The sequence below is a fragment of the Micromys minutus genome (assembly GCF_963924665.1).
Source record: "Micromys minutus genome assembly, chromosome: 12".
NCBI classification, from domain to species: domain Eukaryota; kingdom Metazoa; phylum Chordata; class Mammalia; order Rodentia; family Muridae; genus Micromys; species Micromys minutus.
Window position 1 is genome coordinate 58,448,069 of NC_137981.1, and position 124,242 is coordinate 58,572,310.

General features: G+C 44.7%; 2 protein-coding genes across 3 annotated transcripts; one reads left to right on the top strand and one right to left on the bottom strand.

The window, feature by feature from the left end:
* Window positions 1-22,184: 22,184 nt before the first annotated feature.
* On the top strand, window positions 22,185-52,940 carry SGCG (sarcoglycan gamma). 2 transcript variants are annotated; one of them, XM_080926610.1, is made up of 9 exons: window positions 22,192-22,322; window positions 27,618-27,808; window positions 32,158-32,355; window positions 34,968-35,069; window positions 37,967-38,054; window positions 42,601-42,720; window positions 44,910-44,982; window positions 48,829-48,952; window positions 52,245-52,940. In XM_080926610.1, exons 3-9 carry the CDS (start codon window positions 32,161-32,163, stop codon window positions 52,416-52,418), a joined length of 876 nt encoding a protein of 291 aa, XP_080782736.1. In that variant the 5' UTR covers window positions 22,192-22,322; window positions 27,618-27,808; window positions 32,158-32,160; the 3' UTR covers window positions 52,419-52,940. The 2 variants fall into 2 exon arrangements, with proteins under 2 accessions (XP_080782735.1, XP_080782736.1); XM_080926609.1 differs by lacking the exon at window positions 27,618-27,808 and having other exon boundaries at window positions 22,185-22,322.
* Window positions 52,941-59,237: 6,297 nt separating this feature from the next.
* Window positions 59,238-117,450, bottom strand: SACS (sacsin molecular chaperone). The gene is made up of 10 exons (XM_080926611.1): window positions 116,995-117,450; window positions 96,432-96,582; window positions 91,017-91,104; window positions 89,509-89,594; window positions 86,975-87,086; window positions 82,665-82,811; window positions 79,884-81,378; window positions 79,024-79,115; window positions 76,028-76,054; window positions 59,238-72,043 (listed from the first exon to the last, which is right to left on the bottom strand). The coding sequence occupies exons 1-10, from the start codon at window positions 117,174-117,176 to the stop codon at window positions 60,486-60,488; spliced, it is 13,938 nt and encodes a 4,645-aa protein (XP_080782737.1). The 5' UTR covers window positions 117,177-117,450; the 3' UTR covers window positions 59,238-60,485.
* Between the last annotated feature and the right edge of the window lie 6,792 nt (window positions 117,451-124,242).

Below are 124,242 nucleotides of genomic sequence, written 5' to 3' on the forward strand. Positions count from 1 at the left end.
TTAAGCCACACTTTCCCCTCTTCAGCACATGGGTCACAATCCTTTCCTATGGGTGACAGATAAACTCAAGCTGACGTACACCATCAAGTTATCCATGAGGAGAAAAGGTGCCCACAGGTGAACAGGAACTAGTTTATGCAGCAGGATTTTCTTCTGTTAATTGATCTTTGAGATCGTAACACAATCATGCTTTTCCTTCCCTTTCCTTCCTTTAAATCTCCCCCCACACTTCTGCTTTCTCTTTTTAAAATTTATGTTTTTAAAATGTATCGGGCGGAGCATACCTGGCTGTTGCCAGGTAACTGTGGGGTGTGATTTACAGAATCCCAACAAGGGGAAACATCCTCACATCAAACTCTTGTTCCTATTGATCAGATAGTTTTGTTTTTTTTTTTTTTTTCCTACCCAGTGTTCCCTGAGCCTTAGGTGCTGAAGTGTTTTGTGAACGTATTCATCGGGACTGGGCTCCACAACTGCACATTTTTTTTTTTTTTTTATTAATTGTAGTTTTCTGTAATGGTCTCTATCTGTTGCAAAGAGATGTTTAATTGATTGGAGGTCTCATTTTTATACCTACTTATCTGTATGTATGAAGACAAATGCTTAGGTTGTTGTTAGGATTATGCTGGCGTAATAAAGTAGCGATTGTAGACTCTAATATACATGACTTCACTAGCACTGAGTGGTTAGCTGGGTTTCCAGAACCAGGCATGGTTTGTATCTTGTTGAGATGGTGTCAAGTCCAATTAGAGAGCCCTTGGTTACCGATGGGGTATGCCTGCCACTACTGCACCCTAAGGTTACGCCATACTGGGAGTTGATGTGGCTCATACACATCATGGCTGGGTAGGGCTGTTGGTTGCATCTCTCCTTTGGAAGCTTGCATGACTCCTGCTAGAACCACAGAAAGCCAGTCCTCAGGAAGGAGGCTTTCAAGTCAGTTCCGGTTTGGGCCTCTCTGGGCCCTGAAGTGCATGGTGTCTTTAGGAAAAGGGACTTACTATTCAACTCTAGAGGGTGACTGAGGGCAATGGCACTAGGTTTTATGTTTTGAGAGCCCCTTGGACAGCTTTGACCAATTTCTTTTGTTCTTCCTTTCTTTCTTTCTTTAAGAATACTCTGTTGATTCTTTGTGAGTTTCACATCATGTACCCCATTCCCACTCTTCTCCCATCCCTTTGTTTCTGACCTCCACCCTTGGAACCCCCCGAAAAACAAGAAATTTCAATTATATAAATAAATTACTTTAAAAAACAAAACACAAAGAGAGAGCTCACTGTGGACACTGCGGTGTGTCACGGTGTGTCACGGTGTGTCACGGTGTTTCTCACACTGTACCCTTGAGCCCACGCAGCTTTCATTGGTGTAGTTCAGGGCCTGTGGCTTCTGCTGCATTATCAGTACTGGATCCTTGAACTCCTTTTGGAGATCCTGTTGGTGCCCTGTGTCCTGGAGATCCTGCAGCTGTGGGTTTGCCAGCCCGGCCCCTCACACGCTCCAGCAGTTCATAGGTGGGTGAATGTTGGGGTGAACTGACTCAAAGTCCTGGATCTGGGCCTGAGGTGGTAGCTGAGTTGTTCAGTCTGACTGTAAACTCATAGCATCCGGACCAGCTCTCCCATGCTGCCCAGGTGAGGGCAGGGCCAGCTACCTACACATTTGGGGCTGGCTCACCTGTGTCTCCCTCCCCCCAACTCTACTGTGCTCCCCTAGGGGGCTTCTCTTCTACTTGCTCACATTGAGCCTGACTCTGAAATCAAAACCCATCAACTTGGAATATAAAATCCATATTTACACCTGACAGTCCTGCTACATTTCCTTGGTCCCTCAGCAAAGGCCTCCTCTTCTTTCCCAACCTGCCCCACCCCACAGTACCACAGCATCTCCTCCATCCCCCACCCCACAGTACCACAGCATCTCCTCCATCCCCCACCCCACAGTACCACAGCATCTCCTCCATCCCCCACCCCACAGTACCACAGCATGACCTCCATGCCCCATCCCACAGTACCACAGCATGTCCTCCATCCTCTACCCCACAGTACCACAGCATCTCCTCCATGCCCCACCCCACAGTACCACAGCATCTCCTCCGTGCCCCACTCCACAGTACCACAGCATCTCCTCCCACCTCCATGAGTAACACACCTATTCCTGTCACCCGCTGCAGCTGAGTTGGAAGGCAAATTACTTTCTCATATAGGAACAATCTCTCCAACATCCAGCACATGGCCATTTTACCCTACAGTCCTACCTCAGATGTCAGACATAGGCGGCCTGCTAATGTTGAGTGAACTGAAAACTGAGGGTGGGTGGAGGTGTTTGTCGTCTTTGGATCCTTTTCCCTAACTGGGCTGCCTTATCTGACATCGATAGAAGACGCACCTACTTTTACAGGAACTCCCTATGCCAGGGCGGGTTGATATGTAAGGAAGGATTCCCTTTTCTGAGAGAGGAGGGAGGATTGGGGAGGGGGGGAGAGGAGGGAGGGGCTGGGAGGGGAGGAGGGAGGGGAAGCTGCAGAGGGGATGTAAAGTAAATAAAAAAGCAAAAATAAAACCAGAACCGCCATGGCGACCATGCGTATTGGGAGGTTGCGCTAGTGAAGCCGTTCACGGGACTTTTCCAGCAAACTGACTGAATTTCTTAAACTCGGACCTAAAAACTGCAAACATTGGAGCAGCAAAGGGCAGACATTTTCACTTTATTGCAAGAGAACGCCATCAGTGGCTTTGGAGGACATTGCTAGAGAGCGTTTTCCCCCTCGTTTGAAACCTTGAACTTCTCTAGCGTGCGCCTCCCAGGACCGAGTGTGATGAGTATCTGAGGCACATTCGTGGAACAGCATCCCTCATTCAGGCTAGTCACGGGAAACCGCTACCAGCACTAACAGCACACGGCTGTCCTGTGGTGCCCTCGAACGTGTGTCACGGATAAATAAACACAGTCAGGCGCTAATCACAGCTCACAGCATCCCTTCCTGCAATCGAGACTGGAGACTGTCTCGCGCCCTTGGGCATCTTCTGGTGTCTGGCCAGAAGGAGCGCTAAGCCGGTGAGGATGTCTGGAGAGACCAGCTTGGGAAAGACAGAAGCGGGGAAACCTTCTGCCCCTTAAAACCCAGACAACCTGGGGGTTTGGGCCACCGCTTAGTGCACCCGAGATGGGACCGAGATGGGACCCTGCATGGCTCCAGGTCCTCTTCCCTGCAAGCCCCCAAGTTGAGTCACCGCCTCTGAGGGACTTAAGCTAAGGCGCAGGCATTGGGAGGCCTGATGCCCCAACACTGGAAGCTGAAGAGCCAGGCTGCATAACCTAGAGAGAGAAGTCAGTGCACAAAGAAATTCGCGAGAGGCGTGGAGGGAGTAGAGGGGTGTAGGGTGAGGCTGGGGTCCCTGGCCCCGGTAGAAGGGGATGCAGAGCTGCTGGAGGGGAACTCGTGGAGGAGGCACTTAGACTCTTAGGGTAGAGGGAGCAGCGCCCAGAACGTCTGCAACATGTGGAGGGGTCGCGGGCGGGGCGCAGGCGGGCCGTGTGCTCTGTAAGGACTTATTTTTCTTATAGGTCAGAAAAGAGTGATGGTCACGCTACCGACTCCTGACGACCGCTGGGTTCCCAGGGTGTGCAGTGAGCCCATCTTCCCCGCCCTGGGGACGCTGTGACCAGAACCTCCGGGATCTGTGCGCCCCGTGTCAAGGACCGCTCCGTGGAGGAGAGCTGTCACCGCCGATGTTGAGCAAAAAGAAGCCAGCCAAAGTCCAGGTTGTTCCCGAGCAAGAAAAAGTCCGCGTCTGGAACGCAGGGGAATCCGGGACTGTTTGCGCCCCATACCTCCAAAGCACACCAGGTAAAGCAGACCATCCACCGCTCAGCACAAACTGCTTTCTTTTCCAGCCTTCTAACCAAGGACACCGAGGTAAGGCTCTCAGTTCAGCTTTAGCTTTCCCCAAGACCACTCGCCCACCTCTGGCTCCGCCCTGACGCCCCCTCCTCTCTGGGCTGCACAGCCCCCTCCTCTACCGAGACCTGGGAGGGCTGCAGTAAAGTTTAGACAACTCTGACCCCCGTGTGAGTGCTGTGCAGTGTGAGGGACGGAGGGAGTCTGCTCTGTGTGTGAATTTGCAGAGTTGCCCGCAGGTAGCTTTGGGTAAGCAGACGGTTTGCACTAAGCACAGAAGTCCAGGAGGTTTGCTTTGGGGTCTCGGAAAGAAACCAGTGTCCCCCAAATGCAGTAGCGTCCCCCCCGCCGTGTTTAGTTCGGTGCTGATGTATTTGCATGCTGCTTCTAAAACCCTATTGGATAGACAACTCGATTTTTACGAACATTAGTGTGATCTCGGTTTGTCAGAGAAACAACCATTCAAGTGATATTGTAAGGTAAATTCCATAGTGAGGACCCAGTGTCCTGTCTTGCTGTTTCTGGAAGGAGACAAACCTGTAAAGCTGCAGAACCGCATTTCTGGCTGCTGTTCGGGTTATTCTTCCTAGAACAAGCTGTATTGAAACCGTCAACAGTACCGTCCACGGTTAGTCCAAAGAAACCCACTCGAGAGATGGGAGAGTTTACGGAAATGCTCAGCCAGGCACCGGAGCTTCCCTTTTCAACAGTGAACCTCTCTGAATGTTGCGACCGGATAGACATGCCCTCCACACTGGAAACTCCTGTTAACTTCGAAAACCACATGTGATGTTGTGTATTCTGAACTCCCCGAGCCCTGAATCCTTTTTGCCTAAAATGATTGTCTTGAAGAAGACATTAGATGTTAGTGGATGCCACACACAAATCCTAACACGTGGCTTACACATGCAGAGAGGGTTCTGAGCCACCATTGTCATCCATGGGGAGGGGGTGGGGGAAGACATCCACGGAGTGAAATATTAGAAATCCACAGCCAACTGTAGTGGGAAAAAGCAAACTCGAGTGTTTACCAAAAATGTTGCTTTTTAGTAAGACTATCAAAATATCACTCAGGGAATCAATTCGTTCCTGAAAGGGAGGTAAATTCGTTTTTTAAAAAGGTCTAAAACCACTCTGTTCACACATAGCACACGACACATACAAACACTTTACCTTGGAACGAGAGTCCCTTTGTTATCTTGGGAATTCTTTAATTTAGCAGACATCTTAGACCTCACGTCAGGCTGTCCCACAGGGCTCAAAGTCCTGGTCTGTAAGGTAAAGAGTGGCAGACACAGTTCCACAGAAACAAAAAGGCAAAGGTAATTCTGTTGCTTTCCCTGGCCTTGTGTGACCTGACTAGACTCGTGTAAACAGCCTGTGATCCAAGTCAGGTGCAAACACTGTATCTAAAATGTCCACCTCCTTAGCTCCTCCTCCACTGAATTTACGGAGTGTGAACCCAGCAGGGCACGTGTTGTTGGTGGTGTGTTTTCTCTACCAGCATCCCCGGGTTGAGGTATTTTTGGATGCCACTTTCCTGAAAATAATTAGGAAATGAAGTCACTGCATTCTAATTTGTGTTTTATAATGTCATTTTGTCGTGCATGAGGGAACTATCTTGCTGAAGTAGGAGACAGAAAAAAAAAAAGCAGGAATATCAACTCAGTGCTTCTTAACTGATTAAGGCTATAGCCCCCTTTCAAATCTATGGCTATCATAGATTTGCTATATGCCCCTGAAAAAAAAAATAAAACCATCTTACCTGGCTGACCCCCCTTTCTAAGATTAGTAATTCACTCACTGCAATCAGAGAAGAGAGAAAATGGCGAATATGAAGTGTGCAGAAACCATGCCTGTCCACATGCTGAGGTTTAAATTGGGGTGTCTCAGTCCTGAGCATCCCCTCTGGGAACGGAAACCAAATTAAACACTGGCCTAATTGAAAACAGCCGAGAGGACTGCGGGCACTTCCCACTCCCCTGCCCAGTGCTGAGCACACTTCTGTCCTTTGAGCAGGGGTGCCCATAAAACTCCTGACTCAGTTTATTTTAAAATATTTATCATCATCACCACCACCACCACCATCATCACCACCATCATCACCACCATCACCACCACCACCACCATCATCATCACCACCATCATCATCACCATCATCACCACCATCATTACCATCATCGTCACCACCACCACCACCATCATCATCAACATCATCATCACCATCATCATCACCACCATCATCACCATCACCACCATCATCATCACCACCATCATCACCATCACCACCATCATGGGATAGTATGGAATGCATATGACATATACGTGGAGAAGGGGAGATATGCATGTCCTGGTTAGAGGACAACTTCAGGAGTCAGTTCTGTATTTCACCTTTGTTTAGGTTCCAGGAATCAACTGCAGGAGTCAGACTTTATATAGTCAGCACCTCACCTACAGAGTCTTCTCACTGGCCCTTTGACTCTGTTTCTTTACAAACCTCCTCTGGTCCAAATGATCCGATGTAAACATCTAATCAATACACATAATACATGAGAGGCTGCGCCAGAGCCTGTGGTAAGGTTCAGAGCTGGCACCAAACTGTCCGCCTGTCATGTGACAGTGTCCTAGACAAACGACGTTCTTCTTGTGGGGTGAGAGCTGAGTCAAGAGAAAAGAGGTCACACAAGGTGGAAGAAACAAGAGGATGAAGTGCTTCAATCTGGTGACCAGCGTTTGATCCCGGATCCACATTTGTTATGGTAAATACTATTTGGGGAGTTTCTATCTCACGTAGACCATGTAGTTCCCAAGTAAAAGACACAAAACCCTTTACCTTTACAAGGAGCCTCGAATCACTGGGCAGATGTCAGCTCTATGCTATTCTGTCTGCTCCCCTGTCTATAACCCTGAGACATCATTTACCGTGTTCTGCCTGGGCAGCTCCTGCTCTACCAGGCTGTCCCTCATGGCCATGGACTCACCATCCATCGACCCCAAGGCAACTTCTTCCTTCTTTCTCTCTTCTTCATGGTCCCTGCCTGAAACCCCGAGCCCAGGAACCTATGCTCTCCCCATCCCCAGCCCAGGCTGTAGGCATCTTTGTTAACCAATTATTCTGGTTGGTTTTGTGTCAACTTGACACAAGCTGGAGTTATCACAGAGAAAGGAGCCTCAGTTGAGGAAATGCCTCCATGAGATCCAGCTGTCAGGCATTTTCTCAACTAGTGATCAAGGGGGAGGGCCCAGCCCATTGTGGGTGGAGCCATCACTGGCCCCGCCCATTGTGGGTGGAGCCATCCCTGGGCTGGTGGACCTGGGTTCTGGGTTCTATAAGAAAGCAGGCTGAGCAAGCCAGGGGAAGCAAGCCAGTAAGTGACATCCCTCCATGGCCTCTGCATCAGCTCCTGCTTCCTGACCTGTTTGAGTTCCAGTCCTGACTTTCTTTGGTGATGAACAGAGAAGTGGAAAGGAAACCCTTTCCTCCCCAACTTGCTTCTTGGTCATGGTGTTTGTGTGGGAATATAAACCCTGACTAAGACACCAATCAAGAATAACTTGGGGAAATAGGTTTATACAACAAAAGCTGGTAAACTCGAGGATCTCCTTGTCTTGGAGCAACCAGATCTTGGAGTATACGGAATTTAGCGTTTGAGTACAAACAGCCCCAGACCAACCCTGCACACACTCACAAATGGAAGCAGAGAACTTTCTCCTGCAAGTTGTCCTCTAACATCCGCACCCGGAGGATTAGAGTCTATCTCTTAGGTGACGAAGGTGATTCAGAACCCTCTCTACATGTGTGTAAGCCGCGTGTAAGTGCCACACAGGGGTTAGATTCTCTGTGTAGCATCCAGTAACCATGGAGTCTAAAGTCTTATCCTGCAACACAATCATTTAAGATGAAAAGAATGCAGAGTCCAAAATACTAAACCACAGGATGTCTTCCGGGATTGCAGGCAGGGGGTTGGTGCATCCCTGCGGGTAACTCTTCAGGACTTGGCTTCCAGCTCCCTCTGCCCATCTCTGCCTGCCCCTCTCCATGTTACAGTCTGCATGAGAGGATCCTGAGACTCCAAAGCACCTATTTATGACATTGCTTAGGATAAGAAACTGCATATTCTCTAGACTAGCTTACCGGAGACAGAAAATGGAAACATTGCTGCAGGTTGAATATCTCTTCTCTCAGAGCGTGGGACCAGAATGGTTTCAGGGGCATTTTAGGCGTTATGATTGGAATGTCTGCATAGACGTAGAGACATCTTGAGGATGAGACCCGAGCCTAGGTGTGAAATTCATTAACACAGTCTACAGGTGACCTCGTACGATGTTTTAAGTTACGTTGTCCATGGAAACAGGTTTGTGTGCGGCATTGCTCAGCTTTGCATTGCTGTAGCAGGACACTTGGGGTAACGTACAGCGAGGAGACGTTTATTTAGGACCAGAGTTTCAGACTTTGCTCTGGCAAGGAGTATGTGACAAGAGGCTGCTCAGTTTGTGGTAGCTGGGAGGCAAAAGGGGGGTGGGGTCGCAATTCTTTCCAAAGGTATGTCCACAAATGACCCAACTTCCCTCTTACAAGCGTCATCACCTAAGCCACTACATGTCCCAGTGACATCAAGTTAAGGACCTCAGGGGACACTTTAACAGGCACAATGCCCACAAAGCACCAGACTTATGGCTATAAACTGACACTAAAAATTTATTTTGATTTTGGGGCATTGCATGTTCTGGAAATTTGGATTACAGATGTTCAACATCAGCTCGATGATGAAAAGCTTACGTCAGTCTCTTGGAGACCCTTTTGATGTGTGGAGTTTTAAAAATATTGATCAACATATTTTAGTACAACATAGAAACATTTCAGCAAGAACACTTTAAACCGATTTTGACAAGTGAAAAGGCGTAAACAGAAATACCGTGCCGTCGTCTGCAGTTGGTTATCGGACAAACAAGGGCCTACATTGCTTGAGAAAAGTCTCACTGTGGAGAACAGGACCAAACTAAGACTTGGGATCAATGTTGGATTTTTAAAACTAAAAAAGACTTTTCTTTTTAAAAGCATACTTTTTTAATAACAGGCAGATTTTACTTTTAATTATGATATAAACATAAAAATACTTGGAATGATAATCTTCCTGGTGCATAGTTTGGACCCCAATAACTGTGTTCTGGAAGTTTGTTGGCAAGTCTAAAGTATCTTCCTAGAAACCAGTCACAATCTGGCAAGTTCTGGGGATGTTTTGAATCAGGTTGACCTCAACTAACTGAGTAGCAACACATGTGTAAGTGCACACACCACGGCCACCACCATTTCTCTCTCAACTCCATGCTATGCTCAGACTTTCCTGGAGGTGAGATCATTGTGTCTGTGCATTGAAGCCAAAGTGTGCGCTTCCCAAATGCATGTGTTGAAACCCCACTCCTCCCATTGTGCTATGGCACAGCTAGATGGTTGGACTTTTAGCTGGTACAGAGGCCACGAGGGTAGAGCCCTTCTGGAATGAGTGCTCTGATTAAAGGGACCAGAGGAAGGCTCTTTGACCTTTTGCTCTGTCTTGAGAAGCAATGAGAACCCACCTTTCTAACCCAGAACCTGATCTCATTGGCATCTTATTCTTGGCTACCAGGACCATGAGAAAGAAAGTTTGGCTCTTTATAGATCACTCAGCCTCAGGCATCTAAAACTGTGTGAAAACCCATTGTTCCGACAAGAGGAAGGATCCTTACAAGAGCACAGAGAATGGCTCTTAAGTCGTTTAGGCAAACACCCAGCGGCCCCATTCACCCCTGGGATGGAACATGGGTCACCAGGCTTCCAGCAGGTACCCACGGTGTGAAATTATTTACACACCGACTTAAGGAAACCATTCAAAGGCAAGAGGAAAAGCAAATTCAAAGAAGTAAAGCTGGCAAAATACTGGAGTTTGAGTGGGTATGTGGCCCAGGAGCCAAGGGCGTACGGCAGGTTCCAAAGGTGGCAGCAGATGCCCTTCACAGGGCAAGGGCATGTCCTGCTCAGGGTGGAGTCTGGATGGCTATTTATGACACAGCTGAGGGTGAGACTCGGCAATGGCAGCAGCATGCGAGGAGGCGGCAAATGAGGAGCCACACCGAGAATCCATCTGTCTCTAGGGCCTTCTGACTGCGACAGAAAACACGTCAAAGAAGGGGAAAGGCCAATAGAGAAGTAAGTCGGCAACATTCTCCCTGGCACAAAGCCAGCTGACGCAGAGAGCCCTCGCGGTGGAAAGATAAACAATGTTCCCAGACAGGGTGAACCTTTTGCTTTGTTACCTCAGGTCCTCTCTGGGATAAACTTGCTCTTACACATGCGCAGTGATGCTTTACAGCAGTGGCTGATGACTGTGGCTGACCCTTAGAACAACTAGAGGACTTTGAAGTTTCAGAAACAACAGGATGTCGTGTGGAATTGCAGGCAGGTGTTTTCGATGAACCTCTGAGGGTGATTCTAGCGCCCTTCCTGACTCGGCTTCCCTCTGCCCCCCCCGCCTTCCCCATCTCCACGATACTATCTGTATTAGCGGGAGATCCTTCTTGTCCCTGAGCTGTGGCCTCCTGCCTAAATCACACCTGGCTTGTCCCACTCTTTCCTAAAAACAGTGCATTTTAGAGCACTTTGGGGTCCACAGCAGAACTGACCGGACGCCCAGAGCTGTCCTGTGCCTTGCCTTCTTCAAACATGCACAGCTCTCCTCATTTTCCACATCTCCAGCAGAGTGTCACATCCCTCTCAATCCAAGAGCCTGCGTTGACAAGTCACCCACGGTCTGCAGTGCTCACTGGAGTCTCTTCCCTTCTGCTATAGGTGCTGTGGGTCCTGAAAAACACAAAGTAACATGTGTAACTTTAACAGTTTCACAGCCCTCAGTGTCCCAGGCTCTCTCCCCCAACAGTAAAGGTTTGTTAATCAGTATCACAATTTCACACCACAAAGCCTCTTCTGATCAGCTTCTTTCACTTGGTAAAGTGAGCTGATGTCTTCCCCGTCTGTCACTTCTGCGGTGGATATTCTTCACGGTTGACTGGATTTAAAATATACATGGCATATTAGTGAGGGTCCTTGGATGCATCTGTAAAGATGTTTCCAGACAGTGTTAATGTGGAAGACTTGCTGTGAATGTGAGCTTTGATATCCCAGGGCTGTGGTCCTGGCCTGAATAAAAGGAAAAATCCAGCGGAGCACCAGAATCCCTATTTCCTGATCTGTCTAGATGTGGGCAAGCTCCCTCCATCCAACATCTCTCCACCTGCCAGCGTGCCTTCCTGGTGGAACAGACTGTATCCCCTAAACTGTGAGGCACAGTAAAATTTATTCTCCTGAGTGCTTTATGTCATGCATTTTGTCATAAGAAAAGAAAGTGACACAGCTTTATAACTGCTGTCTTTTTAGTGCTGAGTAATATTATGCATACATAATGCAATTTGTATATCCACCCATAGAAGGAACAGCAGTTGATTCCAAATTTTGGTGATTATGAATAGATATCCATGTGCAAGTTTTAATGTAGATCTACGTTTTCAACTATTCAAGTTAAAAAGCAAGGATCATAGTTGTATTATATAGTAGGTTGTATTCTATAAGACAATGCTGAACTTACAGGAATCTGGTAAGCTATCTTCCAGGGTGGCTTACACTATTTCACATTTCCACTACGTGAATGGATGCTCCTGTTGCATGCACTCCGTCCAGCATCTGGTGCTGACCCTGTTCCGACCTCGTCCTTCCTGACGTGTTACTGACATTGTCGCTCTAACTTGCATTAAGGCGTTCACTCCTCACTCACTTTCTCTATGTCGTATCTTCAGAGATGCCTGTTACACACTCCTCACTCACTTTCTCTATGTCGTATCTTCAGAGATGCCTGTTACAATCTTTGGCCCACTCTTCAATGGCTTCCAGTTTCCTACTGTCGAGTATTTAGAGCAGCGTGTGAGCTTTGTGTGCATCCTTACACACATCTGCAGATATTTCCTCCAAGTCCACTCACTTAGTTTTCCTTCCTTTCAACCATCTTTTGTGGGGGCCAAAATCTTAGCTTTAATGATGCCCTACTTCATCATGATGAGACTTTAATATTACGACCAAAAATTCACCATCAAACTCCAGGTTGTCTAGATTTTATCCAGTGTTATCTTTTAGGAGTTTTATAGCATTGCATTTTACAATTATATTTACAGTTTGAGTTAATTTTGTGAAGAATCTAAAGTCTGTGATGAAATTCTTTTTCTTTTCCCATGCAGATGTTCAGTTGTCCCAATGTCATTTGCTGGGAAGACAAACTTAGCTCTGATGTGTTGTCTCCTCTTCTTTGTAAAAATTACACTAACTGAGCATGTGTGGATCTATTTCTGGTTTTCTATCCCCCCCAGCCCCCGCCTCTCTCTCTCTGTCAGATTCTTTCCTCAGCCACGTCCTTCTTGTCTGTAAGTCTCTCACATCATTCTTCATGTCTGTTACAGTTCTTTTGCCTCTAGTATTTCCTTTGTTATCGTTATTCTTTGTGTTTTCATCTCTGCTCACATTGCTTTCCTGGCACGCTGCCTGTCTTGCTTCCATAGTATGCCATATTAGTCAGGGTTCTCCAGAGAAACAAAACTAAATAATGAATGTATGCACACAGAAACAGACACACACACACAAAGACACACAGACACACACATAAACACACATACAGAGACACACACACAGACACAGAGACACACAGACAGACAGACATACACACATACACACACAGAGATGTACAGACACACACAGGCACAGACACACAAGCACAGACATACAGACACAGACACACACAGACAGACACAGACAGACACAGAAACACAGAGACACACACACAGACACACAGACACACAGGCACACAGACACACACAGACAGACACACAGACACACACAGACACACACAGAGACACACAGACACACACACACACTTTATTATAGTAGCTTACAGGCAGTGGTCCATCTACTCCAACAATGGCAGTCTGCTAACAGAATATCCAAGAATCCAATAGTTGTTTCATCTACAAGACTAGATGTCTCTTTCGGGTGTTCTTCGGTATATGTAGGGATTGGAAAAAGGCTCTAATACCAGTGAAGGGATGAACTTATCAGCAGGAGTGAGGTCCAGTAAGCAAAGAGCAAGAGCTTCCTTCTTTAGTGTCCTTTATATAGGTGGCCACCAAAATGAGATTTAACATGGATTCTTCGCACTTCAAATGATCCAATCCAAAAAAAAAAAAATGTACTCAGCAGTTTGAGCTTTAGCTAATTCCAGATATAGTCAAGGTGACAACTAAAATTAACTACAACACATGCCATTCACAATTGTTTTAAATTTGTAGCCTAATAACCACAGCATCTTTGCCTTGTAGTTTTGATGTTTACTTTGTATCTATAAAACTCTGCTTTTGCCTTTTAGTATGCCTTGTAATCAACCACACATCTCATGCTCCTGCGTGCATGAGTGTGTGTGTGTGTGTGTGTGTGTGTGTGTGTGTGTGTGTGTGTTGGATCTACAGCCTTTTACCTTTATGTGTTAGTTGCATAGACTTTTAGCTTTTAACTTTTGCCTTTAGTTATATTAAATAATGTTTTATTATTTTTTAAAATAATTTCTTTTGTGAGAACTGTATTTAGAACATTCCTTTTCATTTCCCCTTCCCTTTCAAATTCATGACTCCCTTATCCCTTAATTATCTTTGAGATATATCAGCTGAATTCATTTAATACTGCTCATATGTATGTTTTAGGGTTGATCACTTGAGATCAGACAACCTATCAAAGAACCCATCCCTGGAAAAGACAAATTCATCCTTTTTTTATTAGCAATTGGCTGTAGCTCTTGATCTATAGTGGGACCTGTGAGATCCACCACATTTATATCACCACGTTCACTGACTTTTTGTCATTATGCATGTCATGTTTAAGTAGCCATATTGCTACAGTTCGATGGGAACAGCTTCCCTCTCCTATACAGAAGGTACAGTCTCTCAGTAAGTAACCTGGTCCTCCGGCTCTTACCATCTTTATGTCACCTCTTGTGTGATGTTTACTGAGCCTTAGGCATAGGGTTTTTTTTTTTTTTTTTCTAGGTAATTTAGTTGGGGCTGGGCACCCATGGCCAGCTTTTTTGTAATAGTCTCCTTTTGCTGCACAAAGAAAATTCTTTAATGAGAGGCAAAGGTTACCTTTGTATCTAAAATTGTCAGGGTGAAGAATTATCTTTTTATCATATTTAAATATGAAAAAATTTTCATATGCGTTTTCTGTTTTCTCCGGTTGGAAAAGAAGCTTCCCGCAGGCAGAGAGAACCTGTCTGTTCATTTTGATACCTTAGCACTCTTCTAGGTTTACCTAGTTCTTATTGGGCCATCAGCAGCATTAAGAACTCCAGAGAGGTCACCAATGCTACACACCAGAATCTGGGGCACACAGTCTTGGGGACCTGGGTCCTTCACACCATCGCTGTTAGTCCTGGGTACAACAGTGAGTTGTACACATGGCTTCTTCTTTCTGTTGAAATTATCTATTTCAAAGTTTAATCAGAAGTTGTCCCCTTTCATGGTAGGAACCTGGGCTGGGTCATAAATATGGTGTACCTAGACCAACAGTTTTTAGGTCTTTAGTCTTTCATTGTAGTTGTCCCTGTGCTGGCTAGTTTTATGTCAGCTTGGCACAGGCTAGGGACATTTTTGGAAAGGGGATCAACTGAGAAAATTACCCCTCTCACTATATTGTCCTGTAGTCATGACTGTGGACTGTTTTCTTGATTGATGGCTGTTGTGGGAGGGTCCACCTCATTGTGGGTGGGGAGGCTCTTGGGCAGGTGGTCCTATTTCTATAAAACAGCAAGATGAGAAATCCATGAGGAACAGGTCAGTAAGCCACACTCTGCAACAGGCTCTGCATTGATTCCTTCCCCATTCGAGTTCCTGTCTTGACATTCCTCGATCGTGGACTGAAATGTGGAAGTAGACGTGAAACTAACCCTCTTAAAGTGTGTTATCACAACAATAGTAACTATAACCAAGACAGTTCATTCTCAGTTTAAAAAAAAAAAACACAAAACTTTATTTTGTGGTCATTTGCTTATTGTGGGAAGAACACACACATTAGCTGAAATGATTTCAGTTGAACTCTATAAGATGTGGCCAAATGGCAGGTGGCAGGTCACTGCTCAGAGAGAATTTGGAAGGACATGAGAGAAGGAGAGAGGTGATGAGCGTGTACGGAGCCTGTAAAGTGGTGACTGGGGCTGTCAGGATGGAGGACAGGAGGGACTAAAGCTTCTGTGTTGTTTCCTCTGTTTCCCATTCCCATCTACCACCGCTCACCTTTCCTCATGTTGGAGCATGCTTGTGTGTTGGTGTAAGGATGATGATCTTTATGAACTCAAGACACCACATGGCCACAATACTCATAATACCCAAGTTGGGTGGTAAAAGATTTTTTGAGCAAAAACATCAGAAGACTGTAAATGAGATAAGGTGAAGGCACTTGGGAGTTATGTCACATAACTGGTATTTTGTTAGTCACATTGAGCTGCACAGGAATCCGTGGGGGCAATTGGCAGTGAAGGGTTCCCTGATTCTCAGTCAAGATAATTAGAAGCCCCAGGGACCCAAGGCACGGTAGGAGCATCCTAGTCTCCTGGGAGATCAGGCCCCTCTCATGTAGCTACAGCACTCCCAAAACCCCCTTAGCGAGGTGTGAGTAGGCCACGCCCCAAGTCCCTTCTCAGCAGGTGAGGATGTGACATAGACTCAAGCCAGATTGGTCACACTCCAAGTCCTTCCTCCAGGTAGGCTCAGGACAGAACAGACATGCCCCAAGTCCCTCCCAGTTGAGAAAGTGACCACAAGTCACTTAGGCTCAAGACAAGCTAAACCACACCCCAAATATGTAGATGAGGTTTTCCCAAGCCCCCAGGCCAAGCCAATAGGAAGTACCTGTTATCAGACTCTGAACTATCTCCAAACTGTATATATGAGGCCTGTCCGGGATTAAAGGTGTGCAGGAATCACTCCATCATCTGAGAGCTTCTTTCATAAGAGCTGTAACATCACCGCTTGGGAAGAGATCTGCTCTCCCGAATTTGCTGCTGGCTGAACATCCTGCAACAGCAGAGACGAAGGTGGGGCATCACCAGCAGTGGGGGTAGCAGAACAGGTTTCCCCTCCCTGTTTGAGTCTCTCTTCCCCTCGCCTGAACCCACACACCTAGCCATGGAGGCAGAGGAGGCAGTGGAAGACATGAGATCTCTGTGTAGAGCCTCTGGAACCCAGTCCCACAGAAATCCTAGTACTGTTGGGTGAAAGAAAGCATAAACTAAATTGACAGATCATGTCAAAAGTTAGGACCAACTCACAGAAATAAAATTTCAAGGTGGGAGCTGAAGAGAAGATGGCTCAGTGGTTAAGAGCACTGGCTGCTCTTGCAGAGGACCCATGTTCAATACTGGCTTCCAACTGTTGGCTCACAGCCATCTGTGTGTGACTCTAAATCCAATGGATCTGACACCATACATGGGCACTGCATGCATGTAATGCACACGTATTGATGTAGACAAAACACTCCTGCACATAAAATAACAAATGAACAAATCTTTCTTAAAGGGGAGTTTAAAAGTCTGAGTTAAATGTGGAAATGTGGAAAGGAAGAGATAAGAAGTCAGCTCAGCGAGAGGAAGAGGAAATGGGTAGACAGGGGAGGAGACATCAAGCATCTTAGATGCCAGTTTATGAACCCTCTGACCAATTTCTTCCTTAGCCTGCTATGTGTGTTTAACTTTGATGGTTGCCCTCAATGCATTTGCTGAGGCTCTGACCACAAGCCAGAAACAACTGCTGCCCACCAAGTCACATATTAGAATTGCAGCGTGATGGAAAGTCACACACAGGTTCCAGGAGTCCCACACAGTTCTTTTACTGGGGAAAGGCAACCTCTGCTACCTTCACTACTAGGTCTGTCTGGCATGCATGAAGTCAGGCTTGGGCTCCTGAGAACAATGCTCAGCAGGATGTGGGAACTCTGGCCTGAGCCCTTAAGACTGACACTCAGCAGGGCTTATGAGATTAGTGCTTAGCAGGGTGTGTGAACTCTGGCCTGAGTCCTTAAGAACATTGCTCTGCCACTGATCCTAACAGGATGTTGCAGAATGCCACTGCCACTGGGCACCAGGCCAAGCTGAACCAAGCTGGAAAGAGACTTCAGTGTAGGATGCAAGAAACTTCGGGAGACAAAATCTCTTCCCAATACGAGGTGTTACCAGCTCTTTCGAACAAAGAAACTCAGGCAGAGAAATGATTTCTACACACGTCTCCCTTCACTTTAGCTCTCAACTCCAGTATAAATACAGTTTTGAAATGGTTCAGAGTCTAACAACCAGCTTCCTATTGGCTTGGCCTCAGGGCTTGGGAAGACCTTGTCTACATATTTTGGGGTGGCTCTGCTTCTGCCTAGAGGTTACTTGCAGTCACTTCTACATCTAGGGGAGGGACTTGGGGCATGGCTGATCTGACTAGATTCCACGTCACATTCTCCTGCAGAGGCGGGACTTGGGGTGTGGCTGATCTGGCTAGATTCCAAGTCACATTCTCCTGCAGAGGCGGGACTTGGGGCGTGGCTAATGCCCTTTGGGGTCGTGCACTGTTTATGGAAGCGTGAAGATTGTGCACTGCTTATGGATGTTGAGGATTTCTGATTTCTTGAGAGTATGGGAAGCTCCTTCTGTCTTGTTTATCACTCCTGGGGCTTTCAACAGGTCTCAATTAAGAATTAGGGTTCCAAACATGGCCTTTCTGCCCCACAGAGAACAACAGTCAGAATATTATAACTCGTTCAGGATTGGTCACAATGCTTTGAAACTTCAGGAGGGGGTTCTATTTTCTCCTCTGAAATCAAAGTTTTCTTTCTCTTCTAGTTTTTCTTATACCCTTGTGTTGTCAGCATCCTGAGATTCCTCATTTACTACACATCTATTTTTACTGTCTTCTCTGATGGTACTGAATTAGGCATTTATCCTAAACCTCATCTCCCGTGCCTCCAAAACAGCATGATAAGCACTAAAAGCACATGTCTAGTAACCTGATAATCAATCTATTTTTCTTGATGTCAATTCTAAATGGAATATGAATTCTGAGCTGGGGAGGTAGCTCACATGATAGAGCTTTTGCTTTAGCATGGACAAAAACAAAAAACAAGCTTTATCCATAGCGCCCTGCCCGCCAATAAAAACTAGGCATGGTTGCTTAGAATAGTGCTCCCAGCACCTAAAATGGAGCTAGGAAGGTCAGAAGTTTTTGGCCATCTTCTTTATATAGCAAGTTCAAGGCTATCCTGGGAAACACAAGACTGTTCAAAAAGGAAGCAAAGTAGAGAAGCTGGAATAGAATGAGCCAGAATCTTACTGTATACCTTGGGTCATCTTCGAACTTGTAGCAATCCTCCTGATACAATGGTCTTTGCCCATTGTCCATTCTCAGCTCTTGAGGGTGTTTTCTTTCACAACAGTGTCTGTGTTAGCTTCAGTTATCAACTTGATACAACCTAGAATCACTTGGGAGTCTCACTGAAGAGTTGTCCATAGTGTGTCGGCCTGTTTGTGAGTATTGTCTTAGTGAATTAATATGGGAAGACCCAGTCCACTCTGGGCAGTACCATCCCCCAGGCCAGGGTTTCTGAACCTTATAAGAGTAGAAAATTAGGTGAGCCCTAGTAAGTGAGCATATATGTATTTATTTCTCTCTGTCCTGACTGTAGGTATACTGTGATTTGCTGCTTCAAGTTTGGGTCAGAATATCTTACTAAAGCAACAGAAATGAAGTGGGAATAATCCCTTTGCTCATTGTCCATTCCCACTTTGGAGACTGTCTCAAGTTCTGACTCCCCTTGTCTTCCTCACTACACTCTGCGCTTCACATAATTTCATTTGCCAGAGATCACATGGACCAGTGAGCCACAAAGAAAATCAGCATGAGATCCAGGTGACACAGAGGAATGCATGTGTCTTAAAAAGTTGGTACTGTATCTTCAAGACTCTGTTGAGGATTTTAAGCAGATAAATGGTGTGGGATGAATCTCTTGCTGGTTCAGTGAGAAACCCAGTCACTGCTTCTGGGACCCCAAAGAATGGAGCTGATAAATGAGGTGTACTGAAGTCTCATGCAATAGACAAACTTATGCAGAGCATCAGACAGTTTATACTCTGAGGGTAAAGAAGAATCACATGAGTATAATGTATTGTAAGGACAAGCTGTACAGACCAAAAACATGCTTTCCCACAGAGCCAGAAACATTTAATTGAGTAATAACAGCAAGCAATAATAAGTAATCTGAAGTAAACTACTCATCCATCCCCTACATCCGAGGTGAGTGTGAAAACACATTCCAACAACAATTCTGTGTTCTGAAGAAACTGAGGTCACAAAAGTCTTATTTTCTTGAAGTTTTCTCACAAGCATTCAGAATTCTCACGTGGCTCTATTCCTTAAGCATGCTCCCACCACAAAAGCCTGGAGAGAGAGAGAGAGAGAGAGAGAGAGAGAGAGAGAGAGAGAGAGAGAGAGAGAGAGAGAGAGATCCCTTAGGTCAACCTCTGGCTTCCATAAGCATGTGAATATATGTTCATGAACATCCACTGGCACACATGTATACACACAGACACACAGGTATATGTATATATTACACACACTAACACACAAACTTGCACTGCATGCTGTGATATTTTCAACCTATTACAGGTGGTACATCCACAATGGGGTAGCATCGCCTCTTTGGTCTGTTGCAAAGTCAAGCTACACGGTCAGGCTAGACCTGTCGACCTGACTTCAGCTATTGAGGAGAGAGTCCAGGCAAACCAATATTTGTGGGTGAACAGCAGGTTAGACAGGCAAACAGGCAGACAGAGGACAATTCAAGCCACATCGTATGTGGGAACTAAACTGAGATGGACCTGAACAGTTGGGTGTGCTCTGAGAATTGGTCATTAATGTTCATACCTTACGTATGCACAGCAGGTCAGTGGGGCCCTCACAGTGATGATGCCAGATGTTGTGGGCTCTGGCACCTCCAACACTTCGTGGTCTCCAAGGCAACCAGGGTTCACCTTCATAGCTTCATGCAGTGGCCTCTCTAGACCTCCATGCAGAGACACCCCTGACATATACCTGGCCTCAGAGGCTTTCCTTAGTTGTGGAGGGAGGGCCTATAACCCCTTTCTTCTATTCTTGACTCTGAAGCCAGAACCATATAGCCAAAGTTGCCAAGTTCTGCCACTTGCTGGGCCCTGAACCTGCTCCCTTTGTTCAATCACATCTTCATCTTCATCAGCTTTCTGTTTTCAATGGTTTCCTTTACAGCCCAAGCTTAGCTGTTCTGAAACTCACTCTGCTGACTAGATTGGCATAGAACTTAGTGATCCATCCTGCCTTCTGAGTTCTGGGATTAAAGTGTACACCACCATGCCTGGCCCTAAACTTTAATTTCTTCTTACTTTTGTCTCAGGGTTTTACTGCTGTGAAGAGACACCATGACTGTGGCAACTCTTAGAAAGGACAACATTTGGAGCTGGCTTACAGGTTCAAAGGTTCAGCCCATTATCATTATAGTGGGAAGCATAGCAGCATCCAGGCAGACATAGTGCTGGAGAAAGCTGAGAGTTCATTTTGGTCCACAGGCAGCCGGAAAGAGATTGAACTTCTGAGATCTCAAAGCCTTCCTCCAGTAACATACCTCCTCTAACAAAGCCACACCTATTCCAACAAGGCCACACCTCCTAATAGTGTCCCTCCCAATGGATCTATAGGGCCATTATATTCAAAGATGTCTTCCTCCTTATAGAGCCAGGATGAGAGAATTGGACCCTCTCCTCCGCCTGATGTGCTAAGTCCTCAGGGCAGTGTTTTTCTGGTAAGATTTTAATATGGCATGTGCTTTCACATTCCCAATTCACCACAGTAAACTGATTTGTGGAACTCTCTCTTCTAGAAATCAGTGTTTGATCCGTCCGTGTCAGGAGGATGGTGCGGTTTGTGTGTCTATCCAGTTGTGGAGTCATCCTCTATCCTCAAAACAGACCCAAAGCTGCTCTCGGGGCCAGAGTCTCTCAGGACAAATCACAGTCTTTAAAAATAAAGCTATCATTTTATGCAATATGCTCTCAACACCACCTCCAACCTCATTTGTCAGACAGACAGACAGACAGACGTTACTTTCCTAAAAGTCGAAAGATAGTACCTCATGTAGTTAGTAGTTCGAATTGGGACTGCAGAGCTCTATACATTCAGCAACATGACTTGGGGCTGTGTGTCACAATTTAATCAGAATATCAAATTGGGACTTTCAGACCTGTGTTTTTCCATCAGTCTGGAAGGTCAAGGTGGCATCACTGGCAGAGAGGTTAGAGATTTTTAATTAAGAGCTGATTGTCACACTCTGATTCTCAGTTTGGATCATCAACAGTGGACAAAGTTGTATGTAGAGGATCCACAAAAGGGTTCTAAGTGCCCGATAAATATAAAATTAGTTGAAACTGTCCTGGTTTAATTTAAGGCCTGCAGCTGTTCCCATAAGAGATGCATCAAGTTTCAAACACAGAGTCACGTAGCAAATAAATGGAATGGGGCGGGTCTCCCAAGGAGAATGCTAAAATTAACCACACACATCCCTGTGCAACTGTCTCTTCTGTGCAAGGCTGGGTGCCAAGACGTAAATCTCTAGTTATGTAATTTAGTCCATTTTAAGTCAGGCTTCCAGGCAGCATGGAAAGAAATCAAAATAGAAGATTAATATGATCAAAAATGTCGGTATGTTATGCCTGTTATTACCTTGTTTCTTGTTAGTGACCACAAAACACATTTCTTCTCAAAAAATAAAGCTTCTTACTTACCAAGGGGCTTAAAGAAAGTGTTTCCAAAGGCAGACCTTTTCCTATTGGATAGTTTTCTGTCTCTGGGTAAGGACAGGCAACCCATAAAGCAGTAAAGGCTAGTTCTGAGAGCTGTGTGTGAGTTCTAAGCGATTGTGGTGAGGTTTGACATTAGAGCTCATCAAAGATGGCCAAACTTCTCAGGAAGTGGCACAGGGTTTACATGTTGGGGTGCTGGCTTTGCCCCAACAGTTGGTTGGCTCTGGCATGTGTTTGGCACACTCCAGGGTGCCAGCTGGAATTGGTTCCCAGTTTTAAGAGAGTCTGAGCAATTGAAGTCACTGGGTAAATTTAGATTCGCCTGTTGCTAAAGGAGGGGCAGAAACCTGAGCCAAAGAGCCCTTTCTTGGGGGAGAGACTGGCAACTCACTGTCTGTCTCGCTGTACACGAAAAGGGAGTTTAAGTCTTTCCATCTCCACAGAGCTTGGGTCATCATTGGGAATCACTTCATCAGTGTGTTTTTTGATTGGCTAAGGTAAGCAATCAGTTTCCACTTGGATTTTTATAGAATTAGTATGTAACTTGTAAAGCAGATGGGTACAGGGTTTCTTTTTCTTTTTTTCTTTTTTTCACTGATAGAATAATGGTTAATAACCTAAAATAAGGCTGGATAATTTGATGATCACATTATATTTTAATTATTAACAAAATCCAGTCTCCTTAACATTTTACCTGTGCAAATTGTCCCAGAGACCACTGTGCTGTGTGTTTAGCATGACTTGTTGCAAGCACTTATATACTTGTCTTGACTGCATTGTGGGATGTTGGCTGATAACTAAGTCAGAGAAGGTACAGGCTTGAAAATCACGGGAACTCCACTCAAACCTTTCTGAGAGGCTCGGTCTGGTGCTTCAGGCTTCGGGTGGTTTGACTTAGAGACACTGATAGATGAAAATGTCGGAGATTTGTAATTGGGAATAAACATCACAAGAGCCAACTGTCAAGTCAGCTCCCCAACGGCTCTGGGACTCTTTCCCTCCCAAGGTTTGGAGAAAAGAAAGTGGTGCATGCTGTTCGCACTGAAAACCGCCATCCTGTAGGGTAAAGAGGAACTGTTGCTTTTGATTGCTCAAACTGGGGTGGTTTCTTTGTGTTACTAAGTTACTGTGTGGGGGTGGAAAATGAGTTACTTTTAAAGGAATGAGGAAAGGCCAATTGGACTGGCTCAAAGATTCACCCCCAGGATGGGCAAGTCTGGGTTGCAGGAACTGCAAAAGCCTGTTTGCCCTTTGCCTCTTTTCCTGGAAACATCTAGATACAAGCAAGTTCACTTTGAGAGTTTCAAAACTAGTGGTTCAGGCGGGGTTAATCTAGCGGATTCCAGAATGGTTTGAAATTTTCTTTCAAAGCCAAAGAGAAAATAGTTTCTTATACTGGTTACATCTATGATTCTGAGGGCTGTCTAGTCCGAGTTTCCAAAACAAAGATGGCAGTTAAATACCCAAATAATACCTTTCTATCGTGTCCTATAAAATGACACTTCTTGTGGCTTGAAGTGTGGTTGTATGACAGTGTTTGCCCAGCAGATGTGGAGTCCTGGGTTCACAGATAAGTAGGTGACGGAATGAGCATCAAAGAAGAAGAAAGAAAGAAAGAAAGGAAAGGACGTGACTGCCTCTAGGTATGGTGGAGGAGAAAGTTCACTGTAGAGGTGTGGGACAGCATAGGCAGAGGCAGACACATCTGGGAGAGTTCAGAGCGGTCGTGACCCTGAACAGTGTGGAAGAGGGAACAGGGGAGGTAGAGGGGGAAGAAACATAAACTAGGTGCATCAACACGGAGGTTTGCAAAGGTACAAAAGTGGAGGGTAGTCAAAGTGTCTGGGTTGTATAGGGAAGATCTTCTAGGGGAAGGGTAGCTCAGGACCAGGTTAGAGAGTTCAGGGTGGAGGGTGGGGTATGCCAGCCATACCCTGTGATGATTGGGGACTGAGGGATGCTGGGAGAACTTGGCAGGTAGGTACAATATGATATTTTAAATAGACACCTCAGCCTTTTGTCCTAGGTTTAAAATTTAGATAGATGATAGATAGATAGATAGACAGACAGACAGACAGATAAATGATATATAGACATAGAAGGTTGCCTGACCCCTTAATGAAATCAGGTCATTAATCTAAACTCCTTATAAAATATTTCTGTATAGTTTTTCCAAGAATATTCTCTACCATATAACATGAAAAAATTAAAAGGCATCTGTAGGGGAAGAAATGAGAACTATCGGGCCTTGCCACTGGTCCAGATACAGCTACACAGTTGCTGGTCAGGAGAACAGAAGAGGTGGCACATGGTAGGGGGATGGGGATGAGTGAAGTCCTAGGTGTACTGTCTGATAAGGGTCCAGCCACATCAAGGCCCCTGATGCCTTAGACCTACAGGAAATGGCAAGGCCTCTCCAGGGCTGGGCCCAGAGTGATGGCAAAGCTTTGCTGTGTGTGAGTGTTGACATCGAGTGAAGAAAATGGCCACCATAGCTTTCTCTGCCTGCCCCCAACTGTTCCTGTTGAGATTAGCTATGCCTGAATCCTTTTCAGGATAGTGACTCCTTGTTTGTCTGGATGTCATAGCCCCACCCAACCATTCAGCTGTATGGAATAACCCCACCGCCTGTTTAAATGTATACAATGTACACACTGGGCTCCTGGGGCTTCTCCATCAGACCACCCAGTCTCAGGTTTATGTGTCCATGTGTCTGTCCTTTCTTCAGTCCCTCATCAGCCCAAATCTGGGATGAAGGCTGTGCAAAGACACCGAAATAGTTGGTGACTTTATAAAGCATGCCAGACTTCTCTCACTCTCCCTCCAAACATTTATGTCAGCTGGCCTGTAGGATGATTGGGGTAAGCAGACATATGTGTAGGCAAACCACAAATGCACTTAAAAACTAAATTGATAACCTCAGTAAATTGGCATTGGAAAGTTATAATACTTTAATGTCTATACATGAAAACAGGGCAATTAAGTTATCCATTATCTTTGTAATGACACAGTTTTTTGTAGTGATCACACTCCAAATTTTAGCTTCTGCTTATCTTGAAACATTTGAGGCATTTTAAAGCTATAGGTAACATTTTAAAGCTTCTTGTTGCTATGAGAAAATATCAGACCAAAGGCAACTCAAGGAAAGAAAGCTTATTTTAGCTCCTGGTTTAAAGCAATATAGTTCATCATTGTGGAGAAGGCATGGTTACAGAGACAGCTGGTCAACCACTGTACTTACGTGAGTCAGGAAAGGTGAGAGTTGGTGCTTAATTGTCCTACCCTTTATTAAGCTCAAGATCCAAGTTCATGGGGAGCTGCTGCCTGCATGCAGAACGGACATTCTCCCAGTTAAACTTCTCTAGAGGACCCTCACCCAACGGTGTGTCTCCCAGGTGATTCTAAATCCAGCCAACCTGACAATGAAAATTATTTTTAACTTACTGTGACAAAGACCATGAAATGCCATTTCTCCTGAATGTGACTTAGCACCTGTTGATCGGCCTCTCTTTATCCCTCCCGACCTCAACTTTCTCAAACTCCGGAAACCAACAACCCACTCTCAACTTCTATGAAATACCTCTTTTTTTTTTTTCCAGACAGGGCCTCACTATGTATTTCTGCCTGTCCTAGAACTCACTATGTAGAGCAGGCTGGCCCTGAACTCAGAGAGATCTACCTACCTCTGCCTCCTGAGGGCTGGGACTGAAGGCTGTAAAGTCACATGGTGCCTGGCTTTCTGTGCCTGGCTTATCTCACTTAAAACCTGCCATGTCCAATACCATCTGTGTTGTCACAAAAGGACTTTGTCCTTTTTGTGGCTGAAGAGCATTCCATTGTATTCACACGTGTTCTCTGTGCACTCACCCGAAATGGCACACCAGCTATTGATTACGTACCTTGGATTTTGTGCCTGATGCTCAGTAGACATGCTGGTGTCCTCTCAGCACACAGATCTTACCCTGTAACGGGATTGCAGGGTCACATGGATGCTCTGTTGTTAGATTTCTGAGGAACCTCCATATTTTTAAGTGTGATGTCTACACTAATTTACATTTCACTCACACACTACAAAAGAGCTCAAGCTTTCCCTCACTTTCATCAGACATTTGTGATCCTTCTCCTCCTCCTCTTCCTCCTTCTTCTCCTCCTCCTCCTTCTCCTATTTCTCCTTCTCCTCCTCCTTCTTCCCCTCCTCCTTCTTCTTCTCTTCCTTCTTTTCCTCCTTCTCCTTCTCCTCCTCCTCCTTCTCTTTCTTCTCCTTCTCCTTTTATAATCACTATCCTAATAGACACGATGCTACCACTATAGGTTTGAATGGCAATTGTATCAAACTAGGGTCACCTGGGAAGAAGACTCCCCTATTGAGGAATTGCTTCCATTGGATTAGCCTGTGGGCATGCCTTAGAGACATTTTTTATTGATGGTTTGTGTGGGAGAGCCCAGATCACTGTACATGATGCCATCCCTGGGATGGCATAAGAAAGGCTGAGTAAGCCATGAGGAGCAAGCCAGCAGGGAGCTTTCCTGTATGGCCTCTGCTTGAGTTCCTGCCTCCAGGCTCCTGCATCAGCTCCTGCCATGACTTCCTTTGATAATGAAGTGTAATTAGCATGCGTAGAGGTCAGGTGATCCATTGGGATTTTTTTGGAGGGTGTTTGCATCAACTTTTGGGATATTTGAGACATAGTGGCTTGCTTGGATATCATGTCTTCCCAGTTGTAGTCTCTATGTGTAGACTGATAATATACCCCAATTGGTCACCCCTTGTTACACAACAGTGATGCTCACATGGTAGATAGTAGGACCACATAACAAAGAGCTGAGGCAGTCTTCATAGTGCAGACAAGAGAACACTAGGTACCCACATATCCAAACATTGTATACAGACGTAGGCATTCACGGACTATAGTGGACAATGTTATAATATGATGCAGAAGAGAATCTGGGGATCTCCTGGAGCATGTTAGGAAGAGTAGGCGCTCACTCTGACACCACACAGAAGAAAACCATAGTCATTTAGCTTGCATTCGCAGAAAGAACCACGAAAGTCTTTCAGCCGCCACACTCTGACTCCCACAATAGCAGAGACAAAAACAGAAGGTGCTCAGGTCACCTGACATGGAAAAGTTAAGCACCCTTTACAGTGACTCAGAAAAACAACAACAAACAGTAGGCATTCACTGTCACATGACAGAAGGAGGCATGACGCTGTAGGCTCCCACTGCTGCCGGATGCAGAAACCTGTTTAAGCGGTTGTGTCAGCGGTTGCTCTGGGATTTTGTCACCAGCAGCTACAGCCACCCACAACTTTCCTGTCCCCACTTGATGTGTGTGCAGTAAGTCAATGGCTGACACTTGTTATAACCCATGCTAGGGATGGGAGCCAAGTTGGTATCAAGTGACTCTTGGTTGTGTTTAAGGCTAAGGAGGCTGCATGCCACCGTTTCCACTACAGTCCTTTAACACACAGCGCTCTCGGTGACAACTTAAGTGCTGTTCTTAGCTGTTGGATGTGCTGCACTGTTTCCGCCAGCTCAGCCTCTTGCTGCCGATGATGCCCCTTGGTCAAGCACCATGGGCTACATTCAGGTTTCCCAGGGTGCTGAATAAAAGACAGGACAACACACAGCCACAAGGAAAGAATTTAAATTGCACACTTTTGTAAACATGTGTTCTAGAATGAGCCTGTGCCTGAAGTGGACAAAACCGGATAAATGTGTTCTAAGCTGAAGATGGTAAGGTGGTCAGCTGGATCTCTTGCTCTTCCATTTGGTCTCTTCTAACTACAGAAAGCCATTGAACCCAAGCATGTGTCACCAGAGTGCCTGTATGGAGGCCTAGGAAGGCCATTGTGTGAAGCTGTGCAGGTGACGCCTGGATTACCTTGGAGACCCTAAAATGTTGGAGATGCCAGAGCCTTGGGATACCTGCTAAGAAGATCTGCTGCTGACAGGGAGAGGAACCAGCTCAAGAGAGAGAAGTGTGTTGCAGTCAACAAAGCTGAAAGTGCTTAGGCGTCTTGAAGGGTTCCTTGTTGGCAGACATGGAAATAGAGGGTTTCAAGTCTCTCAGCTGGTTTTCAGTCTTGCTTTGGTGCAGTATTTCCTCATTACGTTCCCTTTCCTTGCTTTTGGAATGGTAATTTATATCCCGTGCAATTACATGTTGGAGGCATGTGATCTGCTTTTTCATTTTGATTTTACAGGGGATTACAGTTAAAAGATTGCATGAGTTTCAAGAGACTTTGGACTATTACAGAGTTGAGACTTATCGATTCTAGTATCTTTTAAAGTTGTAATTTATGCATTTCTGCATTATGATATCAATACAAGCCAATGGGGTCTGGTATTGATGTGGTGGCTTGACAAAAAATGGTCCCTGTTGACCCATAGGGAGTGGCACTATTAGGAGGTGGCCTTGTTGGAGTGGGTGTGGCTTTGTTGGAGGAACACCAATGCACAGCTGTATATAGTCTGCCAGATATGTGGGACCCATTGTATTCTGTAATTGTAAACTACATAAATCACCCTTTGAGTTCTTAGATATGATTGATTTTTAATTTTTCAAGAGTCTGACTAGCCTTAAAAAATATACTTCCTTGAAGAAGAAACTTTTGGTTTCTTTGGAAAGTCACTTATGACCAGCGATGTTTTGCTGGGGCACACAGGTGTAAGGATGTTTTGCTAAGGCACATGAAAGGATGCATGATGAAGAATTATAAACATTACCCCACAGACAGAGGGAGCTGGAGCACTGCTTCACTTTGCCCCACCTTGCTATTCTTCACTAACAAATTAGTTAGTATTGGTTCGCCTTACATTGCATCTCTGAGCTAAGCTTGTGGTGACACCATAAAGAGAAACTCACCAAAGAACTTCTCATGAGGTTCCTGTGGCTTCTTGCTGCTTATATATATCCTGGCTGGTTGGTGAGCCTGGTGGTTTCTTCTGGATTGAACCATGGTTGCTAGTTCATGTGTGGTGACTGGGCTGTACCTGCTGATTTGTATTTGGTGTTTGCTACGTGACTGAACTGCTGATATCCTGACAATGAAGATTGGACCTGATCCCAAAGAACTATTTCTAAACACATCTACCTCCTCTGTGTCCTGATAACTTTTCTCTTCTACTACTTCTTGTGAGTGACAGGCTAGAGGAAAGGTTGAATGATTGTTGAAGTAGGTTGAGTGATCAAACCTGCTTAGTCAGTCAACGGGGTCTTGAGGAAGTAAGGGAGGATAAAAGAAAAAAAAAAGACAATTAGACAACATTATATTACGACTCCAGCCAGTGCTTTAATTTTTTCCCAGTCTGCTTTTATATCATTCTTGGTACATGAAAAGAATAGGGTTAGTTACAGGTCAAGGCAAAGCAGTCAAGGAACAAGCAAGGCATAAACAAAGATCCAGTGGCATTCAGGGACTTATCAAGATGACCAAGATTGTGAGCCTACTTCTTTGTCCTAGCCCAATGTCAAATTCTTGCCAATATCTTAGAAGCAGCATCAAGAGCTCTCCACAGTTGAGAGAAGTATGCCTACACTTCCCCTTATGTTTTGGTGTTTTGGTTTTTGTTTGTTTGTTTGAAAGACTGGCTATGAATCTCAATCTGACCTTGAACTCAAGGCCCTACTGTCTGAGGGGCTGGGTGATAGAATTGTAAGATCATGTGATATTAATACTTTTGGACCATGACTCATGTTAGTCATCTTGGTGCTTCAGCTCCTGGAAGTGTCTTGTCTTGAGCAGACAAGTAAGTCAGGGTTGGTTGAAACACATAGTGCCTTTGGCTAGCCTATATTTAGCAAGACAGAATTGGCAATACATTCAATAATTTGCCTATATAGCAAAAGTCAAAGTTGAGGTTGGAGTAATAGCTCAGTGGTTAAGAACATTTGTTGTTCTTCCAGAGAATCTGGGTTTAATTCCCAGCAACCACAGGTATTTGTAACTCCTGTTCTAGAGCATCTGACATCTTCTTCTGGCTTCCAAGGGCACTGAGTGCACACGGTGCACAGACATACATGTAGGCAAGACTCTTATACATACACAGACATACATGTAGGCAAGACTCTTATACATACACAGACATACATGTAGGCAAGACTCTTATACATACACAGACATACATGTAGGCAAGACTCTTATACATACACAGACATACATGTAGGCAAGACTCTTATACATACACAGACATACATGTAGGCAAGACTCTTATACATACGTAATAAAACAAATTTCTTTTAAAAGAATCAAAGAATGTGTAAAATAGAATATTTACCTGTTTTGCTTAAATAACAAATTGAGAGCGATGAATTTAAAAGTGTGGGAAACCTAATGTTTATATAAAACACTAATGATTTATATCTAATATTCAAATTATAAAAATACTGATATTTAGGGCAGGCAGTGGTGGCTTAAATCTTTAATTTCAGCACTTGGGAGGCAGAGGCAAGCAGATCTCTGTGAGTTCAATTCCAGCCTGGTCTACAGAGTGAGTTCCAGGATAGCCAAACATACAACCAACCAAAACAACAACAAAACCCTGATATTTATATTTGAGCAAATGCATTTAAAGTCAATAATAGTTAGGTATAACATCAACACACTTTGGAGGATAATTGACAGGGAGTATAATTTTTAATGCTAACATACATTTTTAAAAACCAGTTTATAAAATTAAATTTTATTCAATATATATATATATATATATATATATATATATATATATATATATATAAAGTGCAGAATTATTTTCATGTCATTGAATATAAGTCTGAATTCCAGAATATTCCCTCCCTCTGTTACTGTGTACAAGGTTATAAATAGATCACAGGGTGCTGTGTTTTCAGGTCAACATGATCTCTTGCCAACGTGAGTTCCACTTTGAATGACCTCAAAGCCCCGGGGAACTGGCGTTCTGCCCAGTGGTTCCCATTGTCTGAACTCCTGGGGTCCCTTTTCACAGGCGTTTGGTGTCGGTCAGACAACAAAACCAGCTCTTAAGTAAAACTTTATATTGTTTGCTACCTGGTCATTCACTTCATGCTTCTCTGGAGGAAGGTCTTTTTAATATGATGCAGCTGACATCAGCAGGTAACAGGTTAAACAAAAACATTAAAGAGGCAGTTTAGTAATAAGAATGGGGTGCAGTGGTTTGTGGCTGTAATCCCAGAACTCAGGAGGCAGAGGCCAGACATGGCCATGAATTTGAAACCAACCAGGACCAGAGTGAGTCTTGTCTCAAAATCCAAACCAAACCTGTATATAAGTAATACACCTGGTACACATTTAGCAACATGATGCTTAACAGCCAATGGAAATGGTTCAGGTAACTGCAGCTCACGAGAGGAAGAGGCAGGAAGTGTCTCCAGGCTCCTGAAAGGCAGTGTGTAGACATGGATTGGACTCAGGCAGTGGGTCGACACCTTCACTTCCATGAGAGATATGGTTGCATAGGTGAGGGTGACCAAAAGCCAAGGAAGGTGTGTGTCCACATTCCTCTTTCCAGAAGGGCCTGTGAGCGCAGTGAACCTGTGGCGCCTCCTCAGGACACAGCACACCATCTGTGCAAAACTCACCAGGAGCATATCTCTCCATAGTCATAGGAGAAAAGCCAGAACCCTCACGTCTCTTCCTGTTTGGGATTCAGATCTGGCAAAAACGGGTGTAGTAGGTGTCTTGTAAAAAATGTTTTATAATTCTGAATAATTTAGCTGAGAGAAGACATAATTTAACTATTCAGAACCAAACCAAGTAATTAGTTATATATATTTGCTAGCTTGCTTTTTTTTTTCTTTCTATTTGATAACTTGGCTTAAAGGTTGATGCTTCAGTGTCAAGTTCAGCCCAGCAGGGTTTTGAAAGCCATAGACTGTGTGTGTGTGTGTCTGTGTGTGTGTGTGTGTGTGTGTGTGTGTGTGTGAGAGAGAGAGAGAGAAAGAGAGAGAGAGAGAGAGAGAGAGAGAGAGAGAGAGAGAGAGAGAGAGAGAGAAATTGATTAAAATCTAAAAACATGGCCACTGGGATTTTAAGTGAATTGGTCACATCCAAATTGTTTTAGGCAACAAATTAAATATCTTTTTGTGGTTGAAACAGTGTGACATGTTTCAACGCAATATCCCCCCCCAACCCCAATTTGTTCTTCCTTTGAGACAGAGACTTAGGCAGCTGACCTGGAGTTCACTATGTAATCAAGGATTCCCTTGAACTCCTGCGCCCTTCCCCTCCCCCCTCTGGGTATTCACCATACCTGGCTTCTGGTCTGGGGTAGAACTGTTCTCCAGACTTATGATACATCAGTGCTGACAACTAAGTTCTCTCCCCCCCAGGAGATGGTTCGAGAACAGTACACCACAGTCACTGAGGGAACTCACATCGAGAGGCCCGAGAACCAGCATGTCTACAAGGTCGGCATTTACGGATGGAGGAAGCGCTGCCTCTACCTCTTCGTTCTTCTCCTGCTCACCATCCTCATTGTGAATCTCGCTCTCACGATCTGGATTCTGAAAGTGATGTGGTTTTCTCCGGTGAGTATTGCGTTTTCTGGCTCATCGTAAATTACTGTGTTGATTAAAAAAAATTTTTTTTTTGCGTATTGTATTGTAGTTTCCATTAGTCATTATCTCTGTGGGGTAGGACAATTCTGATCTTGAATTTGTGGTTGATTCTGTCAAGATGTCTTAGTGATCATTTGCAGATTACAATCTATAGGACTAGATTTTCCTAATGCCATCGGTCCTATAGTTTAGCGCTTGCGTGCTTTCTCCCATCTAAATTAAATCGCTGTAATGAAATACCCAAGTATTTATTTGTTTTTAATTTTTGTTTGGTTTTCATTTAAATTTTCTTTATTCTTGATTATGTATACATTATGTATACATTAAAATACGATCATATTTGTCCCTTTCTACAATTCTCTCCATATCTTTCTGACAGATCCGACTCTCAATTTCATGTCATTGTTTCTATAACTCAATAAATCCAATTAATGCTGCCCATAGTGCAGGGGTGTGGGGCCATCCACCAGAGCATGGGACACCTATCTATCAGTGGCCACATCTTCTAAGCAGAGTGATTCTTCTTCAGCAGTAAGGGTTGTGGCCCAGAGATTGTCTACCTATATATGCCAGAATTTTGGCTGGTTTGATCTAACCACTTCCGGAGTGCACCCTGTAAGCCACGCCCAAGAGCTGTCCATGAGCTCCTTCCCGAGTTCTTGCTCTTTCTGCCTCCTCCCTGCTGACTTGCCCTGAGCCTTTGGGGTTTATAGAGATGTCCCATTTACAGCTGATGACTTAATCTAAAGAAGTGGCTTGTTTGCTCAGCTCATTATTTTGGAGGTTTAAGGATTTAGGTTCATCTCTGATGGGGACCTCAGGGTGACTGGAGGGAGTTCGAGAATGCAGAGGCAGGAAGAATCCAATCAGCAGACAAAAAGCCAGACTGGGTGGGGCCTAGCTGGGGATTTTATCACAACCCTCCCACAAAAGCTAACTGGGGCCCCCCAGACAAATATCTCAGACTCTCTCAAGTGCAAGTTGCCATTGACCCAAGGGCCTTCCATGACCTCTTAAAAGTCCAGAAAGCTACCACCCGAGTGACCACACCGCCAACACGGAAGAAGTGGTTCTCAACTTTCCTAACCCTGCAGCTCTTTAATGCACAGGCTGTGGCGATCCCCCAACCATAAAATTACTTTTGTTGCTACTTCATAATGGTAATTTTACCACTTTTATAAATCATAATGTAAATATCTGACATTTCCAATGGTTTTAGGTGACTCCTGTGAAAAGATCATTTGACCCACTTGGGGTTCCGACCCACAGGTTGAGAAATACCTCCTTGGAAGACACACTTAAACCACGCCCAAGCCAGAGTGATACAACATTTGCGTGTTTTCAATACTCTGCTCTGACGCACATAAATGTGTGTGCAAAAACGTCAATATTCACAACAGATCTAGTAAATAAAATACCAGTAGTCTTGAAGAATTTATCCTGTTCTAAATATTCCCATATGTTAAAAATAATTGCACAACCTTATTTGCCTTGGAATTTTGTGTACATTTTGTTTATTTCACGGCGCTGGGAATTGAACACAAGATCTTTTACATGTCAGGCAAGTGCTCTACCTTTAAGCTATGCCACAAGAAGCCCTTGTTCTGTGCATTCTGGGGTGGGTTTCTCATTTACTATAGGATGCATTAATTTAGCAAGATAGATCCGCTGAGATAAAAATAGGACTGTGAGGAACATCACAGTTTGGTCAGTGTGTTCTCCCCAGGCAGCTGAGGGAGTGATGTGTGCCCAGGCTCTTGCCAAGAATGACTCTATCGCCTGAGGGTTAGTACGAAGGGCGCTGAACTTAGGTTTCCTACGCCTTTGTCTCTGTCACGTCACGGTGTAAGCCAATAGCTACCAGCACTGTCTTCACATGATAAATACTTGTACTTCTACACATTCTGGTAATATACTCATAAAATTAAAGTATGGCTTGAGAAGCATTATTCAATTATTTATCACATTTGTATTTTTATTATATTGTCTATGCAATGTATTGTATACAAATGCTATATGTCTGTATTATATTTGCATACAATTGTACTATACATATATTAGAAATTATTATAAATTATATCTTAGTAAAGGTTACAAATGTGAGTGTGTTTAACGTTAGACAACGTAGGATATGATTTCCGGGTTAGAATTTATAATAAGAATGTTTTTCAGGGCATCGTGGCACTGGATACTGAACCCCAGCACTTCTTTGCACAGGCTGGCCGCCTGTGTGTGTTAGTGACCCCCCTGTTGCTGTGGTGAAGCACCCTGGCCACGGAAGGCAAGTTATGGAGGAGTCTGGAGTAGCCACAGTCTCCCTTCAGCTAGCCAAGTAGCCCTGGCCGTTTACACACCACACACATGACAAAGCATTCACCAGCTGCACAGTTGTGTCATTTGTGAAGCTAACTTACGCAGAATTCTAAGAGAGCACACATCTTGGACCACAAAGACAGTGGCGACTTCAGATCCACCTCATGCAGGCCACAGCCTGAAGATTAGGCCACATGTGTTGTATGAGATGGTTTCCTCCCACAGGGATGTGTTACTGATGGAAACTTCATGTCTCTTTTCTTTACCAGATAGGAATGGGTCACTTGCATGTCATGGCTGACGGACTTCGCCTGGAAGGGGAGTCAGAATTTTTATTTCCGCTGTACGCCAAAGAAATACGCTCCAGAGTGGTAAGAAGACTGCGTTTCACATAATCTGTGAAAAAATAAATAACGCTCAAGTACAGAAATCCTGTTTTCAGAGGGGATTGTTAGCAAGTAGATATGTGCATACATTTATGGTATGTTCTGTCTGATAATGTGCTATTGAACAGCAGACTCTACAGGATATTTGCCATAAAGGTTTTGTTCTTAAATGCTTCTGCTCTGAGTTTAGCAGCCTCAGCAATTTAGCTCATAAAAAGTAACACAGTTTAGGATTAAAAAGTCTTTACTCAGAACGATCCCTCCACTAGTGGGAGCAGCCGAACAGCCCTGATCGGACGCACTCTGGGCTCTCTGAGGCTCTGCGGAGAAACTCCAGGAATACAGCCAGCGTGCGTTAGCTGTGCCACATAGAGGTTTGTGGGCCTGAGACTGGCCAGAAGCAGCTCCACACCAGTCATGATGAAATAATTGTGAACTTGAAAAGCCTCCACGGAACCAAAAAAAAGGCTCACAGAGACGGAAGTAAAGCTATTCCCAGCCATCAGAACATTCACCGGGGTGTCCTACCGGCTGCAGGAGACTTGTAAGGACTGATGTCCGCACAATGCATCCCAGACCACGTTCTCAGCAAAAGGAAACGTACCTGCCCAAGAAGGACAGAGGACAGGGAGCAAGATACAAAGGCAGGAGACAGAGGACAAGAGAGAAGGGAAAAGGAACAAGAGAGAGGAGGAAGGAATAGTTGACCTGTAAGGACAAAGGACTGCTTCTAGATAGAAGACAGACATGACCCATAGGCAAATGGCAGATTATGGGGAAAAGGAGACCCTTACCCCTCACCCCTCACCCCTCACCCCTCACCCCTCACCCCTCACCCCTCACCCTTTACGGCTTCCCCCCAGGATGAGTTGGATTGTTTTGATTGGGTATGTTAATTAGGTGAGCCAAAGGGGTCTTTTGATTGTTGGTTCCTGCTTTGATAGCAGGAACCTGGTGGTCAGCCTCAGGGGGAGGAAATGGCCAAATAAGGGAATAGACCTTGGTGGCCTAGCTTTAGGATATAATCTAACAGTTTGGCAAGGCAGAGGGAATGGGGGAAGGGCAAGGCCTGCCAGAGCCATGTTTGCCATGCTCTGGTCTGTTAGAGCCCTTCAAGAGGATAGTCAGTACACAAAGGGGAGGTTCCAGGGCAGGCAGAACTTGGGTGAAGCCTTACTGGGGTTGTGTCGTACTCTTGCTGGAATTGCTGGCCTGAGGAGCAAGTGCAGATGATCTGTACCGGAGGCCGATTCGTGCATGAATCAGATCTGAGCTGAGTGAATTGCTGCAGTGCACTTAATTAACCACAGTAGGAAATGTTATACTACTTGAAATACATACTTGGAAATGTTAATGAAGACAAAGAAAATTAGCACAAGGGTTGTTTTATTTTTCCTATAGAAAGTCAGGTCTGAATAAAATAAAACATGACAGCTCATTCTCCCCACTTTCCCAAGTCATGTCAGTTGATCCCTGAGAACCTGGTGACTAAAGTCAGGTCAATAGACCATAGCAAACGGAACCTTCTAGAATGAACAACTTCAGTTATGTTTTATCAGGCTGCCATTCCCAGAATGCTTTGAGAAGAACAGGGAATAACAACTAGAAAGTAAGTCAGACAGAAACAGTGAACATAGCTTAGCTGTGCACAGCAGTTTGTAACAACACTAATGTGTGCAGAACAAATCTGCCCCTCAGAAACCTGCGGGGTCCAACGTGTAAGTTACACGTTTCTAGGGAGTGGTTTTCTATAACATCCTAGAAGATGAGCTTCCTCACAGTCTGAAGAGTTTGCCATTCAATACCCATCTACAGCTGAAAGAATGTCTTCTCCACGAACGTTGCTCTGGCCTCCAATGCTGCCTTGTAGAGTTCTCTAAAGCAGTGTGTGGGGCTGGGGAGATGGCTCAGTTGGTAATGTGCCGACTTTACAAGCATGAGGACCTGAGTTTGCAGTCATGGTGGCCCTACTCTTAAGTACACACTCATGAAGCACCAGGAAATACACATTACATATTTCTCAAAGTTTTGTTTACTATTTGTGTGTGTGTGTGCACATGTGTGTGCACATGTGTGCAGGGGACAACTTTTGGAAGTTGCTGCTCTGCCTACCTGATGGAATGCTGGGATGCTGGGACAGAAGTCAGGTGGTCAGTCTTGCACAAGAAACTTTTCATCTACTGAGAGAGACATAAAAACTTACATTTTAAAGAGTACCCTGGGATGTTTTCAACACATAGATATATTTCCATCAAAATGTACCATTTCTTTATTGATGTCTTCAAGCTTTTTGAAACGTGCAGTGTGATTTTGAAATCACAGCAACAATGTAAACTAGGTAACTCTGTTAGCTGTGCTCCATAGCGCCCCCCAGTGTCTGGTTCCTGCTGAACCGTAACTCACACCCTCCCCACCTAAGTGACCAATTTCTTCAGACCACACAGCTGAGGGCTCCTGTGGTACTTGGCTTTCTGTGTCAGGGTTTTTGCTTTTACTGGGAGAAACGTCTGCACTTTGACAGTAAGCAGCGAGGTATTTCTTGTAGACTAGCAAACCACTCCCCGCTCTCTCCCCTACAAATGCCCGTTTGTCTTGAGAACTAATTAACATGTTAGGAGCTGGACTTTCAAACTCAAAGAACTATTATAACCTATTTTTTAAAGTTAATATATTTATACACTGAAAATAATATAAGCCTGAGGCTTTTTAGAAAGTTTTAAATGCAAATGTATAGGATCCCGGTGATGTGTGTGTGTGTGTGTGTGTGTATTTGTGTATGTGTGTGTGTGTGTGTGTGTGAGAGAGAGAGAGAGAGAGAGTGGGTAAATATAAACTCTGTGCAAATATAAATGTGTATTTTTAATTTTTTAAATCTTTTCCAGGACTCATCTCTGCTTTTGCAGTCAACTCAGAATGTGACCGTCAATGCTCGCAACCCAGAAGGGGAGGTCACAGGCAGGGTGAAAGTGGGTGAGTCCACCATCCTCACAGCACCTCACATGCTCCAGGTCCACAGACGGTGCTGGACAGACAGAGGTTTCTTCTAAAGAACTGCAAGTATATTTAGAAATAATAAGACATGCGCCTTCTGACGTTCATGCTATTCACAGAGAACAGTTAGAACCAAAAGGCAGAGGTGTGTGTGTGTGTCTGTGTGTGTGCATGTATCTATGTGTGTGAGTGCATGGATGTGTTTATATGTGCATGTGTGTGTTTGTCTGTGTGTGTGCATGCATGCCTCTGTGTGTGTGTGTGTGTGCATGCATGCATGTGTGTGCATGTATCTATATGTGTGCATAAATGTGTGAGAGAGTGTGCATGTGTGTGTGTCTGTGTGTATTCATGTGTGTGAGTGTGTGTCTGTGAAAGACTATATATCTGCCAGTGACCAAGTTAGCTAGGCCCAAGAGAACAGAGGCCTTGACCAGACTCAGAGGCGTATCCACACTCTCTTCACCCTTTCTCATCTCTTTCCCCCTTTCTCTCTTCTCCTCCACCTCCCTCCCCTTCCCCTATGCCCTCTCCTCCCCCACCCCACAGTTCCCATCCACTTGGCTGTAGTTTTTCTTTTCTTTTTTAAAAAATATTTATTTATATGAGCACACTGTAGCTGTCTTCAGACACACCAGAGGAGGGCATCATATCCCATTACAGATGGTTGTGAGCCACCATGTGGTTGCTGGGAATTGAACTCAGGACCTCTGGAAGAGCAGCCAGTGCTCTTAACCACTGAGCCATCTCTCCAGCCCTGACTGTAGTTTTCAAAAGCCAATTGATTTCCAACTAGGCAAATCCTAGGTCCCCACTGCAGGCTTCTTAGCATCATTCTTTAAATTCCTTAGTTGCTGTAGGCTTTAAATGTTTGAGGCATTGTTCATTTCTCTCATTCCCTCCGTGAGCATTTGTTGAATGTGACTGTCCTGGGTTCCATATGTGGTCAAATAACAGCACACGGGAAATGTGTTGTTATCCTTAAAAGTTGCTTCCTTATTTGCTTGTTCTTGGGTTTTTTTTTTTTTAATGTGATTTATCAGGGAGTTTGGATATTGATAAAGTGCCTGTGTTTTATAGGTGGGCAAATGAATGTCCTGAGGGGGAACCTTTTCTTTTTTATAGTCTGTGAGGAACATTTAATAGAAACAGTTTTATGTATTAATACAGAAACAAACACGTATACAACAAAAAGGCATGAATTACGTGTTTTAAAAGATCAGTTCTTGGTGAACAGCATATCATGTTGTCATTCATTCCCTTCCCACAAGGTGGGGGACCTGCATCTGTATGTGTGTGGACTGTGCATGCATGTGTAGATGTGTTCCCACATGTGTGTTGGAGGACATGTATTTATTGTCTTTCCTGCACACTCTGTGTAGCGTTAGCTGTCTTCTGTCTCCTTCCGCCTTGAACTTGGAGACAGGCTCTCTCTCCCTTGAACCTAGAGCTCAGCCCTTTGGCTTACCCAGCTAGGCAGCTTGCTCCAGGATTCCCTCATCTCTGCCTGCTGAGTACTGAGGCCACATGTGGGCCGCCATGCCCCCAGCATTTACACCGGTGCTGGGGTCTCTGCTCCTTACATCCACAGGGCAAATGCTTTGGCCACTGAGCAATCTGCCCGGCCATTACACAACATTTTCTATATTTATAGATGAAAGGGGAATCCTTTCAAATTTAGGGAACTAAAAGAGCAGTCTACCAGGATGGACCCCGACTAGTTCCTTTTGGCAGCTGTGTCCTCCCTGGCCCTCCTTCCATCTGCATCCTGCAATGGTGGCACTCTGTCGTTTGCCACACACGTGATTCCCAGCCCTACCTCCAAGAAGCGGTCAGGAGTTCTGCAGGTTTAAACAAAAAGTTTCTCACTGAAAGTGTTTTTCTTTTTAATTCAATTTAATAATTTTCTTATTCACTACATCCCGCTCACTGTACCCCTCCAAGTCACTCCCCCACCCCCACAGTCCTTTCTCCATCTCCATCCCCTTCTCCTTTGAGCAGGTGGGGACCCCCTTAGGTATCACCCTCTGACTCCCTGGTACTTCAAGTGTCTTTGAGGTTAGGTGTTTCGTCTCTCGAAGAGAGATCAAGGCAGCCCAGGTGGAAGAACACACCCCATGTATACGCAACAGCTTTTGGGGTAGCCCCACTCAGTTGTTCGGGACCCCCATGAAGGTCAGGCTGCATATCTGCTGCATATGAGCGGCAAGGCCTCGGTCCAGCTCACATACGCTCTTTGGTTGGTGGTTCAGACTCTGAGAGCCCCAAAGGTCCAGGTTAGTCGACTCTGTTGGTCTTCTAGCGGGGTTTCTATCCCCTTCAGGGCCGGAAATCCTTTCTCCTAGAAGGTATTTTCATCTCAGCTGCTAACCATGATCAGTGAAAACATCAAACTAGATCACTCCGCACGTGGAAAGACAGTTTGTTGGGGAATCAAATTGCTGGGCAGCCTCTCGTGGGTTGAGGGACAGAGAGCAGCCTAGGAAAAGGAGGGGAAAGCCTGGTCAGTTTTATGGGGTCAGGGAAGGGTCAAGCTGTGGGGAGTCATGACTGGAGGGATCAGCAGCATGAAGAGTGTCATGTCGCTGGGACCACAGACCACTGTGTTGTGGCTTGAATGGAACATGCCCTCCATGGGCTGATGTGTGGAACCATTAGGAAGTGAGAACTCACTGAAGACAGTGGGTCACTGTGGATGGACCTGGGGTTTTACAGCCAAGCCCCTCTTTCTGTTTACTCTCTACACCCTGCCTGCTAATGCGGTGTGACCAGTGCCTCTTGCTCCTGCCCCATAACCAGTCCCTGCCACAACCTCTAGAATTAGAAGCCGGAATAAACCTTTCTTGCTACTGTCAGGTGTCTTTCTGCAGCAACAAGACAAATAACCAATGTAGGTTCTGAGGGTGGCCCGTGGGAAAACACCAGGACATGACAACCCCTGCTAGAACTTGGAACCGGCTCTTCTAAGCACCAAATCCCAGAGGACACAGAACAAACTTTGAGGCAAATCTTCTGAGGCCTGTGTAGAAGGAAGAGTGAGTGTCAGATGTGGAGAAGGGGGCGGGGTCAAGGATGGCATCCCAGAGGGGAATTTCTAGAGTTTAGAGATGGATGAAAGTACCAGTGGGAGCAGAGTGGATGTCTAAGTGGGTCTGTGGAGATACCTCACTCTACCGTGAAGAAGCGAGAACTTACCAAGGGCTGTCTATCACCCTCATAGGAGGATCACTATCATTAAATCTTAGTGAGGTCTGACCCAGGAAGGGCTCCAGAACCCCCCTTATGAATGGGTGCCGAGGGTGGGGGGGACTCAGTTCTGTTCTGAGAAGTCCGAAACTGAAATGCCCACGTTGCAATGCTGCAACGAGAGCCACGGATGGGCCAGGACACCTCTCGGTACTGTCACTCACGGATTGTCACTCACGGATTCTTAACACTGCTGCAGAGCGACCAGGTTCGACAGGAACACCAGACCAGCAACTGCAATGGTCAGACAGGGCTGAAGAGGGTGTGTGGAAACAAAATCAAACCAAATCCGTTTTCACCCTGACCAAGAAAGGGAAGGATGTTCCCCCTCTGCACTGCCCCCAGGGAGAGGGAGCTGGGGAGATGGCTCTGTGGCTACTTCCCATTTTACCCAATGGGTCTTTCATGGAAATGAGTGGATACACACACAGGCATCCTGTCGTCACCGCTTGAGGGAGGCAGTGAGCCTTCATGGAATAAGTCACCCTACATTTTTCTAACATTTTTTTTTGTCAGAAAATGTTATTTTTTCATTCAATAAGGGTCAAGATTAACATAACATACATAAGAGATGTTAGTGGCCCTGAATCTCTGGGTAGAAAAAAATACATATAATTGTTATCTTAGTTTGGGTTTTATTGCTGTGAAGAGACACTATGACCACAGCAACTCTTATAAAGGAAAGAATTTAACTGGGACTGGCTTACGGTTTCAAAAGTTTAGTCCATTATCATGGCCAGACCTGTGGCAACATGCAGGCTGACACGGTGCAGGAGGAGCTGAGAGTTCTACATCTTGATCCACAGGCAGCAGAAGGAGACTGTGCCAAACTGGGTGTAGCTTGAGCATAGGAGACCCTAATGCCTGCCCCACAGTGACATACTTCCTCCAATGAGGCCACACCCACTTCAACAAGGCCACACCCACTCCAACAAGGCCACACTTCCTAATAGTGCCACTCCCCATGGGCCAAGCACTCAAACACATGAATCTATGGGGTTGGGGAGGAGCATACCTATTCAAAATTTTTTTTCTTAAGAAACAGGAAATTTGAGCAAATTGTGAGCTTTAATTCCTAACTACATCTGTCACTAAAACCATTTCATTTTTGCATTTTATTATTATTGTTGTGGTAGGGTACTATGGGGTACACAGATGGAAGCCAGTACACATAAGGTAGTGCATTGTTTGGTAGCAGTTGACACAGAGTTGTAAGGACAGGGAATCAATGCTGCTTACAGTAAACACATCCAATACACTGTGCTGATTGGTCTTTCAGGAGCCCAGATGGTAGAAGTTCAGAGCCAGCACTTTCGGATCAGTTCTGAAGATGGCAAGTCACTGTTCACCGCTGAGGAGGAGGGCATCGCAGTCAGCACAGGCAGACTACGGGTGACAGGTCTGTGGATTCAGCCAGCGGTAGCTAAGCCTTCCCAACTCTGCTCTCTGCTGAAGGAAAGGCAGCTTGCTGCGCTAACGGTTCTTCTCGAGTTCTGTTGGACATTCTGTTTGTATCTGAAGGATGAGGCCTTCCCCAGAGCTCTGCCCACCTTCTTTCTCTACTATCTCTTTCTAGTTGCGGTAGTCAATGACTTACATATCTCTCTGTACGGTCTAATGTCTGGCATTATACCCCGTGTGTCTACACAACAGCTTTTTTTCTCTGGTTGAGTTAAAAGTGGAATGGAGGGCTCTCTGGGCTCTCCTTCACACACACACACACACAGAGAGAGACATGTACAATTACTGTTTAATAAGTAAAAGAGCCAGTAGCTTAAGTATCTGACCTGAATCCATTGGCCCAAACTACACACCAGATCTCATTACAGATGGTCATAAGCTACCATGTGGTTGCCGGGGCTTGAACATCGTGACTTGTGATGGTTCAACTTGTCTACCTTGTAGTGATGGAGACACGGCACACGGAAAGTTAGTAGAAAGCAATCGGCAGTTTGAATGTGGATATTTTCCTACACCAGCACTATGTGGTCCCATCCTTACGGCTGGACAGCTATCGTGGCCAATGCTATGCCTGCTAGTCAGCCCTTGGGTCACGTGATTGAACCGCCTCGGCACACAGTGCTGCTGAGATGGTGTGGTTGTTATGTTGGGTAGATTCAGTGTATCTTTCACTTGGGATATTATCCGTTGGATAGCAGACACCGGCTCTCCTGACCTAGCTGCCATTTCTGTACTAGCTGCATGCGAGTTGTCAGTAGGTCTGTCTCCAGGTGTGTGGGACTGTGTGGGTACCGCTCATCCACTCTTCGATCAAGACGATGCCTGCCAAGTCGGCAGCGCTCTGCCCTGCAGGACATTAACATTAAAAGGTAGAGAAAGGGTGTGAACAGAACCGTGGATCCTATCAAACCCAGCCATCATTACAGAGACTGAGCCACTTGCTCCCTAGCCCAGGACTTCTGTAAGTGTGACCGACACACATCAAAGCCACCACAGGGGTTTGCCAAGTCTGTCTTTATTGTTCCTGCCCCTGGAATCTCTGCCTCAGTTTGTGTCTCCATTGTTTTTCTTGTCGCTGTAACAAAGCCTCTGCCAGAAGCAGCTCCAGGGGGAAAGCCTTGTTCTGGCTCACAGTTCAGGAGAGAAGGCACTGGGGCTGACAGTGCTTGCTCTGTGGCTGAGGGAGCTGATGGCCCAGCAAATCATCTCAGAGGTTCAGAAAAAAAAGAGTTCAGACCAGAAATAAGAGCAATGAACTCCAAGGCCTGCCCCTAGCAAACCACCTCCCCCAGGCTCCTCAACCTCACCATTACTAGTAATGAAACCCACAAGCCTGGGGGAGCAGTTCACAGCTAAATCATAAACAAGGAAGTTTGGTATAGTACTCAAGACTGCACTTCTAACCAGTTCCTAGGTGGCCATCAGTGATAAGACCTGGAACTGTAAACTAAAATAATCCTTTTCCTCCCATGTTGATTTTGGTCACAATATTTGGTCAAAATAATAGAAAGCAAAGTAGGGCAGAAATTGGTACAAGGGTGTGGCCCAGGCAGGGGTGTGGCACCTAAATCACAGATGAAGCACAGCTGCTTAAATCTGTGCATATGTTCATGACACTCCAGAAATACCTTTAAATCAACCTGGACAGCAGGTTAGCACTCTGAGGAGCCTCTGTGCCCAGCACTGTCTGTTCATCTTCATGTACTCGGCTGCCCCGCTGCTCTGTGTGAAGCCTTTCCTGCATACTTCCTAAGTCATACGTGTGTGTGGAGATATAGATACATAGGCTCACACTGGCTGCCCTGGGCCATAGGCTGCCCTGCTGCCTTAAGGTTACTAAGTAGCTATGCTCTAACCATCACAGCATGGCTTTCCAGTCAGCATTGCGGGTTACCTAGGTAACAAACCACTGTGCAGATTTAAAAGTGTGAACTCTGGCCTCCAACAATAGCTGACCGCAGGATACGAGTTGGTATTTTCTACTCACACTTGATGATTAAGCCAGTTCTGAAAAACTACAGATTCTGGGATTAGGGATGCTCAGCCTCCTGTCTGGACTGGCTGTTAATTTGGCTGATGCTACGTCTTGTAGTTTTGTTCCTGACACATCTCTGGGCTTTCTTTTAGGGCCAGAAGGAGCTCTTTTTGAACACTCAGTGGAGACACCTCTTGTCAGAGCTGACCCATTTCAGGACCTTAGGTAAGAGTTTACTTCTAATATAAACAAATGTTCTTATAGCAAACAATGAGGTACACTCACAATGTCCCCACCTCACTCCTTACGCACTTGGTCACCTTCACTTTCAGGGACTCCTGTATGTAACTAACTGGTTATTGCTTATTAGAACCCAAGGCAAGTCCAAAGCCCTGTTGGATCTGAACTTTGATGTGGCTTCATGCTCTTCCTCTCTTGTCTACACTGACTGTTCAGGCTCCAGAGGACAGTGGGAGTCTGTTTGAGGGAGGAATAAAACCTTCAGGAGGTGGGCCATGGTTATAAGGAATGATTAGGGCTATGTTGTTGTAACCAGGTTCTGGCCCAAGTACACTTTGATTCTTGACATTCCAAGATATGAGCAAACCATCTCAAGCTCCCAGTATCACAGAGCTCTGACATGCTGTCACCATCATGATGGACTGCACCTCCCAGTATCACAGAGCACTTGCTGACATGCTGTCACCATCATGATGGACTGCACCTCCCAGTATCACAGAGCACTTGCTGACATGCTGCCACCATCATATCATGATGGACTGCACCTCCCTAAACCACGAGCCAAAAGAAGTCCTTCTTCGTTTAAGTTGCTTCTTTCAAGTATTTTATCAGAGAGGAAAAAGTAACAAAAAATTGGAAACACCACATGAGGTCACTGCTATAGTAACTTGACCACGGGGTGTGGCCCTTTGGCACCAGTTGGTAAATATGGAAGAGGAACGTTTCTATAAGCTAACGATGTCCTAAAATGTTTATGCAGATTTTAGTGGGTGATTCTGGTGGATGTTCTGAACACCAGAACACTACAGAAATATAAACAGTCAATATGGATCATGAAGTTTTTGACGGGCCCAAGGATTCTATCAGAAGTGAGCTAGAAGCCATTTGTGTTGTATTCTGATAAAGTTATCTGGCTGCATTCTTCATTCTACACTGACAATCCTAGTTCCTTAGTCAGACCAACCTTTTGATACTAGTTCAACATTTTATCCATCTAGAGGCATTTGTAACAAAAATATATAGTGATGATTATTGAATTATAATATTGTTCATTAATTTTATAAAGGGTAAGAAGATCAACGCTAAAGAATTACATCACTGAGGGTGAAGAATAGTTTCTTAAGGCACAAAATTATTCAATATCTTATAAAAATAATTTATTAAAAAATCTTGAAATATGATAGAAATTTTAGTGATTTGCTTTAAAGTGAATGTTACCATCTTTAAGACTATGTCTCATAATCAAATATAAATTGTTCGCTTATTGGCTCAGTTTTTTTTTTTTCTGTTTCTGTGATAAACATTTCCCAACAAAAGCAACTTTAGGAAGAAAAGATTTATTTAGCTCACAGTTCTAGGTTACAGCCTATCACTTTGAGAAAGTCAAGGTGTCACTGTGTCTATGTGTATATGGTGCCCTTTTAGCTCTTTTTGATCTGTTTTGTTCTATTCAGTTTGTTTTGTTTTATTATTATTTCTTTTTTAGATTTATTATATATATATAGCGACGAGTACACTGTAGCTGTCTTCAGACACACCAGAAGAGGGCATCAGATCCCATTACAGATGGTTGTGAGCCACCATGTGGTTGCTGGTAATTGAACTCAGGACCTCTGGAAGAACAGCCAGTGCTCTCAACCTCTGAGCCACCTCTCCAGCCCCTTTCTGAGTCTCTTAACACGATGGTCTCCAGTTTTATTTCACTTCCTATCAATGCCATAATCTCATTCTTTACAGCTGAATAATTACATTCTTCACAGCTCCACTGTGTAAATGCGTAACACATTTTCTCTGTTCATTCATCTGTTAATTGGAACCTGGGATGGATCCATATTTTGTATCCTGTGAACAATGTAGCAAGAAACATGATGTTCAAGTATCCATGTGGTGTGCAGAGGTATATACTGAGGTGTATCATAGCTGGGTCATGTGGTCACTCTCTTTTCAGGAACCGCCATACTGATCTCCTGACACCCATATGTGGGTATCTGTGTTGCATGACTTGAAGAATAACAGGACACTGAATCTTGGACTTCTTACCCTTTTCATTTACGGGCTTTCAGACATGTTGACACACATCATCATCTTAAGAGAGACTGAAAAGATTATGGTTTCGTTTATCTCTTTTAGTCCCTACTGGTGGCTGGAAAGGAGCTATCCAGCTTCATCTTGACACGGCGGATCACCTGGAAGGCACCATGTAGTCATGGTGTTATTTTAGTTGTCTTAGTTTCTTGTCTTGTTTCTATGATCACATATCCTGACAAAATCAAGAAAAGGCTTATTTAAGCTCATAGTCTGGGAAGTCAGGGCCACAGATGCCTGAAGCAGTTGGTCTGATTACACCTACCCACCACTGGGATGTGGAGAGGGATGAATGCCTATGCCCAGCTTACTTAATCCTGGTTGCCTAGGATACAACCGAGGTATCTTAGGGTTTACATTGCTGTGAAGAGACACCATGGCCAAGACAACTCTTATAAAAGACAACATTTAACTAGGGCTGGTTTACAGTTTCAGAGTTCAGTCCATTGTTGTCATGGCAGGAAGTATGGCACTGGTGCAGGCAGGCCTGGTAGTGGAGGAGCTGAGAGTTCTACATCCTGATCTGTGAGGGCAGCCAGAAGACTTCGACAGGCAGCTAGGAGAGGGTCTCTTCTGCACTGAGTGATGCTTGAGCATACAAGCCTCAAAGCCCACACCCACAGTGACACACTTCCTCCAATAAGACCACACCCATCTCAACAAGGGCACACCCACTCCAAGGCCACATCCATCCCAACAAGGCCACACCCATCCCAACAAGGCCACACCTTCTAACAATGCCACTTCTTGGGCCAAACATATTCAAACCATCCTATCAGGGAATGGTTGTGACTAGTAAGTAGGTCTCATCTGAACTAACCTAATCAGGATAATTCCACAGGCATGCTCAGAGTCCTGCCTCCCAGATGACCGGATCTCAGGTTGACAGTTGAGACCAGTCATCGCAGGAATATTCATGAGTCTGAGATTTTCACTTAATGGGTGAATCTAGGGGAACTTCCTGTTCTTGCTGCGATGGCTGACACTCATTGCTGGAACTCCATCAGCCCCCTGTGTTTTATTTTCTGTGCTGGTTCTTCTGTCTTTTTCACCCTTTGTTGGGTTTTCTGGCCTTTTCTTGTTCTCCACCCATATTCCATCCCAGGATTCTACTCTTAGTGATTGTGCTGGGTGTTTTCATATGCATGAAGAAAGTTACTTTCTAACCAAGTCCAAATCAATACATCTCTTTACAAATATAAAGTTTAGAAAGCTCTTCCATCCGAGATCCCATTTTGAATCAATCTTGCTTTTACATTTTTTCTCCTTTTTAGTGTCTTCAGAAATACTTATTTAATTTTACCAACATGTTTAATTTGCTAAAAACAAACAAACAAAAAACCCAGGGTCTTCCTATGTAGCCCAGGCTGGCCTCAAACTTATCCTCTAGCATTACCCTCCAAAATGCTGACATACCTGGCTATTATTTTTTTACGATTTATTTTTATTTTATGTGTATGAGTGTTCACTGCATGTTTGTGTCTGAACCACAGGCATGCTGTGACTGTGGAGGCCAGAAGAGGGCATTGGATCCCCTAGAACTTCAGATACAGAGGACTGTGAGCCACATGTGGGTGCCAGGAATTGAACCTGGGTCCCCTGGAAGAGCAGCCCGTGCTCCTAACCGCTGAACCATTTATCCAGCCCCCATTTTGTTGACTTTTGCAAAGTACGCTCCCCCCTCCACGACCCTGGCTTCAAGTCCCAAAAGTAAAGGTGCCTTAAAAATATGTTTTTCTCATTCAGGTTGGAATCCCCAACTCGGAGTCTCTGCATGGATGCCCCAAGGGGCGTTCACATTGAAGCTCACGCTGGGAAACTGAAGGCCCTTTCTCAGATGGACATCATCTTGCAGAGTCGTGAAGGACCGGTGAGTTCTATGATGGAGCTCCTGTTGGACTCGGAGGAGGCCACTGCGTGCCGTCCCCACCGTGATGTGAGCTGACCTGCCTCTGGTTTGTAGTGAGCCATGATAAAAGGCCTCACCCAGTGTGTGGAGGAGGAGGCCATGGCGGTTATATTCATTCCCTGGTGGCCTCTCTCCTGCACTGGCATCCACATCACCAAGACACTCCTGATTCAGTGAAAAAGCACAGACGACAACGTCAGTTTTTGCATTTTCTAGTGGCTGGGTGTCTCCCTGCGTGGGCATCACAGGGGTTGTTGGTAAATGACAGCTGTCCTCTGTTGTTTGTTGTCCAGAGCACTGTGTTTGCTCGCACAGAATTTAGTGTAAAATAGCATGAACAAGGAAAAGTGAATTTTTCCCCAAAGGTTAACTGCAGTAAGGTTCCTATCTGGGGCTGGAATCCGGAAAGATGTATAACAGATACACCCTACACCATGATTTGCAGAACCTTATTAATAGGAGCCGAAAAATTGGCATCAACAGTGGGAAAGCAGACATTCCAGGCTGTCTACAATGAATAAGTGCACAGCCTGGAGTCTTAGCTGATTTGTGCAATTGCACATGGCACGGATCGGGACCTTGTGTGTACGTTCAAACAAGGCATTGGGTCACATAATAATGCTCATCATAATAAGCTCCGTCATAACGTCGTCTTGGAGTCTGGATGTAGCTCTGCACACTTACGCTACTGCTCCCTGTGTGTAACTTTAATTTGTTTTCAAATTCTATTTTTAACGATTAAATGCTTTTAACCTTCCTTTTTGCCCAACACTCACCAAAGGTGGTGGAGAAGAAAGGACGGGGGAAGTAGACCTGTTCAGAAAGGTTCTTTGGAGCAAATCCTGTCTGTGTTGTGTGGAAATTGGCAGTTCAGGCCACAGGGCAGCAGCGTTAGCTCGATCCACTCGTAAACACTTCATGGATACACCAGCCGCCCATTGCAGTAGTCAGGATAGCAAACAGGAATCAGTAGCCGTGACGGGATCTAGCAGAGATACCCAGGCCTCAGCCTCGGCTCCAGTCAGTAGGCGGGACCAGGAGAAATGCCGGGAGTTTTCCACTGTGCCTTTCTCAGGAAAGTGAAGATCAGCAAGGCTCGAGACCCACAGCTAGCTGTACCAGCCAAGCTTCGTCTCCCGCACGGCTGAGTCCTGTTTATACCCGAACACCGCCCGTCCTCCCCACCTACCTTACCTCAGTTAGCACGTGTCTAGCCTCAGCACATGCATACGATCAGCCGGGGCCCACAGAGTCCCAACGAATGCAGCTCAACTACACAATGTAAGATGAACCAATACACGTGAGTTGTTAGCAAAGAATCCTTCATCACGTGTCCTTTCACTTTGTTCTCTTAAGCAGAACATCCTCTCTCCTGTGTCTGCTTCAGTGACACGTTCCTTCACAAGTCTGCCTTCCCATTTCACCCGTGTCCACCTCAGGAAAACACCCCTTCACATGTTTGCCCCAGCAAAACACCATCCAACACAACTGTCTTTCCAAAGACCCCTTAAGTTTCCACTTCACCTGTGTGTGCGTGGCAAGCATGGTCCTAAGTCACTAGCACAGTGGAGATGTGTGGTTACACACTTCCTCCCCAGCTAAGCCCCAGGCTTCCACCAGGTACAGTCAGCAGAAACTACTTGTAAAGCCCTGTGCAGGGTGAGCAGAGCCCAGGGAAGTTGCAAATCAGGAAGCCTGGCCCCTGTGGTTCATCAGCCCATACTATAAATATATCTGTGAATTCTGGAAGGCTGGCCAGCTCTCTGTGCCTGTCTCATTACACAAATGGGGGAAATGTTTGCTTAAGCACGTCTTGAGACACTAGTGCGACATTTTGAATTGACGTTCATTTAACATAGAGGAAAATGTAGTTAGGATGCACTGTCGTGTCCTAAAGATCTGTGCGAAGTCACTCCAAGTATGTGGACAGAAGCTATAGGACAGTTTACAAGGGAAGACGTGACCATCATCTATGAACTGAAACTTAAGGAACTTATGAGAGCCAGAGATGGCAGGCAAGGTCAAAGATGGAGGTCAAAGGGTTTGTAATCTTACTATTGAGATGCAGTATTATCACGTGCTGCACAAAGCTTCAGTTTTTAAATGGCCATGTTTCCATCTGTGAAATCGTGCAATGTTGTCGCATACAGCCCACAATGGGACCTGGAATCCCGGTTGCCATTTTCCAGGACTAGGAGCTGAACGAAGCAGGGGTGGGGAGACAGATGTCTAGACTCCTGCCTAACGTGGTGAGGAACGAAGCACCGTGGGCTGTGGTGGACACAGTTTACCTCTGAGCCACAGAACAGGAACGGCAGGGAGGCTGAGTTGGCACTGCACGGTGCCCACTGGACTGCCTCTGCCTGTGCAAGGCCGCATGGAGTAAGCTGTCGGGCCCACTGCAGTTCTCATTAGGAGATGGAGTTTCTGACTAAGCGCTAAAGGGATGGAAGATGGCTCTATGCTGGTAGACAGTGGAGATACTATGCCAGCCTGCTAAGTATCCATTTCCTTTCAGCCAGTGGGTCTGGGGAGGAAGGGGCAGTCTGCTCAAGGTGGCTGTTCCGAATCCTTAGCAGAACGGTCCCCCTGCCTCATCAGTGGCCTCTTGCTAACGTTCCTACTTAGTTAGACCAGGTGGTTCCCATGGTGCTTGCTTTAGTCTTCAGGTCTAGTCCGTTCAATAGTTAAGAGAAGACAGAGGGTTTCAAACCATTTCGAGAGTTTAGAGAAATAGTTAACAGCTACTTGTGAATTCCATTGTCTCTCCTAAAAAAAATCACAAATTAAATCAAGAGAAAGTCTGAGATCCACAGGTAAAAATAAAAATGAACCTGTGTCTATGGATTGCATGTTATCCTGAAGAGGAGGAAATAATTTAACACAAATTTAACATGGATCACAAGTATGGATTAGCAGACAATTCTGTCAGTTTTTCCAAGTAACTTCAAAAGGCACTAATGTATATATGCAATAGAAACTAAAAAGCTATCTATTTTATTGAACTAATTGCAAAATGGTGGACCAGTTTTTCCAGCTAGGGGGTAAAGGAAAATGTGGCCTCTCTCCACACTGGAAAAGGATGCTCAGCCCGACCAAGTTACAAGTGACAAGCCATTCTGCTAGGATGCAGGCACAGGCAGGTGCCCGGCTCGGCTCATTTTCGGTGGGAGGAAACTACCTGTCTTGGAATGTGACTTTCCCTTGGCGTGGTTTGTACTTCCTTCCTCATGTCTCACTTTCTCCCCAACAGCTGGTGCTCGATGCTGAAACCGTGGGCCTGGCCAAGCTGAAGCAGGGGACTCAGGGTCCCCCTGGCAGCTCGAATGGGCTCTATGAGGTCTGTGCCTGTCCTGATGGGACGCTGTACCTATCGATGGCTGGGGAGGCCACCACCTGCGAGGAACACAGCCACGTCTGCCTCTGACCACTGCCTCTTCATCAGCACACCCATGATGTCGCAGTGAGAAGACAGCTGTGGCCTCAGCCTTCGTGTCCGGCTGGATTGGATCTGGAGGACTCACTGCTAACACACGTAGAAGCGTGTGGGGGAGCGTGCCCATGGAACTGTTGGGCAGAAACGACCTGGTTTTAGAATGACACCAAGAAATGTTGAGCACGTATTCACCGTATCCATCTTTCCAGCCCCTTCCAGATCTCTCCCAATGAGCCGCCATCTGGAAACAGTTTATACAGCACTCACAGGCAGACACCTGTCTCCTCCCAAACTATGTCTGGCTGGCGGATTCTAAAATGCCCCAACTGTGCGCACCCCTTCCTTTAGATTGAACCTCAAGTGCAATGTGTCAGATTTCACCAAGAGATCAGATTGCCAGGGTTTGCAGGGAGTTTAAGGATTTTCAGTATGTAGTGAAGAAAAGAAGTTACACAGATCTAGTCATACTTTTTACATACATACTTATGAGCAATAAAACCACACTTTTCCAGACCAAGGTTTGGAGGTCTTACTTTTCTTTTGGTGCTCACAACTTTTCTGGGTAGGTTTTAGTTTTCCTCAAATTATTGGTCACACAGCCTCAGACTAGCCAGTCTTGAGGCCCAGGGTCCCAGGTAACTAAGATTAGCTAAAAATGTGACCCTAAATTGGTGTGGCCATTTTTCCTTGGAGAGCTCTGATATACTCACTCCAGACGAAACACCAACCACAGCAGCTGTGTGCATACATACATGATCCTAATTTGACATATTTAGCTGGTGCTCCAGGGCCTTCATCTCTCAGCATGAAAGGAAGTGGTGAGCCTCTGCCTGCCAGCCCCAGTCTGCCTTCCACAAACAGGGGAGGCTGGGTGCAGCTGCACAGAAGCAGTTATGCTTGCAGTGTGTGAATGCATGAAGCATGTGAATGCATGTAGTGTGAGTGCATGCAGTGTGAGTGCATGCAGTGTGTGAATGTATGTGGTGTGTGAATGCTTGCAGTGTGAGTGCATGCAGTGTGAGTGCATGCGGTGTGTGAATGTATGTGGTGTGTGAATGTATGTGGTGTGTGAATGTATGTGGTGTGTGAATGTATGTGGTGTGTGAATGTATGCGGTGTGTGAATGTATGCAGTGTGTGAATGTATGTGGTGTGTGAATGTATGGGGTGTGTGAATGTATGTGGTGTGTGAATGTATGTGGTGTGTGAATGCATGCAGTGTGTGAATGTATGTGGTGTGTGAATGTATGCGGTGTGTGAATGTATGTGGTGTGTGAGTGCATGCAGTGTGTGAATGTATGTGGTGTGTGAATGTATGCGGTGTGTGAATGTATGTGGTGTGTGAGTGCATGCAGTGTGTGAATGTATGCAGTGTGTGAATGCAGTGTGTGAATGTATGCAGTGTGTGAATGTATGTGGTGTGTGAATGTATGCGGTGTGTGAATGCATGCAGTGTGTGAATGTATGTGGTGTGTGAATGTATGCGGTGTGTGAATGTATGCAGTGTGTGAATGCAGTGTGTGAATGTATGCAGTGTGTGAATGTATGTGGTGTGTGAATGTATGCGGTGTGTGAGTGCATGCAGTGTGTGAATGTATGCAGTGTGTGAATGCAGTGTGTGAATGTATGCAGTGTGTGAATGTATGTGGTGTGTGAATGTATGTGGTGTGTGAATGTATGTGGTGTGTGAATGTATGCAGTGTGTGAATGTATGTGGTGTGTGAGTGCATGCAGTGTGTGAATGTATGCAATGTGTGAATGTATGTGGTGTGTGAATGCATGCGGTGTGTGAATGCATGCAGTATGAATGTATGCATTGTGAGTGCATGCAGTGCCTGTTGTGTACGTTGGTAAAAATGAAAACACAGCACATTCCTGGGTCTCTATAAAGGCCATTCACTCACAATGAAAATGCCCAGCATACAGCTTGGAAAATGGTTCAGTGGTTAAGTGTACACAACTCCTCTTGAATATGGCTCAGTTTGGTTCCCATGCTCATCTCCCACACACAGACACAACTGAATACACACAATTTTAAAAGTTTAAAGATCTGTTTTAAAATGCCCATCGTTTAAGAAAAAAAAAGGTGACAGAAGTTGCTTGAACCATTTTAGAGAATCTCAGACAGAGTTAGAGCAGCTGTCCTGTGTGAGGTCACCTGGGGCTGTGAGCAATGACACCTCAGCAAGACTGAGGCTGTGACAACTTTGTTGAGAACAATCAGACTTTTTATAGCTTTATCAGAAACAGACCAGGATCAATACCATAGCAAGGAAACAGTGACGTCTGCAAGCTCTCCAGGGTTCACAAGATTAATGTCTAAGAGCAACAATCTCGGCAAATTTCCAGGCTTCCTTAGCCACTAAGAGAACATAGAAAGAAACCCAAAACTGCCTGAACTCTTCACTGCCCGAGGGGGTGAGCTGGTCTCAGGACGGGAAGGCACTAACAAGGCCAATGCGCCTTCTCACCTCACAGCCCGGAGAAAGAGTGAACCCTTTCTAATCAGCTTTAACAAGGCACTTATCTAATGTTCTTTCCAAACCCCCTTGAAGTGCTTGCACACACCACACAGAAAACAGCAAAATAAAAACCCGGTGTTTCCTAGGCAGTTGAGAACAAACACCTATGCGCACAGTGTTCTTGGATCACAGGGGTGGGCATTCTTCATTTGGTAAATTTTGATTCTTTTTTTAAATCTCCGATTTCTGATATGTCTCTTGTCAAGGTCATTGGCCAGTTTGTTACTATCCATTGTCCCATGATTCTGCCTTACCAATGGCATGTCCCCATGACCTAACACAGGATCACTTAGATATGCTTTGTTCTCACACAAGCCCACAAAGGCTCCAGCGGTAAAGTAAGGTCAAAGAGAGAGAACTGGAGTGGAAGATGGGATCTGGGGACGTGACCGTGGAAGACAGGACCTGGAGAAGTGGCTCAGAGGACTAGAGTCAATCCCAAGACTCTAAACGACAGGTGGGTGTAGCTGTCCACATGTATCAGCCTTGGAAGGCAGAGGTGGAATGCCCAGAGCAAGCTGGCTAGTGAAGCCAGCCAACCAGGAGCTCTTGGTTTGCCTGAGACCCTGCCTCAAAGAATACAGCAGGAGAGCAATCAAGGAAGATTCCTGACATTAAAATCCTTGGGGTATTTTTTAAAATCTCTACAGGCATATGTATACACACACACACACACACACACACACACACACACACACAAACAGAAGGTATGAATAAAATGTTCAACTTTCTGTGCTCCTTGGCTTTCTAAACTCACCTTGGAAGATCCTGTATGTACAATACATTGTCCAGAGTGGTAAGTAATTTATCCTTTGGTAGAACCAATAGATGCTCCCTAATATAAAGTTATAGATACATGTTAGATATATGTAATTTAAATTTTTCTCACATTCAAGAATATACCTAGAACATACCTGACAAAACTTATAAAGACAAATACTCGGTCCTAGTTTTTTTTTTTTTCCAACTTCACACAAGATAGCCTTGTCTTAGAAGAATCACACTTGAGAAAATCCTTCCATAATTGGCAGGGGGTGGAGGGGCCAGAAGGAGCCAGAGATCAGGGAGTTTGGTGTGAGTCTAGAAGAAAACGTGAATTTAAGAAAGAGCAAGGTGGGGTATATGTGAGGGTTTGCAGGAAGGAAAGGGATGGGGGACAATGATGTAACTATAATCTCAAAAACATTGGCTCGTAGGGCATTTATTTTAAATTAGTGGTTTCTGTGGGAAGGACAAGCCCATTGTGGGTGTTGTCATCCCCTTTCAGGTGGTCCTAGTTATGTAAGAAAGAACTCTGAGCAAGCCATGGAGAGCAAGCTAGTAAGCAGCACTCCTCCCTGGCTTCGGCTTCAGTTCTTACCTCCATGTTCCTGCCTTGAGTTCCTGTCCTGACTTCCTGTCACAATAGATTGTGACCAGGGCATGTAAGCTAAAATAAGCATAAGAAACTGAGCCAGAAATTGGTACAGGGAGTGGGCTATTTCTATGACAGACCAGACCAAGTGTTTGGGGAGGATTGTGGAAGGGTTTTAGAACTTGGGGCTAGAAAAGTCATTGAGTGTTTAGAGCGTAGTGAGCTGTTGTGGGAGCTTGGAAGATAAACCCAAGAGCTCCCAGATGATGGAGGCCTGAATTGTTCATGAGGGAGAACTCTTCGCAGTTCTCAGTAGCATCTGCTTTGTGTGGCTGTGTCCCTTCCCTGATTTCAAATGGCCGTGGGTCTAGACTGACTTCCGCCACGCCAAAGGTGTTTCAAATCTCACTATCTACACTCATAGCTTGGTACACCAATGAACTTTGCATCAAGTATAAGCCAACATTTTAAATAGTGTGACCTCCATGTTTGAGAAGCACATTGTTTACAGAGTAGTCGCACTTTATTTCTGGCTTCTTAGAGGCTGTCTCTATATTTGGAGCAGGAAGGAAAGGGTATTTCCTGAACACCTTTTTATCACTTATTTTATCACTTATCACCCTATTTACACTTATGATCTTTGAATAAAAGTTAACTAATTTGGCTTTAGATCATATGCAGACTAGTTTTATTAAGTTGCTAAGTAAGTCATACCAGGCTTTGGTCTGAGACAGCCAGGCCGTCACGCCCTCACCATATCCCCAGACTTAGCACAGGGGACACCTTCAGTGTGCTCAGGGGGTCTGTGTGATGGCTAATCTTGGTTGTCAAGTCAACTACAGTTGGAAGTATCTAAGGCCCAGATAGCTGGGCATACCTGTGGGGGATTTTTATTGGCTGGGTTACTGAGGTAGAAGACCTACCCTAAATCTGGGCCACATTTTCTGGTGGCAACCCACATACACGGACACAGAAGGAAGCTTGTGCCTTTTCCTGGTTACCCTCATTCTCTGGGCTCTCATCTATCCTGACCCACCCCTTTGCTGGTGTAAACCCACTTCTTTGGTATTCCAATGTGAACTAAAAACTGGCAGCTCTCCAGGACTTCCTGTGACTCCAGCATCAGATTTCTAAGTACCTAGTCTCATGGACTGAACAAATATTGGGTCACTGGCCTTTCTATCACTAGACAGTCATTGTTAGACTATTTAAACCACAGCTTATAAACCACTCTGATAAATCTCTTGCTAATAAATACTATGGGGTTTGTATCAGACATTTATAGATCACAGCTTACCAGCAGTATTGATGGAACAAATGCCATCTGTCCCCAAGACAGCTGTGAGCAGCTTCCCACTGTTGTAAACATTTCACTGGAATAATTCTTGGACTCGGCATCCTTGTCCCCCACACCACTTACACTGTGCACAGGCGTGCCTGGTTCAGGCAGGACACCCATCCTTGGTGCCTTGTTTCATCCCCAGTGAAGGCATTAGTTCAAGCCCATCTTAACTGAGAGCTACTCAGGAGCATCTGCTTCAGGCATCTAGTTTTCATGACCATTTTTTAAAAGTAAGTATGGTTTTTAAAGGCTTAAGAGAGCAAAACATACTATTGGGAGGGGGACAGAAACTCTTTATTCTCAATTTCAAACTCTAAAAAAATCTGAAAACTACAAAACAAACATGTTCTTCAAACGTATCTGCTGCTGTTGCTGCTGTTGTCAAATTAGTGAAGTCTGACCTCAGTTCTGCAAGGCTACTTATGAAAGTTTCGTAGGCAAAGTGACTTGGATATTCACAAGCTTACTGCAGAGGATTGCAGGTTGTTGTCAAACCCCATGAAGATATTTCATTAAAAGCATTCACGATCTCACAGGTCTCGAGAGATGGCTCAGCAGTTAAGAGCCCTGGAAACCCTTCTAGAAGTCCCCAGTTCACTTCCCAGCACCCACATGATGGCCCACAGCCACCTGTAACTTCAGTTCCGAGGGATCTGATTCTTCCGGTCTCCTTGGGCACTGCACACACATATGCACATACAGAAACATACATGTAAGTGAGACACCTATACAAATAAATTTAAAATAAATATCTAAAAACCAAACCCGACAAACAAAAAACTCTAACATGCTTTCGGATTAGTGCAGTGACATGAACACCTGACACTCGTCTGGATCCAACGCTTTGGGTAAGGGACTGCAGACCGGTTTGTGGTTTGTTAACTACATGGACTATCACCAAGGCCAGAGAGAGAAAGTTGTAAGTTCTGAATCTGTGCACCAAAGTAGCACATACATTTTAAGTAAAGTAGAGTGGGCTAGCACCACGAGGAAATGGTTAGCCCTGTCACTTAACTTCGGAAGTCTGGTGCCTGAGGGATAAAACGTCTCCTGGAGGTTAGGGCTCAGATGTGAACCTGCACCAAGCACCTGCTGTCCTGAGACACTGGGACTGTCAAGAGGTGACAGATATGGCAGCTATTTTTAAGCCCATCCCAAAAGTTATATCAACTAATTCTGCTTCCTTCAGAGGTGAAGCAAGCTCTTAAGCAAATCAGTGAGTGCACCAGGTACAGTGCTATCCCCAAACTCACGATGAACAGATACACATACAGACCAAAACTCTTATCAGGAGCAAACAAAGTTTGATTTCTAGCAAACTGTATTTCTCAAAAAATAACCCAAGGGCTAGAGAGATGGCTCAGCAGTTTAGAGCTCCGACCGCTCTACCAGAGGACCCAGGTTCAGTTCCCAGCACCCACATGGCTGACAGTTATTTGTTATTCCAGTCTCAGAGGATTTGTTGTTCTCTTCTGGTCTTTGAGGTCACTGCATACGGGCGGTGCACAGACACATGCAGGCAAAACACCCGTACACATAAAATAAAATAAAGTCTCAAAACAAAAGTTTTACAAATGACCAAAATGATTTCTAAATACTTTTTTATTAAAATCATGGCACTTAATATTAACAGCAGAAATATTCATGATTCACATTCGGAAGCAGTTAACATTCCTTTTTACAAATGAAGTAAAAACAAAAACTAACATGTTCTGTATGTAAGCCCTTAATTGCATAAAATATATTCAGCATCATTTACAGCCAGTGCACTTACATAGCTATGATTTCCTTTTTGACTTTATGCAAAAGAATAAGTTAAATATGTATGTTAGGTCTCTTGAACATTATGAAAATTAAATGTCAGTTCTCAATCACTCCTGGGGGACATGCAAGCTGATAATTCCCTTTGTAAACTTCTGCATATCACCTCAACAATTTGAGCAATTTTAATGTACTTAAAGTAAAAATGTCTGACTTCCCACCAAGTGCCATATTGAAAGACAGTTGGGTTTTTTCACTGCAGCACCTTTAGACAAAAGATTGCATCCTGTTCAGCCACTCTATACAAACCATGACATCTGTGGAAAATTTGTACAAACTCCAAAGTTCTTGTTGGGATTGTCCTTAAATGTCATGTTGGGAAGACGTTTTAGAACCAATATCTGGTGGTACGAACCAGCACTCAGACTTCCACAGGTCAGTTCATGAGCCAGGAAGCCCACAAACACGAAGTATAAAAAATTCAAGCAAGGGTGAAAAGTGCACCCAGTGCACTCCGAGGACCATCTTCATCTTAGTCAAGTAATTGTCAGGATTAAATACTGTACCACTTTAAATGTGCAACTAAAGACAGGAAACTGCGACAAATTCATAATCAGATCCAGCTGATAAGAAAATAACGTATCTAAAAGTGTCCACTTAAAAAGTGATAAGCCCCCCAAACCCAATTCCCCATCATATGTCCAAATCAGTCTGTCCAGTGTTTCTTTAACTACTTGAAAACATGTTTAAAAAACATAAAATAAACTCCGTCCTAAACAGAGACATGTGCAGACTCTTATCTAACAAACTGCTAAGCTTTGGTTACATAAAGTGCAGTTCAATAATGTGCCACCCATTGTTTAAACACACCTAGAACCTCCGCAGCTCAGTGCCATCTTCAAAGTTGGTTTTCAGCTCTGTGCAGTTTCTGTTAGGAGTCGTATAGCTTCACATGCGTCCAGAACACTCTGCCGTGTGCTTCACAATTCCTGGCTGCTGGCAATGAAGCTGAATGAAGTGCTGCAATTTGTGTTTGTGCTATGACACACCCAAGAGCTGGCCCTACTGTTTTCTTTACACTCATACCTTTTGTTGTATAAAATTTTCAAGTTTGATGATGATACAGGCAGTGCATTCCATCACCCTCATGGCGACCTCAGAAGTGAACCTGTCATTGGGGATCTGTGGGAAAGGAAGCAAATCAGGGTATCTTGTTTTCAAGCTGTCCACACCGTAAGCTTCCAGGGTGTGCACATCGTTCGTCAGTCCTTCCAGCTGCTGACTGTACTCCTCTATCTTCTGAGCAAGCGCAGCTGGCTTTACATCTTTATCAGATTTCCCCCTGACAGCATAGTCGGCTGCAATCAAAGCTAGCTTGGTGGAGAGGTAGCACTTGAAGCAGACCCATTCGTTGGCATTTTTGTGAAGGTCGTTCCTGGCAGCGGAGAAGTTTGCTCTGGCTTGTCTTAACCATCTCCGGGCTTCCACTGGATTGCCCACAGACTTGAAGGTGGGAGGAACAAAGAACCTTTGAGAGTATGTCTGTCCACCAGAGGGAGGGCATTTCTCTTTACTTTGTTGTTGCCTTTCAGATTTATGACTTGTGGCTTCTTGATTCCACGAAGTATAAAACCTTTGAAATGAATACTTATCTGACTGAAATCGGGATGCAGAAGTCGAAAATGTTCTTCTTGAAGCCCTGTCTGCATTTTGATCTAGAAAAGCCTGTTTTTCTAATCTGTTGATTTCATTCTGCAGATGTTTGAACACTTCATTAGCAATATCATGATTTTCTGGATTTTTGTCAGGGTGCCACTTCAAATACAAGCGTCTAATGATCTTTTTCCGTTCTGACTCTGGCAGCCTCCAAGCTTGCTCCACCACTGATGTCACTTCTTTTAAGATTTCTGGTAGCGCATTCACCTTGAGTTTCCTGGGGGAATGGTGTTTGGAGGAGGGAGACTTGTGGCTCTCTTTGCCAGAGAAAAGAGGAGGGATGCTTCTCAGACCAGGAGTCAAAACTTCTGTGGGGCTTGTTGGTGTGGTAGGAGCACTGTCTCTGCTTTGGGAGCTTTCATCAGGCCTCGAGAACTTGTACAGATCAAGAGAGCTGACGATCTTATATTCACTGTAGCCAATATCGATCTGATAGATCTTTCCTAAGAAACTAGTATTGTCAGCATCTTCTCTTTCAACTTCTTGCACAATAATTGCATATGTGTATGTTGGCTGGTAGGACCCATAGATATCGCCACCTTCAGCATCCACAAGGTACCCAACATATTCTCCAGGATAGAAAACATTCATTGGATCCATAAGTAGCGTATAATGGATCTCAGCCGGGATTGGTGTACCAGGCATGGGAAGCTCCAGTTTTGATGGCTCTGAGGAGTCATATTTCACCCCCAAACTGTCAAGTTTCTCATTGATCCTGTAAATGTCGTTGCATCCCAGCATAGCAATTAAGTATGACGTGTCGGAAATCAAATTGTCAGTTGCTGACTTGAGTGTCATTGCTAAGGCTAGCAGAAAGTTAATGTCTTTACTGTCCGAATGCTGGATGTAGAGCAAGATGACTGCATTGCCAAATCGCTTTAGAAAAGCGAAAGTTTCGCTCCTGCTATGGGGAATAGGATTAAAGCCTTTAACCCTCAGTGTTGTCTGAAGCTTTTCAAAACAGGAAACTTTCAGCCCTTCTCGTAGAGCTTTGCAAAGTCTTATGGCTTTTTCTTCATTGGCCAGGAAAGCATTATCATTCTCATGCTTCATGATTCTAATGAGTCCTGTGATGAACTGCTCAGAAGACAAGAGAAGCTGCAGTCTTCCCTGGAGAGAGCACAATGCCCCAAACTGGCACACTTTGGGGGTCTCCTCATCGAGCTGTTCCTCAAGTATACTGCTCAGCAGACGAGGCCGAAGCTTCTGAGGGAAGAGCATTATCAGCTTAGTGTGAAATCCGTGGTCTTTCCCTAAGTAGCACTGGCTAAGGTCAACTAGCATTTGCACACCAATATTACCCTGGATTCTACTTTTATAATGTGGTGCATCATCGAACACTAAGATGCTTGACTTCACCAACCTACCGTCCTGGCTCGGAAGGTAGAGTGCGAGGTCCCGGGTGTTCTCCAGATCACTCCTCACTTTGACTGAATCATTTTGTAGACTCTTGAATAGACCAGAAACCACTCTTTTCACTGTACGCATTTCATTAGGATCTAACTGCTTTCCTTCAGAGTTTTTGAATATCCGGCTTAATACTTCAACATATTGCTTAGTTGAAATAATATCTTCAGTACCTAAATGTTTGAACAGCTGATGGAAAGTGCCAAGCTCTAAAGGCAGCTTGTACAAATATGGTTTAAAATCAGCTTCATATTCCAGGTTTATCACTACTTCCTCAGGCTTCAGTAGTTTCCAGCCGTCTTCTACCATTACAAAGGCCACACCCCGAAGCTGAAAACGGAACTCCCGTTTTTCTGCACTGAGAAATTCATATATGCTCCTTAGGACCTTTGCTCTAGTTTTTACCATTTCTTCATCCAGAGTTGTTATGTTGCATATGTTTCTGCAATTATTAATGACCTTATCAAGAGGGGGGTCCAGGTTAACATTAAGCATATTTAAAACTTGTTCAAGCTGTTCCTGTGGGGCAAGGTCACTGCCTTCTTGTTCTTTGATGCTCAGTGGTGTGGCTTTCTCTGGAAGAATAGGGCAAGACGTCCACAGCAGCTGGAGTACATCACATTGCTTGAACTTTGGATTCACTTGTGCTCCATTGAACTTTATAAGAGGAAGTGTTCCATTCACCTCCTGGTACTGAGGGTGAAACCGAACGTATTCAGCAGGGGCCCGTTCAGGACACAAGAATGGTATCAAGGACAGTTCTTTCAGAAAGTTTCCAGATAACAAATCCACTCGTTCTTGGAATATGTGATGGAGAAGGATGTCAACGGTATTTTGCAGAGTCTCTTTAGACCAGTTTTCCGTATTTGCCCGAACGCTGATTTCCTTGGCAAACTGTAACAGCTGCTGCTGGGACAGCACGTACTTTAGTCCAACATTTCTCAAGAACTCCACCCAGGATGTCATAAATGCAACTTGATTTTTAGGTTTTATTACCTGTTCCAATTTTTTAAAGAACTCTTTAGGAATAAACAATTTTTCAGGAAGCATGACTTCAAAAACTCTCACAGTTCTATCATAGAAATGTTTCGCTTGCTTTAGTCGATTGTTGGCATCATGGATAATCAATACGCTTTCCAGTTTTTCAAAAAGTTGCTCCTTAATCTCTGACAGCTCCTCACTGCTTGCCAATCTATTCTTCAGATAGATCAAGTGCTCTAATTTTGCATCATAAGAGAGATTTTCAATTTTTGGCAGAAGATGTTTCAAATACACCTCCAGATCATCTACTGGTACACAGCCAAGCGCCGCGTACAGCTCTTTTACATACACCTTTTCTTCAAGAAACGCTGCTGCTGAAGACTGTGTCCACTTCTCCACTTCAACTGAAGGAATACTTCTGGTAAGCACGTAGCACGTTCCGAATTTTGCAATGCTCATATAGCGGCCACTGATGGACTTGTAGCATGGAAGGGACTTTAAAATTTTTATGTCATCTTGGGACATCAAGTGACTCAAGTTACAGTTGAAATACATCAAAAGTGCCTCAAAGTCGTTTTCCACTAGTTTTTCAGTTCTAAATGTTGAAGTCTGAACCATGTAATGCACAGCCTTCAAGATGCTTGTGGGGCTGTCTATGTTCGCTGTGTGGCATGACAGCAGAGGGACTAATGAACTGTCTTTAGAGCAGATTTTGTTCAAAGCCAGCTGAATACAGCCAGCTTTCATCAGGGCGTGAAAAACCTTATCACTCTGAGCATTCGGGAACACAGCGATGTGCATGAGGCTCAGAGGAATCAGCACATCTCCCTCGGGAACTACAAGCTGACTGGCTGACACAGTGAACTTTGTTCCTGGAAGCAATGTCCAGTCTTTAAGGATGTCAACAATGACTTCAAATGCTGGCTTTGGTTCTTCCTGATCATCCGTCACACTTACGGATTCGCTGATAAAATGCCATGCATTCTTAAGCCAAGATTCACTGGCAAAATTGTCTTTCCACTTTGCACAGCTTTTGGTCTTATACTCACGAGGCAACACAGAAGAAAGCAGGTCAGCAAAGCTGGAAATGTCAAACACTTTTGCAACTTTGCAGTTCAACAAAACACTACTGTATTTTAAGTATAAGGTGTTCATAAACAAGTCTTTGCGTGATGGAATTAATTCATGGTATGTTGTTAGAAACTTGGGTCGTTTACTATCAAAAATTTGCAAGACACTGTCCAGTGTAATGAGCAGGGGCAGTCCCTCAACTTCAAACTCACTTTCTTCAGTATCTTTAAAACAGTAATCAACTAAAAGTTTTAAGCTGTGGAAAAGTTTTAGGTTGGTTTGCTGAAGACGACAAGGCAGCTTCCCAATATGGCAATTGGTATCAGGGGAAGAGAAGGTCAGCAAGAAGGACCTAACGTCAGCAGGGGTCACGTAGCTCACAGGGACGCCCGCATCTACGAGGCAGTGGTAGAGGTTAGCTGTTTCATCACAGTTGTAAACCAAGTTGAAACCGATTTCCAGAAGCAGGTGCTTCAGTCTGTAGACATTCTCTGCGACTGTCTTACGGGTTGTGATGTTATAATCTGCATTCTTAAGGTGCTGTAATTCATCCTGTAGCAAGTTATCAAAAAATGGCCTAGTTTTATTCGAAGTCGACATATTGATCCAAGTAATTATGACTGCAGAGTGCAGATCAGAGCCATCAATATTTGGAGCCCGAACAACAGGTAAAAGGCGCTTCATGTCTTCGTGAATGCAGCTGTAAAGTGCTTTGACTAAGCAATATAAATCTGGCTGCAGATCCAGCCTGTTAACTGGAAAGAAGGACAGAAACTTCTTCAATGTGTCTTTTACAACATGAATGGATGTGTTCTGTAAAACTGATAATGTTGGGTCAGAACCAGGGAAATACCGTTTCTTTAACTGGATTAGTAATTCGACATATGCAGGCGCTATTAAGGCGGTCATTAAACTATTATTCCAGTCACTGCGAACACCAACCCCATTATCATCACGCCACAAGTTTCTTCTGGCTGAGTCTAGAGCAAAGTGGCCATTCACATGAAATGGCAGCCCTGTCTCCAAAGAGAGAGGCAGAAAGCAGAAGGCTCTGTGGGGCTTTTTATAATTGTGAGTAATGCAGGCGGCTACTCCACCACGTGGGAAGAGGGTGATATCTTGATTTTTGTGGGCTGAGATAACACTCTTGGAGACTTTGTCCATACTTGAAAACCCTGATCTGTTACAGATGAGCCACGTGGTCAGATTCCCTTCAGAATCCTCAGTGTCCATAGTATAGGTTATTTGTTGAACTGGTATGTCCTTGAGCTGTCTCTTTTTAGTGACACTGTCAATCACAGAGGCGTGAAATTGCTTCCTTTTCAACCTGTCTCCATCAGTGATCTTGCCTTTTACCGAATAGAGCACATTCAGACCTCCTGTGGCCTTATCTATTTCACAAATAGATATTTTTTCCATGTGGTTGAGAAACATTAGAAGTTCTGCCCCATCAGACCGCAATTTGTCCAGAAGATTCTGGACCATTCTGTCTGATGATGGAACTGAGGAAATTTCTGAAACTTCTGCCATTTCTGCATTACGCAGAGGAAATCTAAACATTGTGCAATTGTCCAATTTAAAGTGGTTTCCCAAGTAAAGATCTAGAACATCTGAAAACTGGGTTCTGAAGTCTGCATCCAAATCTCTAAACATGCGTCCAGGGCTAACTGATGTGGCTCCTGGTGCATATCTGGCATGGGGATCAAAAATACACAGGATATCATTGCCAGAAATAAAAGAAGGGCAGTCTGTAATGTGATACACAGAATTGAACCCGATTCCATACTGCCCTGTTTTGCAAGGATTTCCTTCTTTGGTGCCTTTCCCGAGATTTTGAATTCCTCTAACATCATCTTCTGTAAATGGCTGGTTATTGTAGACACACAGTGCTGGCCCTTGCAGTGGGGCCCACCTATCATCAAATATTCGGTCAACAGGATGCTGTCTAGGATCAAACACAAAGCAGATCTCTGTGGCCTTTGCATCATCAGCATTTTGAAGAAGCTCCTTCAGCATTTCCTTTTCTGAAGGATAGGCATTGAGGATGCTCTTAATTCTGCTGGTCAGTTTTTCCTTCTGCCCAAACTCTGTACCTAGGGTTGTGAAACAGATGTTGGATGCATATCTTTCTAAGGCCTTATGTCTTTTTGGTATGGCACCTAGTTTTACAGCCACTTCCCGGGGTATGTCAGCATGGCAGTACTTAACAGTGGAGTCCTTTACTTTTATCCAGGGACAGTCATTGTAGCACAGTGACTTAGCAGGGAGCAGCAGCAGATTAGTATCTGGCAGTAATATTCTGCCGTAATTTTTCTCACAGAATTCTTGTCTCTTTTCTCTAATGAGACTCCAGATTCCCTCACTGATTATTCGACGGCAAAGCTGAAAGTTCTCTTCTGTTATTTGTTTTTTTCCTCTTTCTTGATCAATAGACTCCAAAACTAAGGCAAAATCTTCGACCATAAATGACTGCCGCACACCCACACTTTCAAAAAGCTCTCGGAAATTATTTTTATACTTGTTAGGTAACTGATAAAGGTATGGTGCAGCTTCAAAATTCAAGTGAAAAGAAACCTTTTCTGACTCAACATATACATTCTCAACCAGAATGAAACAAAACGACTTTAGCTTTTCAATAATTGTTGCTTTGGCCATTTCATTCTGCAATATTGCTTCATGGAGGTACTTGTAGCATGCATTGGTGATGTTTTCCTGATACAATGTAATGCCATCATCAACTGATTTTGCAACTTGCTTCAACTGGTTTATTACCAGATCAACTGTTGGCTTCTTTAATAAACCCAAAAACTCTTTAACAGCCAATGACACTGAACCACAGCCTTTAAAGGAATGAGAATTTTCATTGAGAATTGGTTGCAAAAGACAGACTATATCTTGATGTTCAGCTGTGTAAAGGTCAGTTGCTGCAAACATGGTTTCAGGCTTAAAACTGTTTCCTTTCCATTCTAAAGAAAAACCAGCTGGCTTTGTTAGAAACGGGAGGAAGGGAATTGTTTGGTATTTTGCAGCAAAATCCTTTGCTCTAGGATCCCTAATTTTTAGCTTCTCATCAATAAGGCTTAGTAGAATACTACTCCTTAGGCAGGCAGCAGCATGGTCAACTTTATTAATCTCAGCTACGGACTCTGCACGCTCTAGCATGTCATCCCACAAAATATCATCCTTTGCCATGCCTAACTGAACGAGCTTAATCAAAATAATAGGATTGAGGTAATCCTGTGTGGAGCCATAAGGGAATCTCCCATCTTTAGTATCAAATAACTTTGCAACTCGTCCTTCAGGATGGATCAATCTTGAAGGCAAAACCAAAGGATGGCCTTCCAACGAGCAAGGAACACAAGGGGTAACACGAAGAATTCCTGAGAACTCATCAAGTTTCTCATTTAAGACAAAATTCATCAGAGGATCTCTAAGCTCTGCGTCAATTTCCTGAATATTGGGAAAGAAGACTTCTGAAAAGAACTGTTTTTCTGAAAATGTATTCTCCAGCAGTATCTGTTTGCAGCCAGCCTCTTCAAATCCTACCTTTACTGAAGAAGGAAGCTCAACAGCACAGAGGTTTTTGGAGCCTGTTTTTTTGAGGTACTTCAGAAATATCTTGAAGGCTGCTGAACCAACATCTTTCCTTTGAAGTATAGAGTCATCTAGAAATCTCACATTCTTCATGGAAACCCACATAGACCCATCAGAGAAGACTCTGGTCAACTCCTTCCCCTTCCCATGAGCTATATCTTCATAAAATCCTTGACAGATCACAGAGAAGTCATCATGAACTAAATCAGGATCAGGCCACACAGCATAGTAAGTATAGTCGGTCAGCTCGCCAGTAGTGGCTAGGTCCCGTAAGACACTGAGTGCTTGTAAGTAAGCTTTCACAATGACATGCCTCATGAAAGTGGTATTCCAGCGACCTTTGGTGTCTGTCTTCCAGATCTCTTTCCTATTTGAAGTAACAGCAAAGCACCCGTTGATGTGAACTGGCAACCCAGTTTTTATTCGTAGAGGTAAATAGCAAAACACCTCTCCTATGTGTGGTTTCACGGTCCACTTCTGCTCCTGGGTTTCATGCAAAAGAACCCCTACTGCCCCACAAGGAACCAGTCCTAATCTCCTTCCACTTTCATTCAAGGAAAACTTGAGAGCTTCTCCTGTATCCATGCATGTGCATATAAGCCATGTTGTACAATCTACTGTCTTTTGTGGCAACTCATCTGATGGCTTTTTTGATTGGCCAGACTTAGCCATTTCAAAGAGAGTAGCTGGGTCATCATCTGGACCTCTAAACAGTGGTGACTGTAAGTCGGCAATCCTCCTAAACACATGGTGAAATTCTTCAACTGTGATCTGAAGAATGCAAGATGACTTTGGCACATCGGTGGGAAGCTTCTTATTGCTGCTGCTACAAGTCTTCATGAGTTTAGCAGCTTCTTTTAAAACACTTAAAACTGGTGCATTCAGTGCCTTGGAGGGACAAGCTTTCTTCTTGATTATTATTGTATCTTGTGCTAAGCTAGGATTGGTTTCTTCAATTTTCAAGTATTTCAAATACATCGAGTTTACACTCTGAGTAAAAATGATAAGTCTGTGCCCACAAAGACTAAATTCATCTACTAGGGAGTAAATATCCGCAGTATTATAACAAGTGCTGCTAACCTCACTCACTTTTGCTTCCTGCTGTGTTCTAAAGGACAACCGGAAAAGAGTTCCGTTGTAGCTGTAAGGGGCTTCCACAGCCAGAGGCAACTGACAGCCGAATACATCTATAAATGGTTTGAACTGATTGGGGAATTTCCTGAGTCTTTTCTGTTGTTTACTCCAATTAATTTTGATTCCAGGATTAGATCTATCTTTAATGTGTTTACTGATATGATTTATGTTTGGATCAAACATTATCATAAATTCTCGGCTCATGATGATGGGAATGTCAGTAATGTGGTACACCGAATTAAAACCAAGACCAAACTTCCCAACCTTGTCAACTTCTCCCCTTTTTAAAGATTCTCCTAACCTGGTAATGTTTATGAAATCTGAATCTGAGAATTCAGAATTGTTGAATGACCACAGAGCGGGCCCATGACAAGCTGCCATGCCTGGGTCGAGGAGATTTTCCCTTATGTCCATATTTCTCCTCATATCAATCATGAAGCTGCACTCGGTGGCATTCGCATCGTCAGCATTTTGAAGCAGCTCTTTAAAAATATCTGACACAGAAGGGTATTCTTCCAAGATATTTTTAATCCTTACAGTAAGAGGCTCTCTTTGGCCTGACTGCTCAAACCCCATGTTTTCAGGATTGATGAGTCTTGTACTAAGGCACGGAACTTTTAGCCACTCTGCAGTTTTCATGGGTATGTCCTCATGAACCAAAATAATTGGTTCCACTGAATCTTCAAGCAGGTCATTCAGGTCATCAACTTTGATGTCACAGTAACAGCACTCATGAATTGGCTTCATGACAAGTTTGGAAGGATTTTTGCTGTGATAAATAGGAACTGGTGTCTGAGGGCTTGCTGGGATCTGATTGCTGTATAGCCATCTCATAACATTCAACATGAGATGAAGATTTTGTTTACTTTCTTCTTCATTCAATTCCTGGTCACTTTTGAGATAAACTTTCTGAATGACCATGGAAATATGATCTGAAGTCAGCTCTTCTATTGAGCCACAAGCCTTGAACAGCTGGTGGAATTTTGCCATGGTTTTAGGCACATTATATAAATAAGGCTGAAGATCCAGATCATGGAGTGGCTTGATCACAGCCTGGGCAAGAGGACAAAAGTTTTTGCCTGTCCAAACCCAGGGAAATTTCAAGGCTTTAAAAGAATCTTTCCCTTCACTCAGATGATCGTGCATGAACCCATAAATTTCAAGCAAAATGTGTTGGAACTGATAGTAATCTTCATCACTAAAGGTTTTCGAAGTATACCAGTCAACAACAGTTTTAAAGTGTTTTAAGACAGCACTGAGGGTAGGCTTTGTGAAGATGCCGAGCGCCTTCTCCAAGTTTACGTGGACACTGTCAACAAGAGGAAGGGAGGAGCCCACAAGAACGGCGTGTGTCGCATCACACATACCTGGAGGTGCACAGAGATCACAGACATCCCCTTTCCAGACCAAGGAACCTGGGTAATTTGGAGGTCTTTCCTTGCAGGCTGGAACCCATTTTATTTTCTTCAATGCCATCTTCCCTTCAGAGGACTGCAAGAGTGTATGATTTTTATTCAAGACCAGTAAGAGTGTTTTGGCTTTCTTCAGGAGATCATCCTGGTTCTGACAGGAACTGACCTGTAAAGCTTCAATTGCTTTTGCCACTTGTACAACATCTTTTTCTTTTAGGCTGCCTTCATTTTTTAAACCAATCTGTCTCAAAGAGTGAAGAATATCTGGTGAGGTAAAAATTGCAGGTGGGAAACAGGCTTCCTCTTCATTGAAAAAGAGATCCCTTAGTACTTCTAGATCAGGATCAAAGAGGTCACTGGCTGCTACCACATGGCCCTGTGACATATGAATAAATTTTAGTGGCATTAACCAGTCAAGCACACTTGGATTCTCATTTTTAAGAGAAGACAGATTCTCAAGGATCCACAGGATAAGACGTGTTACCTCTTCCTGTGTATAAAATGCATTTTCAATATCTTTTAAAACAAACTTTAAACAGCTTGTAGTCTTTAATTTTTCAGTTTTCAACATGTTTGCCAACCGAATGGTGGCTTCATCACTGCTGTCTATCACTGAGACTGAGAGCCGTAGATCTGCTGGAAGCTTGGCAGTGTGATCCAAAACTTTACATCCTTTCAATTTTGTGTAAGAGGAAATCCCCTGATCAGATGAATGATTAATTCTTTTGAATATTGTCAATTCTTGAATTATTCTTTTCTCCTTTTCACTGGTATCAGTTAAGCTGGCCAGAAATCTCCTTAGAGCATCTTTGTGGGTTGGAAGTAATGATGATATTTGGTTGCACACCTTCTGCAGTGGCATCTTCTCCATTATCTGCAGAACAGCACTTGGTAGTGGGGAGTGAATATATTTTTTCACAAGTGGATGCTGAATAGAGGTATCTAATCTTTTCAGGACAATCCCTCCAAGTTTTTGTACAATATCTGCTAAGAATTCGGGAAGCTGAGCTTCAGTTTCATCATCTAAAATGACTACCGATGGAACCCTGAGTCTAATGAGCTCCACACACGTCTGGTCCTCATCCAGCATAGTTCTGGGGATAAGTGGCATCTCATCAAACAAACTCAAATCTTCTGAGAAATGGATATAGAGATTCTTCCAGACCATCTTAAGCCATGAAATGGACGGGTGATGTTTGTCTTCACTAAGTGGATACCACTGAACCACCAACTCTCGACCAGGCCAGAATGTATTCATTACATCTTTAATAAGACGTGCAAATCGCTCTGGATTTAGAAGCTGCAGCTGAGTACATGGTCTTCCTGTAGATCACACACAGAAATGTTATGCACAATTCTACGTTAAACTCTTCTAGTCTCAAGTTTAAGGTGCCACTAGAAAGATGCTTAAAGAAAATGGAAATATTCAGTGTAAGAAGACTAAAATAATTTTAAAATAATGATAGTCTATACAGAAACTCATACTTATAATCACCTCTAAGAGAAGTCTTTCTCCACAAAGTGCTTATTTTAAGCAAACATTAAAAGGTCATAAAATATGTATTCAAAAGTACCTAGTCTTCTGCAGATGGAATTATTAGCAACAACAACAACAACAACAACAAACTCCAATGTTTAATGTTTAGTTGTCCACAAGTAAAAGTACCAAAAATGCAGATAAAATTTACACATGTTTATTCTGTGGCTAATCGTTGATAAGCAGGTCTAACACAAATGTGCTTGGGGCTGTTTTGTACGTCAGTACCTCACGTGCATGGCGTGTAGGAAGAAGAAAGTCAGCACAGAAGCTGGGGTCTCTGTTTCAGAAGCTAACACTTTCTAAGTGTGGGTACCAATGACTCCTTCCAGTCTCTAACAGACAGGCAGCCGGGTGTCAGTCACTGTCTCAGAGACTTGAACTCACCATTCTGGAAAAGCAGACTGTTCTATAGGGCACAGGCACAGTTTCTCCAAGGTTGCTGCTTATTAAAGTGTGCTCTGCAGAAGTGGGGGATTTGGTAGAAATGCTTCAGGGCAACAAAACTGAACCTGTGGGTGTAGCTGTAAGGGCAGGTACTCTTCCTGCCAAAACAACTCTGCTTCTGAGTGCTTGTAAACTAGGAGACTAATAGAATGCTTTCCTCTTGGAGCAACAGCTGCTTATCTTAATAGATTGCCTAGAAATTAACATTTCTTTAAAGTATTTTGTATGTCAGAATATTTAGCAACAGTAACAACAAAATAGAAAAGTAACTATGTAGCTTTGGGTATGAATTTGTCCATATAGGGAAATAAAAACATCTCAAACTCAGTTCTGTGGAAACTAACATTTATCTTTCCCTATGAGCAGATGACTTCTAGCTTTCTAGGAGCAAACTTGGGAACACTGTAACAGGGGGTATACCTCAGGCTCTTGGTACTTTTGTATGTGACTTTTTCCCTTGAGAATGTCATATGTGAGGTGCTGTATGGGCCTTCTAATTGTGGGCCTGGGGATGCCTGTGAGAGCATTTGTGCTTCAGGGTTAAATGCTGGCCCTGTTCACTGTACCCAGAATCTGGACTTGAGACTGGAGGTACTGTTTCCCTTTCCCACTCTACCATGTTTTAATCAAGGAAGGATATTTTTGTTTCAAAGGCTCTACTCTCTAACCCAAAATTACCTATCATGCTATTTTCAAACCACTGTTCATAGAAATCTCAGCAAAGACACACTTTTGAAACTTCAAGAGAGTAGTAACATCCAGAGTCAAAAACATTTTTAGTTTCTGTGTCATGTAACAAAATAACTCTGGTAATATTTTTAAAACAAAAGGGTTAATTATATAATCAATATAGTTTCTTTCGGCTAAGGAGCAAACTAAAATTTAATTCATAATAATGTTTCTTCAAGTGCTTACTGAATAGAATTAGCTGTACTGAATATCTAAGTCATAAGTAAAGATATAATTTTAAAGATATAAAATGTTGAAAAATAGAATTCAGAATGCACAGAGCAAAATCTTAAATATGTATCATGTATGTTCCATGTAAACTGTTACATCACATGTATCTTATAGATAATCCTGCCCAATAGCATTGCATAAAATTTGGCAATTTATAAAACATATGCTTACCTTTAGGAAAATTACTTGGTGTGAACATGTAAATAAAATGTCAAAACACACACACATCACACATAACATGCAACTAACACATCAGTCATGCACAACTGGAAAAACAGTAGGAAGTAAAGGAGAGAGAAAATGTGGAGAGGCACAAACCTAAGTACAGTGAGTTAATCCAGGCGTTAGTCCTAAGTTCTAGCTGTTGTGCTTAACCCTGGAGTATGAATGCTCACACAAGCGTCTCCATGCCCTCCATTAGAAGGCCCCAAAGCTCCTCTACTCGGATGAACAGAATAGATTTTAGGCATTTTGATAAATGACTTGTGGGCTTGTGGCTTTCACAATTAACAGCATTTAACTATGCTTCCAAAAACACGCTCCTAAGGACAGCAGACTGCTACCAGGTATGACACAGAAAACAACCAGCCTCTGCTCAGACTGATGCTTTCCATCTATTTACTCACAGGTCTGTGACCCTCGCTGACCTTGAGAATAAATGCAACGTGGTCAGAAAGTAGAGATACCAGTGGGTATGAAATTCATCTAACAATAATGTTTTAGTTCCAAATGCTTAAGGAGTTCATACTCTTTCACAGAACCACCCCACTAGACAATGCTGAATCAAGTGCTGAGTACCAGGGTGTCACAGTGGCAATGACAGCTTGGATGCTGAGTTCTAATAATGTAGCATTACACAGGACATTCAAGTCTTTGCAAACACACGTGAACAAGGAAAGTCCAATTAAATGACGTACTATGTACGAGTTACATCTTTTTTCTTTTTGTTTTTTAGTTTTTACTATTATTTTTACATCCCAAACAGTTTCCCACCCCTCCTCTCCTCCCTGTCCCTTCTCAGTCATATCTTTAAAAACAAAACAACAAAAGAATGAAGAAAGAGAAAAGGCCAGTGTGGGCTTGGGGGAAGTGAAGGAAAAGGTAGTTCGATGCTGCCAGAGGGGACGCCTCCAGCACGCAGGTCTAGCTGTGGTGCTATTGGCCCTGGGCTGTCAGAAGCATCTTAGTCTAGCTCTGATGGCCACTGCTTCTCAGGACGCCTGCACTGATGCTCTGCCACTGACATCTTGGCGTTGGCCTTTGGTTGTTGCTTTTCTTGTACTCTGGGACTGGCTAATAGGTCTCATGCAGGTTAGGCAAAATCTCTACTGCTAAGTGATATCCCAAATCCCTTTACTGTTCTCTTCATAGATTCTCACTAAGTTGTCCAGGCTGGTCTTGAATTTACAATCTTATAATCTTCCTACCTTAGCCTCAAACACCTGATATTACAGACCTACACTCTCAGGAGTGGCTTGGGCTTGAATAGATTTCCTAAGCAACAGATTTAGTAACCAAAATGGAACAGTCCATAGGGCAGGCCTTCACAGAGTAGCCATCTACATCGTGACTCTGCTGCCTCTTCTACTACACTCTTTCAATACAAGAACTATTGATAAAGCATTAGATCCTTTTAATAAAGTAGGAGCCAAATTTAGTATTTATAGAAATTATCACTCTAATAATGATTTAGTCCTAATTTTATGTATGTATAAATGTATAATCTGCTTCAAAGGATACATATAAAAACAATTTCTATAAATCAAACCTTGCATCCTTTCAATTTCTGAGTAAAACAAGAACTTTGGAAAATAATAATAAATGTATTTATTAAGACAAAACAAAAAGGATGGGAAATCAATAGAATGACACACTTGGCACTCTAAGACCAGCTGACTATCCCTAACAATAGGAGACTGGACACTTTGGTGTTCCCTGTAGCTTGGACAGGGGCTTCCTACTCCCACTGGTCTCCGGAATGTACTCCCTCCCTCATTTCTCCTCTGAGCATTTGTGTGCATAACAGAAATGCAGTCATGCCACACTCTCCCATTTAAGTGGTCTAAAATACAAAGTCCACAAGTGTCTTTTATTTGAGACTAAATCATTCTGAAAGTTTTCAAGTCATTAAAATTTTTTTTTAAAAACCAGTGTTTGTGATAACAAAGGCCTGTATCAGGTTTCCTCTCTCCTTTAAAAGTTATTTACAGCAGGAAAGAAAAAAAAAAAAAACTGACAGAGTTTCTAGCTACTTAATTAAAAAAAAAAAAAAAAACACAGGATTCAGCACACCAACAAATGACAAATAAATAAATAAATAAGTCAGGTTTCAAATAAACACAACATTCAGTCAATGATCCTACCTGAGTATCCCCAGAGAAGCTGCTGTGCTAGAATATAATTAAATCCATGCTTAGCGAGGCCAGAATATTCAATATTTCACAAGCTCACTACAGAAATTACTCTGCGTTTTACAGCAATGCCGTCTGCAGAATCTCCACACAGCATTATGCAAAAGAAAAGGTATAAACAAAGTTCTAAACAGTACAGGCATTTAAGATTTAAAGATCTATTCTGATGCAAATCAATCCTAAACTATGTAAGAACTGAGACTTAGTTCAGAAAATAGCAAAAGAAAGGAGAGTGCATGTTTACAAGCACAAATTACACTGCGCTCACAGCCTGGAAGCCAACCAGGGGCATTTTCACAAGCCATTAGTATAAAACACTCAGAGGGTCAAGAGATGAATTGAGAAGGGGGAAAGTAAAATTTTTATAAGTATCTTAACATTTACACAAAGTAAAATTACACTTAATTCTCAGTATGTTAAGTAAAAGGTGAATTTATCAAACAGTCCTGCTGCTTGTTTATGACAATCAGCAGAGACCCAGCCCCAGGAAGAAAACAGAAGTCTTGAGAGCCTTCCCAACACTGGGCAGGGATCTGCACAACCGCAGGACAGACTCATGTTCTAGCATGCATTGCTGTTGGCCTTAGGACAGGACTTCTTCCCCAGCTCTTTTAGTCGCATGTCATTAGCAAGCTCATGAGTTCCTCCCCAGCCTCCTCTGTGGGTGCCGGATGCTGGGAGAGTGGACACGGAGTGTGTGGAGCACACAGGTAGACTCGGTCAGTTGGTCCTGTTACAGGGCAGATTAAACAGTTCTGGACACCAGGGCATAGTAGGGTAATTATGGGTTAAAATAATATATTGTATGTTTCAAAAGCTTGAAGATTCTCCACTGAGAAATGGGAAATATTTAAGAAGACAGGTGTGGTCTGAATATTACATAGTGTGTGTATCACATGTTGCCCTATAAATATGCAAATTTTCTTCTTTTACGTATCACTTAAAAGATGACTTAGAAGTGAGTTAGGAGCTATAGATGTAGCTCAGTGGGAAAGCACTTGCCTGGCTGCATGGGGCTTGTGTTAAATCACCAAGAACAGATGAAGAAGTTAACGGAAATAAGCCTCCCCAGCAAAATAAATGCTGGGTAGATAAGTACAGAGGAGAAAGTGTTCACATGGGTTTAAAACAATGACTCAGCAGGGAACTTAAAGTTCTGTGCCATGTGTGACGCAGAGCATGACACGGCCATACAGTGTGCTTGTTATGTCGTGTGTGACACAGCGGATACAAGTCTGACCAGTGTCACTGCTCTGCTGAAATGGGGAAGCTTACAGGCTCACAAGCTGTGACTTCCGAGATAAGAACAGAGAGGGGCCCTAAATGGAGTGAGGCCACTGAAGCGGCAGGTCAGTCACACGCTGCTATCAGGAAAGTTCAGTCATGAAAAACCATCTAATTCATCCCATCGCCACGACCATCTCAGTGCCAGAATCCATGGACAACACAGCTGAGTGTCACACTCACATGAAGACTGAGTCCACAGTAACAGTTAATTCCAACAGTGAAGCAATGTCACAAGAAAGTACAGGATCTGCAACACAACAGTGGCAGACAGAAGGACAGACCTACAGTGGCAAAGCAAAGATGGTAAAGCAATGGCTCCCGGGACGTAAGTGTCAAGGGGTCTCACATGCAGGCAGGTATGAGCTGGACTGGACTAACATTTCTGTCTACACAGTCTGAGCCTTGGAGGGGCGCCTACCAAGCACTATCACAGTGGCACCTCTAAGCAGCCTGCCTTGCTGTGACTATGCAAATTAGACTCAAAACCAACAGACGGTGAATGCTCCAACCCTCAGCGTAAAGCTGGACAACTTGACATAGGAAGGAGAGGAAAGAGGGTGGTGGGGAGAAGGATCGGAGGGAAGCCATGTCTAAATACTTCAACAGGCCTTCTTGACAAGAATAACTCACAACAAATAAGTCATCTGGACGCACGAGACCAGTGTCACTGCAGCTCTCACAGCCACAACTTCTCGTGACAAGAGACATTTACAGGCTCATTCTTGGTCTCACTTTTAACTCCAACCTCATTTCCCTGACAAATCCCAAATCCTTACATGCATGTTTTAATGAATAAAATATAGATTATTAACAACTTTTCCTTGAAAGGAAAAGGTCATGTGTTGTCTAAGACATATCACAAGGAATATGTCTTAGAAAGACACATTCTTTCTAAGTAATAGACAAATTACTTGAAAGACAAATTCTGAAATCTGGGGACAAATGTTTAACTTAGGAAAAGTCCAGACAGTATTTTCATAGGTGATAGAATATTTGCAGAAGTTGGGAGATAGAGTCAGAACCATGGTAATTTCCCTCCAAATTACTGTCATTTCAAAAACTCATCCCAGTGAAGGGCATTTATGGTTTTCCTAGGTCTTCTCAGTCCCCTTCCCCGGCAGTGTCTTGGAACTGGATTGGAACACATTTCGTGGAAGTTGATCACATCTGGTAGCTAACCACCTATAGCTGCTCCGGGATGTGACATCGCAGACAAGGGAGGCAGAAAACCTGACCCTCTGCACTCATCTGAAAGCCCTGAGCCTAACCTCTTCCTCTCATCTGTGATGGAGCCGCGGCGTTCATCACTGTCACACGTGCTGCAAGATCTGAGGATAGGAGGGTCTGAAAAGAACTAGCAAGCAGTGGGGAAACCCCAAAGTGCTGTGCAGGTTAAGACCCACGTCCTGAAGGTGCCCGTGACCAAGAGTGATGGCATGAGGTTCCCAATGACATTGCTTCTGGATTCTTGTCAGTGCTAGAATGGCTGCTGACACGCCTAAAGTGAACAGTTCTCCTAGGCTGAGCCATAGAGTTATTAGAAAAAGTCTTATAAAAGCTGTTTGTGTTTTTAGAAAGAGGGTTATTTAAGAAAATCACTGAGGGCTGGAGAGATAGCTCACAACCAAAAATATAAGAAAAGCACTGAATAGTTATAATACCTCGGGTCTGGGCGGCTTCTTTTAAAGCAGCTAGAAGGTGAGGCTTCAAGTTCTCCAAAACAAGTCTTGCTTCAAGACCTGGGAAAAGGGACCTAGAATTCAAGAGGTACACAGCAGTTATAATTCTAACAATTCTACAGTTAAAAATGCCCACCATATAATTTCAAGCCAGTTAAACCTGCTATTTTATTTTATGTGAATTATAGTACATATCAAACTTTGCTTTAGGCTTTACTTTAAAATATGAGGGTATCATACACCATGAAAAGTCAAAAACAGTCTAAATATTTAACAATATATACCCTCAGCTATATAAAAAAAAATTAGTTACTGAAGCCAAGTGTGATGAAACCACAGAACTTGGGGCGTGGGGTAGGGAGAGGCTGAAGGAAGAAAACTATTTTCCAGGCTAGTCTGGGACACATCATGACATCCTGTCTTAAAAATACAAAGAAACAGTTAATACACTATTTTAATTTGTACTTCATGAAAGTAATTCTAACGGACCTTACCTCTATTAGCGCTTTATAGTAATTGTTTTCAGTGTTGTGTCTGACAAATAACTACTTGAATAATTGGTTTTGAGAAGAGATGTCGCTATGTTGTCCTGGAATCCCCAGGCCCAAGTGTTCCTCATGCCTAAGCCTCTGTCAATATGAGGCAATAGAACCAGCTTTTATGTAACTTTGTGATTGAAAAGTGCTAGAATGACTTTTCATTTGTAAATATAAAATGTATCTTCTAACTTTTCATGCCTCACCCACCCACAAAATCCACCGGACACCTGGCAGTAAAGAACTCTGTGGGAAACACAGCCCCCTACTGCCAAGATCAACCAGTGTGTGAGCCACACAGAATACCTTGGGAATTCTTCTGAGGTGATGTAAACAACATCTTGGTCAGAGACAGACGAGGAGAAGGGGACAAACGCCCCACTCTGTAAAGGCAGCAGCTCAAGCCCAAGCAGCTCACTGTAGGCTTGGTCAGAAAGCACAAATTCCAGAAGATGGAGCTTTTCTTCGGCACTGCCCAGGTGTGCACACTTCCTTAGTACCTGCCGCACCCACGCAGGTGTCACCTTCCTCACAGGACATGCACCAGAGGTGGCAGAGGCTGCACTGAGCTGAACAGCAGCAGCCAAGTTCCCTGGTACCTTGGCAATCTGCTTCCCTGAGCTCTGGAGGTAGTTGAGCACAGATTGTGTGGATTCTAAACTTCCATCAAGTTCTGAGAAGTACACCTGCTCCAGCTTCACCCACTCGCCACCAATTGAATAAATCACAGCATGCTGGAACAGTTCACTGAACAGAGGACCCAACACCGGATGCCAGTGTGCCTTGACCTGGCTGGCCTCAGGCCAAAGTTTGTAGATGGCGTCAACTGACAAGGGGAAGTCCGAGCTCTTCTCTGTCTGCAGGCGTTTTATTGAATCTAGGATGAGAGCAGCATAGGCTTTGGGAACGACATTCACAATGAGAAATTCATTCCACAAGGCTGCAGGGTCTCTCCACTGGTCCAGCTCTCTCCATTTTATGCTCCTTCGGTTGTCAGTCAGGCCGAAGAAGCCACTGATGTGAACCGGAAGCCCTGTCCTGCTTTCCTCTCCAGGAGGCAAAGGGAGGAAACAGAATGCTTTTCCTGAGAAATCGGATATTGCTCCATTTTCCTCATCCCTGCCTGATAAAGACATGGCTAGCCCAATGATGGGGACAAATTTCAATTCATCAGCCAAAGAATCCAGCTTACTACTAATGCCCCGCCCACCCACACTGTTACATACCAACCAAGACGTCTTCTGGGCATCTTTTGTACTCTCATCCTCCAGAACTATGTTTATATGATATGTCACACAGGTGACACTGTTGCTCGGGATCTTTTGACAATAGTTACTTATAGCCGTTCCCAGAATCTTGATAGAATTTGGCCGTTCGTGTTTCTGGGTCTTATTCTCACTAGCAGTTACTCTAAATACCAGTTTCTCTGTCCCATCTGCCTCTCGGACGTGCAAAGACACAGACTGCACACTCTTCAGGAAGAGCAGCACTGTGTCTGCATCTGCCCTGAAAGAGTCAAACAATTCCAGAACCTTCTGCTTAGTGTAGAGATTGCTGCTAAGCTGGGAAGGCTGTAAGCGGAGGGGGAAACGGAAAAACGTCCCCGGAAAGCTGCCATTTGTGAAGGTTTCCTTGGTGCTTCCAAAAACGCCAATGAAGGGTGCAAACTGATCGGGAAGCTTGTTTATCTCTTTGATGTCATCTTTGAGATTCCAACATTGGCCTGACTCGTGGGGGCCAAAAAGAGTTTGATGAGGATCTAGCATTCCTATCTGGTCACCACTAAAGATACAAGGAACATCTGTAAAATTGAAAACCAAGGCATGATCAACTCAGAAGTCAAATGAGCAACTGTAATTCAGCCATAATGAAATGATAATTACTATCAAAATATTACATAAGAAATGGTCTGACACGTAAAATTCTTCAGCCAATAACTTCATACCTATGGTTTCTGGTTTGAGGCAATCTAATAAGAGCCAGTAATAGAAGCTTCCATGTTTTTGTGAAAATCTGTGTTATATCTTTAAATACTCATTAGGTGTAAGATATAAACGTTCTTTAGATATTTTTACCCAGTGCTCACTGCCACATAAGCCCAGATAGAAAGAAAAGTTACATCTGTGCTCAGAATTAAAGATTTAACTTTCTACTATGACAATGCAGGTAGCTCCACTGCCACATAACGGAGCATGTGCAGACCCCACAGTGAGTATGCAGTGTGCTGTCCTGGGGAAGGACTCACAATGTGTATAGCTACAGTCTACAAGACCCACATGTCACCACATGGATGTAAACTAATGTCAACTGCCTCTTTTGTTCAACTGAAGACAGTGACATTTCAGCATTGGCTTCGTCAGATTTCTCACACTGAAAGAAACTTAGCCACGATGCTGCTCAAAGAGCTTCCCTCGGGTACTTCTGGTGCGTTTTGTCCCCCATGTAGGCTTTAGCCTCTAATCTCCACACATAATGTGACTCTAGTAAGTCTGCCACCTCTTCAAGATGTGTATTTGTTAAATGCAAGTACTGTCGTGACGGTCACCTAAATTCTTATTCACCTTAAGTAGCAAATCTTATGTGTACTAAACCCATCAAGAGCACAATGTAGGCTACACTTGTCTCTAGCACCTTACACACAGCATAACACACCACACTGAAGTCAAGTCAGAGAGGCTTTTGACACTGGAAAGTGTAACCTGTGGCTTTCTCACATCTCCAGATTTCGAGAGCCTTCCAGCAAATGGCTCAGTCGGTGTGCGCACTGCCAAGTAGAAGGTAAAGTGACACTGGGCTGCACACACGGGGCATCTGACTTGCTGTAAAGTTCTGCACAGTAGTTTCTACGTTCGTGCAGTCCTCAGGTATGCTTCAACATGCACAACCGTCCCTCAGAGCCCTGAGGGTGACCCTCCAACAGTAAGACTGCGTGTAACAGCCACGTTGTAGTGAATAACAGCACAATTTCAATATGCTGCATAGTCAGTATGAAACAAAATATCGATGTTAATGTAAACACAGTTTTACTAACATTTATCTATGGTCTGGCTGACTCTACTCCCCACTTGCGCACACCCAATACTGCACCTGTTATGTGGTAGACAGAATTAAACCCGATTCCAAATCTTCCAACCTTCAAGGGATCATCCTTTTTCCTGCTTCTTGCTATTTCCTGAATACCATGCCAGTCCTCTGGGGTGAAAACCGCATTGTTGTACACATAAAGAGCCGACCCTGGGGGTTGAAACGCACAAGCAGATACTCAGCACGGAGCACACCAGTACGGACAGCTCTGCTTCAGGACAGACAGACTCAGTGACAAACACAGGCACACGAATACAGCGACTAAAGTTTGCATTATTATTTCAGTTGTCTTCAAAATAAAAGCTAATAGCCAGAGACATATATTATTTGTCAAAAGTCCCAAAAGAAGAAATTAAAAGAATGATGGAACTTAAATACCAAGAAATACGGAGTAAACAAGGATATTGCCCAGTTCACTATGTGAAAACTCTTCTAAATCCTTATTTAAATCATTTCTGTAGGTGGAATTTCTGGAAAATGTGTGCCATGCACATCAGACTGATAAGCTGTTATGTTCAGTTTGAGCTCACCAAGGAGCTAGCTCAGGGATCAGTGCTGTCCCCTCCCATGTTAGACCCAAGCATGCTTCTGCCAGTGTCTCTCCAAGGCCTCTTGTGAGGATGGCTGGGCCCCTAACTCTGAGACAGAGAGGGATAAGAACAGCAAACAATCCGTGGGTAAAAAAACATTGTGTCCTAGTGAACAGCTAGAAGGCAAAGTGTTTCTAACCAGTGTTACCACCATTTATCCCATGACAGAAAAGTTCTGCAATGTGAAAGAGAACCAGTTCCTCTGTGGGAAGCTCATCCATGGGGAATTCCGGTCTGATTGTCTCAATTTCCCCAGTCATTTTCTGTTGTACATTGTGTCCAACTTGATGATGTCATCTCTAGTAGTGCTATTTGTTCTGTTACTTGGACACCATTCAGAGGGGACTCTGTTCTGCCCCAGACTCTATTGGATCTACCCACCTATTGTTTGCTATTTATTGTTTTACTTTTTTATGTATACTGAATAAGTTCATTCATTCAAAAGTAAAAGTATGACAAGCACAGTTCATTTTTAGATGTATAGAATAATGTATTAAGAAAACCAACAACCTAAATAACTTTGTCACTTCATTTTTTCATAAAGTAGAGATCAATTACTTACTAATGTAAGTAATCATCTTGTGAATATCTGGGTTGTGTGGTTTTGATTTTGCTTTACTTGATTTCTATAGAAGGAATTGATAAGGTAACTTAAATAGTCAGGAATTTGGTAAATGTTTAAATAAATTATTTGAAATTATAATGCTATCTCCAAAGTGGTTTCTTTAACAATATAATTCTGAGCAAATATTCTCTTTTGAGACTTGTTTTCAGACATCCTAACATTATGTAAATATAAGAACTATGTCGACTTTAAATATGGTCAATGTTTTCCTGTGAAAGTTGCTGACAGACACAGTAAGGCACAGGATCGATATGTGCATCCTGAGGCCTGTGCACCCTCCAAGCTAATGAGCTACATGGGGATCCCAGTACCCAAAGAACAGCTCTCTGCAAGCTTCTTTAATACAGAATGTTGGCTCGGTGTGCTTTTTGTTGTGGTTGTTTTAATCAGTGCGACTGCTATCTTCACAATGTTGGGACATGAAGCTGATCAAGGCAGCAAAGGGCAAGAGCACAGCTGTGAAGAAGCACTCAGCAGTCTAGGGGGCGGTGCCACCAGACCCACTGTCACCAGTTACCGCTACAGGCTCAGCTTCCTCGTCTATATCAACAGTAGAGCTTTAGCTCCCCACACAGGGGTGTTGGGAATCCACTGGGGTATAAATAACGGATCCCCACAGCACACACCATAGAGAAGAGCCCTTAGATTGTCAGCTGTTTCTGTTATGATACAGAAAGTCTTCCATATAACATTAATGTTTATGTTATATCACATATGATTTTACATAATATATAAAATAGTAATAAACTTGTTAATATCTAATAGCTAACTACAGCTAACAGAATGGCATCTGTCAAATACTCTATGGCTTTGCCCACTCACTCCTTCTACACTAAAAATATCAGACACAAAAAGAAATATCAGAGAATGAACAGACCCAGGAGTGAAATTCTTGCCAGAATCTAGAAAAGAAAAAAAAAAAAAACCAAACCACCATATAACTTTGAGCTCTCCAGAAGGAAATTAAGGAGCCCAGCAGAGTTAGCAGCACTACAACAGGCCACCGCTGGGGGAGGGACAGTCACCTTCCTCCCTAGAATCCACAGGAAGGCTAAGAGCTCAGGGTGGGCTCCCGACTGCCTCCTCTCCGTCCTACACTATCAGGCTTGAGCTTCTGAATGGGGTCATGGCCGCTGTCAGTTGTGTCCAGAACACACTTCTGTGCCTCTGGCTCATACAATCTCGCTTTTCTAGAAGGCACAGATTATAAAAAGATTGAAGAACCAACTTATTAAACATTCAACCTATTTTCTCCAAAGGAAGAAAAATGACGGATCCCTGGTCACCCAGAGAGTTGTAGTGGGTGTTGCCTAACAACCCAGTAATCTTTTTGCTGTTCTGTGGAGCCGCCTTTCTGAACCCCAGTATCATGAGTAGTTCAGGCCCTGGTCCTACGCTTAGTCTGTCAGTAAAGAGAGCCCATGCTGATGAAAGAGGCCCAGGTCCTTTGCATTCTCCATCAGTAGACCCCATCTGCGCTCATTACAGATCCTTCCTCCGTAGGCCCTTGCCCTGAGCACTACTTATCAGTCAGCTGAACTCAATCTTACTGTAAAGGCCACAGGTCTTTGCGTCTTTGCGAGGGAGTTTCTGTACAGCTAAGGCTAAAGCTTTGCTGTGACAACGGTCACATGGAAACTTCTTTATTACCAAAGTTTTACTGTGCTTAAATGTGTAAGAAAAATAAACCCTGAGGTCCGACTCTGGAAGTTCTGACCCAGAGCTTTTAAACATGGTGCTGACTCCAGTTTCTCTCTTCATCTCTCACTTCTCTGCTGGCTGTGAGGCTTACAGCGCCCAACACCACCTCCTCCTGTGAGGTGAGCCTTGAGCCATGGGGGACGGTGTATGACTGGTTTTGGTGGTGGCTGTGGTGGTGAGATACTGGAATGCCAAGTGGAGGTCTGGCTGGCCCAGAACCCACTATTCAGATGTGAACTGACAGAAATCCACCAGCCTCAGTGCTGGGACTGAAGTATGAGCCACTATACCCAGCTGCTTCTATATTTTCTTTTATGAAGACAGGAAGCAAAAACCCTTAACAAACGCTTCTCAGAGCTGTGCACCTGGGCAGGAGAGCCCGTCACAGCAATGCCCCCATTTTCTCCTGAGCAACCTCTCTGTCACGAGTTTTTCAGCAGGTAGACATAGAGATCCAAGGATTGCCCGGTGTGTCACAGTCTGTGGGGCTGTGCAGTGGGTAGGGCTGTGCAGTGGGTAGGGCTGTACAGGACCAGGATGCAGTCTTCAGTCCTCTGAATGCAAACTGAACATCTCTGCAGGAGGCTACATTAAATGATAAAATCAGAGCCAAGAAACTACAAGCTCCTCTCCTCACTGAATGGCTGGTCTCCAGAGGCCAGCACTAGCAGCAAGGGGGCAGGACTCAGAACCAGGGTGCAAGCCTTCTGAGGTTACCACAATATACACATCTCTTTACCCAGATCAAAGTTCCACTGCCAAGTTTTAAAACTAACTAACGTCAGAATGAAAGTAACCATGGCAATCAGTGCTAAATATCAGTAACAATGGCGCCTACCTTCACAAAACGTTTTGCCACTCTAACTTCTCAGCTTTATCTAAGAAAATTCAGTCACCCGCCAATTTCAGAGCTGAGCTAAGTTACATACACATCTTCCACATTTCAGAGTGTGAGCAAGCTGACAAACATCTTCAGGTAATGCCTCTCCTATGGCTCCCTCATGCCCTCTTCCCACCGCCTGTGCTCCCACCCTCAGAAGGGCAGCCCTGAAGTGGAAGACAATCTAGAGAAGCAGAGCGTCTTACAACGTCCTCCCAAATGCATGGGAAATGATCTATACACAGAAGCAGTGTCCTTCGTCTTACTCATAACATACAGTTCAGGTTGACTGACAGAATGAGCAGATGTGATTACATTGCTGGCCATTTAATTTTTATTTTTTTCCTCTAAGAATATTACCACCTGGAAGAAAGTCTTCCCACCAAAAGCAGAGGAAAAAACATCTGAATTAAACATGCCAAGAAGTACAAATGATAAAAAGTTTATTAAACAAAGTTGTAAATCATTAAAATCACCATTAGTATAAAAAATAAAATTCACTCCAATTTATTCTTACCCTGATATTGTGCCATATCTTTTGACCAAAGAGTCTCCGTTCCATATTGTGTTTCATCATATAAAAATTTAACCTCTGTGGCGCCAGCATCTTCTGCATTCTGAATTAATTCCTAACCATGAAATACAACAAAATGACATTAATATAGCAATCTACTGACCAACTTTATTTTACCTACAATATCTAAAAAGTAAGCATATTAAAGAGAAAACCCCACTCTCTCCAGGGGTAAAGCTAGGCTCTGGTTAGGCTCCTTACTGAAAGTTCCCACACACACAGGAGCTGGGAGCCTTTCCCTGCAATGCACCTGAAAGTCACCTTTGAAACTGCTACCATTTAACCCCCAGCTACAAATCCGGGAAGTAGGAAAAACCCACCCAGGCCCTTTGTTCAAAGGAGACTAACTCAAAGCTCTACACAGATTATTCTGAGGTACCTTATGCTCAAACGGCTTCCAAAAATAGACCATTAGTTCTCAGGTGTTTACCGGACTTTAAAGAAGAATCTTAGAACCCCTTTCCCCTAGAAACAAGCACACTCAATAGTATTAGTGACATGTACCCTTAGTCGACAGGCAATACTCCTGACAGCCTGAGGCAGAAAACAGCTTAGCACTGAGAACATTCCTGAAGGGAGTGGCACTGACCATCTGTTGGATATGGGTGAGCTGGGTGACTAGACATCTGTGACCTTGAAAGCAAAGGGCAAGGGCATTCACAAAATTCTCAGTCCTGGCCACCCAAATACTTCTGAACAAAACACTCTGGTCCACTAGAAGCAAGCTACAGCTGAAATAAGAGTCGAGTCATAGAGACACAGCTACAGTCATCAAAGTTTGCGTGACTCCTCAGGCCTGTGGGTACTGCAGTATAGCTCAAGGTTACAGTGCTTGTCTAGTGTATGAAGGCCCTGGGTTTGAGTCTCAGAGTCAAAAATTAGAGGGCTGGAGGTTCGGGCCAGCAGCCATACATCTAAGCCTGCACACAAACACCTGGGCTTTTCTAAGTACCTACACATCCATTAGCAGCTCTGGTTCCTATTTCCACAGCTGCCATTTCTCACAGGTGGTTTAATGGCTTACATCCCCTCCCTTCCTGTTCAGTACAAGAAAGTCTTTAAAAATGAGCAAGATGTTAATAAGATGGTGGACAGTAAGAACTAAATGACAAAAAATGAAAGCAGCTCATAGAGTTTGTCTTCATGACTTTATGGGCATTATAGTAAGCAGGGATTAAGAAAATCAGAAAACAAATAAAACACTAAGTTCCAGGCCCCACCTGCCAATCACAGGCTGTACAAAGTGTGACAGGCTCCTCCAAGGCTGGGCGTTAGGAGGTCACTTCTACGGCTTCCAGGAGGTGGCAAGTCCCTAAAAATCTGGACCCACTTCAGCAAACACTATAGATGGTGGAGGCTGAGCTACAGGCCATTCTGAGAAACACCCACAGTGCCCAGCACGAAAATACCCAAAGAACAGAGATGCTATTGACTGATGCCAATAAAAACATCACAGAAAGAGCAAAGGAGGCCAACCCCAGGTGACCTGGCACATCCTTCCTGGATGGGAGGGTCCCACTCACTCACTTCTGACCCAACTCCCGTAACTACAACGGAATCGTCACTCAGAATCCGTGTGGGTCATTCAGTCCTCTCAGCCCCATGGCAACGCCATGATCATGCCCTCATTCCTCCAGTAACCATTATAAAAAACAGCTTTCAAACCGACCTTCTACGAGCACTCCCCTGAGAGTCACACTGAAGAAGCCACTCCAGTCCCCGTGCAGACATCCCTGCACAACACTGTGTATCTCAGCATGACAGCATGAGGACTAGACCTTAACCATCACTAAGCCGGAGAGAAATAAGGGCTAAGACTGGAGATGAGACTGACAAGGACGGTGCATACCCAACGCACTACCGGATAACTGCCGGAGTTCATTCAGAGGGTTCTTACTAACACCAAACCTAAGTTCTACAAAATTTCCTGCCATTGCCTTTTTGTGGATGTCCAATTTCTCCTACAGTGAGTATGTTCACACTTAAAGAATATATTCTAAGCCACGCCCACAACCCCACCACTGAGACTGAAGAAGGGCTTGAGGTCAACCTGGACTACAAAGAGAATTCCACTCCATTCTGGAGAAAAAAACACTGTGATCCTATATATATGAATATAAATAAACAAGTCATTACCCTATGAAAGCAAACTCTCACAAAACAAGCCTCTAAATCCAGAGGTCACCAAGCATATGTTTTTCTGACCTCTACGTGGACTGGTATCAGGCTGCTGAACTATTGGTTAGTTATTTGATTGATGGTTGGTGCATGACACCAGGGCTCAATGCTCTACGAAAGCATTCCTAGAGAATGTGCCCACAGCCCTCCTCTGTTCATGACAACTGTATTCACAAATCTGCTCCACTCAGCTATGCAGTGTGGCCATGGAGACAGGGTAATGCAAGCACATCTAGCCCAAATGCAAACACTGTTTCGCTCTGAAGGTAAACCACACGGGACTCTATCAGTTCTCCTACCTTAAGGATCTGTCCTCCTTCTGGGTATCTTCTTAAAATATCCTTGAGAAAATCAACAAGTGGTGGGGTTGTTTGACCAAATCGACCTAAAATGCAGAATATATTTTAAATAATTTAGAAAAGGAGGATCCCATGGGTTCCTGTGTGCTATCTGGCTCTGCCACATGTACAGCCCAACAGAATCCTAAGACCAATTCAGTGCCATCAAATCCAAGGCATCTAACTAAAGGACACATTAGGTCCGTAAGGATTTTCTAGGGCGATTCAGCAGCAAACAGCATGGCAGAGGGAAAGGTGCAGCTGCTTCCTAAGGTGGTCACATAACTGGTGCTGTTTGCTGCTCCTGTGATGAAAGCCAGGCTACAACTAATGTCACTTACTGTCATATTCTTATTACTCTCAAATGTAACTGATACTCGGAGGGCTCTGAGGTCCGACGACCCACCAGGTTAAGAGCTGCCTGCACTGTTTTACCCCAGCTGACCGGGCTGTGTCAGCAGGAAGGTGTGAAGAGGAGAATAGAGAAAAGTGTAAACTGTGCACAGAGATAAAAAGTCATAAAGGGTTACACAAAGTAGCCATCACCACAGGCTGGAACAGACGACTCCATTTACACTGCAGGACACGGGCACTAGTTAATCATATCTTATGGATGCAATCCAAGGCCAAGTAAGAAATGCATGCACATTTCACATACAGCTTAGATGTACAGCCTGAGGGCGATCTATATAAAACTGTAGTGTGCCTGTGTTTTCACTATAAACTGTCATTTGAGGTCAAGTATTGACCTTTGCATTATTTCATGGTGCCAGGCGCCTTTGGCCTGCTTTAGATTCTGCATTAGGGACTCTCAACCCTATACTACAGATCTGTATAATTTTCACACAATCATCACCAAGACCAAGCAAGACTATGTCAACAGATATTTCTCATTTATCACAAAACTAACTACATTCACCTTTTTCGTCTGGCTTGGGCAGCCCCTCCCTGCATTCCACAATAGGCTCTCATTTCATGTATAGACGTGTGCACAAAGCGCTACATACTTAATGCATGAAGCTGGAGGTCATTACCATCACCACCACCCCTTATCAGTCACTGCCGAATGTTTCCCTCAGCTCCCTGTTGTTGTGACTTTATTCCTTCTGTGGAGAAGCATTTAAGATGGTCCTTCTCAACAATTTTACTACTTTATGTGTTTGCTTGACTATTTTTGGAACAGGGTCTTGCTAGGTAGCCTAGCCTGCCTCTGCTTCCTATACGTGGAGATTACAAGGACAAGCTGCCAGGCACACACTACAGCACTGACACGAGCCATAACTGGGCCTCCACTGCGCGGCAGAGCTCCAGAGCTCATCTGGTTTGCACAGATCCTCTTGGGCCAACACCTCATTTCACCCTCTTTCCAGCTCTAGGCAGCCGCTATCCTCCCCTCTGCTTCTGCATTACAATAAAACCTTTAATGGACTAAACTATGGCATATGCTTCAAGTTAAATCAATATTATACCTCCCCCCTTTAAGCCTTTTGATTGAAGGTTTACAAAAAGATGACAGGGTTTGGAAGTCAGATCTCCAATCTTGATCCAATCCGGTATCTGAAAGGAGAACAGAAAACGTGTAAGAAGCAACATTTTGTAGTACCAAGAAGTGTTGATGAGCTCTGAAACAGCAACCAGGAGCTAATCCAATGCAATCACACCAGGGTCTTTATTCACAAGCTTGAGCTTGGGCTTAACACACTGCTGACCCACAGGATAGTGAAGAAAAGCCCCAGCACTCATGGGGGTAAGGTTCTACAGAAAATGGCAATGTTTCCGGCCTGGCAAGCATCTGACTGGGGGCCACTGTGGCCTTTAGCATAAGTGGCTGGTGCTGGAGCCAAACCATCAACTTAGCTTCTCCCGTCCTCCCGACTGGTGTTGGGCAGGAGCAGGCCTGTAACGTGGGGTGCAGATTTGTGGGCATAACCTGGAGATGCAGGTCTTGTTCGTTCACTCGAGTGTAAGCTTAGGTCAGGTTCTAAGATGGAGTCTGAACCAGACTTTGGTCTCTCGATAACATCAAAGTTGTCACTTCAAAACACCCTCAATGTTTTCATTCAAGTGACACTTACTAACTATCCTTACCAAGAAGTAAGTTGCTCTAATGGGAATGTTCCAGGGGGCAGAACAGATTGCTAGTTCAAATCTTTATGGAATAATTAAATTATCTAAATTTAAGTTAAAATTTTTCTTTAAATAACTACAAATAAAAGCAAACCTACTTCTGTTCTAGCATACAGTTCACCCTTCTATCTCTCTCTTTCACATGCTAAGCAAGTTTTCTCCCACTGATCTACACCCCAGCCCAAACCATCTCAAATTCAGTTTCAAATATGTGTAAGATCCTCAACACAAACATCTTTTGATCAGTGAGACCGGTGTGTCAGACGTGCAGCACTGCCCCAGGAAACAGCAACAGATCGGAGGACAGAATTTTGGCACATTAATATGCATGGCATTTTCCTTGGGATTAATCTACAAGGCATTTCCCTAGAATAGCAGTACACTTTTCGGAGATACCCCATAGAATTGTATTCCTAGACACTCCTTTTGGAAAGCATTACCATGTCTGCCCCTCACAGGATGGGAGTAAGCTGTAACTTCCCTGAAAAATGCCTCAGTGTTTGCCTTACTGTTCCTGAGAAACAGGCAGGTACTTTAAAAACTCGACCTGGAAAAGGGTGAGCTCGAAGCTTTCAAACCTCTAGCACCCTCAGCTTCATTTCACACTTCAGCCAATAGTGTCACCACAGACAGTCCTGGGGACATCTGCAGCTCATCTGCAAGACCCAAGGCTACTTCCAGGCCCGAGCACATAAGTCTCTCCCGTCTATCTGCATTTCCCCACTCCCACGAGGCTGTGCCACAGCTCCTGGGTTTTAATAACCATCTCCATTTGATCTCCTCACTTTCTGTATGTCCTGGTCATAAAGCAGGCTCACATCGTACACCTGCTGACCCTGGGGACTATTCTGTGAGAACTAGTGCATGTCTCACACTGGTGCTCAAAGAAGCATAGATAAGAATATTGACTGTCACCAACAAAAGAAAACAACAAACAAAAATAACTTAGAAAAACCCAGACGCTGTGATACACAACACTGAACACTGGAGAGCCAAGGTATATACAGTTTAGAGGGATACTAATATTGAAAATTGAGTGAAACAAGCTCCCCAGCTTATGATCCCAAGAACGACAAGCTCCTTATAACAGGTATAACCAAGAAAAGCAAACGGAACACTGGATTATATGCTTAGGTTACACGTACGTATGAAATGCAAACACAAAGACACCCATTTGTCATCATGGGTGATCATTCCACTGGTCAATTAGCCATCTAGTTAATTACAAGAGGAAGTAATGCCTAAACCAGTGCTCATTCGCCCAGTTTGGGATCACTAAGTGCACTTGGAGGAAAAAAATGTCAGAAAGTGCAAAGAAAGGAAACCTATGAAATTTTCAGGCTTTAAAGAGAATCAGCTACAAGAAACTAGACACCTAGTGTTAGTGTATCCGTTTAAGTAGATACAACTGTAGGTCCGACAATCAGCAATCTGGTAGACTGTATCTGTTGCTATCAAAGGCAGTGATAGTCCTAAAAAGCAAGCTGGCTGTAGAGACCCTCACCAGTGCTGACTGTGCCAAGATGTGGGGGCTTGTAGAGGCCTCTTCCCTTCTCCCCAGATTGCTACAACTGAGCAAAGGAAATGTCCCTGTTCTCCCCAGATGCAACATACCTTCTATTCAAAGTGCCCATCTCAGCACATTTAAGATGAGTATAAAATCATTAGAAGCTTGGTCTTGCCAGCCTCATTCTCCGCTACAAATCTCAGAGACAGGCGCCTTCAATTACTAGCCAATGGTGACTCTATCCAAATTACTAAACAGTGTGATAATATAACCGTTCAGCACATCACCCAACGCTGGGGGGAGGGGCGGGGGAGGGCCATGACACACTTTCGATGAGGTGAAAGAGAAAAGCTAAGTCTCTGTCTATTATCTGTTATCACCTCAAATATTTAGAATCAAATAATGTCAATCTAAATAAGCAGGTTGGGACTAAAAGGTAAAGTCCATCTGTGGAAAGAATGCCAAGACGTTTCTCCAGAGCATTAAACAAGGCGGTAAGTGGAGAGGCCACAGAACCAGCACAGGAGCTCAGAAACCCTCTTCCCACACACTCCCCACACAGAAAGGGAGAGATGCTAAGCATCAGCCAAGTCCTATCTCCAGCTCTGACCTCTCTTTCCGATTCCAGCTGCAGCTGTGAGCGGACTTCAGTCTCTAGAGTCACAGACCGTAGAGCTGACTAGACTTTCCAATGGGAACACAGATCCTGACACACCAATTTGGCTCTTGTTACATATCCAAGGCGGCTGCAAGCAGGATCTGGGTCACCCACTTGTCCATTCTGTGCATTTTCCTAGCTCCTTCTTTGTCTCACCTTCAGCTGATCTGCACATAAAGGCAAACTGACGGCCACACTTCTTCCAGGATGAGCTGCCTTTGTCATCTGCTAAGGAACCCTGGCTCTCCTGGTTTGACTCCAGGCTTGCAAACTGCTCCGTAAGCCTCTGCCTCCGTTACTTCCACTCTCCTTCCTTTAGGTCCATGTGGCACCAACTGACACAATCCTGCCTTTACAAAATGCCCTGTATATCCTTCATTTGCTTATTCGTAGTGTGTGTGGTGTGTGTATGTGTGTGCATGTACATGTATATGTGTTTTGTATGTGTATGTATGTGTCTGTATGTGGCATATGTGAGTATATGTGTGTATGGTGTGTGTATGTGTGTGCATGTACATGTATATATGTTGTGTGTGTGTATGTATGTGTGTATATGTATGGTATGTATGTAGTATGTGTGGTATGTGTATATGTATGTATATATGTGTGTATGGTGTGTGTGTGGTATGTTTGTGTGGTGTATATATATGTATGGTTTGTATGTATAGTGTGTGTGGTATGCGTGTATGTATGTGTGTGTGTATATATGTATGTGTGTATGGTATGTGTATGTATAGTATGTGTGTATGCATGTTTGTGAGTGTGATGTGTATGTGGTATGTGTGTATGTAAGGTTTTTATGTGTAGTGTCTGTGGTATGTGTATATGTATGTATGTGTGTGTGGGGTATGTGTATATGTGTGTATGTGTGTGGGGGGTATGTGTATATGTGTGTATGTGTGTGGGGGGTATGTGTATATGTGTGTATGTGTGTATTATGGTTTGTATGTGTAGTGTATGGTATGTGTACATGTAGTATGTATATATGCGTTTGTATGTTTGACGTGTGTGTAGTGTGTGTGGTATGTATGTGTGTAGTTTTATATGTGTGGTGTGTGGTGTGTCTGGTATGTCTGGTGTGTGTATGCATGTGTGGTATGTGTATGTGTGAGTATGGTGTGTTATGGGTGTATGATGGGGGCACATGTGTGAAGGTCAGAGAACAAGTCTGTAGCGGTGGCTGTCTCCTTCCACTTCCACATGGGTTCCCAGCTTTAGTCCTGTTGCTAGGCTGGCACACACTGAGCCATCCGTGTCCCCGCCCCATGCTTTCAAGTTCACCTTCACAGCAATAGGCTGGAACCTCACAATCTCAAGCCCGATCAGTGATGGACTTGGATCTCTCTCACCCACCCCAACCACACAACCCTAACAACAGGACCACTTCGATCACCCCAGATCTGAGTCTTGCAAAGGCACCTGTAAGAAACAATTCCAGTGTCGAGAGCCACAGCTGAGTCACGTTAGCAACTGCATCTCGGGAGCACCCGGGAGTGAGGTGGGCACAGACAAGGAGGAGCAGACCCACAGAGGCGCGTGAGGAGGCTGTCACAGGCAAAGCAAGCACTAACAGGGAGTTCCCTCGACGTGCTGCCTCAAATCCTTGGGCAAGCCAATGTCTGCACAGCAGCAAATGCCCCTGAGGAATGTGATAAGAAATGACCTGTCTGAGGGGTGCTTGAGAGCTTGTTCATCAGAAATCTATGTCTAATGTACAGGAAACCAGAAAACTGACCCAGGTGCATAACAAGTCAAGACCCCCCTGGAGGGCTCTGAACTGAGCAGTAATGGAAACCCAACTAGAAACACCATCCACACTTGAGTTACTCCTGCAAGTTTGTTTAACTCTTTAAGTCCTGGAAATGAGGGTCTTTATCACAAAAGAAAGGAAAGATATTAGAACTAAAGAACAATATCACTTCCAGTAAAACTTAAACTCCCCTTTCAAGAAAACTGCAGGATTTGCCCCATCATTTAAGGATTCAACTGAACATAGGAAATGTTCTCATTTTCCTAAGTATTGGTGAACTAAGTCATTCATTAGCACTTCAGAAGTTTTAGGTTTTCTCCTCAAAACAACAGTTTGGATATTAAGTTACGCCTGAAGACCCTTTTCAGCTAAAAATTTCTGTGATTCAAAGAAACTGGTGCAGAGTATTTGCCCAGCACATGCAAAACCAAAGGACTCAGCCCCAGAACCACAAAGGGAGTGGGAAGGGCTCCGGAATGGGCCGTTTTAAAAACACTATTCTTGTTAAACTTAGAAACTAAAAGATATAAATGATGGTTCCATTCTATCAACGGAGATGTCTGTGAATTTTTAAAAAAAACCTCCTTGGTTCACAATGCCCATCAAAAATCATGTCGTTTTAAGGCAGTGAAGATTCGCAATTGTGGAAACTGTACATGCAAAACCAAACCAAAACCAACCCCCCCCCCCCCAACAACCCACAACCACGTTCCTGCCGTTCTGCCCCAGCTATTCACAAAGCTCCACTGAATCATCTGAGCATCAGTCTTCCGTGACAGACGGGAGCCAGTGAATTTCCTGCCGCCAGCAGGCGGCTGCGCCCAGGCCCGGCGCTGACCTACCTCCCGGTCCCCGCGCCACAGACGCTGCTCCCCCACTGGGAGGCCGGTCTCCGCGAAGATGCGCTCCTTGAGGTCCCGCCCGGTGGCGGTCGCCGGCACCGCCACGGTCCTGCAGCCCACGCAGCCGCGGAGCACGGTCACGCGGACCCACCTGCGACAGGCAAAGGGACGGTCAGCGGGGTCCGCGCGCGCGGCCGGCCGGCTCGCCCTCCCTCCCTCCCGGGGTCTCGTCACCTGTCCCCCATGGCGGGCTCCTCAGGCCTCCTCCTCACGCCCAGCCCTGCCGCTCCGAGAGGCCCGCCGCTGGCCGCGAGGCGGGGATCCTCATGGCAGAGGCCTGTACCGCCGCAGCGCTCTGCGGTAGCCCGCAGAAGGGCAGAGGAAGGCGCCGCTGCGGAGGAGGAGCGAGCCCTAGCGCGCCGCGCGCTCCGGGCTGCGAAGGGCCGTGCAGGCGTCGCCCGCAGGCATGCGCAGCCCTGGGACCGTTATCTGGGGAGCAGCTCTTCCGCGTAGCCACGCCTTCCTAGACGCGCCCTAAAAGCCGCTACTGTTCTTGGAGGAGCCTCGGGCCCCGCCTCGGCTCCGCCCCTCTCAGGCCACGCCTTCCCCTGACCCACCCCGCAGACTGCGGCTGTTCTAAGGAGACTCAAGCCCCGCCTCGACCCCGCCCCATTCCCGGGCAGCCAAGGACCGCCCCGAGCCTGTCGCCAAGCCACGTCCCTCCCAGGAGCTCCAGTCCACGCCAAGATTCACCAGCTTTTGCCACTCCTAGGCTGTTCACGAAGGAGCGGCACCAGCGGTTCCCTCCAGGCCACACCTTTCCCTAACCCTCCACACAGGAGTGCAAAGAGCAGCCTGGCCCTACCTAACCCTATACTGAGGAGCTGTACAACCCCAAAAGCTACGCCTCATCCAGGTACCTCCTTCCACTTCTCCCAGAGCCTGATGAAGATAGCAAAACAAACTCATCTATTACAGCAACGCAAAAGCTACTTGGTGTAATAACGAACGCCCCGATTGTTATTTGAAACAGTCTCAAAGAATAAAGACCTCATTTTAGAGTTAGCCCTAAAAAATGATATTAATCATCACTTCTCTTGGCTCCCTTTCATAAAGTCAGAAGTCACCATCAGGAGTAAAACTACCCTGAGAGCTCTTTAGGAGACCATAGTGTTAGTCAAGCTTTCCTTTCACTGGAAGGGGTTCGTTTCAACAATTAGAAAAAAAAAAAAAAAATACAGAAACTCAGTTAAAGATCCTGCCTAGAAACCCCTATAGACAAATACTTGATTTTTAAATTAGATAAACCTGTACAAGTGAATGCATCGGGATATCAACAAATAGAAAAATAAAACATGGATATTTGTCTATCAAGTGAGATTCTCCCCATCCCAAGCCCCTCCCAGGTACATGCTCAGCACCTGTGATGTGGCATGTACCACCCAGACCCCAAAACAAATCTTCAGGTTAAAAGTCTTCAGAGTTCAGGATACACTCCTATTCCTCTGCCTTCCCATAAGGCCTTTCTCTGGGCACCAGACGGGATGTTGTAACAATAGAACCCAGGCATGGAGTGGAAATCCTGAAAGGAAGGAATGACCTCAGCCATCAGGCATGCCACAAGAGAGGCAGCGGCAGCCTACAAGGAGGCTGATCAGAAGCAGCTTTGAACCTCTGGAGCAGAATGCCTTTGGGATGCATCTCACAGTGTCATGACTCGGGAAATGCAGATCCAGAGGTCAGGGGAGATGCCAGAGGGAGCATCTTAGACCGAGGAGTCACTGGCTTCTTCAGTTAACAGTGATAAAATCTACTGAAGCTACTGTATCCCAACTGGATACATCCCGAATGACAAAGATACCCAAGGAGTGAGACAAAGTATCCTAAGCAACTGTTTGTTCAGATGGGGGTTGCAGTTTTACCATATAGAATCTGGACAAGAACCCGCTGGTGGTTACGCAGTATCATGACTGTAAAACGGCGGAACTGCAGGAGAGATGGGGCTAGTGGAGATCATGAAAATCCATATTTTAAAAAGCAATGGAAGTGACTAAAGCTGCTAACGTTATGCTTACATTCCAAGGAAGGGGGAGAAACAACAAGCAAGTAGACAAACAATGGACAAGCCCTCCCTGTAACTCCAGGTAGCAAGGCACACGATTTAGGACTGTCCACAATGAAGGTGAGCGCTCGAAGTGTAACACTCAGGGGCTTAAAGAAAATGAAGGGGGGCTTACATAGCTCTGTACATTGATGAAAGGGACCCGAAGACAACATACATGACGTTTGTTTTCACACTCGAATTGAAAGAAACAGGAAGAAAAGATGAACAATAAAGAAAGGACAGGGGATGAGAGGAAGCACGGAAGGGGGAAGAAGGGGAGAGAAAAGAATAAAAGGATAGGAGGGAAGAACAGGTGAGAAAAAGGAGGGAACGGGGAAAGAGGGGGGCTTAGATGGAGGGGAGAAATAGAGAGGGAGGAAAGAGAGGGTGGAAATAGAGAAAATGAGGAAGAAAGGGGAATAGAGAGGAAAGAAGAGAAAGAATGTGGAGAGAAAGAAAGTAAGGAGAAAAGAGGAGGAAGTAAGGAAAGAGAAGAGAACACAGGAGGGAGAAACGGAAGGAAGATGAGGAGGATGAAGGAAAAGGGGAGAGTGGGAGGAAGGGGAGGAGGAAAGAGGGAAGGAAGAGAGTGGGAGGGGAGGAGGAAAGGAAAAAGAAGATGAAATGGGTAAGAGGAGGAAGAAAGAGGGAAGGAAGAGAGTGGGATAAGAGGAGGAAATAAGGAAGGGAGAAAAAGGAGGAAGAAAGGAAAACTAGCAGAGAAAGAAGGAAGGAAAGGAGAAGCAAGATGAAGGATAGGCAAAGAGGAAAGATGAAATGAGTAGAGCTTTTTCTGGACTGTGGTCCTGGGTTCTATAAGATAGTGGGCCAAGCAAGCCACGGAAAGCAAGCCAGCAAGCAGCACCCCTCCATGGCCTCTGCACCAGCTCCTGCCTCCAGGTCCCTGCCCTGCTTGAGTTCCTGTCCTGACTTCCTTTGGGGATGAACAGTGATGTAGAAGCATAAGCCAAATAAACCCTTTCCTCCCTGTCTTCAAATTTTTATTGCTATAAATATTGCTAAAACATGCTAAAACACCATGACCAAGGCAACTCTTATGTAATTTGAACAACATGTAATTGTGGCTGGCTTACAGGTTCAGAGGTTTAGTCCATTATCATCAAGGCAAGAGCATGGCAGTGTCCAGGCAGGTATGGCACGGGAGGAGCTGAGAGTTCTTCATCTTGATCCGAAGGTTGCTGGAGAAGACTGTCTTCCAGGCAGCTAGGAGAAGGGTCTCAAAGCCTACTCCCAAGGTGACATACTTTCTCTAACAGGACCATACCTACTTGAAAAAGGCCTACTTCTCTGAACCTTCTAATAGTGCCACTCCATGGGTGGGCCAAGCATATTCAAACCACCACACTCCCCAACTTGCTTTTTGGTCATGGTGTTTCATTACAACAATAGAAGCACTAACAGAGACACTTCCCAAAGAGTTGCACTAACTAGAGACCAAGAATTTAAACATATGAGCCTATGGAGACAATTCTCATTCAAACTACCACATGAAAGGAAGGAGGGAGTCAGAGGGAAGAGGGAGAAAAGGGAAATGAGAGGGCGAGAGAGAGGAAGGAAAAACAAAACTGCAAGAGGAAGGAGGGAAAGGCTGAAGAAAGGAAGAAGGGGATTTTTAAAGGGGAGGCAGAGGAAGAAATGGAGATGACAGAAAAGGAAGAAGAGAGGAGGAAACAGTGGGGGGATAGGCAGGGAAAGAAATGGACCAAAGCTAAAAGTAGAAGAAATAATGGAGAGAAAGGGGGAAAGGGAAGGTGGGGAGAGGTGGGAAGAGAAAAGCAGAGGGAGGTAAAATGGAGGCAGAAAGAGACAGGTAAAAATAATGGAGGGAAAATGAGGGAGAGATGGAAAGATGAAGAGATGGGTGAAGGAGGGGGTGAGGGGGGAGAAAAGGGAAAGGGAGATGGGAGGAAGGAAAGAAAAAAGGCAATAAAGAAGGGTGCAGGAAGAGGAAATGAAATGGGAAAGGTGGAGGTTAAAGGAAGGAGGGAAAGGTCAGAGAGGGGGTTGAAGGAAAAAGGACTAGGGAAAGGATAGGAAGACTGGGGGGAGTGAAAAGGGGAATTCAGAGGGAGGGGCAATGGAGGAGGGCTAAGGGCTGGAAATGTAAATAAGAGGGAAAGAAGGGAATAGACATAAAGGAAATGCTGGGCAAGGAAGGGGTGAGAGAAAAGGAAAGGAATAGAGAGAGAATGGTGAAGTGGGAAGAAAATAGCAGTGAGAAACTAGAAGGAGAGGGTGTAGAAAGGGTTATGAAGGAGGGGGAGGAAGGAGGAAGGGAGAAAAGAAGCCAGGAAAGAACAGGAGATGGAAGAAAAGAATAAGGAAGGGATTTCTGAGGGAGGAGAAAGGCAGGAAGATGAGCAAGGAGGGGGAGGAAAGAGAGAGGGTGTAGGGAAATGGAGGGAGGATGGAAGGGAAATGGGAGGAAGGGAGGGGAAGTGGGAAATGGTAGGGAGAGAGAAAAGGGAAGGAGGGGAAGGGATGGAAAAGATAAGGGCAAAGAGGCAGAAAAGAGAGAGCGATGGTAATGGGAAGGAAGCGAAACAGAAATGGAATAAGGAAGGAAGGGGCAGGGAAAAAGGGGAAGAGGTGAGGAGGGAAGAGGTAGGGGAACAACAGAAGACAAAGAAGGGAGAGGAAAGGGAGGAGAGAGGAAGGGAGAGGAAGGGAGAGGAAGGGAGAGGAAGGGAGGGGAAGGGAGGGAGGAGAGTGAAGAGGAAGGAAAATGATGGAAGACAGAAAAGGGAAGGGGAAAGATAATGGAAGAGGGAGAGAGGCAGAGAAAGGTGAGGGAGAAAAGATGGAGGGGAAAGGGATAAAGAAAATACAAGTAGGGGGAAAAAGAGGGAAGAAGGAAGGGAGAGGTAGGCAAGGAAAGTGGGGGTGGGGGAAGAAAGGAGAAAAAGGAAAAAGAAGAAAGGGGGAGGTATTGTCTCAGAAAATAGAAAATGGATGAGACGAGGATGGGAAGGGAGTGGGAAGGGGTGGGAAGGAGTGGGAAGGAAGGAGGAACTGTAAAAGTGAATGACAAGGGAAGAGAGGAAAGAAGGGTTTCCTATTTAGATTTTTTTTTTAAATCAACTTGCCTCAAGCCAGGATTATGTGGAAAGAGGGAACTTCAGTTGAGAAAAAGCTTTCGTCAGATTGGCCCTTAGGGAAATCTACAGGATTGAGAGGTTAGGAGGGTGCGAACAAGAAAAAACAAAATGCCCAGAAAACTTGGACAAAACAAGTTTAAATATTTGTATTTTTTCTGCCTTGGAATGAGGAGGAGAGCGACTCCCAGCCAGGATGTGGAGGTCTTGTAGCGTGTCTTCAGAGTAGAGAACCATCCCCTCTTCTTTTACCAATTAGGTAGAGACAAAAATAGAACTAATTGTTGTTCCTTTGCTTAGTGAGTCAACACAAGGCCATTACCTTGAAAATTAAAAGTGGAGATGTGCTGGAAGCTGACTCCACATGATAAAGACTTGTTGTGCAAGCCTAATGACAAGTGTGATCTCCATAGACTATGTGAAAGAGAGCAGACCCCACAACATTGTCCTCTGGAGTTCACACACAGTCCAGAACGTACATTCTCCCCACACAGAATAGTAATTGTTTGAAATATGGGTATCTCCCAAAGTCCTAAGAATGAGTGAAAAGCGTAAGCCATGTAGGCAAAGGAAACAACCTTCAAGGCAAGGAACAGCACATGTGAAACCATGGAGACCAAGAGCCCACAAGGGAGGGAAACCTGCAGCAATGCAGCTCTGTCTCCGATCAGACACTGATCATGTGTCACATGACCAGCTGTCGCTGTGAGGCAGGTAATAGCTTTCCAAGTCTTTGTAGCAGATAGTCGGATCAAGAGGCCACAGGGAACAATAGCTAAATCATCTGACTGTGCCATCTATGGTGCTGCCGAGGATGGAAAACCACAGGGGAAAACACTTTCAAGGCAAGAATGTCAGAAAGCAGTAACCAGAAAAGAGTCAAAACATAAAACATTTTCAAAGGAGTTGGGAGGGAGGACATTTCATGCAGGTGACTTTAGCTCACCTTGGAGCAGGACTTTGGCAGATCATGCTTTTCAAACCCTTCTAGAAGGACAGCCTTGAGCCCACTTTTAAAACGTGATTTCAATTCTAGGACTGGAACGAACCCAGCCGAAGTCATAGGGTCCACACACATCCCTTCCCCCAGTCCCCATCCCCTGCTGCCATCTCCTTCAAGGGTCACCTCTCCTCACTCTGGCCATCTCTACCTGGGGAACAGGCAGCTGTCTCACTGGCCAGAGCTGGGAAAGGAAGGATAAGGCTGCCCCCGCCTAGCCAGGATATATACCACTGAAATATGAGCAAAGTAGCAGAAAACGTCTACATCGATTAGGTTGCTCTGATAGTGACGAGAACCAAAGGCCGCAAGGAAACCAACTGAAAAAAGCACTAAGAAGATGCTGGTGACTCTGGATATATGGGTTCCTCAAGGCCAAGGACAAAGGCATGACTTTTCTAGACAAGAGAAATTATGGATAGCTACTCCCGTTCATTCTTCCTAATTTGCCTCATTATACAACCTCTGCTTAAAGTACATAGGAGTAAGGTGACAATCATACCAGAATCTCAACCAGTACACATTTGTTGCACAGTGTAATGGCTATTTCCTCTCATATATCCGGAATGGACGACAGTCCAGAAATGGAGGGCACACCTGTGACCCAGATCTTGAGACTGGGAGACACAAGGCTTCTGATCTGGATCCTGAGGCATAGTGGCCATGAAAAAGCTTAGGCCCTTGCAAGGTGGGACACGCCTGTAAACATCTTAGGTGTTTGTGCTCTGGAAACCCCTTTAATCTGGGCCATACCTTCTGCTGGTGACCTCCATAAGGACAATAAGGAAGGCTTCCTTCCTTGTCTGCTTGCACTGACTGGCCAGCACATCTGTTGGAACCTACTTCTTCAGGGTCCCACCTTACACAGAAGGCCAGCAGACACAGCCAGCCTCATGGGACCAGCAACTACTAGATTCTTGGACTTCCCATCACAGCTGCCTGTTGTTGGGTTGGTTGGACTGCAGATTGTAAGCCATTACAATAAATTCCTTTAATATATAGAGACATCCCATAAGTTCTGTGACTCTAGAGATCCTGACTAATACACACAGAATATTGAATTTTCTGTATGCCTCAAGTTTCTTTGTAGAATATTAAGTTTCATATCCACTACAAATCTGTGTCGAAAAACCTCTCCATAGTCAAACTACCTAGTTAAATGAGGAGTTCTTCAAACCAGCATGTATTCCTGTGTAACATCCGTTTTTAGTTTTATTCAGTCCAGGACTCCAGCCCACGGGAAAGTGTCATCCACACTCATGGTAGGATCCACCCTCGAGAGGAATGGAGATAAGCATCTCTGTGAACACCTTCGCAGACATACCCAGATGCTTGTACCCTCTGGTAAACATCTCTAAACACCTTCAAAGACACACCCAGATGCTTGTATTCCAGGTAATTCCACATCAATTCAAGTTGACAATGAAGACAAGCCATCACCCAGCACAATGTCTCTTTAGGAGGAACAATTTCACTCATATTTGTTCCTACAAGACAGCTTGTGTGGACGAGGTTATATGTATACAAGAATGAACATACCTTGGTATGCTAAGGTAATTACCACCTTTTTTATTTTAACACACTGTAAGTCTTCTAGACTCTAGGCCACCATGAACTGTTAAAACTGACAGAAGCCAAATGCAGGACCAATGCTAGATTTTAGGCCATCTGCACCAGGTACAGTTGATATGTGTTAATGAGAAGAGGCCATGTGGATGTCCCCACTGGTCCCAGGGAATAGACTGCAGGAAGAACCTAGGCCCATGACAGCAAAGCAGGACCCAGTACTGACAGTTCCCCTAGCGGCATTTTCGCCTTGGCCAGTGTGAAGCATCTGACTTCTCGGCTTTCTTCCCTTACTCCCGGGTTCTACCTCCGCTGTTGACCACCCTCCATCAGAGCTTTCCATCGGTCTCCTGCTCTTCACACACCTTCTCTCAGGCAGGCTGGGGCCCTGCTGGTATCTTCTCTGCACTGGCCTGTGGCATGCCCACAGCCACCCTCTGCCCTCCCACAGCCATGCTGCGCTCAGCACTGTCAGCAGCATCTCCTTTCTGCCCACAGCACTTTCTGGATGACTACTCAGATATGAATGCGCACTCTGACAAACAGTTCTGAGTTCACATGACTCCATAGCAATCTAATGTCCACACAAAAGCATGGCTGAGAACCGCACGTGGTGGCAGGTGGGGTCTTTAAGAAGATCGGCTTCAGAGTGTGGACGATCACAGCGACCTGACTGATCCCATGGTCTTGGTCAATCACTGGTTCACACCGGCTTCCTCTTCCCAGGCTGAGCATCCCCCATCCGCCACAGTCACAGAATCTGGCACCTCAAGTCTCGAATACCAAAGCACTTTCTCTCTCCCAGGGTCTTCACACGAGCTCCTTCCTTTTTGGGTCTTTCTCACCCCCTCACCAACTTCTGTCTGCACTTAGGCACCACCTTTGACTGACAGTCTGAAAGCTGCCTCTACCATCCTATAAATACAGCAACACCCCCGATGCAACCCCAACTCTTTCCAAAGTTTCCTTGAATCGCCTTACCCTCTCTCAGCATAGCTACTCCCAGATGTGTTCGTCTTTTTTGTCTCCCTCACCCACAAGGTCGCTCTGTGCTCCCGAGAGCGAGGCTCACATGTTCTCCAGTGCTCCCTTGCCAGGCACCAGAGGGAGAGGGGCGGGTGGCAAGGCCTGATGTGCCTGCCACAGAGCCACAGTCTACTTGGAGGTGCGACCCACAGAACACCCCAGAATGGACTGAACTACTCACTCATCCCTCACAGTGCTGAGGACTGTGAGTTCTAGGTCAAAGTGCGTGTAAGAAATGCCGTGTCCCCGCATCTCTTCCCAGCGTAGCCGCATAGCTTCTTTGCCATGTCTGTGACCTGCTTATGCGGGTACTAATACCATCATGGATCCCCATTCTTACAAACTCATCTGACCCTAATTACCCTATTCAAATACCTTGCCTTTAAAGACTACAGAGGCTATCAAGTGTTAAGAGAAGCTTAGTTACCTGTGACACACACACACTCACACACACCCACATATACACTCACTCACACACACCCACACACACACTCACTCACACACACCCACACACACACTCACACACACATTTACTCACACACACACATACACACACTCATACATACACACACACACGTAAACACACTTGACTTAAATAATGAAAATAAGAAATTCTCCTTAACAATCTCTTGACAATGCTCATTTCTATTCAAACATGCTTCTGGATATATTTGGGATTAGGAGACATGAGGCAGGTCTGACCTAAATTGGTTTAAGGATTGTTGTGGTTTGAATATGCTTGTTCCAATGAGCAGCAAACACTATTTGGAGGTGTGGCCTTGTTGAAGTGGGTGTGGCCTTGTTGAAGTGGGTGTGGCCTTGTTGAAGTGGGTGTGGCCTTGTTGGTGTGTCACTATGGGCTTTAGAACCCCCGTCATAGCTGTCCAGAAGCCAGTCTTTTGTCTGCCTTTGGATGAAGATGTAGAACTCTCAGCTCCTCCAGTCACACATCTCCCTGGACACCGCCATGTTCCCACCTTGCTGATACTGGACTGAACCTGTAAGCCAGCCCCAGTTAAAAGTCCTTTATACGAGTTGCCTTGGTCACACCATCTCTTCACAATAGTAAAACCCTAACTAAGACAAGGATACATATTCAGGAAGGCAAACTATGTCTTCTGAATGAATCTTAGGAAAATCTTCTATCTGCCATCATATGCCTGTAACAGGTATACACACATAATTAAAATCACTTGCATCATGGGAAGAAATATGCACAGTAGAATAAAAGGCTGCTTAACCCAAACCTGCCAATCAAAACAGAGACACCACAGTTATACTCCTGGCAGTCACCTTTTTGTCCTGGACCCTAAAGAAGAAATTCTCAATAATATCCAAGGCCCTCGAGTGTTCCCTCAGCCTCAGTGCCTTTCCCAGCAGTGTGTCTAAATGTACACTTTCCTGTCATTCTTAATAAAATTTCTTGCTGCCTCTCTGTGTCTTTGTCTGTCTGTGTTTCTGTCTGCATCTGTCTGTGTCTGTCTGTGTGTGTCTGTATCTGTGTCTTTCTGTGTCTGTGTCTGTCTATGTCTGTCTGTCTGTGTCTGTGTCTGTCTGTGTCTGTCTGTATCTGTGTCTTTCTGTGTCTGTGTCTGTGTCTGTCTGTCTGTCTGTGTGTGTCTGTGTCTGTCTGTGTCTGTCTGTATCTGTGTCTTTCTGTGTCTGTGTCTGTCTGTGTCTGTCTGTGTCTGTATCTGTGTCTGTCCTTATCTGTCTGTGTCTGTGTCTGTGTGTGTCTGTTTGTGTCTGTATCTGTGTCTCTGTCTGTGTCTGTGTCTGTCTGTGTGTGTCTGTATCTGTGTCTCTGTCTCTGTCTGTCTCTGTCTGTCTGTGTCTGTCTGTATCTGTGTCTCTGTCTCTGTCTGTCTCTGTCTGTCTGTGTCTGTCTCTGTCTCTGTCTGTGTCTCTGTCTGTGTCTGTCTGCGTCTGTATCTGTGTCTGTCTGTATCTGTGTCTGTCTGTATCTGTGTCTGTCTGTGTCTGTCTGTGTCTGTCTGTGTCTGTCTGTATCTGTGTCTTTCTGTGTCTGTGTCTGTCTGTGTCTGTCTGTGTCTGTATCTGTGTCTGTCTGTATCTGTCTGTGTCTGTGTCTGTCTGTGTCTGTGTGTGTCTGTATCTGTGTCTCTGTCTGCGTCTGTGTCTGTCTGTGTCTGTCTGTGTGTGTCTGTATCTGTGTCTCTGTCTGCGTCTGTGTCTGTCTGTGTCTGTCTGTGTGTGTCTGTATCTGTGTCTCTGTCTCTGTCTGTCTCTGTCTGTCTGTGTCTGTCTGTGTTTCTGTCTGTGTCTCTGTCTGTGTCTGTCTGTGTCTGTATCTGTGTCTGTCTGTGTCTGTCTGTGTCTGTATCTGTGTCTGTCTGTATCTGTGTCTCTGTCTGCGTCTGTGTCTGTCTGTGTCTGTCTGTGTCTGTCTGTGTGTGTCTGTATCTGTGTCTCTGTCTCTGTCTGTCTGTGTCTGTCTGTGTCTCTGTCTGTGTCTCTGTCTGTGTCTGTCTGTGTCTGTATCTGTGTCTGTCTGTGTCTGTCTGTGTCTGTATCTGTGTCTGTCTGTGTCTGTCTGTGTCTGTCTGTATCTGTGTCTTTCTGTGTCTGTGTCTGTCTGTGTCTGTCTGTGTCTGTATCTGTGTCTGTCTGTATCTGTGTCTTTCTGTGTCTGTGTCTGTCTGTGTCTGTCTGTGTCTGTATCTGTGTCTGTCTGTATCTGTGTCTTTCTGTGTCTGTGTCTGTCTGTGTCTGTCTGTGTCTGTATCTGTGTCTGTCTGTATCTGTCTGTGTCTGTCTGTGTCTGTGTCTGTGTCTGTCTGTATCTGTCTGTGTCTGTGTCTGTGTCTGTGTCTGTCTGTGTCTGTCTGTGTGTGTCTGTATCTGTGCCTCTGTCTCTGTCTGTCTCTGTCTGTCTGTGTCTATCTGTGTCTCTGTCTGTGTCTGTGTCTGTCTGTGTCTGTATCTGTGTCTGTCTGTATCTGTGTCTGTCTGTGTCTATGTCTGTCTGTGTCTCTGTCTGTGTATCTGTATCTGTCTGTGTCTCTGTCTCTGTATCAAAATCTTTGCTTTTCTGTCTTTGTGTGTCCCTGTCTCTCTGTCTCTGTCTGTGTCTGTCTGTCTCTTCCCAACCCCCTGCTCCCCCTGTGTGTGTTTCAATTCTCTGAACAAGGCACCAAGACTCTGGAAACACCAGATCCAGCCAGTGACCTCCAATAACACTATTACTTTGAAGGTTTGGGTGTGAAACACATGAATTTAAGGAGACACAAACACTGAGTCCTGTTTTAACACTCTTAGTTTCACTGGCTTTTCTAGGGGACTCTGTGGTGGTTGCTGTGGTTGTTTTGGTAAAGTGTTTGTTTGCTTGCTTGCTTGTTTTAGCTGTCTTTCAATATCCTCAGTCCACAGCCAGAATCATCAAACACAGATGTCTTTGCTCTTTCTTGTACACAAAGCAAGCTCCAGCAAATGCTTTCACCAGCACACGGGGTCCTTTCACTCCTGAGTTCTGCTTCCCCCATGGCTTCCTCTCCTTGTTCTGTGCTGGGCTCAGGACATCTCCTTACCAAGTTTTTCTACATAATTTTGCATACATTTCTTCCTTCCTCTCACTCCTTCCAGCTCAGTGCAGTGTCCTCGCTGGAGATGCCTGATGCTTTGGGAAGCATTGCCCAGTAAGTCTCACCCTCTCTTCAGACACATGCATCGCCAATTGGGCAGGCCCAGAGACCTGGGTAGAGATCATGCGGCAGGCCACACCTGCTTCCCAAGAAGCCAGACAAGGGCTGAACTTCCCTTGCCTTGTGCTCCTGTAGGTGGAGTCAGTTAAGGTTTATTTTTAGTGTCATTAAGCGTGCCTTGAGAAATGAGGTCATGTTTCTGAGTTAGCATTCCTGCCTTTCTACTTCCAAAGAGGGGCATTATGAATTCCCCAGAGTACTGTGAAGTCACCTCAAAATAGGATAGTACAGACTTCACATGAGGCTTCTGACTATACCATTAATTTTAATGAGAGCTAGATGTTTAGATGGCAAAAGTATTGAAAGGCAGCCCTGCTAAAGTAACACTAACCGGTAAAAGCCTTATATACATCCCCACAGCAATGAAGCGATACCAGGTACTTTGCATTAGAAAGGAAAGCCATGACTCAAAGCCCCCGGAATTTGTGAGCTGACACATCTTGTCCTGGACGGGAACATTAAGCCCATGTGTGGTTTTTGAATTTATGACAGATGCTGATTAAACATCCTCTTTTGCAATTATTATAGGAAATGCAGGACCGTGGTGAGTTAGCTGCACAAGACTAGAGTGATCTGGCCGTCGCAAGGACGTATTCAGACGAACAGTGTATAAGAGGGTCGCATAGCAAGGCGGGTCACAGAAAAGTCTTCCCATCATAAAGCTGATGAGACAGTACCCCATTAACTCACTTCCAGAGCCATTTCTCTACAGGCTCTAAACGCTCACATTATACAGTTATAGGATGGGAAGTTATCTATTGTCTTACTAACAATTAACAAAAGTATATTTTATTCAAAACTCACCCAAAAACAAGTCTGTCATTGTCCACTACGTTTTAAATTTATTATATATATATAACTACTGATGAATTTACAGAGTATTCAAATTAACAATATATGATATTCAGAGCATTCAAAACGAACAAAATTAAACAAATAAACATATTTGTTTAATACATAGGACTCCTCAGAGGCACCCTAAACATTTCTTCCTGCCTCTTGCATCTGGCTGGTATTAAGCCATTTATCTGTGATTGACTGGGTAGGGTGATAGTTTGGTTCGGTGATACAGTTGTGGGTAGGGTCCCTGCAACCCATTTGGGGACAGCAGGGTCCTGAGAATGCTGTTTGTGAGCATAAAGTACAACTCGACCTTAATGATCAACTATATAGCTGATGTTTTAACATGTCTACATAAGCAACATTTGTAATGACACAACTCTTTAAATTCTTAAAAAATGTGAATGTTCATCACTTTGATTTTAATATTTAAAACTAAGAAGGAACAACTAGATCCAGGCATAGTCAGTCAGCCATCTGACTGGCCCAGAGTGTCTCCTTGACATTGGAGAATTCACCTCATAAATCAGGGTGGGCTAAGGAGCTGTATTTGCACACTTTTCAGGCTTCCCTAAGGAACTGTCAGGAAACACCTGGGATTAAAAAACAAAAACAAAAACAAAACCTGGTAAGAACACCTTCTGCCAAGTGAGGGAAAAGAGGAGGGAAGGATGTAAGAGCTGGAGGAAGGGAAGGAGTGAACGGGGGTGGGGGGGTGAGGGGGGAATATGGTAGTCATAAATCATGGTTGCACTCAGGAACACACTGTGGCTACCTGCACAAGATTAGGCCAACAAAGTCAATCACATTCCAAAAGGAAGCACTAACTGAGCCAGGGGTGGTGGTCCAAGCCTTTAATCCCACCACCAGGAGGCAGGGACAGTCAAGAGCTCTGTTTCTAGCCACTTCGCCACAATCTATTTGAGTTCCAAGCCAGCCAAGGCTACACAGTGACCTTTTGTTGCTGTGTCAGGAAAATAAAACAAAAACGAAGGAAAGTAAAAGAAAGAAGTACTTATAGGATTCAGTGGGTTTTAAAAAAAATTAGGAGCTGGAGAGAGATGGCTCAGTGGTTAAGAGCACTGACTGCTCTTCCAGAGGTACTGAGTTCAAATTCCAGCAACCACATGGTGGCTCACAACCATCTGTAATGAGATCTGATGCTCTCTTCTGTGTGTCTAAGACAGATATAGTGTACTCATATATAATAAATAAATAACTCTTTAAAAAAACTTAAAGGAGGACAGGAAGGTAGGGGTAGGATTGCCCAGAGGAAATGAGGAGTTGGGTGTGGCCAAGATACATTGCATACATTTACACTAGTGTGATACTGTCAAAGCAAATTTACATTGTATACATATATACATTGTGATCAAGAGACATTGTACACATGTGTGAAACTATCAAAGGGAAGTTTAGATAGATGATTTTGAGTGTTTGTGTCTTCTAGTGACCTTGGTCACTAGACTGAAGAAAGGACAGTTGCTGTCTTTCTGAGTTTAGAAAGGACAGATTCTGTAACTACCCTAATCAAACAAACAAAACAAAAGCCCGCCCCTCACTGGCTGCAGCACTCTGGAGAGTTGGTAGACATCAGGAAAGCTGGCCCCAAGCGAGTGAGCCAGGAGGAGCTGTCCGCTCGTCATCCAAGGAAGAAGAGGAAACAAACTCACTGTGCTACTTTTTTGGTCACGATGACAGAATACTTACGGAAGCTACTGAAGGGAGGGTCTGTTCTGGTTCATGGTTTCAGATAGGCAAGGCTGGAGTGTGTGGTAGCGGCTGACATGGCACCAGACCAGAGCAGGAAACTCAGGTGGGAAGCAGCAGATAAAGCTTTCAGTGACTAACTGCAGCACCCCACTTCTTGCTGAGCCACCCATCCTAGAGACTCCATAACTTCCCTGAGCAGTGCCACCATCTGAGGCCAGGTATCCAAACACACGAGGTAATGGTGGGTATTAAGCATTTACACTGCAACTCACTGTGATGGCAAGGAGCCACGAGGCAGGTTCACAGACGCTCAGCTGTGTGGAATCACGGGTCCAAATCAATAGAATTGTGGGGATAATTTTTCTTGAAATGAGGAAAGACACTGATTCGTGTCTGCACCACGACAAATGGCAAAGCTGAGATTCAAACAAGCAGAGCCAGCTTGGCTTACACCGTTCCATGGTGCTCTGTTTCCCTTACAGCAGTGGCAGGGCCCTTACAGGGAGTTTGTTTTGCCCTGTTTGGATGTGGCTGTTTCTAAGGCAAAGAGGAGACATGGGGACAGGGCAGGTCCCACATTCCTCTTCCCTGGCCACATGTGCAGGGAAGTGGCTCTGAGCCTGGGACAATACAAGGTGAAGCCACGGAGCACAGGCGATAAGGGACAGAGACCCAGAGAGACAAATGTCACATGTGCTAAATGTCACATGTGCTCTCTCACACGAGGAATGCAGATTTAAAAATTATACACGTGAAAGCAGAAAAGGAACAGGGGCGGGGACAAGGAAAGATATGTGGCTATGACAATCTTTCATGGAAAATGACATGATAAAACATTATTTTCTATAATAAATCTATAGTAATAAAATTATTTGATTAAAAAATAGAGGGTAAGACTGACGTCACACAGTGCTACCACAGGACCCCTGCTCCCAGCCACACACTATAAGTAGGCTTGGGTTTCAGGGCCCCACTGGGAGCATAGGGGTGACGTCTTGCCCAGAATACCAGCTGCAGAGGCATGGCACAGACTTTAGGGTCAAGGGACTCAAGTGGAAAGAACGTGAACAAACTTATCCCTGAGCCCTTGTGAGTTGTCCCTGCCCCAAGCACACCCAGAAATAGCTGGGGGGGGGGTGAAGCAGGCGACAGAGGAAGAGAGTTGGGGTTCTGTTACACAAGAGAAGGCTTGGAGGCAGAAAAGCATGAGGTGCACGTTAATTGTCCTACTCTTACGCATGAGCTTCTGAAACCTCAGAGGCATGGGATGGTCTCTAAACCGCTGGCCCAGCCTTGCCCTCAGCACTGGGCACCGCTACTTGACCGTGGCTCGAAGCCCGAATGACCTCCACGGGGGTCCTTCATCGGGCCTGCTGGGTTGGCATGTTGTCTTGGCCCTCATCTGCCCACCTGCTCCTCCCTGTCTGTACCTGCTTTTCAGCGACTCGGACTATAGATCTGCCTGCCGTCCCGAAGAGACTGCTCGTCCATCTGCAGAGCTGTTACTTCCATTTTGGGAGCATCCACGTATGTATTTGGTTCTAGTGTCTGGTACCTGGCACAAAGCACCTAAAACCCTTGCTGAGTCTTGCTGAGTAATAGGAGAGCATATTCAGTTATTCACAGGGCTCCTTTGGACCTTGAGTGTGAGCACAGAGGTGACTCTCAGTGACCTCAGGATGGGGACAAGTGGCCAGAGAAACAAATCATGTATTTAAGTTCCCTTTTCCTCCCCATCCATAAGAAATCCCAAGGGGAAGCATAAAATGAGATGGAGATGAAACTGAGGCACCAAAGGCCAATGAGCAAGTTATTTCAACATAGTGGAGGTTTGATATAAACCTTGAGGTGATGGGGCTGAGGGAGCTTGTGACTGGTGAATACAACAAGGTACAGGAAGAGGGGCTGCTCAGAGGGGCACAGGAAAGACTCATGCCACCAGCTTCAGCACACTAGATCCTCTGTGCTTCAGTTTGGTGTTTCTGGGGTACACGGAACATATGGACTCCTTACAATAATGAGATGCAATCTTAGGAAGAGCACTCTCCTCAGGGCTAAGCTGTTCCAGATTATGAAACCCAGGCTTAGGGACCATATAGGCATTCTCTGATTTGCAGTTGGTTAGGTAGATGTGTAGGTGGTCTGGGCGTTGATAAGCTGGCGTCTCGGGTAGGTACAATTTCATTGGGACTTAGGCTTTAATGTCCAGGGTTTGGGCTAACTCTGGGTAGCCACTGTCAAAATGAAAGTGTGGGCCGTCCAGAGGATAGGAAAACAACTGTTGTTTCTGGGAAAACCACTACAACTTTTATAATAACCTGGTGCTGACATTCTTCTGAGATGTAGTCAGGATTCTGATGCACCCAGGAAATAGTCTCTTTGGAGAGACTGACAAGTGGGCCGGCACACATTGGGTCAGCATTTCGAAAATCAACCTACTGGACAGAGGTACCATCACTTCTTGTCTGGAGTGTTACATCTGGCAATTGACTTCCCAGTGTCCACTTGTTGTTGTTGTTGTTGTAGAAGACTGACCCCTATTAAACAGGCCCCGTCGGCAGCCTGTCGTGCTGTCTAAGGTCAGTCATAGTAGGAACATTCAGGTAGCTCAGGAAGAATCCCCTGGTCTAGATCCTCATCACTCTGCTTCCTGCCTCAGGAACCCTGTGTGGTCTGTTTAGGAAGAATCTCTTCATGGTTTTCCATAGGTTTCCAATGGGTTTCCCTCCCTCTGCCCATTGGCTGGAACACTCAGCTGCGGTGATGCCTTAGAAGTTGAGCTTACATTTCACCCCCATTTTCAAAGTTTTGGTGCTTATCACTACAGTCCTCCTTCTCCTCTTCAACAGGAGAGTTGTTGCCTAATAAAATGAATGTTCATTTTAAAATGAGTATTCTCTGCCTAATAAAATGAGTGTTCATTATTATAAGACTAATACAGTTATTGTTTTAATGACTAATAAAGTCATTATTATAAGACTAATTAAAGGTTTATTTAGCATGTCAAATAGTATCAACACAGTATCAAATTTTCTAAAAGCGCCTACCTATCTTTCTCTAGACTATATTTATACGGGGAAGTCATGCTGATTTCACAACTACGCAGAGCTTCTACTATACGCCTAGAATTTTTTTTCCCCACGACACATCCTGGCAATGAGCTTTCTGCCACAATTCTGGTTCTTATTTTCAAATCTTAGGATCTCCAGAAATCACGTTACCCTCTTGTTACATGATTACATGTAACATGTTACATGTTACATTACCCTCTTGTTGAGCCACCACAGCCCGAGTCTCCTGCCACTAACTCAGAGTTGCTCTCGTTCTCCAATTATTCCTGGAAAACCACACTCAGTCCCCCAGCCTCCTCGTGCACCCCTGCCCTCTGCTCCAGGCAGTGACTGTGACTGGCACTGGTGTCCCCCCCATCGACAGAGACGTTTGAACAGGATGTCCACAGCACCCTTGGTGCCCTGTCTCCATCACCTGAAGAAGCATCTGACTCATCTAGAAATTTCAGCTGCCACCCTCCAGACTCAAAAGTTAGTTTTCTAGTTTATCCCAAAGGTCTTTGTCTTTCTTTTGATATCCACAGGAATTCCTTCACTAAACGCCTGACTTCTTGAATCATGGAGTCTCGGCTGATGTTTTCAATAGTCCGCAGTTACCATGAGGGTGGGACTAGGGGTAGACTGAAAAGGCTGCCTTACGTTGCTTAGAATAAGAGGAGGGATGGCGAGACTCGCTGTAACTAAATTCCAGTCAATCTCTTCCTCTATTCAACCTGACTCTGTCACCAGCCTGCCTGACCTAGCTGCAGCAAGCATCCCACTAGGTCCCCTTAGCATCAGTCCACCCTTGTCACCCAAACCATGTGACCATTCTGCGGATCCAGATTAGAAAGCATCTTCCTTCCTCCCACATGTCTCCTCTTAGTAATTTTCCCGTTACCTCTGTTCGTATTCATTCAGACCAGCTCAAGCCTGAACACCAGCAGAGACAGGAGGGAGCTACAGTCGGCAGACTGCAGGCTGAGCACAGCTCTCTGTGGACGTACTAGTGTGTGTGTGTGTGTGTGTGTGTGTGTGTGTGTAATATGTATATGCTCACATGCATGTGTGTGTTGCTGGGTACCGACGTTTTAGTTCTTAGTAAAATAAGAATTCCAAAGTGCCTACAGCCCATATGACGTCATCCTCAGGAAAAGCGCACTCAAATTCAATTCATATTTCCTTTTATCAATATATGGATATAATAAAGATATAAATAGAATTTACCAACCATGAGAGTGATGGCAAAAGAAATTACATTGCTGGGCTTTGTCCTGATGATTGAAAAATCCTAGCTGGTGTCTGGTGGTTCTATATAATTACTGCAAATGAAATTTCTTAAAACAAAATTTTTTCTTAAAAAAAGAAAGAATCTTAAAACAAACTGTTAAGTTAAAAAAGCAGTTCCCTTTTTATTTGTAAGCACTGGGGGAGGGGCAGGCTCAAGGTGAGCCTGGAATGCACAGGAGGAATCAGCTCCATCAAAACTCCCAACAACGCTAGGTAGCAGCTACTCCTAAAAAAGTAACGGTGCTCCTATCTAACATGCAGTTTCCAAAATCTAGTATAGAAAATCTAGCTTGTTTGCTTTCTTTTTTTAAATTAATTTGGTATTTCAAGTGTGGAAAATAAAATTTGAAGTCTTTTAATCTGCTGATATCATCAGACTAAGATGTAGAGTCTTCCTTGTTTTATGGCACTAAAAATTCTAATTTTGAACGTGTTACTCTAGTACATCATTCAAATATAAGTGGCACTCTGATCCGGTTGCAGTGTCACATACCTTAAATCCCAGCACTCGGGAGGCAGAGCAGGCAGATCTCTGAGTTTGGCTCCAGCCTGGTCTACAGAGCAAGTGCCAGGACTACACAGAGAAATTTGTCTCAAAAAAATAGACAAACAAAATTAAAAGAATAGCACTCCGTTATATGACTGGGGGAAAGCATGTTTATGTGTATTTGTGCACACTCACGTAACAGTAATCATCAAAGGAAAAGAAGCTATCAACATGAGGAGGGAGACATGGGAGGGGTCCAAGGGAGGGTAGCTGGAAGGGTCTCGAGGGAGAGAATGGAGGGGGAAATGGCTGTAACTCTATTTCAATTTAAAACACTCAAAACAGAGAAGGGCCCATATACATTCCAATAGCAACCAATAAACATAATTCTGAGTAAGTCCTAAGCTTGTGAGATCAGGTGTGTACTCTTATAACCTCGGGGACCGCAAGATGGCTCAGAGAACAAAGGTGGCCTTTGCTCTCTACCAAGCTGATAGCCTGGAACCCACATGGGAGAAAGAAAGACAACTGGCTTCTGAAACTAGTCCCTGGTCCTCCACATGCACATAAATAAATGAATAATCCACATCACAAGTGCACATGCACATAAGTAAATGAATAAATTCCATCTAAAATGGCAGCTATTCACCTTGTCTCCTCGGTCTCCATGGTCACTGGAGCAGCTGTCCTTGAAAACCATGGACGTCCTGCTTCCTTCTGCTTACGGCTCTTTGGTGTTTCCTGTGCTTCTTGTCGATGTGCTCTCTGAGCGGGGCTCTTCCTGGCGAGTGAAAAGCCAGCCTTCCCCCAGCATCTGTCATCATCTGACATCGGAAAACATTGTGCTTTGTCCCTGGGTATCTGATCTGATAACGTTGCCTTTTTTGAAGCAAACGATCAGCTGGCTGGGGGTTTCGGCTTTTTCCAACGTTATCCCCTCCTCCCCTCTGCTCTTCTATATTCCTTGTTGGGATGGCAGAGAGAAGATTCTACAAAGCTGCTTGGGTACGGCACTGCCCACCCTCATCTCAGGAGATACGAGATACTTGCTGTTGAGGGAGCTTCTTCCCGGTCTGGAGTTACTGGCATCTCGGCTTTACCTCAAGGATCCTGAAAGAAAAAAGAAAAAAAGAAAAAAAAAAACAAGACAAAGAAGAAGAATAATGAGTGTGCACCGAGAACGGAGTCTGCACAGGGGACAGCCAGGCCCTTAGCTTGAGTGACCTATTAAATATAAAGTGTCACGGCGCTGTACCTCTGCCAACTGGTGTGACATTCCCCTCTGTCCCCAGCCTCCCAACAAAACACACATCAACAAACACACTCGTGTTACTCTGAAATAATAAACGTATCTCTCTGCCTACCTCACGAGCTCTGTTCCCCTGATTTCCCCCTGCTGTACATCTTACTTTCCACACAGTGTACCTCCCTGGAGGAACAACACTGGCTGAGGGCCGTCCTCAGCATGAGGAGAGTCCTGGGAAAGGCAGGAATGGGAGCAGGACTGATCAGCAATGGCTGAGTCAGTCAGGGATTGAGGCTGTTGGTTCAGGAGCTCTCTCTGTTCCCTGAGGACTCTCCATTCTTCCTTCTCCTTTCTGACCAGAGAGCCTGAACCCCAGTCTTCTAACTTTTAAAATTACATCATCAAGGCTTTGACCACTGTTAAATTTTTTTAAACTCCTTAAATTTAGGTAAATCTTGTGAGTTTGGGGTCAATAGTTCCAACCCCCACTTCCTCAGAGCAGAAACTAAACCCAAAGCAAAAGCACATTTCCTTATAGGTTTACACAGCCTGCTCTTCACTGGTACTGGGCACAGCTCCTGTGGTTTCCTAGTACAGCAGACAGCAGTCCTTAGTAACCATTTTCTTGTAAAACTAGACTACGAAAACTAAAATTATTCCTTACAAAGTTTTAATATTTATGTAAGTAAAATGGTTAGCTCTCTTTACTGTTTCTCCAGGCACTGTAATCTCCAATTCTTCAAGTAGCCAGGAGAACAAAGTTCTTTTTCATATTTGTATACACCATCTTTTAATTCTCTAATCTTTGCTCATTGAAGCAATCCTATCACCTCACGCACCCTCCTTCCAATACTATGATCTCTAGATCCTGTGCGAGCCTTTCTCCTGTGACATAAACCCACCGACCGTGGGTTTGAGTTGTATAGAGTCTCACAATTCCCCATTTTCCCATCCTCATCTTTTCTTCTTGAGACCAGTTTAACTCTCCATCCTGGTGTCCCCAAGTTCACCCTGGCTAATTAATGCAGCAGTCACTGGGCCAGAGGGTCCGTGTGTCTCCTCACGACTCCAAATTCAAGGCCAGGTCTGCCAATGAACCTTTTCTACAAAAGGCTTTTATGGCCTCCATGGTCATGTTTTCTAGATCCTTTCCCATGACCCTGAAGGCCTAGTGGAGGGCCTGAGCCTCGTTCTCTGCAGCCTCATAACCGCTTCCATCCCTCATTCCTGAGAACCTCATCTGTTTCATTTACTGTGGCGTGGCTAGCTCTGCGTAATGGGGGAAGTGCGTTCCCCAGAAAGGAAGACTGAAAATAAAGTAATAAAGGCAGCAGATCAACTCTGGGGCAGCACATGTGGGGGTCATGAGAATCAACAGCCTGGAGATGCTACAGGAACTGTGTCACACCTCCCATATGCAGCCATGCTGGACCTGGAGGACATTCTTAAAATCCAGACAAAATCTCATGTTTGAAAGAAAATAATAAGGTCTGGAGACAGCTCCGTGAGCCAAGTGCCCGTTGTCCAAGCACCAAGACCAGAGTTTGGTTACCCAGAACCCAGGAAAGAAGCATGTGAGAAGCTACACATAGTATACACTAGATGCACACATATGCACACACACACACACATACCCCAAACAAATGTGCCTGTTGGGAGATCTTAAAATCACTAATCTTCAGCCCGGTGATGATAAGTCAGGAGACTAAATCTTCTGTTTACACATTTGTAATATGATGATCACAGAATATTTTACAGCTTTAAAGTTTTCTCAGACATGTGAGAGCTGTTTGAAGGGAAGCGGGATTGGCAATACGTTAAGGAAACTTGGAAAATAATCGGTTTTGTAGAAACACGTTCCAGGAGGAAGGTGAAGGGCTGAAGATGGAGAGAGTCAGCTCTTGGGCCTTCCGTCTGTGTGTCCTGGTGTGTTCACTTACTGCGGTGATGCTGACGATGGAACCCAGGATCTCACGCATGCTCACAGGCACCCTACCCCTCAGCTACATCCCAACCTGCCCACGCTCCCACTGGATGGCCTCTCAGCAGGAGTGATTGAGGCTCTAGCGAATCGTCGTTTCTGGATGATCGATAACATCTAGAGAGAGAACTCGAAATTCAGAGTAGACTGCTGCGGATTGGTTCTAATGCTACTTGTATTAATTTGGTTCCCAAAGTACACAGGAACCCACGAATCTGCAATGGCGGACACCGAGGGTCCCTGCCCTGGCGGACAGTGGCTGGGCAGGGAGACAAAGGTGGGACTGTTAGGTTCCTGGGCAAGGAACTCAGGAGAGAGAGAGAAAAGGAAGAATCTCCATGTCTGTGTCAGGGAAGAGCTCCGGGAAAAGAGGCATGCAGTCATGGAAGAGGGGAAGAGCGGCCCCAGGGCCTCCCAAACCGGGTCTGGGGTAACGAAGATGGAATATAGATTTTAGTAAGTAATAATTTAGGAGTATCGGAGGGGAGGCGTTAACGTCGTGGACGCGTGGGAGTGGCCCAGGTATTGAGCTCATTAAGACATATTAAAAATAAGGCTGCGTGTCTGTGGGGGGGTCAATTTAGAGATCCAGAGCATTGGGACCGGTAGCAGGGAACCTGCCCCACCCTCACTGGGGAGATTAGAGTTCATTAATCACCAAAAGCTATAGTGGGCCCACTCCCTGAAAACAATTTCTCAGGTTTTGGTGTAGTTTAACTTTTCACAGGCCATTTTGTCATTCATCAAAGCTAATTCGTGCTGTTTTCTAAAGCTAGAAGAGAAACCGTGGATTCTTTTCCCCTACATAAAAATGTTTTTGTTCCTTAAGCATTTATTTTCAATGCAACCACAAGACAGAGAAGATGCAGGTTTATAACACATGCTGAAATTTCATCTCCACTACAAAGCTTGTAGAAGGAACAGACTTAGCCCAGCTGTGAGTTTAGAGGGGCCCTCGGGAGCTCATGTGGTAAAGAGCAAGAGTGGGGTGGCCATGATTGGCTGCTAGAGCTTTTATCTGAAGAAACTGAAAGCAGAGAAGACTCACACATTCTGTGTTCCTGCCACATGATGGCCTGCTCAGCCTGAGGACTCTGCCAGCAAGAATCAACAAGGACACACAAAAGTATCGCTTGACCTTCAACCAGATCTGTAAGGCTTGGTAAACTTCTTTTCTTTATAATTTATCCAGGCTGTGGTGTTTTAGTAGAACAGAAAATAGAAAGCACTCTCAGCTCCAACAATGTATTGTGAGTGGAAACAACCCATCCCCATATAGGTAAAAGCCAGGAGCCACAGAGACCGCCTAAAGCTAAAACGAAAGCTTTAGGTTCAGACTGGATACTCAAGTCCTCCGAAGACGGTCCTCGCCTGTGGGTTCTTTATTAGAATTGGAAGCAGAGCATTTATGAGAAAAGCGTAGTCTTTGATGATTCGGTTCAAGACTGGGTTAAGCTTTAATTTCCAGAGCTGAGAAATAAGGTCATGGGATCAACCCCAAGGAAAAAACGAGTGGGGATGGGAAAATAATGAGAGGGAGCAGAGTTGGTTCTAGAAAGACGCTCCTGAAGTTGGCGAATTCCGTGAGAACTGATCATCGGAAGGAACAGGGAAGTTAGAACGAAGCCTGAGCCAGGTGCACAGAGATCTGTCACAGAAGAGCCTGCGGGTTCCGCGGAGCACCATAGATGCCGCTGTCTGTGCTCCTATACAGTGTTTCCCGCGTACCCATGAAATGGTACCGTATGGTTTCTGTCCACCAAGTCACACGCTTCCTTCGGACGTAAACAATGGGGTGCCCTGAGGTGACTGGAACAAGGGTGGACGCTCCTCCTGGCCCGCTGCTGAATCGGTCATTCATTTGGCCCCGAAGTCTGGAGCTTCCGTCGATGCCGCGCCTTTTTGCCTCCTCAGCAGAAATACCCTACGCTGGCAACCTGAGCTTCACAGCGACGTTTGGCATTGTGTGGCTGCATTTGGGGAGTAGGAAGAAAAACATGCCAACTTCACTCACTCACTGATGCAAAGGTGTCCGTGAACTACACCGATTGAAACAGCCAGGAGTCCGGGTGTAAGTCGCGATCAGTAAACAATGGGGCCAGGATCCCTGAATCCAGGCCCGTGTGCTTCCGGAGAGGTTAGCAGGGCAGACAGTGGAAGACAAGGGCTCTAGGCTGCGATAAAGCTAGCTGCTTCAGCAAGGTCAAAGCCCACCTCCTAGAAGCTACATCACAGACACCTGGCTGTTACCAAGAAAACGAGAAGACAGGCTTTCCCACGGGATTGGCACAGAAACACAACGAAAGGCACCGTAGTGCTTTATTCTATATGGGGTTTGTGTTAGCATTGCTTTTCAATAGACTTGAAACACTTGGGACCCAGTGAAGCAGAAGTTTTATGGGGAGGACTTGGGTGGGACGCAGGGACAGCCTCTCCTGAGACCCTTCACAAATGCTGCCGTGCTGGGCAGCCACAGCTTAACCTATCAAAATAGGCCCACTGTCCCCCAGAAACAGTCAGTTAACCTATTTATAGTAAATGGGCACAGCAAAGCTCCTGGCCCTCTCCTGAGAGTAGTGTACACATTTATCTGTGGATAAAACTAAAAATCCGTCCTGCCAGACAAATCTGCAAGCGGTAAACCCTGCTGGGCACGGCAAAAACTTTCCTTTGAACGTCTTCAATACAGGAGCAAGAAGCCAGAGGCAAACAGACTTCTAGCCCTTGGCCTCCACTGACCTACCAAGAAAGACTGGCCGGCCTATCCTCTCCGGTCAGGGCAAAGCATGAGTCAGCAAAGATGAACAGGTTGAAACAGAATCTTTGAAAAACAGAAAAGTCAGATGGATTCGCCCTATGGGTCAACAGAATAAGAGCTAGCCCAGTATATCTATCTGCCTGTGTCACCAGGGTCAGAACTGTGGGCCACACGCTGGAGGTCATGGTCACCACAGCCACATCTGACCTCATATACCTGGGCAACCAAATGCAGAAATAAAATGCGTTTACACCAATGCCTCAACGAGAAGCTGAAGGTGAAGCTTAGTGTGCACACAGGCACATAGAGATGGTCACAGAGTGGCCATGGAAACACCTACTTCGGGCTAATGAGAAAAAATAGCTAAGTGTGTCTCCTGGTGTTCTGAAGCCCTTTGTGTGACCCAGGCCTTTCTCGTCTCTTTGCTATCAATTCCTCAAAGACGTCTGGCTCCTCTTCAGCTCAGCTTCAGGCTCTTGATCATGGATACAGGGGGCATTCGACAGTGTGAACAGTTCTTAGCGGCTTGGTGTGCTAATTACATCGATGTGCATAAACTCTCATTCCCAGATCGTAAGAACAAACACCTAGGTTTATACCTTGAGTCAAGTCCGAGTTGACTCTGTGATGCATACGGAAGGCAGGGCCTTACACTGCCCCCCCAAAATAGCCCTGTCTCTGTTCACAGATAAAAGTCTATAAACATAACACACAAGCAAACTATATGCAAATAATATCTTGGTAAAGCTGCTAAAAATAACATTAAAATAAATATGGTTAAAATCTCCTAAATTCGGCAAGAGTTGATGCATCTCATGTAGCATGTATTTACACAAAGAATTCGTACCTTGTTTTAAAAGCTACCTTGCTGGAGAAGCCACACCCTGCATTGCCACGCCAGGGCCTTATGTGCCTGTCACCTGATCACTGTGGTGAGTTAGCTGATCTGTTCTCTGTCTTGTTTCAAACGCAGGAGGCCCAGACTCCAAGGGGTTCAGTGTCAGAACTGCTATGATGAGCCACCGCCTTTCTAACCCAAGTGTGTCTCAGAATAAATCTATTCAGAATCTTGGGCTATTCTTTTCTCATCCTTAGATGAGTCTCTGGGGAACAGAATGATCAGCTAAACAAGTATGTTCTCCAGGACTAGAGTTTTCCTAGAGTGGTCACCAGCACAGGCACTGAACAAGACACTGATAAATAAAAATGTGTGTGTGTGTGTGTGGGCGGGGGTGGGGGGTGCTGGGAAGCCCACATAGACAGAATAAAATTCACAAGCCGAGCTGCAAAACATAACAATTTAATATCTTTATGGGCAAAGCAGCTATTGCTTAATCCAACAGTTAAATGTTTGCTCCTGCAGTATTATGAGAGTTATCAATATATGTATCCCTAGTTAAGTTTCAGTTCCAGGCAGTGAATATTTTAGTGTGCGCACATTTTATCCAATATCGCCTTTGCCTTACTGGAGATTTCTAACAGTTAGAGGTATCGTCATGTTAAACAGGGGAAATGCTAAACTTACTATGGTGTAGAAATGTCCACAAATCCTAGAAGCCTGTAATATTCACGTGAGTGCTCCTTTCTAGTACTCAGCAGTTTAATGAAATAAAGACCCGTTTGAAACTGAAACCACCACTCACAAGGTGCCTGGCTGACTTTAAGCTCTTATCTTTTTGGAAGAAGCGGAAGGCTAGAGACTGCAAAGTCTTTGTCTTCTGGCCAAGGTAAGAGAGACACACACAATCAGAAGCAGGGTTTTTAATGTCTGTCTGGACACTACATGCTACACGGGAGCTATAGATGGCTCTGTACAAAACTGGCGATCAGTGTAAGCTCTCAGACTTCCTGTCACCCTAAATCCAAAGGGCAGTGGGAAGGACATGATGACACCAAGAACCAGAGCTTGGGG

Excerpts from the sequence above, each read along its gene's own strand:
- SGCG (XM_080926609.1), top strand. The coding sequence starts at position 32,161 with ATGGTTCGAGAACAGTACACCACAGTCACTGAGGGAACTCACATCGAG. Across the intron at positions 32,356-34,967 it reads AAGTGATGTGGTTTTCTCCG|ATAGGAATGGGTCACTTGCA; the intron begins GTGAGTATTGCG and ends TTTCTTTACCAG. Across the intron at positions 42,721-44,909 it reads AGGCAGACTACGGGTGACAG|GGCCAGAAGGAGCTCTTTTT; the intron begins GTCTGTGGATTC and ends GCTTTCTTTTAG.
- SACS (XM_080926611.1), bottom strand. The coding sequence starts at position 117,176 with ATGTCAGATGATGACAGATGCTGGGGGAAGGCTGGCTTTTCACTCGCC. Across the intron at positions 82,812-86,974 it reads AGATATGGCACAATATCAGG|GGTCGGCTCTTTATGTGTAC; the intron begins GTAAGAATAAAT and ends TTCAACCCCCAG. Across the intron at positions 76,055-79,023 it reads AGAAGCCGCCCAGACCCGAG|CACAGCAGCTTCTCTGGGGA; the intron begins GTATTATAACTA and ends ATTATATTCTAG.